Raw genomic sequence first — 144,179 nt, forward strand, 5'->3', positions numbered from 1 at the left:
TAATATGAGCAGATCCTTGCCTCTAGGAATAAATATGAGAAACACCAGCTTTACATAGCTTTAGGTGCACACTGTGCAGAGGACACAGACAGTACACACACCACATAGCTTTAGGTGCACACTGTGCAGAGGACACAGACAGTACACCACGTGAAAGTACTTGCAGAATGATCCCTTGCCTGTGGTATTAATATGAGCAGATCCCTGCCTCTAGGAATAAATATGAGAAACACCAGCTTTACATAGCTTTAGGTGCACATTGTGCAGAGGACACAGACAGTACATACACCACGTAGCTTTAGGTGCACACTGTGCAAAGGACACAGACAGTACACCACGTGAAAGTACTTGCAGAATGACCCCCTGCCTGTGGTATTAATATGAGCAGATCCCTGCCTCTAGGAATAAATATGAGAAACACCAGCTTTACACAGCTTTAGGTGCACACTGTGCAGAGGACACAGACAGTACACACACCACGTAGCTTTAGGTGCACACTGTACAGAGGAAACAGACAGAACACCACGTGAAAGTACTTGCAGAATGATCCCCTGCCTGTGGTATTAATATGAGCAGATCCCTGCCTCTAGGAATAAATATGAGAAACACCAGCTTTACGTAGCTTTAGGTGCACACTGTGCAGAGGATACAGCTAGTACACACATTACGTAGCTTTAGGTGCACACTGTGCAGAGGACATAGAGAATGGGACTGGAGGATAGAATAGTAGCGGCTGCTAGTACGGCATGCATCAATGACTATCACCCAGAATTTGTGGTGGCAAGGGGTGCAGAGGAGAGGGCTATTTCTTCAACACCCTTTTCTTGGCTGGGCCCTCATCTGAAACTTTCAGCTGGTTCAGTCTTGTCAGTCAACTGCACACTGACGCCTCTGAAATTCTTAGGAACGCCTTGCTTCCATTTTAACAGTGCATAGGTTTGGGAGGTTCCATGGTCTGTTTTGACAGCAATCACCCACACCTTCCTGTCTGGGGATAGAATCTTTGCGGCTTTGCTGATTTACTCCTCTGCCCAGGCCTCTCTGGGGAACTAGATCACCACGCTCGCTTCTGAGCAGGTGCCTTCTTCTGCGCACCACTGAATCGCAGTAGCAGGGTCTATTTCAGTGCTTATAGGGGTGCCCTCTAGGGGAGTTTATTGCAGAGTAGCAGAAATCCCAGACGAGCCTCCACATATAGCGCTACCCCAGATGCTCTGAAGCGCAGGCCGATCCTCCTGCTCAATTAGCAGGGCTGTTCACAAGGATCCCTCGGGGTCGGGCAATCTGCTCTCTGCTGTAGGCCACAGGCTCTCAGTCCTGGTCACACACACAGACCTGCTGGCTGTTGAATGGCTTCTAAAGAGGCCAAAAGAAGGCTATGCCTGTCCTTTTACCTCCCCTACCAGCAGGCTGTTCTGTGACTTGGCATTGTGGGGCCAGTAGTTCCCAGGTTTATTTAACAACATGAGTCACTTCCTCATCAAACTATATATCCCACGATGCATAGTTCTTTGCTTCTTAAATTAAGGAAATAAATCCCGATAAAGTTTTAGCTGTCACCAGAGGCAGCCAAACCCTTAAGAAATAATGAATTACTTAACATAATAACTGAAAGAGAATGAACCTTCTCAACTCTTGTAAGCCAGCATCCATTTTACATATTAGCAAAATGGTTCTAACTGTATTCTGCTTTAAATGTTTAAATGTTTTCTCATCTTTTGCCCTGCAAGCTATCTTGTTGTTTTAGTTTCCAGAGACATGTTCTCTCTGAAATGACACTGAAACACTCCTTATCACACTTCTGTCTACAGCTTGTTACAATGTTTTGAGAACATCTCCTGAGATTGTCTGGATGTAATATTGTTTACTGCTAATGACATATCAACAACTGGAAACTTACTGTGTGACCAACATTGTGCTTGTAATGCTTGTTAATCTTATATAAGCCATGGCAAATATACTACTTGTCAGACCACGCTGAACAGACCAAGATTTGCGTGTGTGTGTGTACAATATTGTTCAGGGGGGTCTCCGGTACCGTTCTGGGATCGAAGGAACAACTGGGTCATATCTTAGTCTATCTGAACCCCACCCCAAAAATAACTTTAGTAGCAAACCCCTGTGCCACAAGTGTTTTTGCTATGTGGTGCTCAGATGCAGTGTAGTTCTGCTTTAAGGCAGCTCTTTGAGATACAGGCTGTGCTTAGTTTAAATTATGTGGGCCTTTTGGTGTTTTGCTTACTGTGTTGCCCACCCCTTAGTTGGACTGAATTTGGATGTCCCACTTGTACCAGAAAAACAACAAATCCTGTTTCCCTTACTGAACAATGAAACAAATATGATTTTGTACTTGCCCTAAAATCCATATTTTGAAGTTCATTAACCACTTGGGATCCGCGCTATGGACGAAAGACGTCCACAGCGCGGCTCTCAAGTGCCGAGTGGACATCTTTGGACGTCCTCTTGTTTACATTCCCCGTGCGCACCGCTGGCAGCGCGCAGCGGGGATACACTGTGCCCGGCGCATCGCTGGGAGGCGATGCGTGTGCATGGCGGCCGCAATGTCCGCCAGGTACCCGCGATCGGCGGTGACAGCAGGGACGTGGAGCTCTGTGTGTAAACACAGAGCTCCACGTCCTGTCAGGGAGAGAGGAGAACGATCTGTGTCCCTTGTACATAGGGACACAGCATCGGTCACCTCCCCCAGTCAGTCCCTTCCCCCCACACAGTTAGAACACACCCAGGATACACATTTAACCCCTTCCTCACCCCCTAGTGTTAACCCCTTCACTACCAGTCACATTTATACAGTAATTAGTGCATTTTTATAGCACTGATCGCTGTATAAATGTGAATGGTCCCAAAATTGTGTCAAAAGTGTCCGATACGTCCGCCGCAATATCGCAGGCCTGACAAAAAAATCGCAGATTGCCGCCATTACTAGAAAAAAAAAAAAATCATAAATCTATCCCCTATTTTGTAGGCGCTATAACTTTTGAGCAAACCAATCAATATACGCTTATTGCGATTTTTTTTTTAACAAAAATATGTAGAAGAATACGTATCGACCTAAACCGAGGGAAATTTTTATTTTTATTTTTAAAAATTGGGATATTATTATAACAAAAAGCAAAAAATATTGGCCCAGATTCTCGTACCTCAGCGCATAGTTATGCCAGCGTAGTATATCGAATATACGATACGCCGACGTAGCGCAGAGCGGCGAGCACAGTATTCACAAAGCACTTGCGCCAGCGTAACGTAAATTCTTCGGCGTAAGCCGGCCTAATTCAAAGTAGGTGGAAGTGGGCGTGATCCATTTAAATGAAGCGTGACCCCATGCAAATGATGGGCTAGCGTAGTGCGCAAGCTCATAATCACGTCGGAAATACTCCCTTAGATACGTCGAATCACTGCCTACGACGTGAACGTAACCTACACCCAGCCCTATTCAAGTACTACTACGTAAACTACGTAAAATACGACAGCTGTTCCCTGGTCCATACCTTAACATGACTTACACCTGCTTTATGAGGCTTAACTTTACGCCGGACATAAGCCTTACGTAAACCGCGTATATTAATGCGCCGGGCGCAAGCAGGTTCGTGAATCCTCTTGCAGTATAACCCAATCAAAACAGAATAATTACAGCTCTTGTGCCCATTAATAAACTTATTGAAACAGATATTACAGTAACTACAAAAAATGACTGCTAGAATAGTTAGTTAAAGAGGGGGTTCACCCTATACATTTTTTTTTCTAGCATTAAATTAAGCATAGTAGCGCGAGCTACAGTATGCCTTTATTTTATTTTTTTGCCCCGTACTCACTGTTTAATCCTATAGTGAAGATTCAGACTCCCCGCGGGGAATGGGCGTTCCTATCCAGAGGGAAGATGATTGACGGCCGGCTCTGGCGCGTCACGCTTCTCCGGAAATAGCCGAAATAGGACTTGGCTCTTCACGGCGTCTGCGCATAGTCTGTGCGCAGGCGCCGTATAGCGCAGTGAAGAGCCGAGACCTACTCCGGCTATCTTCGGGGGACGTGACGTGCCATAGCCGGCCGTCAATCATCTTCCCTCTGGATAGGAACGCCCATTCCCCGCGGGGAGTCTGAATCTTCACTATAGGATTAAGCAGTGAGTACGGGGCAAAAAAATAAAATAAAGGCATACTGTAGCTCGCGCTACTATGCTTAATTTGATGCTAGAATATTGTCATTGAGGGTGAACCACCGCTTTAAGTTCTATGTTTTGACCGTAATCAGGCTTTGAGTGGTCATTTAGATACTGTGAGGCAACAAGCTCTATTGCATTGTGCAGTCTTGCCATTTCAACATGTCCCAGACAGTAATGCCCTGTACACACGATCACTTTTTTTGATGAAATAAAATGACATTTTTTAAAATGTCATTTAAAATGATTGTGTGTGGGCAAAATGTCATTTTATGTCTTCTGAAAAATGACAAAAAAAAAATTTGTTTTTAAAAAAAAAGTCATTTTTTAAAATGTCATTTTTTGTGTCAAAAAAAATTATCGTGTGTGGGCAAAAATGACGTTTTAAACCCGCACATGCCCAGAAGCAAGTTTTGAGACGGGAGGTAAAACTACCATTCATCACGCTGTAACGGACAAAAAAGCATGAATCGTCTTTTACTAACAAGTAACCAGCTAAAAGCAGCCTCAAGGCGAATAGAACTTCCCCTTTAGAGTGCCGTCACTTTGTTCATCATTTTTCAAAAACAATGGTGTGTGGGCAACATCATTTTTAATGATGAAGTTGGAAAATTTTCATTTTTTTTTCATGATAAAAAATGTATACGAGGCATAAGGACTGGATGGAAAGGTGTTTAGGAATCTTACAGGAATGGGAACTGGAGAATTGTGATCATGCTCTTTCATAGTCCATCGAGCAGACTGGAAGCGGAGACTTACTCCTGGAAACGGAAGAGCTGTAGTTCCATGAGAAGATAATGAATGTATAACACTTAAAGTGAGTGATTCATCACAGGCTCCACTGACTAAACAGCTGTAGGCTATGAATAGTGGTGTCACCCTTATGCCTATAAACAGTTACAGGTGTATGCAAATCACAAGTCCCACTTTACAGAATAACATGTAAAAATATATCAACAATATTTACATCAACACAGCTTAGCTGGGTTCTATAGTTATTTTTGTTTGCAAAAAACAGATATATTCTATGGGTCTCTGCTCCCAAAAATAACCCTAGCAGAGGAGATCTGATTAATACTGTGCTCGTTATAAAGGTGAGAGTTTCAGCATGTATAATTTTCGTCTGTGTTAGATTATTCCCCCTAGAGCCTTAGCAGTGGGGGAAAAACAACACGATGCTGGGAAGACATTAAGTGCTTCAATCTTTTGTAAATCCGCCACTCACTGCTTCAGTTTCCTGGTGAGAAGTAATCATAAATGATGTATTGTTTTCATTTATCTGTGGATATAATTATTCTATAAACTGCCAAACCTGTAATTCAAGAAGAAAATAAAACAATACTCCTTGAAGTTATAGGATCTATATTCAAGTAGAATTCTGTTCTAAACAAAAACTTTTCCATAGTGTGTAGCACTTGAGCTATCTAGAAAACTGAATACAACCTACTGACCTTTGTGTTTTCTTTTCTGAAGTTAAAGCGGAGTTCCAACTTGTATTAAAAAATTGGTGTTCTATCAGATTTCCGCTTCCCATCAGATTGTGAAACAAAAGTGACGTTCTGACCAAAAAGGCTTTCAAAATTTAACATCCAAACAGCATTACAGATATCAATATACTGTACTATATTTATTGAAATACGCTCACTTTATTGCTAAAATTGCTCTAAAATTCAAGACATAGCTGGGTGTAGTAAAATGTCCACATGGGTATTCTATCAGATTACCGTTACTGGTCAGATCATAAAGTGTGTGGAACGCATCGCGCCGTGGAACGTATGGTGGAAAGCATCGCTCATGCGCAGTAAGTCTTTTTTTGGTCGGAACATCACTTCCATTGCACAATCTGATGGATAGTGGTAATCTGATAAAATACCGGCATCCTTACTAAGGGAAACAGGAAGTAAGCCTAGAGGCTTCACAGCCTGTTTCCTACTATGCATGCACTAGTCGCTCTTCACTTTCTGAATGGTCCCGCTGTCTTCTGGGGCCTGTTTGTGTCTCCCAGAAGGCAACAAGGGTTAGGAGGAGGGGTCATAAATGGTGCCCTTAAACGGAAGTGGGAGCGAGTATCTGTTTTTGACAGGTATACACTCCCCCCCCCCCCAAAATATATTCAATGTGGCACAGAAGGGGGGGAGAAAGCAGATAAGCATATCTTCCACTTTTGGGTGGAACTCTGTTTTAAGATGTACTGCCGATATGATAAGATAATATACATTATTGCCATTGTATACATACAACAAAACTTATCAGGATACTCTTTACAAGAGCAATGAAACACTTCTCAGCAAAACCACACATATATACTCTTATCACATGCTCACATATCTGTTTAAATATAACAAAATAAAAAATGTTATTTAAAAGAAATGTAATTCCACATACAATTCCTAAAATGCTATACCTGGTGGGGTTAGGACAATATGGCCCCAGGGAAAAAAAACTATACTTTAAATGATTTGTGAGCATTTTAGGTGTCCTATATCTTTTCCCTGATGGCAATGGGACAAACACACTGTAACGAAACAGAAAAGAAAAGGAGGGCGCACCGACCTTGTGCATTACCACTTAAATTTTTTATTAAAACAGAATAAAAAGCAATGGTCCTACTCACAAGACAATCGTAAATATGCGCTTTTCAGACAACTGGACTGGGCCTCGCGACACCTGTCAGTGGAACTTCAGACATCTGAACGGCTGACGCGTTTCTGGGGCGTACCCCCTTTTTCAAAGCCTGGATAGTCCGTGATACCTCTCTCCTACTGCATGTCCTGCTTTTATTTGGGTGCATGTGTGTATGTGTGGGTGTAACCCGATGCTACTGGCCAAAGGCTGCAAGTCCCACCCCTATCACGGGGCATCCCCTAACTCAGCTGCCAACCCAGAATGTCAGCCACAACTGAGACAGACAGAATGTGACAGAACAATCTGTGCACCTCTGTACAGACCCCAGTCTCCCTGCCAGTACAGTAGGCGCTATTTGTAAATTTCGTTATCTGAGCTGCAGTTTAGCTCAGAATTTTATGCCAAATTATGGGTCTCTGTTCCAGCTTGGCTGCGTTGCGCATCTTCCACCTGACTGTGGGTGTCACTGTAACCAGGGGTCAAGGTTGGAACTGCAACAGGCTGGGTGTATTGGGTGCTTCTTGCCCAGAGGCAGCTCAGTGGCGTGGTCCCTGCCGCTGTGCATTCTGGGGAGGGGTACATAAGGGGCAGATGCCGTTCTGGCGGGGTCTTCCGATCCTGACCTGATGGCCCTCCTGGCCTCAGCGATGTATTAGCAGTTTTTGGTCTCGGGGCCTGCTGGCCCGAGGCCCGGTTACTGAGAGTGGGCCCAGAGGTTTTGGGGCCTACTGGTCCGGGGATAGTCCTGTGCTGTCTTCTCTGCAGGAAGGAGCCGAACAATTGAGGATTCAATTAGAGGAAGCATCCTGGCCAATTTACCTCACAGTGCGGCCGGTTTGGCTGAAAGATCCTGGCACCGTGAGCTGTGAAATTTCTTTGGAACTTTGCAAAGTGCATGTGTGGTTGCATTGTCCTGTGGCAGACGGCCATGTAATGACTCAATGGCATTCATGTGGCAGAGAATTTTTAACGAGCTTCACACCGGCTGCTAGGTCAGTGAGAGAGACCTATCCGGTGGTCGCTGGATCCAGTGTGGGAACAGTTTGTCCTCTGGATCCAAGATCATATTCACAATCCGCAAAGCAAGGTACCTGAATCTTCCCTAACCCTCTAAAGGAACGTATTTAATAAAAAGCTTAAAGAAAAGGAAACCAAGTGTTGTTGTGAACATTTGTAACTCTTCAAGAAGGGCCTCTAGGACAAGCATGGTGAACAGTAAGGTAACGGCAGGCCCAAATCTAAACCAGCAGCTCATTCGGGGGTAGTGCTACATTAAGTAGTTGGCATCCACCAGCATCCTTTACGAGCAGCGGATAGCTACACATACAATGCCCACCAGCATACCTCCATGCTGGTCACCCCCAGCTCCTTTATGGTCAATCACTTGGCCAGCAGTGGCTGTGTAGGAGTCGTTTTGTCTTGCAGTACAGAGAACAGCCAGGCCAGAGCAAACATGGAGCAGACACTGGACACTGTGGAAGGGGAAGGAGCCAAGAAGACGGGGTGGGACAGCCAGAACAGCTCCAGTGGCTCTATTAATGAGGGGGGCAGTTGGACCGGTTTCTCTACATGAAGAGCAGAAGAGAGCTGGGAGTGACCACAATAGAGGAAAGGAGGGGGGCAAGGTATGTGTAGCTATCTGCTGGTTGTTAAGGATGCCAGCATGTGCCAGCCCCTTAACAACCATCATCTTATGTGACCCCAAAAACGCACCTAAAAACACACCCTCTATGTGTTTTTGGTGCATTTGTGGTGTGTTTCAATTGACTTTGGTTGTATTCACACAGGAACTGTGTGCTGTGTGCTGCTGGAGAGCTCTATCTCTCTGCCAGCTGTCCATTTCCAACTGCGGTAGAGAATCGTGTGTTGCGTGATTTTGTGCATCACATACAGCTCCCTTTTTTTTATTTGCACAAACAAAAGTACAGTTCATTCATGTCACTGTACAGCAGTGTGACAAAGCCATGCAATTCTGTACAGCATGTTGCAGTAAAATGCAGAATGTCTGCATTTTATCGCAGCACACTGAAATGCAGTTCCAGTCGGCATTTAAGTGTGAATGAGACACATAGAAAACAATAGTTTTTCTGGGTGTCCTTGCGGTAAAGGTGTTTTCTAGCAGAGAAAAAGCACACCATTGTGAAAGGGCTGTAACAGTTGAAATGCTTTCTACAACAATAATCTGCAGTGGGAAAGAACATATATATTCAGCGCAATATTCAAACTCAATATTAATGGAAAATAGTGCAAAATAACTATTCAGATATTAAATAATACTCAATAATTCAGTGTGGTAGCCTACTAATGGACTTATCGTGATTGTTGCCAACACCTCCCAGAGTGTATCCACATGTGACCCTTAAGACTATACTTTAAATCAAATTCAAGTGTAGTGCAACCAAAAATAATAATAATGAATTAAGGGCCTGATCCACAAAAGGGATACGCCGGCGTGTCGTATCCCTGTTTCTATCTATGGAACTGATCCACAGAATCAGTTTCTCATAGATAGGCAGAAGATCCGACATGTGTAAGGGACTTACACTGTCGGATCTTAGGATGCAGTACCGCAGCCGCCGCTGGGGGCATTTCTCGTCGAAATCCAGCGTCGGGTATGCAAATTAGCACTTACGGAGATCCACAAAGCTTTTACGCTTCGTTTTTTCTCCGTAAGTATTAGTTTGCCGTCGCAAAATTAGGGCTGCTTTTACAAGGTCTAAACTGTTTACACCTTGTAAAAGTATACCCTTCTATCCCGCGTCGCTGTAATTTTTTTTTTTTTTCGGCCGCAACTCTTTTTTTTTTTTTTACGCCCGTCGTGATTCTCAAAACCCGGCGCAACGTAAAACCGCGCAAAGCACATCAGGAAAATAACGTCGGGAGCATGCGCAGTACGTCCGGCGCGGGAGCGCGCCTAATTTAAATGGGACTCGCCCCATTAGATTAGGAACGCCTTGCGCCGGACGGATTTAAGTTACACCGCTCAAAATTTCTAGGTAAGTGCTTTGTGGATGGGGCACTTAGGTAGAGATTTTGCGGCGGTGTAACTTAAACGGGAAAAATTAAGTTACGCCGGGTTTTTGTGGATCAGGCCCTTAGTCCTCATAATAAGCAAATTCCACCATTGTGCAACTTTAGGTGACAGTTCATAATATCCAGTGATTCAGTGACCACCACCTCTAGCTGGAATGCCTGCTCACCTCCAAGAGTTGACCCCACTACAGAGTCTTGCATGCCTGTTGTTATATCACTCAGGATACCATGGGAAAAATCTCCTCCTGGCGTTCCTGGGCTCCTCCTCCTCAACCCTCTGAATGTAGACCACGCTACAGAGTCACACACGCCTGATGATCACTCTCTTGGGACACCCTGGAAACATAAGTCCTCCTCCTAGTATCTCTGGGCAGCACAGACCTCCCCTTGTTATCTCAATCAGTCATGTGTGGCCATATAATGACAAAGGCAAACTACAGTGCTCTCGGATTTTATTAAAACTTAACATAGGGATTAAAAATGCTCACATAAATATGTGACAAACATGCATATCCTCAACTTTGATGTGAACGGGAAAAATTTCCCAAATGGTGTCACCTCGCACCTGTACGTGTTACGCCAGGGGTGTCCAAACTTTTTTCAAAGAGGGCCAGATTTGATGAAGTGAACATGCGTGAGGGCCGACCAATTTGCTTGACATTCTTTGAACCATTAAAAAAAGTGTTATGTCCGAGCACTAATACACTGCCCAACAAGAATTCTCTTGCCTTTGTGGCTGTGTTAGGTGAAGAGATGATCTCGGGCGTGTTATTTGGATATACCGTATTTATCGGCGTATAACACACACCTCTTTAACTGCTTGCCGACCAGCCGCCGCAGTTCTACGGCGGCAGGTCGGCTCCCCTGCACGAGAGCCCGTAGCTCTACGTCGCTCGCCCCCGACTCCCGTGCGCGTGCCCGGCGGGCGCGATCGCCGCCAGGCACATGCGTTCGCTCGTTAATGCCATTAATGCAGCACCCACCATTGCCATAAATGCAGCACCCCAATTGCCATGAATGCAGCCCCACCATTGCCATGAATGCAGCACCCACCATTGCCATGAATGCAGCGCCCCAATTGCCATGAATGCAGCCTCACCAGTGCCATGAATGCAGCTCCGTCATTGCCATGAATGCAGACTCACCGTTGCCTTGAATGCAGACTTACCATTGCCATGAATGCAGACTCAACATTGCCATTAATGCAGCACCCCCATTGACATGAATAAAGCACCCTATTGACATGAATGCAGACTCACTATTGCCATCGGTGCAGTCTGATTCATGTTGATCTGCAGCCTCAGAGGGGACAGAGAGGGAGGCGGGACGAGCGCCAATAGATTACATACAGGAGAAACACCTGTTTTCTCGGCGGCCTCTTTAATACAAAGTCCAGAACAATCATCCAATGGCAGCGCAGGAGACGGGACTTCCTATTACAGAGGCCGCAGTGTAAACAGGTCTCCTGTATCTAAGGCACTTGTCCCGCCCACTCCAAGGCAGCCAGCATATATATATCTTTTGTGACCCCCGGAACTCAGGGATTCATTGGGGGCCACAAAAGATATACATGTCCAAATTACCAGGTGGGCTATTTAAAAGTGGAATGCGGGCTGCAATTGGCCTGCGGGCCGGACTTCAGTAGGTGAGGAGCCATCAGTAATTAGAGGAATATATAAACTTCTAACCTCTAATCAATCTCCCACAAGTGTGGACACCTGTGTACTCAGTTAAGGGGGATTACCATCAGTGACACAGAATTCTGTGTCACATTACCTCATATCCTCTTCCTCTGTGCTCTGTGTCCAACACTACTGCCCTACTTTAAACCAGAAGTGACGAATAGTCACTATAGACCTATCACCTAGGGGGAAACTGGAAGTGACAATGACGTTCCGGACTGGGCTCTAAACCGGAAATGACATTCTAGACTCTACTCTACTTCTATTTCTACCTACTGTGTATTTCTGCCCATATAGGCAGTGTCATTCTAAGAAAGTGGGTGTAATGCCTAAAAAATCTATAAAAAGTGCAAATTGCAAAACCACTCCATCACAGTCCCCTTTATTCACTAAAGGGCTCCAGATGTAGGGGTGTGTGACATACCCTGTAAACATCATTCAACACTGAGCTAGGTCCACACAGTGTTCACACCCATAGGGGTGGCTATCAAAACTGCACAATATAAATATGGAGTAAATATACAATAACATATACAGTAAAAAATGATATAGTAGTCTAAAAAATCTACCACCTAAACGATTATCTCTCTAGGAACCACTACTTTTTAGAGCTATATTTTTTTGCGCTAATTAAAAATTCAGGTCAAATTCTGTGTTGATACCCAAGGGTGCTAGGACCCTAGTCTCATAGATCCAGAAGGATTTGCATTGGCTGATCTGTCTAATGTAATTACCACTTCTCCAGTGTTTAGTGACCTTCTCTAGCCCCCAAAATCTAATTCTGGATGAATCACTATGGTGTACTAACCTCAAGTGTTTCGGAAAACACTTTGGTCTTTTTTACCTTTTCTGATGTTGGCCATATGTTCCCTCACTCTCACCTGCAGCTCCCTGAAGGTCCGTCCCACATATTGTTTGTCACAATCACATTCCAACATGTAGACAACCCCCCTAGTGGAGCAGGTGATAAAATCTCTAATCGTATATATCTTTCCTGTGGCCGAGGCTGTAAATTATTTTTTCTTATTTTCATTACACTTTAAGGTTTTACAAGATTTGCATTTGCCGCATGCATACAAAACACACTATAGAACGAAAAAGATTCCTACCTTTATTCAGCTTGGGGGTGCCTACAACTACTGCGTTCAACATATTCCTCAATGCCGGAGCTTTTTTATAAACAAAGCGTGGTTACGCCATCTAAGATTCGGTCTTTTTGTAGAATACCCCAATACCCTTCAATAATGTTCTCCACTTTTTTTATTTTGGGCATCATATCCCAAAATAATCCTAAATTGGTCCTCTGGTTTACAGACTACCCCTACTTGGTCTTTATCTTTAATAATAGTACTTCTGTCCATTTTCTTAACTTTTTTCTATTTCTTGTCTGATATGTGATAGGTCATAACCTTTCTCCAAAAATCTTTTATCCAAAATACCAGACTGTCTCACAAAGTCCTCTGGATCTGCACAATTCCTCTGGAGGTGAATAAGCTGCCCTTTCGGGATGTTCAGAAGTCAGGAACTGTGGTGAGAGCGTTCTAATGAAATAAAAAACGATTCCTATTTGTGGGTTTGAAGAAGTCTAAGAATGTCACTCTTTCTCTATCCACATGCCATATCAGTACTATATTCTTGTTGTTACCATCTAATTTACACATATATTGTTGCAATGTTGATTCCTCTCCTTGCCAGATCATAAACACATCATCTATATAACGTCTATAACACAGTAACTCTTGGGATCTATTCGTTTCCCTAAAAAAGGACTGAATGTATGGGCAGAAGTAAATAGTAGGTAGTATTATGACTATTATGAGTTCGGAACATAATTTTTGGTTTAGAGCCCAGTCCGGAACATCATTTCCGGTTTTGTCACTTCTGGTTTTCCCTGATTACTAGGTGATTGGTCTGTAGTGACGATTTGTTACTTCCGGTTTGACAGTAGGGCAGAAGTGTCCACATGTTGGACACAGGACAGGGAGGAAGAGGATCTGAGGTACTGTGACACAGAATTACTGACGGCTCCTCACCTCCTGAAGAATCTGCAAGGTGCCGCCATTAGGGATGGAACTTTTTCCCGTTCACATCAAAGTTGATGATATGCTTGTTTGTCACATATTTATGTGAGTATTTTTAATCCCTATGTTAAGTTTTACTAAATGCCAATAGCAGAGAGCACTATAATTTGCTTTTGTCATTATATGGCCACACATGACTGATTGAAATCACAAGGGGAGGTGTGCGCTGCCCAGAGAAACCAGAAGGAGGACTTATGTTCCCGGGGTGTCCCAAGAGAGAGATCATCAGGCATGTGTGATTCTGTAGCGGTGTCTACATTTGGAAAGTTGAGGAGAAGGTCAGTGTAGCCCAGGAACCCCAGGAGGAGGGTTTTCCCATGGTATCCTGGGTGAGTGATATAACAGGCATGCATGACTCTGTAGTGGGGTTAACTCTAAAGTTGCACAACGGTGGAATTTGCTTATTATGAGAACTTGATTCATTATTATTAACATTTTTGGTTGCGCTACACTTGAATTTGTTTTTAAATAATCTACAGTGAGTGCTGTAGGCACTTCATAGAGGAGGTATATTATAAAGATATTATACACAGTAGGAGTAAAAATACACGTAGAGATAAAAACCAATATATGCAGCCAAAAATCCTACAACAGCTGCAATGGATAAGGGCCAGAACAAGGCTGCAGAGAACATTTATCTTGAGCCCATGACGTTAAAAAACACATTATAATATTATTAAGTTCTGTATCATGCCTGACATTATTTTACTGATGGCAACAGCCTATGAGTCTGTTTATAAAGAGGCCGTCCCCATAAGTCTCAGATTTTCATTTAACAAAGCCCCCAGCACAATATTATTTTTGTTATTCACTTGTTACAAAAAGAGTTTGAGCTGACTGTGCTTTATTTTAACAAAAAAACTACTTGTATATAAAATTAAAGTTCAACTTCAAATAGTAACAAAGTAGAGTTATTGGTGCTGCTGACTTGTGTACACATAATGTGCTGTTGAGAAGTGTATTCTGGAGCCTCCTTATTTGGGTTTCAAATAGAGGGTAGGACCTCAATGACTATGCTCATTTAATGTCCAATGAGAAGGCAGGTGACAGGCAGCTGCAAGGCTACATCTTCACAGGTAATGTTCACCTCCTGGCTTTGCAGTTTGGTAATCACAAAAGTGGTTTAATAAAATTACAGATATTTTGGCAAGTAAAATAATTCACAAATAGGTAGTTATATAGTGTGTTCAGATGCTAACTTGGAGTTACAGTTACATTGAAAATAAAAATTTGTGAAATCAATTGTAGTTATGCTTCAGGATCTGAGAATCAATTAATTTTCTTTCTTTCAACCCACTTGGCTATATGGCCAGCCTTAAAGCGGGGTTCCAACTGTAGTGATCTCATAAAAGTCTCCAATAAATGTAGTGATATAGATGTATAGTCCTCCGGTTAGATAATTGATGTTTAGACGTTAGTATGATGACTATAAATTAAGTTGTTTCACAGCAAACACACAGGCTCTCCAGAGAATGCTAATTTAATTAACTTCCAATAACATACAAAGTCCAAAGTCCACAGACGATACAAATCCAACAGAGTAATTCAGAATCCCATCTTTTCCTAGACCTGTGCTATATTCATCATAGAGTGACAAGACTGAATGCCAGCTTGACTTTCTCAAATACTGGTCTCATACTGGAGGGAGTGGTTCTTCCAGGTCAATGGAAACTTCCCCAAGTCTAATTACCATCAATAAATACTTCCTTATGTATGTAAGGAAGTTATCCTTTGAGGTTAACAGGCCATCTCACACACACCTAGGTAAATTAACACATTCAAGGGTCCTCAGCTGTCCCTTTCATCTGTGTTTGGCCACTAACTCTTTTGGTCGGCAAACACCTTTTGATGTGTAACCTTGAATGCCTGTATGTAACACAGATATACCATGCCATACACATAACACAATATTTTAAATACCTACACATTTATATTAATATTACAACATATTCCCCCACTTGAGTCGGTTCTAACTACTAGAACTGACTCATAATTGGAACAACAAACATCATTATGGTTTGAGGTACTGGATGCTTTACAATGGCTCATATGAAATATTAAGTTGAGACTGGTTACATCTCTCTTCACCAACCTCTAAAATATCCCCCATGAAACAGTTATTAGATAATATAACTTTGGACCATGACTGGAAAAGGATTCTGTAAACGTAAGTTGCCCGTATAGCTGTTAGGCCTCATTTCAAAGATTGCTCCTTGTTTTGTAAATCACATCACGATTTTGAATATTGTGCAAAAACGAGCTGATGTCACAGTCCATTCTGACTTTATCACATCTCTCACCATCTCACTGAAAGTAAAGCCTTGGGAGCTCCAATCCACATAAGTCCAGGATTCTCTCATCTACAGGCTCAACATTTTCATTTTTAAAGATGTTTTTACACAAACACCAGCAATTCCTGAAATTCTTCCATCTTCCATCTTTGTAGTAAGAAGAACCATTAATGTATCAGCAGTCGCTTCCAAGGTCAAAAAGGTTTGGATACGGCAGTAAAAATTCTGTGCTGCAAACTATTTCCTTGCACTTGACACCTTCAATCATTAATCCACCAATCAGGACACTTTGTTCCTTTAACATCAAACCTTCAATATTCTGAATTTGTTGATTGCCAGCGACAATTTGCTTTCGTAATGTGCTGTAGGCTGACCCCTCATTGCCTTTTCTTTTTTTATCTATATGTGTCACAGCCTTCAGCATATTATAAACAAATCATGACTGGAGTGATGAATTTTACTCACCCCTCTTATAAATTTAGGAAAACTGCCCAACCTACTATAACTTATGCTATGCCCAGCCATTGTGCTGCATCACCTCAGATGTCAAATCTATTGATATCAATATGCATTATGTCATATGTACAGATGTTATAAAATAATGTTAGGTTTAAATGCTTCGCTCTAGTTTTAAGATTAAGTTCAAGGAATAAAACATAATACAAAAAGCAAAATATATCGGGGAAAGGGAGAAAATGAAAAAATAGGGCGTTGGGTAAGTCCATTGAAAAGAAAAAAAAAAAAAGGAAATTTGAATATTCAAAAGAAAGTCCATTGCTTGATAAATATTGAGAGTGTCCATGATATTGTCCATTCAGCATTTCTCCCCCACTAGCCAGCAATTACTCCTGCTATTCACATGCAAACGAGTATCTCCAGCCATGTACTGTACCTGAAACACAAAAACTCTCAGAAAAAACTCATTAGCAAAGTCCATAAACAAAGTACTATTTACAGTCCACAGTTTAAAGCTAATTCACCCCCACTGCTATAGAAATGTCATTTTCATTCAAAAACAGATCTGTACCATTCAACTGTTCTAATAATGTATAATATTCTATTTTCATCTTATCACACTCAATCTTCAGGTGGTCATATTTCTGTTTTAACTGAGGAAATGGTATCCAGGTCTTTTTCCTATTATTATTTTGGTCAGCTCTGTTTTTCATGTTAATATCACCTATGTTTGACCCAGAGTTTCCCCTTTTGATGTGATCATTAGATATTATCTTCTGATCTTTCTGTTCAGTGTTTGTCCTAAACAATGTGGCTACATCAATTCTGACAGCTTGCTCATTTGACTTTCTCCATAAATGATCTGCTCTCAATAAAACGTCTTTTAAATCATGAGGATTCGGGGTAACTAATAAAATATTTTGTTTGATATCTTCATGCAAAGCATCTAGCAACATACTGATATGTATCGAACCTCCCCGCTCAAATGCAAGATTATTACCAACCAATAATTCCATAATAGTATATATCCTGTGCAACAATTCATAGGGAGACTCCCCTAGCATTTGGTGGATCTTCCCATGAATCGCAACATCGGAACGCACTCCCTACAGAACACGCAATAATTCCAGTAATATGTCCCTTGTCCTCAGAGACTGAAGACAGATCTGTTTGATTCTCAGCCAAAGACCATTCCCTATAGAATGTTGCAAAACTCTTTCTAATTCAGATGGGTTGAGATTGTACATATCTCTGACATTCTGCAAGTCACAAAACCATTTTAAAAATCTGTTTAAATCATGGCAGGGAACCATTCCTATTTCTTTAAGAATTGCATCCAGTTCTTTTGGTTTCAAATGCTTCATTACAAGCTGAACTTCCCCTGTATTATCATTGTTATTGTTATAAACCGTGCTGGTCACAGTGGGTGCGGCTGGCAATGAATTATCAGATTTAATATGAGGTTCTGTTTCATTTGATAGAAAGTTTGTATTTTGCTGCAGATTGCTTAATCCAAGATTTGATGCATATCTGCACTCCTGAGACCTCTTCTCTAATTCCATAATTCTTAATTTTAATCTCTCATTTTCCTCTGATAATTCATCACAACGTTTTGATTTCTCAAGCAAAGCTCCACCAATGGTAACTGCATGCAATTTTAAATTTACTGTCTCAGTTTCTGATTGGTTTTGTAACCTCTGACAAACCTTATGGCTATTATCAACTGCACTCTGTAACTGCGCAATTTCCTCAACCTTATCATTCAAAGAACTTTCCATTGTTAAACAGCAAGATAACAAGCCCTGCACAATACAACCTTTTCTTTTACTTTCTGAAATTTTGCTATCAAAAACACTTTTCTCTAAAAATTCCTTCATGATAGTCCACGTCTGCTTACATTTTTCTGGAATTTCATAAGGACCTACATGACGCTTAATACATTTTAATACCCATCTGTTAACTTTATCAGAACTGACAACATATCACTACATATACTACAACACCAACCACAATTAGCATTTTTTAAATGTATGTACTTTCATCATGCGTTTTTAAAATATAAATCCGGTCACTTACTATTTTACAATCCGCCACTGCTCCGCATAGTTATTCAAAAAAGATAGTTTATAAAACGATTTCCACACCGTTGTCATTTTGCTTGTGGGCATTGTGAAGCCCACGAGCACTTACTTCCTGGAAGTCTTGGATGGGGAGTTATAATGGGGTAGCGCACTGCATCCTGGGAAATTATGACACACATTTCCCAGGAGCATTAGCGTGCTGAGGAGCTGAGGGAGATGAGGTCAGAATCCTAGGTGATTCCGAGGGCAGATTTCATGGGACCGCATAGAAACAGGCATTTCCAGGTGAGTAAAACCTTATTTTTTTTTTTTAGGTCTAATGAGCACAATAATGGAAACAAATTTGGGATGGAAACTCCACTTTAAAGACACAAATAGCTTAACTTGCAAAACACTGGTGACTGTAATGCCGCATACACACGATCATTTTTTGGCATGAAAAAAACAACGTTTTTGAAACTGTCATTTAAAATGATCGTGTGTGGGCTTCACATCATTTTTCGGGTTCTGAAAAACGAAAAAAAAAAAAATCGAACATGCTGCATTTTTTTAACGACGTTTTAAACGATGTCGTTCTTCGGGATGTAAAAAATGATCGTGTGTGGGCTAAAACGACTTTAAAAACCCACGCATGCTCAGAAGCAAGTTATGAGACGGGAGCGCTCGTTCTGGTAAAACTACAGTTCGTAATGGAGTAAGCACATTCATCACGCTGTAACAGACAGAAAAGCGCGAGCCGTCTTTTACTAACACAAAATCAGCTAAAGCAGCCCCAAGGGTGGCGTCATCCGCATGGGATTTCCCCTTTATAGTGCTGTCATACATGTTGTATGTCACCGCGCTTTGCTAGAGCATTTTTTTAAAACGATCGTGTGTGGGCAACGTCGTTTTAATGATGAAGTTGGAAAAAACAAAGTTTTTTCTAGATGCTGAAAAACGTCGTTTCTTACATGCCAAAAAATGATCGTGTGTACGCGGCATAAGTCTTGAACAAATGTGCCTTAAAGATCTGAAGTCTTCAAGAACTTTTGATTAATAGTTGAATTTATCCCTTTCCCCTTATTTTTTTGTAGAAGGGTTAATTCAGTACTTCTCCAATCTGAAAATGAGAGACCTGGAAAATCATTGTATTATGCGGCTTGCCCTAATGCTTTGTGTCGATTATTTGCATGCAATTACCTTATATCACAATATGTACTATTCAGCACAACCTTAATTATAGTAATCAAACATAATTGTGTAGCCTGTATCTGAGCCGGCAGTCCTTCATTCCTGCTAATTGAACCTACAATAAAAGCACTTCTTGAAGCGCTGAACGCAGACCTGCCTGATTATGGCAAGGTACGCGTAATTACAGGGTGTACAAGGAGAATTTATTGAGCCAGATTAAGTTGAGAATACGGCTGCTTGAAACTGAGGCGGCTGCTGACTTCTCTGTAACCTGCCACATTACGACAGAACCCTGCCGTAGAGCACATTAACAGAATGCAACCATAAAAAACGATCGCTGAAATGAAGGGGTGACGGCACCTATAAAAGAAAATGCAATTAATATTTATTATCGCATTTGCTCTCATCTTCCAGCATTAAAGTTTTTCATTAGGTAAAATGCAAGCAAATTAATTTTTATAGGCTAAAACTGTGGTCATTGCTAAATTGATTTAAAGCAGAACTGCAGGCAAACAGCTAATACATATGTGAACTGTGTAATCAAAAAAAAAATTTAATTCCATTCAACCAAAACATTCTTAAGGCATGCCATAGATAATGTTATTTTCTTTCCTGTAACCACAGGTTGCAGGAAAGAAAATCCCTCAATTCCCCCGTCAACACAGTTAGTGTTGATGGGCGAATCCCTCCCACGGAGCTATTGTGTTCTCCCAGCAGGGTATCATGGGGATCCCTCCTAGCCAGGAGAATACAGTAATTATTGCTAGTGGCTATAGTTGCTGGCAATAATGGCTTGTTAGAAATCTGACATGCTGGTTGTACCCAAGTCGATCGATGGACTGCATCGATCGACTTGGGTACAATCAGCCTGCCCATAAATGGTTCGAATCTTAGCTGGTTCCTGTTGAGAATCAAAGCAATGTGACATGACCATTTAGCAATTTAACTCCACAGCTTCCTGTGCCACTTACCTGCATGATGGACGACAAAAAAAATATTATCAAACTAATGGGCTCACAACCTGCTTTCCTATGCCTTTTGGTCACATTATTTATGAGTGGACCCCTTAATTCAGCTTCAACATGGTCCAAGGTTCACTTACAGTAAACCCTTTGAATGGGATTGAAGGAGATTCCAGCCTAATTAAATAATTCTCAGCTGCTATAATATATTAGAAGTGCTCTTCAGTCAAACTAAAGGAAATAATATCATGGCAATACATACAGTAAACTACCTCCCCAGGGCTAATGCGTTGCGTAACAGTGACATTCATTCTGGGAACACCTATTTCTGCATTGGTGATTCTGCAAGGCAGGAATTTCCATCTCTGCCTGTTTAGGTCCATCTGAAACCCTGATGTACCCTTTGCATCATGTACATGTGGTCAGTAAAAAAATGTTTCTTATGGTGTACCTCTGTAGTCAGTGGAAACCGCTCCCTATGTATAGCACATTGGCGTGGTAAGTGTGTATTCTTTCCTATATGCAGTACATTGGCACTCATTATGTTCATCAGTGGTCAGTGGAAAATGTGTATGAATCAGCGATGAGCTCAAACCACTTAGAGAATTCTTAATTCAATACATAAAAACACTAGAAAATTAAATCAAACGTGTAACGTGTATATATTGCAACACACTACATAAATCTGTAAGTACTGAAACAAACCCTATAATATATTTGTGCGTATCCCTGTGGCTATCTTTGGAAACGATCCTCAGAAGGATTTTTCCAAAGATAGTCAGAAGATCTGACATCTGTAATAGACTTACACTGTCGGATCTTAGGATGCAGTACCGCATCCGCCGCTGGGGGCATTTCGAGTCGAAATGCCGCTTTGCGTATGCAAATGATTACTTAAGCAGATCCACAAAGCTTTTTAGCTTTGTGTTTTCTGCGTAAGTTACGTTTTGCATACGTAAAATTAGGGATGCTTTTACAAGGCCTAAACTGTTTAGACCTTGTAAAAACAAACCTTTTTTTCGATCGCCGCGTTTTTTTTTAAATTTCGAATATTTTTTCCCGGCGCGTATTTTTTTTTTTACCCGACGCAACTTTATTGTCCCGTCGCAATCCACAAAGCCCGGCGTAAAGTACGTTTGCGCTATGCACGTCGGGAAAAATGACGTCACACGCATGCGCCGAACGTCCGGCGCAGGAGCGCGCCTCATTTGAATAGGAATCGCCCCCTCGAGCAGACGACCGCCTTGCGACGGAGGCACTTAGGTTACACGGCGTGTAATTTCTAGTTAAGTGCTTTGTGGATCGGGCACTTAGGTAGAAATTTAACGCCTGTGTAACTTAACTGCTGAAAGTTAAGTTAGGCAGCTTTTTTGAAGATTTGGCCCAATGATTTCTGGGCGACTTTTTCAGAGAATATGAATGATAACACAAAAACATTTCGTTCACTCATGGTACGTGTTTGGCTGAAGCCATGTATTATCAATGAACTGTCTTTACTCCTTTTAAATCATAATGGTGACATAAACTACCCAAATGACCCTGATCAAAAGTTTACATACCCTGGTGATTTTGGCCTAATAACATGCACACAAGTTGACACAAAGGCATTTGAATGGCTATTAACGGTAACCATCCTCACCTGTGATCTGTTTGCTTGTAATTAGTGTGTGTGTATAAAAGGTTAATGAGTTTATGGACTCCTGACAGACCCTTGCATCTTTCATCCAGTGCTGCACTGAAGTTTCTGGATTCTGAGTCATGGGGAAAGCAAAAGAATTGTCAGGAGTCTGTGGCAAAATGTAGTTGATGTGTAAAAAAGGGAAAGGGATATAAAAAGATACAGTATCAAAGGAATTGAGAATGCCAATCAGCAGTGTTCAAACTCTACTCAAGAAGTGGAAAATTAGGGGTTCTGTTGAAACCAAACCACAGTCAGGTAGAGCAAATACAATTTCAGCCACAACTACCAGGAAAATTGTTCAGGATGCAAAGAAAAATCCACAAATAACTTCACGTGAAATACAGGACTCTCTGAAAACATGTGGTGTGACTGTTTCAAGATGCACAATCAAGAGTAATTTGAAGAACGATGGGCTGCATGGTCAAATCGCCAGAAGAAAGCCATTACTAGGCAAATGCCACAAAGTATCCCGCTTACAATATGCCAAACAGCACAAAGACAAGCCTCAAACCTTTTGGCACAAGGTCATTTGGAGTGATGAGACCAAAACTGAGTTTTCTGGCCACAACCCTAAACACTAGACATGTGCACACTGAAATATTTTGTTTTGGAATTTCGTTTTCGTGCGAAAAATACATGTATTTAGTTACATCCGAAATTAGTTTTTATTTATTTTGTTTCGTTAAAAAATTCATTCGTCCGAAAATCCAAATTAATTAAGGTCGAATCTGTCAACTGAAGGCTTATGGTGTCTGTCGAATGTTCTAAGAAGATTCGATGAAGCAGCTAAACTGTACGATGCCGCAATCATACATTTCCGGTTGAATGCTCTGCTCACAAGCTTTAGTAGAATTCTAATGTTGTATGACTAGTAATAATTATATTTATTAATTATTATTACTAGTCAACCAACATTAGAATTCTTCTATAGCCTATGGGCAGAGTATTTGACAGTTAATGTCTGCTCACGGAGATCGTATGTTTTTAGCAGCTTTGTCGAATCTTCATGTCTCTATAATGTCCAATCTTTTCTCTCTATGTCGAATAATCTAGTACTAATAGAGTTAGGTTAGGCACATTAAACCGCAGGTTCAATAGGTACAGATCGCTATTGTCACCGCCATGTTGAATCATCTACCTATATCGAACTGTTGTCACAAATAAAAATAAAAAATGTATGTCGGATTTTTCAGATTTCGGATTCTGCGCATTCGTTATCATTTGTTAAAACGAAAGCAAAAATCCCAGAAATTCGGACGAAAATGCTATCGGACTAAAACGAATGCACATGTCTACTAAACACTACATTTGGAGAGGAGTCAAAAAGGCCTATGATGAAATACACCATTCCTACTGTGAAACATGGAGGTGCATAGCTGATGTTTTGGGGATGTGTGAGCTACAAAGACACAGAAAGTTTGGTCAAAATTGATGGCAACATTTGCATTCATCAGCCAGGAAGCTGCGCATGGGACGTACTTGGACAATCTAACATGAGAATGATCCAAAACACAAGGCCAAATCAACCTATCATTGGCTACAGAAGAATAAAGTGAAGACTCTGGAGTGGCCAGCTCAGTCTCTTGACTTCAGGTGGTGCAAAGATGTCTGAACCCAGAGTATCAGGTAGGTTGGAAAGTTCACAGGGTCATGGTAGTGCAGATGAGCAGGTAAACCTAAGCAGTCCCCAAGGGGGACGTGCTACATATGGATTGTTTTCACTGATGGCAATTTTTCCCTGATAGATATTTGTCATCACATGATCATTTTAAACTGGCCGGGTTTGTGTTGGGTTTATTTAAAGAGACAAACGAGGAAACAAATTTCTTGTGACAACCGCAAGAAATAGAGAAGGTAATTATGCTGCCAGGGAAAGGAAGAAGAGAGCGGGATAGTCTGCGTGACCGATCATCTCCCTCTTTGGAAGAAGAACAGCTCTCTTCTGCACAGAAGGATTTTATGGCAAGCAAACACTTGTGTTAGCCTGCATTACTAATTCACGAGGCATCTGAGATCTCAGCCTTTCTTGGTAATGTTCTCCGGTTCAATATTTTATATGCAAATCTCTGTAGCTTTCCATTACTGCTCTCCATTAAGTTTCTTGTTTTTCAGAAGCCATCCTCTGGGGGGAAGCTGCAGCCCAGATATTAATTTGTTGGTTGCCTTTTACAAGTTCACTTTTACACAGGCAATCCTTTCTGCTTTTAGAACTTAAATAACAACTCACTGAAGTAGTTCAAACAGCGATGATGATGATGTGTAAACCACAGTAACCAATAGCGACCAGTCTGTAACTATCCTTTATTACAGTACATTCTCTGGCAGAGAAAGACAATTAATTAGATCTGATAGGAGGTCACATGATAAAAAAAGGGCAGTTCCATTTAAAACTGATATTTCAGAATTGCAGGGTTGCTGACAAAATGTTATTTCCACATTCTAAAATATGGGTATTTTGGTATGCAGTGCCTGGATTTCATCTTTATCTAGTATCTGCTGTGTTGCCTTTCAACCTTTTCGCTGCCAGAGCCATTTTTGCATTTTTTTTAAAACATGTATGAAAAAATTATATAATTTTACACCTGAAGATTACAGTAGTTAAAAACCCCAAAATATTATTATTCTTATGAAACCAGAGCCCCCAGTGAATAAAATGGCTGGTAGTTTCAAATGTGTATGTGACGTATTAGCCCCATGGTTTATCAAATGCTATATTTCAGTAAAAAATGCACTAAAGGTAACTTTTGTCCACACAAACGTAATATGTTAACCAATGTTTGATAAAATTAAAGGTATGCTGAGTAGATAGATACCAAACATGTTAAACCTTAAAACTGCACACGCCCATGAAATTACATTGAACGGTGGGACCCAAAATTTTCCAAAGGTTTTAGAGCCCCTACAGGTTATCAGTTTAGAGTTAACCATGAATAATGACCCATTAGCCCACTTAACCACTTGCCGACGGCCTCACGTACATGTACGCCGGCAGAATGGCACGGGCAGGCAAAGCAACATACCTGTACGTTGTTTTGAATCTGCTGCCTAGCAGGCGCACATGCGCTCGCCACGAGCTCTGTGACCGTGCCCGCGGGACCCACTAACTCGATGTCTGCCGGTGTCCCGCGATCGTGTCACAGAGTGGCAGAACGGGTAGATGTAAATAAGGCATTTCCCTGTTCTGCCTAGTGACAGGAAAGTGATCTACTGCTCCCTGTGAACGGGAGCAGTGATCACTGTAATGTCACTTGTAGCGCAGCCCCCTCACAGTTAGAATCACTCCCTAGGACACACTTAACCCCTTTCTCACCCCCTAGTGGTTAACCCCTTTCCTGCCAGTAGCATTTACACAGTAATCAGTGCATTTTTATAGCACTGATCGCTGTTTAAATGACAATGGTCCCAAATTAGTGTCAAAATTGTCCAATGTGTCCGCCGCAATATCGCAGTCACGATAAAAATCGCAGATCGCCGCCATTACTAGTAAAAAATATAAAAATGGCATAAAACTATCCCTTCATTTGTAGACGAAATAACTTTTGCGCAAACCAATCAATATAAGCTTATTGCGATTTTTTACCAAAAATATGTAGAAGAATACATATCGGCCTAAACTGAGGAAATTCTTTTTTTTTTATATATATATATATTTTTGGGGGATATTTATTATAGCAAAAAGTAAAAAATATTGCTTTTTTTAAAAAAAATTCGCTCTTTTTCTGTTTAAAAAAAAAACGCAGAGGTGATCAAATACCACCAAAAGAAATCTCTAAATTTGTGAAAAAAATACATAAATTTAGTTTCTTTGTTTCTTAAATAGCTAAGGGCAAGGCCACCTGTCATGTGCGCGGGTGACCCCACCCCCTCTAACGCAACGGGAAAACGCTGCGAGGTTACCAAGTGACATGTGTGGGTGATCCCACCCCCCCTCTGAAGCAATGGGGGAGGGGTCACTTGCACATATCACTGGGTAACCCTGCGCGTTTCCCCTTTGTGTCAGAGGGGGGCGGGTCACCCGCGCACGTCATGTGGCCTGGTACGGTTCAGAAGGGGGAGTGCTCTCTTGTTCCCCCTCTTTTCCTGTGGTCTGCCAGGTTGCATGCTCGGATAAGGGTCTGGTATGGATTTTTGGGGGACCCCTACGCCATTTTTTTAATTTTGGCGTGGGGTTCCCATTAAAATTCATACCAGACCTGAAGGGTCTGGTATGGATTTTGAGGGGAACCCCTATGCCATTTAAAAAAAAAATAGGCGCAGGGTTCCCCTTAATATCCATACCAGACCTCAAGGGTCTGGTATGGATATTATGTGCCACTTTACAGGCATACTATAGACACCCCCCAGGTACGAAATTTAAAGGAATATTTCACTTTTATTGTTTCACTTTAAGAATTATTAAAATCACTGCTCCCAAAAAAACTGAAGTTTTTAAAACTTTTTTTGTATTGATACATGTCACCTGAGGCAGGACCCAGGTCCCCAAACACTTTTTATGACAATAACTTGCACGTTAACCTTTAAAAATAGCACTTTTGATTTTTTACGTTCGTGTCCCATAGACTTTAACGGTGTTTGCGGATTCGAACAAATTCTTTAACTGTTCGCATGTTCTGCTGCGAACCGAACCGGAGGGTATTCGGCTCATCCCTAGTAGCTAACCCCCCCTACAGTTAGAACACACCCAGGGAACACACTCAAACCCTTGATCACCCCCTAGTGTTAACCCTTTTCCTGCCATTGTCATTTATACATTGATCAGTGCATCTTTATAGCACTGATCAATGTAATAATGTCACTTGTCCCCAAAAAGTGTAATTTGAGGTCAGATTTGTCCAACCACAGAGGTGATCAAATACCACCAAAAGAAAGCTCTATTTGTGGGAAAAAAAGAACGTCCATTTTGCTTGGGTACAGTATCGCACAACGCACAATTGTCTGTTAAATCAAAGCAGTGTGTTATTCGCAAAAAATGGCCTGGTCATTAAGGGGGAAAATCCTTCCGGGGCTGAAGTGGTTAAAGTGCAAATTACTTTCCTAAAGGGCTTAAAAAAACTGTTAATACATTCTGTATTCTACAGTTGCAATAAAAAGTATGTGAACCCTTTTGGAATGATATGGATGTCTGCACAAATTGGTCATAAAATGTGATCTGATCTTCATCTAAGTCACAACATTAAACAATCACAGTCTGTTTAAACTAATAACACACAAAGAATTAAATGTTACCATGTTTTTATTGAACACACCATGTAAACATTCACAGTGCAGGTGGGAAAAGTATGTGAACCCATAGACTAATGACATCTCCAAGAGCTAATTGAAGTGAGATGTCAGCCAACTGGAGTCCAATCAATGAGATGAGATTGGAGGTCTGGGTTTGCTTTTCACAAGAAGCATTGCCTGATGTGAATGATGCCTCACACAAAAGAGCTCCCAGAAGACCTGCGATAAAGAATTGTTGACTTGCATAAAGCTGGAAAGGGTTATAAAAGTATGTCTAAAAGCCTTGCTGTTCATCAGTCCACGGTAAGGCAAATTGTCTATATATGGAGAAAGTTCAGCACTGCTGCTACTCTCCCTAGGAGTGGCCGTCTTGTAAAGATGACTGCAAGAGCACAGCGCAGACTGCTCAATGAGGTGAAGAAGAATCCTAGAGTGTCAGCTAAAGACTTACAAAAGTCTCTGGCATATGCTAACATCCCTGTTAGCGAATCTATGATACGTAAAACACTAAACAAGAATGGATTTCATGGAAGGATACCACAGAGGAAGCCACTGCTGTCCAAAAAAACATTGCTGCACGTTTACAGTTTGCACAAGAGCACCTGGATGTTCCACAGCAGTACTGGCAAAATATTCTGTGGACAGACGAAACCAAAGTTGAGTTTTTTGGAAGAAACACACAACACTATGTGTGGAGAAAAAGAGGCACAGCACACCAACATCAAAATCTCATCCCAACTGTGAAGTATGTTGGTGGGGGCATCATGGTTTGGGGCTGCTTTGCTGCGTCAGGACCTGGACAGATTGCTATCATCAAAGGAAAAATGTATTCCCAAGTTTATCAATACATTTTGCAGGAGAACTTAAGGCCATCTGTCCACCAGCTGAAGCTCAACAGAAGATGGGTGTTGCAAGAGGACAACGACCCAAAGCATAGAAGTAAATCAACAACAGAATGCTTAAACAGAAGAAAATACGCCTTCTGGAGTGGCCCAGTCAAAGTCCTGACCTCAACCCGATTGAGATGCTGTGGCATGACCTCAAGAAAGCGATTCACACCAGACATCCCAAGAATATTGCTGAACTGAAACAATTCTGTAAAGAGGAATGGTCAAGAATTACTCCTGACCATTGTGCACGTCTGATCTGCAACTACAGGAAACATTTGGTTGAAGTTATTGCTGCTAAAGGAGGTTCAGCCAGTTATTAAATCCAAGGGTTCACATGATTTTTCCACATGCACTGGGAATGTTTACATGGTGTGTTCAATAAAAACATGGTAACATTTTTTAGTAAGTTACAAGTTAATATCACTTAAAACTAAGTACCTAAGTAACTAAGTACCGAAGTAATAGGGAAGCACAGTAGTGTAGTGGTTAGCACGTTCACCTAGCAACAAAAGGGTTGCTGGTTTGAATCCTGACCACAATACTACCTGTCTGCAGTTTGCATGTTCTACCATGCCTGTGTAGGTTTCCTTCCACAATACAAAGACATGCTGATAGGGAAACTGGCCCTAGTATGTGTATGTATGAATGTGAGTTAGGGATCTTAGATTGAAAGCTCCTTGAGGGCAGGGACTGATGTGAATGTACAATGTATATGTAAAGTGCTCCATAAATTGACAGTGCTATATACTGTAAGTACTCAAAATAAATAATTTTATGTATGTGTATTTATTTTTATGTAAGTTAAACTTTTCTGGAAACCGGAAAAATTGAGTTGGCTTTATTTGAACTTATGGCCTATTATCTGGAAAAATGTTGTTGTCTTTACTTAAAACTAAAGTTTCTGACAAGTTAAGGTATGTATTTCTAACTTAAAACACTATGGTCTATAAACGAAAAAAAATTGAGTTGGCTTTACTTCACCACTTAAGACCCAGACCAATATGCATTTTAAGGACCTGGCCCTTTTTGCGTTTCGGCACTGCGTCGATTTAACAGACAATTGTGCGGTCGTGTGACGTGGCTCCCAAACAAAATTGGCGTCCTTTTTTTCCCACAGATAGAGCTTTCTTTTCGTGGTATTTGATCACCTCTGCGGTTTTTATTTTTTGAGCTATAAACAAACATAGAGCGTCAATTTAAAAAAAAATTCTATATTTTTTACTTTTTGCTATAATAAATATCCCCCCAAAAATATATAAAAAACATTTTTTTTCCTCAGTTTAGGCTGATATGTATTCTTATACTTATTGTTGGTAAAAATATCGCAATAAGCGTTTATTGATTGGTTTGCGCAAAAGTAATAGCGTCTACAAAATAAGGCGACTAAATGAGGGCCTCCTGCAGGACCCGGAAGTGCTGACGGAGGTGGAGAGGGAAATGGGACATTATTTTCACAAGAATGACACACATCACGGGGACACAGGACTGATATGGGAAGCCCATAAGGTGCTGATACGAGGGATACTCATAAAACATGGGTCTAGGCTCAAGAGACGGCGCAACTGACATCTCTAAGCAAATTGCAACCCCTAAAAACCCAACATAAAAGTGCCTCGTCTCGACCTCTAGAGAATGACCTCGACATGGCCCGAAAACAAATAACTGATCTGTTGCTCTTTAAAGCTAAAGCAGCGCTTCAGGTGTGTCACAACAAAATCCTATGATCCAGGCAACAAACGTGGTAGGCTTCTGGCACAATCACTACGTGCACAAAGACTTGCGTCATATGATCCGCACATTATGTCACGCACGGGACAAAAGGCATCTCTACCTCAACAGATTACAGCAGGGCCCATGTAAAAAGACGGCCCTGCTGTCAGAGCCCTGATTGGACGATGACTTTGTTCAATCACAGCTCAGTGCTTATAGTCCCACCTCACACTATAAAAGGTTCCTTCCCACAGGAAGCTTTTGCAATGTGTTTTTAGAGTGGAGACAGATAAAGCAGGGCTCAGTTTGCTACTATTGAGTTAGGGTGTTCACTTATTGTGACTCTGAGTGTTAGTGTAGTGTTAACATAATGTGAGAATAGTGTGTCAATACAGTGCAGTGTGAGTATAGTGTAGTGTCAGTGTAGTCAGAGGCGTATCTAGTGAAAATATCACCTATGGCAAACACTGAAACTGCGCCCCTATCAAAACAAAAAAAAAACAGTTAACAAAACTACAAGTCAAGCTCTTTAACTATACTTGCCGACGGTGGCAGGTCAGCTCCCCTGCGTGAGAGCCCGTAGCTCTACGTCGCCTCGCAAAGCGGCCACTAGGGGCGTGCGCGCCCCCGCTCGTCCTTGATCCCGACACGCGTGCCCGGCGGGTGCAATCACCGCCGGGAACCCGCGAACGCTCGTTACAGAGTGAGAACCGGGAGCTGTGTGTGTAAACACACAGCTCCGGGTCCTGTCAGGGGAGAAATGCCTGACCGTCTGTTCATACAGCCATAATGTCGCAGTACCGAAAAAAAAATCGCTGATCGCCGCCATTACTAGTAAAAAAAAAATATTAATAAAAATGCCATAAAACTACCCCCTATTTTGTAGACGCTATAACTTTTGCACAAACCAATCAGTAAACGCTTATTGCGATTTTTTTTAAGAAAAATATGTAGAAGAATACGTATCGGCCTAAACTGAGGAAAAAAACGTTTTTTTTTATATATTTTTGGGGGATATTTATTATGGTAAAAAGTAAAAAATATTTTTTTTTTCAAAATTTTCGCTCTATTTTTGTTTATAGCGCAAAAACTAAAAACCGCAGAGGTGATCAAATACCACCAAAAGAAATCTCTAAATTTGTGAAAAAAATACATAAATTTTGTTTCTTTGTTTCTTAAATAGCTAAGGGCGAGGCCACCTGTCATGTGCGCGGGTGACCCCACCCCCTCTAACGCAACGGGCATATTGAGCACTATTTGATTGTGTGTGTGTGCCAAGCAGAAACAGCCAATCAAATATAGTGCTCAATATGTATTAAATAAATATGCATAGCCATAGATATCAGAAATAAAAGTGTAATAAAGTGATTTGTGCAACAGCAGGTACTACTTTTAACTACTTGCCGTCGCCGCACCGTCATAATACGTCCACAAGGTGGCTCTCCTAGGCGAGATCACGTATTATGACGTCCTACCTTTTAGCCGCCACTAGGGGGCGCACGCGCGCCGCCGGAGGCGCGCGCGCGCGCCCCCCGCTCGCCCCCGACTCCCGTGCGTGTGCCCGGCGGGCGCGATCGCCGCCGGGCACACGCGATCGCTCGGTACAGAGCGGGGAACGGGAGCTGTGTGTGTAAACACACAGCTCTCGTTCCTGTCAGCAGGGGAAATGCTTTTCTTCGGTTCATACAATGTATGAACCGAGGATCAGTGTTTCCCCTAGTGAGGCCACCCCCCCCCCCCCACAGTAAGAACACACCCAGGCATACTTAACCCCTTCCTCGCCCCCTAGTGTTAACCCCTTCACTGCCAGTGGCATTTTTATAGTAATCTAATGCATTTTTATAGCACTGATCGCTATAAAAATGCCAATGGTCCCAAAAATGTGTCAAAAATGTCCGAAGTGTCCGCCATAATGTCGCAATACCGAAAAAAAAATCGCTGATCGCCGCCATTACTAGTAAAAAAAATATTAATAAAAATGCCATAAAAATACCCCCTATTTTGTAAACGCTATAACTTTTGCGCAAACCAATCAATAAACGCTTATTGCGATTTTTTTTTACGAAAAATATGTAGAAGAATACGTATCGGCCTAAACTGAGGAAAAAAAATGTTTTTTTATATATTTTTGGGGGATATTTATTACAGCAAAAAGTAAAAAATATTCATTTTTTTCAAAATTGTCGTTCTATTTTTGTTTATAGCGCAAAAAATAAAAAACGCAGAGGTGATCAAATACCACCAAAAGAAAGCTCTATTTGTGGGAAAAAAAGGACGCCAATTTTGTTTGGTAGCCACGTCGCACGACCGCGCAATTGTCTGTTAAAGCGACGCAGTCCCGAATCGCAAAAAGTACTCTGGTCTTTGGGCAGCAATATGGTCCGGGGGGTAAGTGGTTAAATAGACTGTAGAAGAGACTACAGGAGATGACCAGAGACTGCGAATGCTACATACTACAGGAGATGATCAGACTGCGAATGCGACATACTACAGCAGATGATCATACTGCAAATGCGACATACTACAGGAGATGATCAGACTGCGAATGCGACATACTACAGGAGATGATCAGACTGTGAATGCCACATACTACAGGAGATGATCAAACTGCGAATGTGACATACTACAGGAGATAACCAAGTAGCCAGTTTTGACATTTTAACTTTCAGCAATGTACAGCTATACAGGGGGGTAAACAACATTGTCAGGGAGGGTTTAGTAACAGTAAGTCTGTAGGCAGAAAGGCCTACCTGGCCAGCTGGGCTCACCTCCCGCTTTCAGAGGTCCAGAGGCAGAGCTTACCACTGTAGAAGTGGGGCTTACGGTGGTAGGGGCGGGGCTTATGGTGGTAGGGGGCGGGAATATTTGTGGTCCAGGCAAGGCAATCTCAGTGCTCGAAGCACATACAGAGTACATAGGGCAGGGTCAGAACGTCAGTGGAGCTCCCTGCCCCGCCCCTCCCTGCTGACAGAGCCTCCCTCAGCCTAAGCCGAGCCCAACAGCCGGCTCTCTGATAGAACACCAGCGCCACGATGCCGGGGGCTATATTAGTCCGGGAGGACGGGTGGGTTTTTTATTCATGCGGAGGGTGACTTTTTTGCCACCCCCATGCCGCCCATGGCACTTGCGAGTAGTGTGTTATTGTAGTGCAGTATTTAACATAACATTTAGTGTTGTATACAGTTCTGTATACCCTTTTGTTTTGTTTTTCGGTTGCTGCCTACTCCCTTTTTTTTTTATTGTCAGCCACAGTTTTTCTGATTGCAATTCTGGTGTTCCCCTTTTTTATTTTTGTTATTGTTTTTACATTTCTGTCAGAGTCAGTCCTCAATTTAAAGTGCACCAAACACCACTTTTCATTTGATAAAGTACATACAATCACATGTAGCGCTACCCCCTCAGGAGCCGCTGGTTAGATTGGAACGGCATGTTATGTTACCTCTGTGATGATGATGATGATGCAATAACGGAATGTCCAAACAGCAGGGTGTCGTTTTCTGTGCTTTTATTTCTCGCCCAACATGGCCAACAGTCAAGTTGAGGTAGATAGAGAAAGGTTGGTGAAAGGAGAATTTGCAGATTCAGGCCTATGGATAACGGAAGCAGTCCTGCCTCCAAATGGGACTTTAACTCACGTCGTCACTCCAGCCGGAATGGGTAAAGTGTACCTGGACAGGCCTCTCACACCGACCTGGCAGCCAGAGTATAACTTGGAACTCCTGAGAAGGAACAAGTCTCTGCCACTGACTTGGTTCTAATAGGATTAGAATTTGGAGTGGAACCTCTGCCACAGGCTCTCTACTCAGGAATGTAGATAATAGAGCGAATCCTATCAGCGAATATAATTTGTCTGAATCTCCCTCAGGTAGACTTCTTAAGTTTGGGGTCACCGACTGACAAGTTGCAGCATACAACTTCTCAGTGTCTGGTCACCCAGATCCCCGATGGATTGTCTAAGCCCTATTGGATCACCTGCCTCCGGGCTCACCTCAGACCGACTCCCCACCGAACAGCACAACTCGCTTGGGATCTTCTTCATAGAATGTGGGGACCCAGTAAGTCACTGGGGCCCCTTTGCAGCTTCAGTTGCTCCAGGCCATGAGGGCCCAGAACTGGGAACTCCGCGCAGCACGTGCGCCGCGGCCTGGTAGGCCATCTCGCCGGGGCCCGTGATTGTGCGCGCACCCTAAAGGTGGGTGCCGCACCTGGAACCAGGATTGTGCGAAGAAGAACGAACCCCACAAAATGGCGTCTGCCCAAGAAATATCCTCCCCCAGCATGCCCCGCAAGGGAAACACTCCTCTGATTGGCTGCTGGGGAAAGGCGCCTCTGCCTGACCTCCTCTGGCGCCACCTGCTATCCAAAGATGGAAACGTATCTTTGGAACACAGAATGAACCCACAGGACAGCCCAGCCTGGCAGAAACCTAATTTAACCAAATCAACATGGATGAGAGCAAAGTAACTCTCTCATCCCCCTTCTAAATTTAACATAGCACCTGTACTGAAAGTACACAGGCACTACACACACATTTCCCAGTTTCTATTTAATTTGGGTAATAAGCCCCCCATCATGTCTAGGAGGCCAACAAGGAGAGGCAGATGTTCCCATGCCACTATGAGGGGCCAGCAGCATCTGTGTCCACAGGCAAATTCAGACGTGGTCTGTCCTCAGGCAGGACAAATTTGTCTCTGTTTAGTGATGTTGTCTGTGCTATCCAACCACTAAATCACCTTCATGCTCTATGACCCAAGCTGATACTAGTGTGCAGTCCACTGCAGCTACTTTTATCATAGCCCCAGCATTATGCATGGAGGAGTCAGCTGAATTATTTGAACACAGTGTCAGCCACTTGCTTCTTGAAGATACACAGATATTACTTGATTATAATGTTGGTTCTGAGATAGAGGAAGGGAGTAACATGAGCCAACAAATTGGCAGTCATGTTCCCCCAGCCGCAGCGTATTGCCAAGTTGGCGCTAGTGATGATGATGATGAGGTCACTGACGTGACTTGGGTATTGGATAGAGCAGAGGGAGAAAGAGAGGGAGAGGCACAACCCCAACAAGAGAGCCATCATGGTAGAGTAGAGAGCAGCCACCCTATTCCATCAGATTGTAGAGCTGTTATCTCCCGACCCTCTTTCCGCACCTCAGCTGTGTGGGCTTTTTTTTAAGCACATGTGCAGCTGATCGCACTGTTGCAATTTTACTCTCTGTGAAAGTAAATAAAAGGTAAAAGCCAAAAAAAGAAAGGCTAACAGAGATTTGATGGAAAGGGGGGAAAGATCTGCTTCAAGTCTAGATCTTTTTGGTGAAGTAGTCCTTTAAGCTATTATATAAGAACTGGACCCTTTATGGTATATAGTAAAGAGTGTCTAGAACCTACTGCAATAAAAGTAAAAGCAGGAAAAAAAAAATTCTGATATAAAACTATCCCACATGTTTAATTAAGCAAGGCAGAACAAATAATCAATTTTAAGCTGCAAATGCCATTGTGGCACCTCTGCGGAGAGGTCTGTTTATCCAGTATTTGTGGTTTCCAGCAGGGAGATTGGATGGGCTTGGTTGAGTCGTCGTCCCCTCCCTCCACAATCACAGACTCTTGTAGTGCAGGAAACATTTATATCAACTAGAAATGTCACAGCAGAATGAATGAGGATTTAGCGTAATTGAAATGTTAATATTTTCTCATCAACAGACAGCGGGATGGGAATTAAATTGAATACACAAAATCCACCATCAAGCAGGCATTCAGCGTACAGATGAACTAGGTCCTTGCTGCCTTCAGCCACTGTTGGCTTTCTCATACAAGTGGCTTGAATTATTCAGCACATACACAGAGTTAAAAGGGTTTTAGTTTACAAGTAATGTCTCCATGATACATATAGATCACAAGGCAAAGAAGGTGAATTAAAATGTACAGCATTCTTCTCCATCTCTGTGGAAGGCTGTAAAACACAAAAAGTACATCAGGCCCGCTAAATCTGCAAAGATTGGATATCTTTTTAAATAATGGCAGTAACTTTCAACAACCTCAGCAATCTCGGAGATGTATTTTGTTTACGTTTGTCAACAAAAGCTTTAAAAGGACTCTGCTCTACGGAAAATGACTTACACCTCAGGTTCTTTAGAAGCGATTTAGCATTCTGGCTTGGTTTGCATATTCCCAATTTCAGGGAAAAGGCCACTGATCCAATTTGAATGTGCAAATGTCTTGGTGCTGGCTCTGTCCCTTGCTCTGTAAAAACAGATATTCCACTGATAATTCCTTTTAGGAATATGTGTTAAATTTGGTGCTTAAGTAAAAAGCTGACCATACACTTATTTTTTCTGGCAGATTCCTCCATCCACACTATACAGGGTGGAATGATCTCCCACTGTGGATATTGAAGGATAATTGGATGCAGCTGCTTTTGATGGGTGATAAATGATTGAACCAACATTGGATGTAGTTGCTTATCGGCTGACAATTTTCTACCCAGCTTAATTTTTTATTTGAAGGATGCTGTGTGGGAGGCAGCCAACAGCACATTACTTGGGACATGGGGAGTAGGTATCCAAATTTCCAAAAAGGGGTGCTCAGCAACAATTGAATCACTTGACAATAATGCCAGAGATCTCTGGCCATGCCCACAGATCAAAGACCGGTGCCCATTTCAGACAAAAATGTGAGGCTCATTTCATATAGAGCTTATAGGAAGCATTAAGGAGTCTGAGTGCCCATTTACTCATCAGGCACAGACACACTTAAAGAATAACTCCACCTTTCCACACACTTTGCATAGTTCATTTGGGCCATGCACCCAAATGCATTATTTTACATATTTCCACATTAAGCCTCATTTGCCATGTAGTTGCCCACCCCGTTAATTTGTTCAGATCTACTTGCAACGTTTCCATATCCTGTGGAGAAGTTATTTCCCTGCTTAGCTTAGTATCATCCGCAAATACAGAGATTGAACTGTTTACCCCATCCTCCAGGTCGTTTATGAACAAATTAAATAGCACTGGTCCCAGCACAGAACCCTGGGGGACCCCACTACCCACCCTTAACCATTCTAAGTACTCCCTATTTATCACCACCCTCTGAACTCGTCCTTGTAAGCAATTTTCAATCTATGTACTCACCCTATGGTCCATGCCAACGGACCTTACTTTGTACAGTAAACGTTTATTAACCTCAAGTGACCAGTATGAGAGAGTGAGAGCGATAACACCAAATTTAACACACCTGCTCCCCATTCACACCTGAGACCTTGTAACACTAACGAATCACATGACAACAGGGAGGGAAATGGCTAATTGGGCCCAATTTGGACATTTTCACTTAAGGGTGCACTCACCATTGTTGCCAGAAGTTTAGACATTAATGGCTGTGTATTGAGTTATTTTGAGGGGACAGAAAATGTACACTGTTATACAAGCTGTACACTCACTACTTTACATTGTAGAACAGTGTAATTTCTTCAGTGTTGTCACATGAAAAGATATAATAAAATATTTACAAAAATGTGAGGGGTGTACTCACTTTTGTGAGATACTGTATCAGGGGTGGATCCAGTGTCTAGTCTTGGGAGGGGCACTGACAGAAAATATGTTTTTTGGGGGGCAATTTATCAAGGAAAGGACTGGTATTGGCGCTTCAATCATCACGGCACCATAGTTATTATGGTGTCAGGATGATTGAAGCGCATTATTACTACTATTACATTGTAATATTAAATAAAATAGTTTAACTCACCATAATAAAGAATCAGTGGGAGCCCAGAGCGTGTCACTTGCCACCGTCGCCTAACACCAAATATGGATTATTTTGTCAGATCATGTAGTTGTAGCACAACAGCATGTTCTGCCTACAATGGAAATGGGCTGCAAAGGATGAGTTTCGGCCCCAGTGGAAGCTAAAGATTAGTTGGGGAGTCACAGTGGACACTGGACTGAGATTTATGCCCAAAATTGGGATAGCTCTATGCCATTATGCAAATATTAACCCCTGAGGAAGTCACGTGATCATGACGATACGCTTGGGAGAAGTCAGATGATAGAGTACTGTGTTTGTTGAATATACAAGAGCATACGGGAGCTGCTGCCCCGTCGGATGATCTTTTAATATACATTTTTAATGTACATTTACGTCGGCAGAATGGCACGCCTGTGAAAAGTAACGTATATTACTTTGAATTTAATGCCGTGCGGGCACGCGCACGCCCCTGCCGCAAGCTCTGTGACCATGCCCGTAGGACCCGCGGACTCAATGTCCGCTGATATGTCCCACGATCGTGTCAGGGAGCTGCATAATGGGGAGAGGCCAGTGTAAACAAGGCATCTCCCTGTTCTGCCTAGTGACAGGACACTGATCGTCTGCTCCCTCTCATCGGGAGCAGCGATCAGTGTCATGTGACAGTAAGCCCCGCCCCACACTGTTAGAATCACTCCCTAGGACACACTTAACCCCTTCCTAGCCCCCTAGTGGTTAACCACTTCCCTGCCAGTCACATTTATACAGCGACCAGTGCATTTTTATAGCACTGATCGCTGTATAAATGCAAATAGTCCCAAAATAGCATCAAAAGTGTCCGATGTGTCCGCCATAATGTCGCAGTTACAATAAAAATCACTGATCGCGGCCATTACTAATAAAAAAAAAATATTAATAAAAATGCCATAAAACGATCCCCTATTTTGTAGACGCTATAACTTTTGCGCAAACCAATCAATAAACGCTTATTGCGATTTTTTTTTACCAACAATATATAGAACAATACGTATCGGCCTAAACTGAGAAAACATTTGCTTTTTTAAAAAGAATTGGGAATATTTATTATAGCGAATAGTACAAAATATTGCTTTTTTTTTTTCAAAATTGTCGCTCTATTTTTGTTTTTAGAGCAAAAAATTAAAACTGCAGAGGTGATAAAATACCACCAAAAGAAAGCTCTATTTGTGGGAAAAAAAGGGCGTACATTTTGTTTAGGAGCCACGTCGCATGATCGCGCAATTGTCAGTTAAATGACGCAGTGCCGAATCGCAAAAAGTGGCCTGGTCATTTGACAGCCAAATCCTCCGGGGCTGAAGTGGTTAACCACCTCAATACCAGGCCTATTCTGGCACTTCTCTCCTTCATGTAAAAATCATCATTTTTTTGCTAGGGAATTACTAGGGATGAGCCGAACACCCCCCAGTTCGGTTCGCATCAGAACATGCGAACAGGCAATAAATTTGTTTGAACACCGTTAAAGTCTATGGGACTTGAACATGAAAAATCTAAAGTGCTAATTTTAAAGGCTTGTATGCAAGTTATTGTCATAAAAAGTGTTTGGGGACCTGGGTCCTGCCCAGGGGACATGTATCAATGCAAAAAAAAGTTTTAAAAACTGCAGTTTTTTCGGGAGCAGTGGTTTTAATAATGCTTAGTGAAACAATAAAAGTGAAATATTCCTTTAAATTTCGTACCTGGGGGGGGTGTATAGTATGCCTGTAAAGTAGCACTTGTTTCCCGTGCTTAGAACTGTTCCTGCACAAAGTGTTATTTCTGAAGGAAAAAAGGCATTAAAAGTACTCGCGGCTATAATGAATTGTCGGCTCCCGGAAAAGTCATTGATAGTCATTGATAAAAAAAAAAAATGCTTGCGATTCCCCCCAAATTCAATTACCAAGCCCTTCAAGTCTGGTATGGATATTAAGGGGAACCCTGCGTCAAATGAAAAAAAAATGAGGTGGGGTTCCCCCCAAATATCCATACCAGACCCTTTATATAAGCACGCAACCTGGCAGGCCGCAGGAAAAGAGGGGGGGACAAGAGAGTGCCCCCCTGCTGAACCGTACCAGGCCACATGCACTCAACATGGGGAGGATGCTTTGGGGGTATGTGACCCCCTCAAAGCACCATGTCCCCATGTTGATGGGGACAAGGGCCTCATCCCCACAACCCTTGCCCGGTGGTTGTGGGGGCCTGCGGGCGGGGGGCTTATCGGAATCTGGAAGACCCCTTTAACAAAGGGGACCCCCAGATCCCACCCACCATGTGAATTGGTAATTGTACCCATATCATTTCACAAAGAAAGTGTAAAAAATTGTAAAAAAAACACACAGACACCGTTGGGATAATTCCTTTATTAAAAAAATTAAAATAAAACAAGATTCCATAAAATATTTACAAAAATGTGAGGGGTGTACTCACTTTTGTGAGATACTGTATCAGGGGTGGATCCAGTGTCTAGTCTTGGGAGGGGCACTGACAGAAAATATGTTTTTTGGGGGGCAATTTATCAAGGAAAGGACTGGTATTGGCGCTTCAATCATCACGGCACCATAGTTATTATGGTGTCAGGATGATTGAAGCGCATTATTACTACTATTACATTGTAATATTAAATAAAATAGTTTAACTCACCATAATAAAGAATCAGTGGGAGCCCAGAGCGTGTCACTTGCCACCGTCGCCTAACACCAAATATGGATTATTTTGTCAGATCATGTAGTTGTAGCACAACAGCATGTTCTGCCTACAATGGAAATGGGCTGCAAAGGATGAGTTTCGGCCCCAGTGGAAGCTAAAGATTAGTTGGGGAGTCACAGTGGACACTGGACTGAGATTTATGCCCAAAATTGGGATAGCTCTATGCCATTATGCAAATATTAACCCCTGAGGAAGTCACGTGATCATGACGATACGCTTGGGAGAAGTCAGATGATAGAGTACTGTGTTTGTTGAATATACAAGAGCATACGGGAGCTGCTGCCCCGTCGGATGATCTTTTAATATACATTTTTAATGTACATTTACGTCGGCAGAATGGCACGCCTGTGAAAAGTAACGTATATTACTTTGAATTTAATGCCGTGCGGGCACGCGCACGCCCCTGCCGCGAGCTCTGTGACCATGCCCGTAGGACCCGCGGACTCAATGTCCGCTGATATGTCCCGCGATCGTGTCAGGGAGCTGCATAATGGGGAGAGGCCGGTGTAAACAAGGCATCTCCCTGTTCTGCCTAGTGACAGGACACTGATCGTCTGCTCCCTCTCATCGGGAGCAGCGATCAGTGTCATGTGACAGTAAGCCCCGCCCCACACTGTTAGAAATATTCCTTTAAATTTCATACCTGGGGGGGGGGGTGTATAGTATGCCTGTAAAGTAGCACTTGTTTCCCGTGCTTAGAACTGTTCCTGCACAAAGTGTTATTTCTGAAGGAAAAAAAGGCATTAAAAGTACTCGCGGCTATAATGAATTGTCGGCTCCCGGAAAAGTCATTGATAGTCATTGATAAAAAAAAAAATGCTTGCGATTCCCCCCAAATTCAATTACGCAACCTGGCAGGCCGCAGGAAAAGAGGGGGGGACAAGAGAGTGCCCCCCTGCTGAACCGTACCAGGCCACATGCCCTCAACATGGGGAGGATGCTTTGGGGGTATGTGACCCCCTCAAAGCACCATGTCCCCATGTTGATGGGGACAAGGGCCTCATCCCCACAACCCTTGCCCGGGCGGGGGGCTTATCGGAATCTGGAAGACCCCTTTAACAAAGGGGACCCCCAGATCCCGCCCACCATGTGAATTGGTAATTGTACCCATATCATTTCACAAAGAAAGTGTAAAAAATTGTAAAAAAACACACAGACACCGTTGGGATAATTCCTTTATTAAAAAAATTAAAATAAAACAAGATTCCAGTGGTGGTAATCCACTCCGGGGTACAGCGATGAATGATCTCCTCTCCATCCAGGTCCAGGCTCCAACGATGATGTCCAGCGCAGCGCATCCTGTCTCCACCGGAGACACCCCGGGAATATCGTCGCAGCAGCCTGACAGGTCTTACGTAGCTGAGAGCGGGGAAACCTGCGTTACATCAGAGGGGGGCGGGGTCATCCGTCACGTCACTGGCAAAGCCTGGGTTTCCCCTTGCGTCAGAGGGGGATGGGGTCACGTGACAGATGGCCCCGCCCTCAGCTACATAAGATCTGTCAGGCTGGGGCAACGATATTCCCAGGGTGTCTCCGGTGGAGACAGGATGCGCTGCGCTCGACATCATCGTTGGAGCATGGACTTGGATGGAGAGATCATCAATCGCTGGACCCCGGAGAGCATCCATCACAGGATACCGACAGTGTTGGAGTGGAGACCGAGAGTGGATTATCAGTTCACATTGGGGGGCTGGGATCCGGGGGTCCCCTTTGTTAAAGGGGTCTTCCAGATTCTGATAAGCCCCCCGCCCGCAGACCCCCACAACCACCGGGCAAGGGTTGTGGGGATGAGGCCCTTGTCCCCATCAACATGGGGACATGGTGCTGTGAGGGGTCACAGACCCCCAAAGGATCCTCCCCATGTTGAGGGCATGTGGGCTGGTACGGTTCATGAGGGGGGCCGCTCTCTCGTCCTCCCCTCATTTCCTGCGGCCTGCCAGGTTGCGTGCTCGGATAAAGGATAGTCATTGATAAAAAAAAAATGCTTGCGATTCCCCCCAAATTCAATTACCAGGCCCTTCAGGTCTGGTATGGATATTAAGGGGAACCCTGCGTCAAATGAAAAAAAAAATGAGGTGGGGTTCCCCCCAAATATCCATACCAGACCCTTTATATAAGCACGCAACCTGGCAGGCCGCAGGAAAAGAGGGGGGGACAAGAGAGTGCCCCCCTGCTGAACCGTACCAGGCCACATGCCCTCAACATGGGGAGGATGCTTTGGGGGTATGTGACCCCTCAAAGCACCATGTCCCCATGTTGATGGGGACAAGGGCCTCATCCCCACAACCCTTGCCCAGTGGTTGTGGGGGCCTGTGGGCGGGGGGCTTATCAGAATCTGGAAGACCCCTTTAACAAAGGGGACCCCCAGATCCCGCCCACCATGTTAATTGGTAATTGTACCCATATCATTTCACAAAGAAAGTGTAAATTTTTTTTAAAAAACCACACAGACACCGTTGGGATAATTCCTTTATTAAAAAAATAAAAATAAAAAAAGATTCCAGTGGTGGTAATCCACTCCGGGGTACAGCGATGAATGATCTCCTCTCCATCCAGGTCCAGGCTCCAACGATGATGTCCAGCGCAGCGCATCCTGTCTCCACCGGAGACACCCCGGGAATATCGTCGCCGCAGCCTGACAGGTTTTATGTAGCTGAGGGCGGGGAAACCTGCGTTACATCAGAGGGGGGCGGGGTCACCCGTCACGTCACTGGCAAAGCCTGGGTTTCCCCTTGCGTCAGAGGGGGACGGGGTCACGTGACAGATGGCCCCGCCCTCAGCTTAATATCCATACCAGACCTGAAGGGCCTGGTAATTGAATTTGGGAGGACCCCCACTCATTTTTTTTTTTATCAAAGACTATCAATGTTTTCTGTTTTGCCTGGAGCTGACAATTCATTATAGCCGCGAGTACTTTTAAATGACTTTTTTTGCCTTAGAAATTACACTTTGTGCAGGGACAGTTTTAAGCACGGGAAACAAGCGCTACTTTACAGGCATACTATACACATCCTCTAGATACAAAGTTTAAAGGAATATTTCACTTTTATTGTTTCACTTTAAGCATTATTAAAATCACTGCTCCCAAAAAAACTTCAGTTTGTAAAACTTTTTTTGCATTGATACATGTCCCCTGGGGCAGGACCCAGGTCCCCAAACACTTTTTATGACAATAACTTGCATATAATGCCACGTACACACGGTCGTTTTTTGTGATGAAATAAAACAACCTTTTTTAAAAACGTCATTTAAAATTGTCGTGTGTGGGCTTCACATCGTTTTTTGTCTTCTAAAAAACGACCAAAAAAAAATTCGAACATGCTTCAATTTTTTATGTCGTTTTTCAAAATGTCGTTTTTTGTGTCATAAAAAATGACCGTGTGTGGGCTAAAACGACGTTTTAAACAACGTTTTAAACCCGCGCATGCTCAGAAGCAAGTTATGAGACGGGAGCTTGAATGGAACAGGGTGCCGTCGTACGTGTTGTACGTATCCGCGCTTTGCTAGAGCATTTTCAGAAAACGATGGTGTGTGGGTTTTTTTTCATGATGAAAAACGTTGTTTTATTTCATCACAAAAAATGACCGTGTACGCGGCATAAGCCTTTAAAATTATCACTTTAGATTTTTCCTATAGACTTTTACAGGGTGTTCCGCGGCTTTTCGAATTTGACGCGAACACCCCAAATTGTTCGCTGTTCGCCGAACGGGCGAACAGGCAATGTTCAAGTCGAACATGAGTTTGACTCGAACTTGAAGCTCATCCCTACTCAGAACCCCCAAACATTATAAATATATATATATACATTTGTAGCAGACACCCTAGGGAATAAAGTGGTGGTCATTGCAACTTTTTATCTTGAATAACATGAATTAAAAAATAACAAAACAGTAAAGTAAGCCCAATTTTTTTGTATAATGTGAAAGATGCTGTTACACCGAGTTTATAGATACCTAATTTGTCACACTTTAAAATTGCGCACACTCATGGAATGGCGTCAAACTTTGGTACTTAAAAATCTTCATAGGCGACACTTCTGACTTTACAGATTCTGACTGTAAAGTCGGGATCTTTTTCAAAACCTGGACCGGCTCTGTGATGTCAGCCGACAGCAAGCTTTATCCGTCTGGCGGGTGAAAATGGGTCAAAGTAGTACAAAATGAACTGCACTCCTGTGATCCATACGAAAAGAACAGCCACAAAAAGCTTTGGCTATACTTCTCCTTTCTTGTACATTACCTTGCAAGTGATCAGGTATTTTTTGCAAGTTCCCTTAGAAAATGAAATTTCCCTTGCAAGATGAACAGACTTTAGTAAATCAAACTCTTATGCCGTGTACACACGACCATTTTTAATGGTCTAAAAAAAGTTTTTTTCAACCTGATTCTTGTCAAGCCTGCCTTGCCTACACACGATCGTAAAAAAATAAATGCTTTAGCAAAGCGCGGTGACGTACAAAATGTACGACGGCACTATAAAGGGGAAGTTCCATTCGGATGGCGCCACCCTTGTGGCTGCTTTTGCTGATTTTGTGTTAGTAAAAGTTTGGTGAGAGACGATTCGCGCTTTTCAGTCTTTGTGCTTTTCAGTCTGTTACAGCGTGACGAATGTGCTATCTCCATTACGAACGCTAGTTTTACCAGAATGAGCGCTCCCGTCTCATAACTTGCTTCTGAACATGCACGTTTTTTTCACATCGTTAAAGCCTACACACGACCGTTTTTCACGACATGAAAAACAACAACGGGAAAAACAACGCGAAAAAATTGAGCATGTTTCTAAATTTTTATTGGCCATTTTTCACGTCATGAAAAATGATCTGGAGCCCACACACCATAATTTTTAATGACATTTAAAAAAAATTAATTTTTCACGTCATGAAAAATGGTCGTGTGTACGCAGCATTAGTGTCATCTAGAGTCCAAATGCAGTATTTTACATTTTAAATGAAAGACATTGATTCAACACAGGACATAGCCTAATAACATTTTTTTTTTTTAAACCGTTTGCACAGAACTAATGTACATGCACTCTCACTTGACAAATTGCATTGCATTTGTTTTATGCTGTAAATATGTGCCATTAGTGTAATATTGGTAATGTGTTACATGATGGGTATACTGTAAATAGTGCTGGAACTTGCTCCTACTAGTCAGACACTTGTTTATAATTTTCAACAGACACTGATGTAACTCCTGGCTGCCCATTAATGTTAAGTGGATAATTTATCTGCATGTTATCATCATCACCTGAGCCTTCAACTATTTACAACACTGTAAGTGCTGACAAGATGGGACTTGTTAGACTGTGGCTGGGAGGAATCTCAGAGGATTCTGTGTGGAACAGGTGAATGCAGAGGAGGGGGACGTGACAGTGTGCACCTGTCTATCTAGTTGTACACATAGCCTGAACTCTGCTGACCTCTGCTGGTTGTTCTGATTTGCCCCTTTCTGTTCATTGTCACAACATTCAACATTTTTAATGTCCACCTGAGGTCAAAGGAGATCTCCAGCTTATACCATGCTTGTTTCAATCAGTAGAAGTATAAAAAAAACATATATTTTATTGATGGTAAAAAAAATATGCAGCAGCTAGGTCTTCAACACAAGATATGTATATTAAAATTGTCAGTGCACATTCCATTTATGGATATTTTACTGGACTATACTCCAGGCACCCATTTATTACTGTCACCTGCAGCCTTCACGGGTCACCTTTACTTCACGTGACCTTCTCCTTGCAGCAGCATGTTTAACAGCTATAAAAACACTTCCAATAAGAGTATTGATTGATTATTTTTCTGTGAGAATCCCAGCACTGTTGTAATAAATAAAAGGAGTGATAGATTTTATCAGTTTTTACACACATTTTCAGCACCTTTCAGATTATTAATAACAATACCAATAACAGAAGTCCTAAAATGACAACAAGGAACTAAAACCTTTTCAGACTACATTTATAAATACATACATCAGGAGCATTGCTAAATTCCAACAACTGGGCATCCCCAGGGCACCTAGACTGAACTATTTTGGACTTGTCATATAACAACAAAAGGCATTGACCTGCATGTCATTCCTCTTTTAAGTCTCTATCCCCTTTGCTTTTGCACACCCTTCAAACTGAGCCATAAATGCAACCACTAATATTTTTTAAACACACACATATACAGTATATATATTTTTTTATATCAGAGAATATTAATGATCACACAAAAACTTTTCTTTCACTCATTGGCTGAAGCCATTTATTATTAATCAACTGTGTTTACTCTTTTTAAATCATAATGGCAACAGAAACAGAAACTCAGGTATAAACCCAAATTACCCTGATCAAAAAAGTTTACATACCCTAGTTTTTAATACCGTGTATTGCTCCCTTTAACATCAATGACAGCTTAAAGTCTTTTGTGGTATTTGTTAATGATGCTCTTTATCTTCTCAGATCAAAACAAAATAAAGAAGGTGCCACCAGGTCAGGAACAATGTGATTTTAATTTTACAATAGGTGCATTATCCACTTACATTTAAAATGAGAGAATTCGGCATACAAGTCCTTGCTGGCCCATAGGTGGTGATCATCCGCTGCAGATGTAGGCTGTGATGTTAAAATATCCCCTGGGATCTTCGTCAGCTGGGAAACCAGGAAGTCTGGGCGATGTGTGCACCAAGAGTGAGGCTTGAGACACAGACGTAAACAGTGTGGGAGCGCAATGATGTCACAGGCAGCGACAGAGCGACAACGTTTCGGAGCATGCACCGTAGGTTGCTAGGTGCGCTCCTTTTTCAAGCTTGAAACCTAGCAACCTACAGTGCATGCTCCGAAACTTTGTCGCTTTGTTGCTGCCTGTGACATCATCGCGCTCCCACGCTGTTTGTGTCTGTGTCTCAAGCCTCACTCTTGGTGCACACATCACCCAGACTTCCTGGTTTGCCAGCTGAAGAGGATCCCAGGGGATAGTTTAACATCACAGCCTACATCTGCAGTGGGTGATTGCCACCTATGGGCCAGCAAGGACTTGTATGTCGAATTCTCTAATTTTAAATGTAAGTGGATAATGCACCTATTGTAAAATTAAAATCACATTGTTCCTGACCTGGTGGCGCCTTCTTTCTTTTGTTTTGCATATTTGGAGCCTGTTCTCATCTTCCCCCTGGAGGCTTGCCCTGGAACATGGACTCTGTATTATTTTAATCTATAGGACTTTTTCCCATGTTTTCCATTCCCCATTCCAATTTCTCCCATTGTGTGACACACGCTGTATAATACATAAAAGGGCTATCATTCAACGGACATGCATACCTGATTACAGCGCCACTACCCCCATTGTTGGTAAAGCTGCCCATTCCTCTTGGCAAAAAGCCTCCAGTTCCTGTAAAATTTAGGGCTGTCTTGCAAGTTTGAGATCTTCCCAGATTGGCTCAATGATATTGAGGTCAGGAGACTGAGATGGCCACTCCAGAACCTTCTCTTTATTCTGCTGTAGCTAATGGCAGGTCGACTTGACCTTGTGTTTTGGATCATTGTCATGTAGGAAAGTCGAAGCACGTCCCATGAGCAGCTTCCTGGCTGATGAATGCAAATGTACCCCCAGTATTTTTTGATAACCTACTGCATTCATATTGCCATCAATTTTGACCAAATTTCCTGTGCAATTGTAGCTCAAACATCCCCAAAACATCAGTGATCCACCTCTGTGTTTCACAGTAGGAATGATGTACTTTTCATCATAGGCCTTGTTGACTCTCCAAATGAAGCGTTTATGGTTGTGGCCCAAAAGCTAAATTATGGTCTCATCACTCCAAATGACTTTGTGCAGGTTTGAGGTTTGTCTCGGGGCTGTGTGGCGTATTGTAAGCGGGATACTTAGTGGCATTTGCGTAGTAATGGCCTTCTTCTGGCGACTTGACCATGCAGCCCATCTTTCTTAAAGTGCCTCCTTATTGTGCATCTTGAAACAGCCACATCACATGTTTTCAGAGAGTCCTGTATATCACCTGAAGTTATTTGTGGGTTTTTCTTTGCATCCCGAAAAAAATTCCTGGTAGTTGTGACTGAAATCTTAGTTGGTCTACCTGACCGTGGTTTGATTTTAACAGAACCCCTCATTTTCCACTTTTTTTTTTATCCAACAACATATTTATTTAGTTTGCAGAGGTACATTACACATATACTTTCCAGTGCAATATGGATAAAAGTGCAATACATACATATTCTTTAATGCAACATGGGAATAGGGAATACTGTATATCCAGAGGAATAACCAACAACATAACCACACCAGTAGCTCCACATCATCCCCTTTATTATTTTACATAATCCAGTCCTCACCCGGCATTTATTCCCAGTAATCTGTCTGCCACTAAGTCTACCAGTGCTAGTCCCGGCACGTCCAACCACATTGCCCATTGTTTCTTAAACGTGTGTGAGCTGCCCCTATGTTGGTACACCAATTTTTCCACCCGCACTACCAAACCAATATTATCAATCCACTCATTTATGGTCAGGGGGTCTCAGACTTCCAATGCAGCATAATTAGTTTCCTTGCCTGAAATAGAACTCTATGTACAGCCTCTCTGCAGTGTTCTTCACACTCGTATTCTTCCAGTGGACCCAGGAGGCGAGCTCTCAAGATCTTTGCGGCGGCAGGTGATTACGGGTGTCAGCGGATATTTATCCGCTGACATCCGCAATCACATAGGGAATCACATAGGGACCAATGTATGTCCCTTTTTTATCCGCAAACGGATGGATGAAAAAGCGGACATACGGTCCGCACATGTGAAAGGGGCCTAAAGCCTCATACACAGTATACAATTGTTGGCAGGGGATTGTCTGTTGACAGACTGTTGTCCTAAAATCCTACCGTTCGTACGCTCCTTTTGACAATTGTTGTCCTACTTTTGTCCAACAAATGTTGGACGACAGGCTAGTAAATTTTTGATATTCAGTTTTGTATTTTTGCATGGATGAACACTCCAACCCAGTAGAGATACCGTCTCTGAACCTCTTCAAGCTTTGCTATGTCTGTCTTGTACATAGTATTCTAGTCCTGGCAAGTGAAAAAAAACTATAATGAGCGGTTTTATTTGCAATTTTGTCAGCCTGGAGAAGCTGAACTACGAGACCTATAACCTGCAGTTTACAAACATCATTCAGCTTTACAGCAGTACAGAGCACCACCTGGGTATAAGAAGGTGATAGAAGTGCTGAATATTGCAAAACGCCTCTGGAATTCTGCTGATGCCAACCCAAAACAATGTTATTAAAGATCTGCTTCCTGTCATTTGTTCCCAGAAAAGGCTCTTCACTTTTAAGCTTTAAATTAACAGTTAAAATGAAATGTGTCTGTTACAGCAGCAATTATTTCATACTTCAAATTATCTTGGGGATGGGGGAGAAGCACATTAAAATTATTCTAGCAAAACGCAGCCACATGGATATGTAGGGCGTAAGAAGCACTGAGGGATACATTTTACAGTAGTGTTTTGGAAAATCTGGTAGGAAGAAAATAACATGGAGCCTGTTGTGGCCATAAAGCTTTAATTTGTCATTGTCTAATCTGACTGGATGGTACTGACAACACACACTTCATCTAGCCTGCCAAGCAGGCCTGAAAGCAACAGCAGTGGTGCTGAGTAGGGATGAGCTTCGTGTTCGAGTCGAACGTATGTTCGACTCGAACATCGTATGTTCGATCATTCGTTGAAATACGAACAAAACGGGTCGTTCGCGCCAAATTCGAGTGACGTGCCACGGCCCATAATTCACTGCGGTATTGCTTGCTTATGATTGGCCAAGCATGCTCTATGACCCGCATGCTTGGCCAATCACAGCGCCGTCAGTAAAGAGAGCCGGGTGGCTTTGGCCTCGATGCGCTCATAGAACCAACATATACAAGTACAAAACACATCTCTCATTACTGTAAGATAACAATATAAAACCACATAATAACATTTAAAAGAACTAAAAATACTAATATCTTACCCTAATTAGGGCCATACACTTGAAAAACTAAAAAAAACTAAAAAAGTTTTTAAAAACGTCCTGAATTTTAATAAATCCTTCTCACGTCTTATGTATAGAGGTAGAGAGTTCCAGAATATTGAACCCTGCGCATCCAACGTCCTCCCTCCACATTTAGTTCTTCTAAATTTAGGGACAGTCAGATTGGACTGATCAGCAGATCTCAGTGATCTGTTGGGAACGTAACAGGTAAATTTTTCTTGCAGATACCCTGGGCCTATCTTATGGATAGCTTTGTGGACGATACAACCCACTTTGAACAAAACCCGTTCAGCAACCGGTAGCCAATGCAGGGCTTTCAGAGAAGGTGTAATATGGTCCCTACGACCCACACCCGTTAATAACCTAGCTGCGGCATTTTGGATCAGTTGGAGCTTATGCAGAAGGGTTTTTGGACACCCCATGTATAGCGCATTGCAATAGTCCAGCCGACTACCAATAAAAGCATTGATCACGTGGACTTTGTCCACCTCGTCAATGAAATGCAATGTAGAACGCAGGAGTTTCAGTTGGTAGTAACATATGCTTACCACCTGATTTACCTGCGCCTTCAATGACAGTTTGCAATTCACAATGATTCCCAAGTCCCGAACCTGGGTAGCCAGGGTCGGGGATGGCATAAACGAAACCGGCCAAGAAGGAAAATCAGTCAAACTGGTTTTGCTCTGATTACTAATAATAATACATTCTGTTTTTGAGCCATTAAGTTTTAAATAATTGGCTCCCATCCAGGACTGTATTTCCTCCAGGCAGGATGCCAAATCTACCTGGACTTCCTAATTTTTAGGCAGCCTAAAATAAATCTGTGTATCGTCTGCATAAACATGAAAGCTAAGATTATGGCGCCGAATAATATATAGTAGCGGCCTTATGTAGATATTAAATAATATCGGCGATAGCGCCGAACCCTGAGGAACCCCGCAGGACAAGGGGCTATTAGATGAATAATACGTCCCTAGTCTTACCCTCTGAGTACTATTCTGCAGGAATGAGGCCATCCATGTCAGTGCCATGTCCTCAAGCCCGGGCCACAGACACCAGCCTTTCCAGAAGTCTGGCATGATCTACAGTGTAAAATGCAGCCGACAAATCCAGCAGTATTAACGCTGAAGCCTCATCGCTGTCCATGGCCCATAGGCAGTCATCCTTAACTTTAATCAGGGTAGTCTCTGTGCCTCTACCAGGACGGAATCCAGACTGATATTCATCAAAAATATTATTGGACTCCTAGGTGCTAGCATGACCCAATTTTGTTACTGGGAGTGAGGTAACAGAGGTACATAGGACTAGTGGAGTGGGCGCAGGCTCAGGACGTCCCTCCTAATGTAAACATACAAGTTACCATCTGTAGTGACTTGGGGAAAATCACTCTTCAGAGGAACCATGCATTTTATTGCTGAACAAAGTAAAAGCTCATCTCTAAGTTGAGAAACTGTTTTATTGTTGGATTCTTCACATGACTGCAGTCTCTGACCTGTCCTGGGCATTTATGAGCATGCTGCACGCGAGTTGAGCCCCACGTGTACTGGCGCAGATGACTCCGCCCACAAACTTGGCATTGTTGGAAAAGGACCTGCTTTCAATCATCTTGCAACATTTGCCTGAAACACCTCATAGAACAACATACTATTCCCAGAATTAATACAGGGACACTTGGTAGAGGGTAGACATGTGCACACTGAAATATTTTGTTTCGTAATTTTGTTTTTCGTCCGAAAAATAAATTGATTTAGTTACTCCCGAAATTCGTTTTTATTTATTTTGTTTTTCGTTAAAAAATGCATTCGTCCAAAAATCCAAATTAAGGTCGAATCTGTCATTGAAGGCTTATGGTGTCTGTCGAATGTTCTAAGAAGAAGAAGAAGAAGAAGAAGAAGAAGGAAAAAAAAAAAGAATATTCGACAGAATCTTAAAAAAAAAAAATTTTTGACTCTTCATGTCTCTCTATGTCGAATCTTTTCTCTCTATGTCAAATCTTTTCACTCTATTAGGTAGATTCAGGTACGGGCGCGCAAATGTAAGGCGGCGTAGCCTAGCGTGTTTACGCTACGCCGCCTTAAGTAAGAGAGGCAAGTACTGTATTCTCAAAGTACTTGCCTCCTTACTTAGGGCGGCGTAGCGTAAATGCGGCGGGCGTAAAGGTGGCTAAGTCAAATGTGTTGGAGGGGGGCGTGTTTAATGGTAATGAGGCTTGATCTCCCGTTTTTGAAGTTTTTTTGTTACTGCGCATGCGCCGGGCGCCTACATTTCCCAGTGTGCTCTGTGGCTAAGTACGCCGTATGGGCCTATTGATTTAGACGTGGACGTAAACGATGTAAATCCCGATTCGCGGACGACTTACGCAAACGACGTAAAAAATTTGAATCTCGCGGCGGGAACGGCGGCCATACTTTAACATTGTTATTCCACCTAATAACTTTAGCCCTGCTAATGCCTTACGGAAACGGCGTAAATCGACTGCGGCAGCCGGGCGTACGTTCGTGAATCGGCGTATCACATTCTACGTCGACCGCAATGGAAGTGCCACCTAGCGGCCATCTGAAAAATTGCAACCTAAGATAGGACGGCGCAAGCCGTCTTATCTTAGATATGTTTGGGCCAAATTCTCAAAAACTGTGCGTAACTTAAATTTCAGCAGTTAAGTTACACTGACTTAAAATTTCTACCTAAGTACCTGATCGTCAAAGCACTTAGGTAGAAATTACACGCAGTGTAACTTAAGTGCCGCCGTCGTAAGGCGGTCCTCCTCTCCTGGGGGCGTTTAAAATTTAAATGAGGCGCGCTCCCGCGCCGGCCGTACTGCGCATGCGTGTGACGTCATTTTCCCGACGTGCAGCGCGCGAACGTAATTAACGCCGGTCGGCTTTGAGAATTTCGACGGGACACTAAAGTTGCGACGGGTGAAAAAAAAAGACGCGCCGGGAAAACAAATAATTAAAAAAAAAAATGACAGCGTCGCTCAGCATGCATTCCTGAGAGGGTGAACTCCATGCCAATTTTCAAAGAAAAAACCGGCATGGGTTCCCCCCCCAGGAGCATACCAGGCCCTTAGGTCTGGTATGGGTTGTAAGGAGACCCCCCCACGCCGAAAAATTGACGTAGGGGGTCCCCCTACAATCCATACCAGACCCGTATCCAAAGCACGCTACCCGGCCGGCCAGGAATGGGAGTGGGGACGAGCGAGCGTCCCCCCCCCTCCTGAGCCGTGCCAGGCCGCATGCCCTCAACATGGGGGGGTTGGGTGCTCTGGGGCAGGGGGGCGCACTGCGGGCCCCCCCACCCCAGAGCACCCTGTCCCCATGTTGATGAGGACAGGACCTCTTCCCGACAACCCTTGCCATTGGTTGTCGGGGTCTGCGGGCGGAGGCTTATCGGAATCTGGGAGTCCCCTCAAATAAGGGGGCCCCCAGATACCGGCCCCCCACCCTAAGTGAATGGATATGGGGTACATCGTACCCCTATCCATTCACCTGGAGGCAAAAAGTAAAATGTAGTAAACACACAACACAAGGCTTTTTAAAATATTTTATTATTCTGCTCCAGATGCCCCCCCTGTCTTCGTTATTAGCTCTATTTCCAGGGGGGGCTTCTTCTTCCGCTCTCCGGGGGTCTTCTTCCACTCTCCGGGGGTCTTCCGCTCTCCGGGGGGGCTTCTCCGCTCTCCGGGGGGGCTTCTCCGGACTCCGGGGGGCTTCTTCCATCTTCTCCCCTCTTCCGCTCTTGACTCGGCGAACCCCGGTTCTTCTGCAGCTCTCCGGTGCCTTCTTCTTCAGCGCTGGCTGCCTGCTATGTTTGTGTGTTAGCTCGATTTCAAACAGGCAGCCGGCGCGGTCTTCTGTGGCGTCAGGGTCTTCTGGTCTTCTGTTCTTCCGATGTTGCCTCGTCGCCTGTTGTCGCTGTAATGATGGAAGCGCGCCTTGCATCCCATTTATATAGGCATCACCATCCCATCATGCTCCGGTAGGTACCCACGTGGTGGGTGCCTACCCACGTGCACCCACCACGTGGGTACCTGCCGGAGCATGATGGGACGGTGATGCCTATATAAATGGGATGCAAGGCGCGCTTCCATCATTACAGCGACAACAGGCGACGAGGCAACATCGGAAGAACAGAAGACCAGAAGACCCTGACGCCACAGAAGACCGCGCCGGCTGCCTGTTTGAAATCGAGCTAACACACAAACATAGCAGGCAGCCAGCGCTGAAGAAGAAGGCACCGGAGAGCTGCAGAAGAACCGGGGTTCGCCGAGTCAAGAGCGGAAGAGGGGAGAAGATGGAAGAAGCCCCCCGGAGTCCGGAGAAGCCCCCCCGGAGAGCGGAGAAGCCCCCCCGGAGAGCGGAAGACCCCCGGAGAGCGGAAGACCCCCGGAGAGTGGAAGAAGACCCCCGGAGAGCGGAAGAAGAAGCCCCCCCTGGAAATAGAGCTAATAACGAAGACAGGGGGGGCATCCGGAGCAGAATAATAAAATATTTTAAAAAGCCTTGTGTTGTGTGTTTACTACATTTTACTTTTTGCCTCCAGGTGAATGGATAGGGGTACGATGTACCCCATATCCATTCACTTAGGGTGGGGGGCCGGTATCTGGGGGCCCCCTTATTAAAGGGGACTCCCAGATTCCGATAAGCCTCCGCCCGCAGACCCCGACAACCAATGGCAAGGGTTGTCGGGAAGAGGTCCTGTCCTCATCAACATGGGGACAGGGTGCTCTGGGGTGGGGGGGCCCGCAGTGCGCCCCCCTGCCCCAGAGCACCCAACCCCCCCATGTTGAGGGCATGCGGCCTGGCACGGCTCAGGAGGGGGGGGGACGCTCGCTCGTCCCCACTCCCATTCCTGGCCGGCCGGGTAGCGTGCTTTGGATACGGGTCTGGTATGGATTGTAGGGGGACCCCCTACGTCAATTTTTCGGCGTGGGGGGGTCTCCTTACAACCCATACCAGACCTAAGGGCCTGGTATGCTCCTGGGGGGGAACCCATGCCGGTTTTGAATTTAAAAATTGCCGTGGAGTTCTCCCTCAGGAATGCATACCAAATGCCGTCGCTGAAATGGGCCTTTACAAGGTTTGGCTAACTTTCCACATTGTAAACCCAGCCCTAATTTTGCGCCGGCAAATTCGGAACTTAGGCAGAAATCAAAGTGCTGAAATGCTTTGAAAATCTACTTAAGTCCTCATTTGCATACGCAAAGCTGGATTTCAATGAGAAATGCCCCCAGTGGCGGATGCGGTACTGCATCCTAAAATCTGACCGTGTAAGTGTCTTACACATGTCAGATTTTCTGCCTAACTTTGGAAAAAGCCTTTTGAGAATCGTTTCCAAAGTTAGGCACAGAGATACGCAGGCTGAACAGCAGTTAAGTCTGCGTATCTCTTTTGAGAATTTGGCCCGTTTAAGTGTATCTCTGTTTGAGCATACGCTTAAACATAGGTCGGCGTAGATTCTAAGTTAGGTCGACTTATCTACTGATAAGTCGGCCTAACTCTTACTGAATCTACCTATATGTCTAATCTCCTTCATGTCTCTATAATATCGAATCTTTTCTCTCTATGTCGAATCTTTTTTCTTTATGTAGAATAATATTGGACTAATAGAGTTAAGGTTAGGCACATTTAAGGTCGAATCTGTCATTGAAGGCTTATGGTCTGTCGAATGTTCTAAGAAGAGAAAAAGAAAAAGAAAATAAGATTCGATAGAATCTTTAAAAAAAAAAAAAAATTTGAATCTTCATGTCTCTCTATGTCGAATCTTCATGTCTCTCTATGTCTAATCTTTTCTCTCTATGTCGACTCTTCTTCATGTCTATGTAATGTTGAATCTTTTCTCTCTATGTCGAATCTTTTCTCTTTTCTATTGCTTTTTTTATCCCAGACTGTAAAGAGAAATTTAATTTAACATTTGGCTACAGGTTGACTTCAAGAATTAGAAATGCTTTTGTCTTGTAGCAGCTAACTGTCTCTTGGTTGACTTTGGGCCATATTCTCAAATAATTTACGCAGGCGTATCAGCAGATACGCCGACGTAAGTCCGATCCTATGTTTAAGTGTATTCTCAAACTGAGATACACTTAAACATGCCTAAGATACGACGGCCTGCGCCGTTGTATCTTAGGCTGCAATATTTACGCTGACCGCTAGGTGGCGGTCAGCGTAGAATATGCAAATGACTAGTCACGCCGATTCTCTAACGTACGCTTGCCCGCCGTAGTGTTTTAACGTCGTTTCCGTAAGCGATACGCGGCGTAAAGATAAAGATGCCCCCTAGGTGGCGTACTCAATGTTAAGTATGGCCGTCGATCCCGCGTCGAAATTTGAAAATTTAACGTCGTTTGCGTAAGTCGTCCGTGAATGGCGCTGGACGCCATTTACGTTACAGTCAAAACAAATGACGTCCGTGAGACGTCATTTATCGCAATGCACGTCGGGTAATTTACCCGACGGAGCATGCGCATTACGATCGGCGCGGGAGCGCGCCTAATTTAAATGATCCACGCCCCCTACCAGGATCATTTGAATTAGGAGGGCTTGCGCGGGTGGACTTTACGCGACGCCGCTGCAAGTTTACAGGTAAGTGGTTTGGGAATCAGGCACTTGCCACTTAAACTTGCGGCGGCGTAACGTAAAGGACAAACGTTCCGCCGCCTCAGATCTATAAGAATATGCCCCTTTGTCTGAATTGCCAAGCCTAATTAAGGTGTAAAATGTGTGTATGTACCATTCTTACATGGCAAAGAAGCTTATAGTGGAATACAGCATTCAGAAGAAAAACGTTTTCAGGGGGCCATATACAGTGCATTCTCAGAAATATATTAAAAAGCTTCCCCACACAGACAGCAAAATGAATAGCAATAATAACTTGGCTACAAACAACAGCTTTTTATGTACTGTTTGTCCATAGGTCCAGCACAACAAACACAAGAGGACACAAAGCTATTAAAGTGAAACATGCGCCTTTGAAGGCCATCCTTCCTGAGCTCTGACAAAGCCCTTCTTGATGAAAAAGTGAGCGTTTTTCTCTCCCTCCAAAATGCTAGAGAGGAATGATCTGCTCTCTGTGGGGGTCGGTTCCTGCGCTTTCTGAAGATGGTGCTAAAAACACAGTCCTCCCTCCAATGATTTTCCTACCGCAGCTCAGCACAGCACAATTATTTGACATTTTGGGTGGTTTAACATTTTTATTGCCTGTATGTAGAAGCGAGGAACACACAGATTAAACACATTTACTGTTCCACTTGTCATGAATATATCACGCATATATAAGCAGCTATCTCATTTATTGGCAAGTGCTAATTAAGAGCTTAGAGCCCAGGTCTGCATTGCAGTTGCTATGGCAGTGCAAGAAAGACATTCGTTAGATTGAAATTCCTAATACGACACACTGCGCACGTTGAGCATAAGGAAAGACTGAGATGTATACAGAGTTCCTGGTAAGCCAGAGACAACAAACTTTGAGGATAAATGTCTAGAAAACTGTCAGCAGTGTCTGAATAGAAGAGACATTAGCATGCTAACATACTCCATCATGGGGTATTTAAAAGGCAGATGTGGGGGAGCTGCGGTGGCTCGACGCAATTGGCACTGCGCTGACAAGCCATTCACCTCTGCAGCTAGAGGTTCGGATTCCGATCTCAGCTACATGTGAATTGAGTTTGGTGGTCTCAGCCCGGCTCCCGGTGGGTGTGCTATGCGAGGTAAGCTTGCGCTTAGTACGCCCACCCCCCTCCCACAAAAACCACCACACTTACACACACTCGAAATTGGGTTAACATGCACGCACTTTGACCACGCGGTCTCTAAAAAGAGAGGCGAAGGACTAACGGGGCTGGTTGAGCGGGCTAGATCCTCTCACTCCCCTATAGGGAGTCCCTCTGCCCCGTTGGGCTTCAAAGCGGAGCAGGTAGGGCGGGCTGTGTGGGAGGACCCCCTCACACACCCACCATTGCCACCCGGGGCATGGAGAAAGGTGGCAAATTGCCTCTGGGGGAGGCTTGCCTACTCCCAACTCCTGCAGTCCGGCTCCTCTCTCGAGTACACGCACAAAATACACTTTAAAAAAAAAAAAGGCAGATGTGGGTTGAATCATCACAGAATTGGCACATTTTGTATAAAGTTGATACAGGGATTAAGAAGCTGTTCAGCTCAAATGATCTACTGGACAAAAAAGCAGAAGAAATGGTGATGTGGTCTTTATAGGTTGAAACAAAATTTAAAAGTTGTTGAAGATTGGGGAGAAAAAACAGAGACCTTTAACAACGTTGGCTGAACCCAAAGAGTGGAACAAGGAGAGGATTGTATTACAAGGCTTTTTGTTTGCAGCTCTTTTACTATTATATTAATCCTGAAATGTATTTGTTTTTAAATTCAACAAATAGAATATCTAAAAGACAGAAGCAGGGGAGTGCCTCTAAAAATAGTCAGATAGATGCATAATTAAAGCGGGAGTTCACCCATTTATTAAATTTTTTTTTTTCTCCCCTTAGATTCCTGCTCGTTCGGTCTAGGGGAATCGGCTATTTGTATTAAAATATGAGCAGTACTTACCCGTTTTCGAGCTGCATCTTCTTCCGTCGCTTCCGGGTATGGGTCTTCGGGAGCGGGCGTTCCTTCTTGATTGACAGTCTTCCGAGAGGCTTCCGACGGTCGCATCCATCGCGTCACTCGTAGCCGAAAGAAGCCGAACGTCGGTGCGGCTCTATACTGCGCCTGCGCACCGACGTTCGGCTTCTTTCGGAAAATCGTGACGCGATGGATGCGACCGTCGGAAGCCTCTCGGAAGACTGTCAATCAAGAAGGAACGCCCATTCCCGCAGCCCATACCCGGAAGCGACGGAGAGGATGCATCTCGTAAACGGGTAAGTACTGCACATATTTTAAAACAAATAGCCGATTCCCCTAGAGAAAACGAGCAGGAATCTAAGGGGAAAAAGTGCCCTCTAAGGGTGAACCCCCGCTTTAAGTGAATCACGTACACTGCTCATCTGAGCTACCTGTAGGCTGGTTGAAGTTCCGGCTGCCCGTTTACACTGCCTAGTCAGGAAGATAAAAGATAAGTGTGTTCCCAGGTTTTCTGTTTAGCGCAGTGATTCTCAAACTGTGTGCCGTGGTAGTTTTGAAACCTCGAATATATTGAAAAATTAAATGGTAAATCATTGTCGCAAGAGGTAAAACAAGTAACAGGAAGGAAGTATACATGCACATCATAAATAGAAGGTGCTTCTGTGGTGTTGATAAAGTTGGTACAGGGCTCCTGCTCTCAGGGGAGCCATCTGCAAAGACTGTAACAGCGTCCAGACCTACAGGGCCAGGGTGGGAGGACTTAATGGCAGTCTGCAAGTGTTGGAGTGCAACGTGACACTCAGCGCCCACCGAAAGTGGAGGAAATGACGCAACATGTTTTAGAGCATACGTGGTGGTCCATAGAGAGGCTGCAACGTTCCTTTATCTCTCCGAGAGTGTAAGCCCTGTACCATCTTCACCAGCACCACATTAGCACTTTCTATTTATGATGTGTGTTACGTACCTGGGATGTGAGCCTGACGTGCAGAGGAAGGCCTCTCGTACAACTCCGGCTCGTGGACTACTGGCAGTGATACAGCAGCCACAGGAGCACGGCGGGGTATGAGTGCCTGTAAACAGTTCAATAGTCTCTGTAGTAGCGGTGATCAGCAGGCAGATAGTAGATGAGCTGACACGATGCCTGACTGTTGGCAGGCTGGGATGAACCATGGAGCAGTACCAGATGCAGGCTTGCAGGGCTGGGAGCTGTAGCAGACTAGATGAGCGAGATGCAGGGTCAGACAGGCCGGGTCGGAAATAATCAGGCAGATCAGGCATAGACGTTAGGCAGAAGAGAGGTCAGGTCACAAGCCGAGTAGTACCGGAAGATCATCAGACAGAATCAGCAGGCAGGATCAGAGTCTAAGGGAAGCCGGGATCAGAACAGGCAGCAGGCATTCACAGATAACAAGCTGGATCAGAGTCAGAGGTCACACAGGAAACAGGAAATGACACAGAAGCTGCAGACCAAACAGCAAGGAACCTCTGTAGAAGCTTTGCTTAAATAGCCTGCCTGACTTCATTATTAGTGACAGGCAGGGCCGGTGCTACCACTAGGCAAACTAGGCAGCTGCCTAGGGTGCACTGCTGCCTAGGGGCGCCCGGCAACTGGTTTCCCTGCCCTTCTGCATGCTCTGCAGGCTGCAGCATGTAACCAACTCAGTCTCAGACAGCTGCTCTGTCCAAATGGTAACGTAGAGAGAGGCACAGGGTAGCACTGGAGCCAGCACTAAAGGAAGCAGAGCTGATGCTTCCTGTATAGCGCTGCTTCCTGTCACATGGGCAGGGAAAAGGGGGCAGAGTCAGGGATGAAGCCAATGGGGACTGCAAAATGAGGTTTCGCCTAGGGTGTCAAAAATCCTTGCACCAGCCCTGGTGACAGGTGTGTGTCTTAAAGTGCTAGTAGGCATGCGTGCATGCCGGGCCCTTGCATGGAAAGCCTGTCTTCCCTGACAATGTGTCTGTATACTTCCTCCCTCACGTGAGTGGATATCTGTTGATTCTTTAAATAAATGTTGTGCGATACCACACTTAGAGGCGCCTGTCCCCTTTTGTCTACACTACAGTGTTAAGAGTCTGCTTCAACTCTAGGATCGGCAGCCCAGGTGGATCCTCTCTTTGAAATTTTTAGAACTGGTTCCAAAAATAGACTTAAGCCACAATTACCGTATTTATCGGCGTATAACACACACTTTTTTACCCTGAAAATAGAGGGTAAACCGTGCCTGTGTGTTATACGCCGATATCTGTTTTTTTTTGCCAACAGGGGGCAGGGGTCGGGCCGGCGCCCCGCCACTCCTGGCCATGGGACATCGCTGGCAGTAAACTTTGAAGTTCAGAAAACATTACTGCCAGTCTTTTGTCATATACTGCTCCTCCTGTGTAAACTCTCAATGTCAATCTAAGCCTCTGCATACCTTAATTAACGGTGCTCGTTGTGGCTGCTCTCCTCCTCCCGCTCCGCCTCCTCCTCGTGTGTAGCTTTTTTTTTTTTTAAATCAAAAAATTTTTTATTGATAAAAAAACAAAATTTAAACAGACAGTACAACTCTCCAGTGCACAGACAGAGGTTGATTCCTTCAAAGCATACATCATACACGAATAGATATATGTCCCCCACTCCACCCACCAAGATCATCCTTCCCTCCCTTACAAATATCTCGTGTGTAGCTTTTGATTGGAGGAGGAGAGCGGTCATGTGACCGTCAATGAAGCAGAGGAGAGCAGTCACATGACCGGGTCCACGAGAGGGAACGGCGTTAATGGAGGTATTTTTAGAACTTTGCTTTACAATGAGAGTGACACAGTGTATGAGAAGGGGCGGAAAGTTGGAAGTTTTCTCCACTTTAGAGTATGATGGCAGCGCTGTCCCTGTCCCAGCGCTGGGCGTGCAGCGGGGTCTTTATAATGAAAGGGGGCTGTGTTGTTGTACAGGGGGCTGTGTTGTTATACAGGGGGCTACGGTGTTGTACAGAGGGCTGCAGTGTTGTTAAGGGGGCTGCGGTGTTGTACAGGGGGCTGCGGTGTTGTACATGGGGCCACGGTGTTGTACAGGGGTTTGTGTATTTTGCCAGGGGTCCGTGTATTATGCCAGGGGTCCGTGTACTATGCCAGGGGGCTGTGTAAAGTTTTTTCCTGAAATTTCCCTCTTAAAGTGTTATACGTCTGTGCGTGTTATACGCCGATAAATACGGTAACTGCCACACATCAATTGGTGCTGTGTCTTTTTCTCCTCTTTATTCGCTCTAATTTTAATTCACATTAAATTTAAAATAAAGATATCTGTAAAAATAAGTAGGTTCTTCACCACAAAAATGGTTCAATCTTTTCACATTTTTTTATCTTTTTGGTGATCAAAAAACTTTGAGAAACACTGGTTAAGCGGGTTTTGCTGGGTCCGGCCCACTGGTTCCATGTGATATAAAAGGAATGGATGCTTCACACCCACGGGGGGAGAAGGCCTAAACCTGAAAAAGGGGAAGAGAATAAGAGGCAGTCGGAGTCAGATGGGACAAAGATGCGGGAGTGAAATGCTGCCATGCTGTCATCAGAGTCTGGAGGACCAGAGAATTGACAGAATCTGGGTTTATTCACTATGGATTCATTCAATTATAACCTAAACTAAGCAGGTATGCTGGGGCAGCCACAAGTCTGTAGTTAGGTACTAAGGATGTTAGGGGAATGTTTTATTCCGAACTGTTACCTGTGATTGTCATCATGTTAATTTATTCTTCAGTAAAGCTTTTTGAAACTTTGCCTTTGCCTGGTCTGAAGTTTTTAAAGTAGTGAAATGTAAGTAACTGGCACATGTAGTCTAAAGCTCGGGTCACTAAACACATTGGGGTATGAAGACAATTAGAATATCTGAACATAGTTAAAAAAACAGGAAAAGCTAAAGGATTGAGGTAATGATCAGAAACTAGGAATGCCACACTACCACGTTTGAATCGCGTACATTGCATGTGGTTGCTGGACGATTGTTTGCATCATTATTGATCTCAAATCGTCAAATTTGACAAGCGGTGACACTTTTCAAACTCTGCAGCCCAAATTAAAAAGGCCACGGCTGTGGCATGTAGACAGTCCTGTCAGACTGTAATGGTAGGATTCACCTGGGTGGTAAAACCACAGCTCAGCTGCCTGTTTTTACCACCTTCCTTAGGCTGTCAGTGTGAAAGAGTCCAAATAGACTGTATGCTCTTCTGCCTTCTATATCCTTCCCTTAAACCTAAATAGATTGTAAGGTTTTCACCCACTGTATTATTATTTATGCCCTAATAGACTGTAAATTCTGCCCCCCATGTGGTGCCTGCGTGGACCTCGCTGTAATTCGCTCGACCTCCTGGCTCTTTTTTTTAACATCCTCCATGTCCACGGGGATGGTAAGGAATGAGCCTGGATGTCAGAAGTGTGCGCAGGCGCCGTCTAGAGCTACATGTTTCGCAATTTTCGGAGGCAAGCTCCGTGCCTGCGCAGTACAGGGGGCATAATCTGCCGTGGGACCTTTTTCTGCATTTTCCGTAAGATTTTCGGATCGTGTGTATGGGCCATTATACCATAATATATTGTAAGTTCACTCCACCTTTTGTATATCTCCTTTATACCATAATATATTGTGAGCTCCTCCATCTTCTGTATCCTTCCTTATACCACAACATATTGTAAGCCTCTCAATAAAAGAATGCATACAGCTCACGTGTTTTTTTTTTGTTTTTTTACATGGACCTTCGACTGAAAAAGAGCCTTCTTTTTTGGCAAATTACTGTGTAAGCAAAACAAGTATTCAGCACAACACATGCTCCAAATTTTTATTTTAAGCCCCTCCATGTTCTGTATCCTTACGTATACCCTAGTACAGTGATGGCAAACCTTGGAACCCCAGATGTTTTGGAACTACATTTCCCATGACGCTCAACTACTCTGCAGAGTGCATGAGCATCATGGGAAAAGTAGTTCCAAAACATCTGGGGGGGCCAAGGTTCGCCATCATTGCCCAAGTTGATTGTAAGCTCTCCATCCTCCTTACTTATATCCTAGTACAGTGATGGCAAACATTGGAACCCCAGATGTTTTGGAACTACATTTCCCATGACACTCAACTACTCTGCAGAGTGCATGAGCATCATGGGAAAAGTAGTTCCAAAACATCTGGGGTGCCAAGTTTCGCCATCATTGCCCATGTAGATTGTAAGCTCTCCGTCCTCTGCATTTCGTCCTTAAACCCCTAATAGATTGTAAGCTCTTCAACCTTTTGTATGCCTGGTATTGTGCAAGTAGCAGTTAACCTCTTCCTGACTGTGCTTTAGCCTAAAGACAGCTACAGTATGGACCTAAATTGCCAGGAGGAAATCCATGTACCTTCTTCCGTGCATGAGCTGCCTGCACCCCCCCCCCCCCATGGGGCACGCATGGCAGGCTCTGTGATCAGTGAGTCAATGAGATCCCGGCCCCTTACCACGTGATCAGCCAATGACAGCTGATCATGTGATGTAAACAGAAGATCATAATTGCCTTTTTTTTCCCCCTCACATTAACAACGCGAGGAGAGAAAAAAAAGCGAACTAAAGAGACATCGTTCCCGCACACGGAGAGCCACTGCAGCTAAGCAGTGCCCACCAGTGCCACCTACCTGTGCCCACCAGTGCTGCCTATTAGTGCCCACCAGTGCCGCCTATCAATGTCTACAAGTGCCACCCATTAGTGCCCATCAGTGCTGCCAATCAGTGCCCATCAGTGCCTCATCATCAGTGCTGCCTATCAGTGTCACCTACCAGTGCCCTTCAGTGCCACCTATCAGTGCCATACATCAGTGCCTCATCATCAGTGCCACCTATCAGTGCTGCCTATCAGTGTCACCTATCAGTGGCAGCCATCAGTGTCACCTATCAGTGCCCTTCAGTGCCGCCAATCAGTGCCACCTCTCAGTGCCACCTCATCAGTGCCACCTTATCAGTGCAGCCTATCAGTGCCCATCAATGAAGGAGAAAAATTACCTGTTTTGAAAATTTTATAACAAACTATTATGACAATTTTAAGTCTTTTTTTGTTTTTAGCAAAAAATAAAACCCAGTAGTGATTCAATACCACCAAAAGCTCTATTTGTGTGAAAAAAATAGGGTACAATGTTGCATGACCGCGCAAATGTCATTCAAAGTGCAACAGCGTTGAAAGATGAACATTGGCCTGGGGAGGAAGGAGGCATACGTGCCTAGTAAGCAAGTGGTTAATAATAAAAATAATAACTCTACAAGATGTGTGGATGACAATTCTCTCATTTGTAAACACAGATACATCACAGAAAAATCATAATTGTAGAAGAAACACATTCCCAAGTACATGTCACTTTGCACAATTTCCACACACTGAGTGTTGACACCCAACAACATAACACATTGAAAACCACATATGCCGTTTTTCAATTTTTCTAGTGGCTGTTTTTCATTTAGCAAACATACAATATTTCTTGTATTAAAACAACTGGTCCTTTTCTCTTAATATAACCTCGACCTAAAATTTGTGTTTCTGACTGTTCAACTCTATTATAAATAACATGTTCCCAGAGGGCTGTATTAAAATATTTAGCATTCACCCTTAAGTGCCATTGCACATAAAATAAAAAAACTGCGCAGCACACAGCCACATTCCCACTTCAGTCAGCCCTAGGCAAAATGCATGTTAGTGCATCACAGAACATCAATTATGAAGATTATATAAAATCAATTGCCTGTACAGCAGCAATATATAACCTGGACTTGGAGAAAGAGTGTGTTTAGACCATTAACGGCACATAGCCAATAAATCACAGTGGTAATTACTCCAGGTCAGTGCTGGACATAGTGTACATATGTATCATGCTGGATGCTTTATTCATTTTAAGACTTCTAAACAATATGAACAAGCTGACATTTAGTAGAATGGTGTGTTATGTGAATACCTCAGATGGGAAGGAGGTATGATTTTTTTATTTTTTTTGCCCCAATATCTTTTAAAGAAGAAAAACACTTCCATTAATGTATCTATAAACCCAACCACTTAAATTTTATGTGAACTTTAACCCACTAAAAGATCAGTATGAACATACATAGTCACCTCCATGCAGCAGCATCTACAGTATGTGAGACTGCAGCTGTCCCACATCGGCTCTAAGACCCCTTTCACACTGGGGCGGTTTTCAAGCGTTTTAGCGCTAGAAATAGCCTCTACTAAGCGCCTGAAAACCGCTTCCCATTCTCTGCAGTGTGACTTTTCACACTCGAGCAGTGCGCATGAGGGACATTACCACAAGTTCTGCAAGAAACATCTTTGGGGCGGGTTGGGAATGCTGTATTTGAAGGCGCCGCAAAATGGGAGTTTTTAACCCTTTTTTGGCAGGTAAAAACAGCATTGCTACCCGAAAAGTGACGCTAAAAACATCACTAAATCGCCACTAAGACAAGCGGTGTCAGTGTGAAAGGGGTTTTAGACCGAGAACTGAATGATCACATGACTGCTGATTGATCAGTTCTCGGTCTGCTGTCTACTCTGCTCTTTCAGCAGTCTTAGGAACACTGAGCTGGGGGAGGGGTGGGCACGGTTGACTACAGTCTTTACCACATGAAGAGGCGGACCTGCTGTCAATCAAGCAGTGGTGTGTATCCCAAAAATATTGTTGGGATTCTTCCTAAGCTTAGCTCTGTACCACCATGCAACAACACACAATCATCTGACTCTAGGTCATTCCTGTGACCCACAAGAGAATTACAGGCAAAAAAGCTTTGGCCATACTTCTCTTTTAGCCCTGGTTCACACCAGTGCAGCTTTGAAGTCGCGCTACCTCAGTGTGACTTCAAATCCAACTATCAGTGCAATTTATTGTGTGGCTTGCTGACATCTGTGTGACTTCATTCACAGTCGCACAAAAATAGCACTGGAACCTTTTTCAAAGTTGCTGCAAATGTCTCAAGGCTTTGAACTGTCAAGTCGCATGACAAGTAGCACTGGTGTAAACCAGGGCTTAATGTAATTTAAAAGCCAATTTAATCATTTTAAATTCCATATACCGGTAATACCTGTTGATTCTGCTTTGAAGGTCCTTGTTCAGGTATTTCCTCTTGTAGGGTAAGAGCGTTCTGTGCCTGTTTCACATTTCACATGGGTTTCTGATGGAGCCTATGTTGTCTCCATTAAGAAACACACACCAGGAAATGGAATGCATCACAGGAATTGGCTGCAGGAGATCAACTCAGAAGTGAGAAGCAAACAAAGGCTACAAAAAAGTGAAAACAGTATTGCACCTTTAAAAAATTACAATTGTACCATCCAACATCAAGTATTTTCCAAACAAGAACATGAAATCATTAACAGTCTCTATGTATGTCTCAGTGAGATGTAACTGCAGCACTTAGGCCGCGTACACACGATCAGTCTAAACCGATGAAAACGAACTATAGGACTGTTTCATCTGTACAAACCGACCATGTGTGGGCCCCATCGGTCAGTTATCCTTCGGTCCAAAAAATTTAGAACTTGCTTTAAAATTTAACCGATGGACGCCTAACCAATAGGTCAAAACAGATGGTTAGTACGCAAAAGCATCGGTTAAAAACCCACGCATGCTCAGAATCAAGTCGACACATGCTTGGAAGCATTGAACTTAATTTTTCTCTGCACGTTGTGTTTTACGTCACCTTCTAATTTGGTTTATTTCTCCTCGACCTTGGCAGGGTAAGGAGCTAATGGCTTCAACTGGGTACCAATAGGCTACCTCTTTCCAGGCTGATATTATAACTGGGTATGTGGTAATGTTCCGAACAGTAACAACATCCATTCTTGGACATTTTAAACGATAGTCTTTCCTTTCTGGTACTATCTCCCTGACATTCTTTGCAGCCTCTTTTGTATCAGTCTCCAGCAGGAAAAAGCTACCGGTTGCACTTGGTGAAATTTCCACATAAACCCGCAACACTCTCACTCCCCCAGCTGGAAGCTCTATGGGATTTCCCACACACCCTCCAGAAAGGTCAGGAGCAAAGGTTTAGCAGATATTTTGAAGCTGTGGAGCAACAGGGAGTGAAGGTAGAGGAGTTCCCTGTTGGGGCTGAAGAAATCATCTGAAGGCAGCCTCAACGGCATCCACATCGGAACCCACAATCATAGGAGCATACTCGTTACCCCCAAGTGTTACCCCCAGGGCTCACATAAGCAATGACTTTAAGTGGGGGATCCTCATCAGCTATCACACCAGGAATGCGAAGCTCAACTTCTAGACAACCATCCATAAATACAGGATTTTCTCCAACACCATAAACAGGCAAAGTGTCCATAGGTTGAAAAGGGAGGTGGTTTGAGTGTTGCTGATAGAAGGGCCTGTATATGATAGTCAGCTGAGAATCAGTATCAAACAGAGCAGTAGTGGTTATATCATTAACAAAGTACATCTACAGCCTATCCTAGGTAGTTTGGTAATCATTTGTTTTCTAGATTTTTCCCTGTTTTCTTTTGTACACATGTCCAGCTTTACTGTGAATTTCAGAACTATCAGCCAGCAGTGGACACTGACGAACTGTGTGGCCTGCTTGTCCACAGCAGAAACATTTATAGCTGGATTCAGGTACAGTTACGACGGCGTATCAGTAGATACGCCGTCGTAACTCCGAATCCGCTCCGTTGTATATTTAAGCGTATGCTCAAACTGAGATACGCTTAAATGTTGCTAAGATACGACCGGCGTAAGTCTCCTACGCCGTCGTATCTTAGCTGTCTATTTACGCTGGCCGCTAGGGGCGTGTACGCTGATTTACGCCTAGAATATGTAAATCAGCAAGATACGCCTATTAATGAACGTACGCACGCCCGTCGCAGTAAAGATACGCTGTTTACGTAAGGCGTTTTCAGGCATAAAGATAAACCACCAAAAAGATGGCGCAGCCAATGTTAAAGCGGTTGTAAACCCGCATATCCATTTTTTTTTTTTACACCTGCAAGGCAAAAGCCATAATGAGCTAGTATGCACAGCATATTAGCTCATTATGAAATACTTACCTCGGAACGAGGTAGGGAACTTACCTGGTCCACGCCGAGCCGAGCGAGTCTTCCGGGTATCGCCGCTCCAGCGCTGTGATTGGCTGGAGCGGCGATGATGTCACTCCCGCCCATGCGTGCGGGAGATTTCATTCCGGCATGGGTCGGCGGGGCCGGCCCTTCAGCCGAGGATCCCCCCCTGCGCATGCGCCGCTACAATCAGAGGCGCATTGCGAGGGGAATATCTCCTAAACCGTACAGGTCTAGGAGATATTCTTTATACCTACAGGTAAGCCTTATTATAAGCTTACCTGTAGGCAAAAGTCAAAAATGTGGGTTTACAACCACTTTAAGTATGGACGTCGGAACAGCGTCGAATTTTTCACGTTTTACGTTGTTTGCATAACTCGTCCGTGAATGGGGCTGGGCGTAAGTTACGTTCACGTCGAAAGCATTGACTATTTGCAACGTGATTTTGAGCATGTGCACTGGGATACGTTCACGGACGGCGCATGCGCCGTTCGTTCGGCGTGTCATTTACATGAGGTCACAATTCATTACCATACAACACTCCCACTACAGCCTACTTTGAATTACGCGCACTTACGCCGGCCCATTTACACTACGCCACCGTAACTTAGGACGCAAGTTCTTTGTGAATACTGTACTTGCCTCTCTAACTTACGGCGGCATAGCGTATATGAGATGCGCTACGCCTGCCTAAAGTTAGGCACAGCTACGGGAATCTGGCTAATAATGTGGAAGAGAGGCTTATCACTGGAGGTTTTATCTGCAGATTAAGCTCTAGGCTGTGGGTGTCTACCCACTTCATTGTTTTTAGCAACGGTCTAATTTTTGTGCTCAACCAAAGAACTTTGCTCTTAGAAGGGGTACTAAAACGGATATCAGATTCCTGTTTCTTCACTTCAGTCATAGTTTCAGTGAAAGTAAAGTTTCTCTCTCTCAAAACAACTCTTAGGACCGGTGACATTGGGTGATGTGGGAGTAGCCCCTTTATTATTTGAGCAGTCCTTAATTTGTTAACATCTGTGCGAGAGATTACCTTTTCAGTGAGTAATCTCCCTAGAAGCACTTCTAGCCTCCTCACAAACACAGAAACATCCTCTTCCTCATTATGCTTTGTCTGTTTAAAATCAACAAGCATCTGATCGGGGTCAAGGTGCAGTCCATAAGCAAAAAACTGTCAAAACATCAATATATTCTTGAGCGCTGGTACTTATGAGTGTCCTTGTAAGCTCTAATGATAATGGATGCTGGTGGTCTTAAACTTTCCATGATGCGCTGTTTTTTCTTTTCCTATGAGCAGATCCATTCCTCTATCACTTGTGTAAAATCTTTCCACACCTCAAAGCTTTCATCACCAGCGGGGACAGGGAGCACCCCTGAAAAAGCCTTTAATTTTAATAATAATCAGTATGTAAATTCTGAGCAATGACTTCAGTGACTTTTAGCAACAGGTGCTCAATATTTGTTTCCTGCTTAGCGGCTGTAGCAGTCAGCAGCTGCTGATTTTAATTTTTGGGAGGGGGGCTGTAACTCCTCTTTAAGTACGCTTTTAGACAAAGCCTTCCTGTACTGATGTAAAGGGTGGAGTTAGTGCCCATATCAATGCCAAGAGGGTAGGAGCCTTGGGAAATGGGGCATGGGAGCCAAAGACCCTAGAGCAATGTGTATTCAGTCAGTTACAGCAAAGGCCTTTTATTTGGTATTTCCGTAATTGTGTCCAACTCCTGTAGATACCAAGCTCAAGGAGATGACAGTAAATACCAACACCAAGGCCTGGCAGAATATTCACCAAGCATAAGAAGGCGGCATATACTGAGGCAGGAGAATGACAGAATACTTGCTGAGCATAACAAGGTGGCAGTATTTAATTTTACCAGGGCCTGACAGTTATTTACCAAGCATAATCAGATGGCATTAAATACTGACACCACATACTGGTAGTGCATTTAACAAACATAATGAGATTACAGTACAAACTGACATCACAGACTGGCAGAATATTTACCAAGCATAGGATGGCAGCATATACCCAGACATGAGACTGGCAAAATATATATTTTTGAGCAGAACAAGATGGCAGTATATACTAACTCCAGGGCCTGGCAGTGTTAGAATAATTACAAAGCATAACGAAATGGCAGTAAACTGACACATATTGACAACATATTTATTAAGATGGCAGTATATTTACCAGGCACAAGAAATGGCAGTATGTACTGACACCAAAGACTGCTATTGTACTTGTTAAGTATCAGAAATATGCATTATAGCGCTAGAGACACCAGAATTTGCATTTATGAGCTAGATTCACGTAGCTCTTACGTCGGCGTATCTATCTATAAAGTAGAAAAGTTGCACCATCGTATCTATGCGTGCCATTCTGGTAGCTAGATACGCCTGAATTCTAGCTTCCTCCGACCGACGTAAGTGTTAGTACGCCGTCGTATCTAGGGTGCATATTTACGTATGTAAATGACCTAGAAAAAAACATTTCACAAACGTACTTGCGCCTGTTTACGTAAGGCTTACGTCCGGCGTAACGTTACCCCTGCTATATGAGGCGCTGCCAATGTTAAAGTATGGACGTCGGAACAGCCGTCGAATTTTACGTTGTTTACGTAAGTGGTACGTGAATGGGGCTGGGCGTAGGTTACATTCACGTCGAAAGCATTGAGCCGACGTATCTTAGGGAGTATATGCGACGTGACTCTGAGCATGCGAGCGCATGCGCGGATCGTTAGTGAAAAAATTTACATGAGGTCACGGCTACTTTGTATACAACATGCCCACTACCTTCCACATTTGAATTAGGCGGGCTTACGCCTGCCTATTTACCCTACACCGGCGCAACGTACGGCGCCAGATCTTTGTGAATAATGGTCTGGGCACCCTATTTTACGTTGGCGTAGCTCATATGAGATGTGCTACGCCGGTCAAACTATACGCCGAGCTACGTGAATCTAGCTCATTATGTTTAGCAATGACAGTGATCAGTAACATACGAGTAACAGGACATTTGGGTCACATATTTCATATTCCACAATCAGTATGAACACAGTCATTGTGTGAAATATCTTAGGTTGTGTAGAAATCAGAACAGAAGCTGGAAGTTCAGGAATCCACCTTCTCCGCACAAAGATTATTTTTATCAGCACTTTAATAGCTTGGATGGTGGATTGCCTTCTGCAGATCCAGCTCAATATTTCTCTTAATAAAAACACAGCCCAGAACGACAGAATTAATAAAGGAAAAACACACATTAAAAACTCACTTAACGTTATTTGCTTTGCTATATCCGGCTCAGCGCTGGAAAGTCTTTTTTTTTCTAGCCGCAGAACAAACCATGTTAATAGAAGTATTCTTCCCAGTAGGCACAAAAAACATTTGACAAGGATAAAATTAATGTTCCTGAAATTTAATTAACAACATGCTACATGGAGGAGATTAAATGATGCATTTTATAATCACTGCTACTCTGTCCAGTGTTTCTAATTAAATCTCCGTCTGTTAATCACAGAGACCTCCTCCGTTACATCTCTGTATTAATGGGGAAGAGGGGGAAGTGAATCCCATCAGGTAGGAGTATCACTAGGATATGTCCCATTATTTCTGGCCATTCTCATTCCATTCTGCAGGGATGCAGCTGGTATTATACACAAGAGCATTGATATTTAGGATTTGGATCTCTTTGCATGTGTGAGCTACTGGATCAGATTGTACAAATTCTGATGCTTGTGCAGTTCTTGAATATGTTCACAAATGTCTGACTTAAATCAGCCTCTGTGTTAGCCTCTCACTTTGTGACTTGTTCCAAAATTACAATATATAGATTGCTGCAGGAGAGGAGACTCGGTAAATGTATTTGTATTTCTATATTACTTATATAGTGCAATTTACACAGTGCTTTACATATACAGTATATTGTACATTCACCTCCCTGCCCTCAAGGAGCTTACAATCTAAGGTCCCTAACTTAAGGTGACCAGATTTTTAAAATGAAATCCGGGGACATTTTCTTTACTAGTAATGGCAACAATCAGCGACTCTCTACCCGTCGCCGCCCGCCTCACAGCCTCTCAAGTCTTACTCTTCGGGCCCCGGATACTACTGGATGGGGAGCGGAGGAAGATCACTCCGCCAGGGAAGGCAAGGAGATAGGCAGGTGGCTGGCCAGGATTTGAGCCAAGGCAGAAGAACATGCGAGCGAAGCTAAATGGGCATGCACCCGAAACTGAAGAAATATTCCCTCCGCTCCGACCAGCACATGATCATCAGAAAGGGGCACAGATAATGGGAAAAATACAACCCCCCTATGCTAGTAGGCACGGCGGAGCTGGGGTGTGTAATTGTATTTTTTTTTATTTTAATTCTGCACTGATTGTTTTTGAAATTGCCCCTGCCCCCTATTAAATCCAATCTGGTGACAAAACCAGGGACAGACTTGGTCCGGGGACAGTGTCCTCAATCAGGGGACTGTCCCCTGGAACTGGGGATGTCTGGTCACCCTACCCTAACTCATATTCATACATACACATATTCATACATACACATACTTGACAGGAGTCAATTAACCTTCTATCAGCATGGGAGGAAACCAGAGTACCCAAAGGAAACCCATGTAAGCACAGAGAGAACATGCAAATGGCAGGTATTGCCGTGTTGAGATTCAAACCAACGACGCGAATGTGGCTAGGCCGAAGTACTAACCACTAAGCCACTGTGTTGCCCCATGCCTGCCCAGAGCAGACTGATGGCATCATCTCAGCCTTGGCAAAGTCACTGACCCAAACACATTAACTGTCTAAAAGAACATATACTTTCTCCTCCCTTCCCACTAAGCCAATGTAGTCATTCTCCCCAGATGCATTCTTATCTCACAATTGTGCGTGTGGCATCCTCATTTTGTTTACATCCTCTATCAGCAGATCTTTGTGGTATCTGTGCACTAGCTTCCTATGGGGGTTCTATAGGCCTGTCTGCAAAAGCAGGAGATGCACCCCTATTATCCTATGTGAAGATATTTATAAGAGCACCCCCTAAGGGTGGAATGCTAAGCAAATTCCTGTGCCTGGTGGCCTCCAGTAGAACTGTGGAACACAAGAGGTTTGGGTTACCAACCATCCTTACTCATTGGGGAACTCGTGGCAACTTGCAAATATAGTGCCATCAGAACAACACACCGGTCTCTAATCCAAGTTACTTTACAGGCTCTTCGGAGCATGCTAATTCTTACACTGGTTAGACATAACACTCATCCAGCTCACCCAATTGCGGCCCGCCTTTCGGTTTAATGTGGCCCCACTGGTAATTTGGATATATATCTTTTTTGTAGCCCCCAACGAATCCCTGAGCACTGCGCATTCAGAGGCTGCATTCATGTAAATGGTGGGGCTGCATTAATTGCAATGGTGAGGCTGCATTCATGGTACTTGTGAGGCTGCAATCATGGCAATGGTAAGGCTGCATTCATGGCAATGGTGAAGCTGCATTTAGAGGCTGCGTTAATAGCAATGATGAGGCTGCATTAATGGCAATGATGAGGCTGCAGATGAGCACTGATTAGGCTGCATTGAGGGGCACTGACCCTTATTTTGCTTCGCAGTTCTTTATTTTAAATGTAATTTTTTTTCCTGAAACTTCCCTCTTAAAGGGAAGGTGGGTGTTATAAGCCTGCTCACATTATACGCCGATAAATACGGTATATCCAAATAAAATGCCCAAGCTCATCCTTAGACTCTTCACCACACATAGCCACAAAGGCAAGAGAATTCTTGTTGGGCAGCGTATTAGTTGATTTGCATTTAATTTTAATGGTTTAAAGAATGTCAGGCAAAATGGTCGGCCCTCACGCATGTTCACTTCATCAAATCTGGCCCTTTTTGAAAAAAGTTTGGGCACCCCTGCTCTAATGGAATGCCCAGTCTGGCACTTGCTTTTCGGAATGCTTTACATACCAGTCATAAATGGAAAAACACATTTTCCTACATAAAATGGTCTGGCTGCCATTCTGAGTCTCTAATTAAGTGCTTTCACCCTGAGGTATAATTCACTACTTTAACAGTAGCTTCTCTGGAACATAAACACATGCTTCCTCCCAGGGTGGGAACCTCAGGGGAGAGCTCTGATCAGATCCTCCCAATCGTTTATCCTTTTCCCCTTTATGGGATCAGTTGGCATCTCTATCCCTGTAGGTTACAGTGAAGGTATAACCAGTCAGCAACCAAAAAACCCTTCACTAAATAATGCAAAGCACAGCAGAGCCTGTCTTGAAGCGTAGTTCGGCCCAATTCGCCGCCATCTTCAGTAAGGGAATCAGGAAGTGAAGCCTTGGGGCAGATATCTGCTCCCCCCTCCCACCTGAAAGGTGCCAAATGTGACACCAGAGGATGGAGGAAACCGAAAAGCAGACGTCCATTTTTGAGTGGAACTCCACTTTAACCACTTGACCCCTGGAAGATTGACCAAGCCATTTTTTTGCAATACTGCACTGCGTTATTTCAACTGACAATTGGTTATGCAACGCTGTAGCGTTAATTGTATGTCATTTTTTCCCCACAAATAGAGCTTTGTTTTGGTGGTATTTGATCACCACTGCATTTTTTATTTTTTGCAGTATAAAGAAAAAAGACCAAAAAATAAACATTTTGAATTTTTTTTTTTTTTTTTTTAACTTTCTGCTGTAAAACATATCCAATAAAAAAACGTTTTTTTTCATAAATTTAGGCCAATATATATTCTGCTACATATTTTTGGTAAAAAAAAATCCCAATAAGCGTATATAGATTGGTTTACACAAGAGGTATAGCGTCTACAAACTATGGAGATATATACTGGATTATTTTTTTATATTAGTAATGGCAGGGATTAGTAACTTATAGCGGGACTGCGATATTGCGGAGGACATTCTGACACTTTTGACACTTTGTGGAAACCAGTGACACGAATAAAGTGATCAGTGCTAAAAATATTAAACTCTTACTGTACTAATGACACTGGCTGGGAAGGGGTTAAACAACTAGAGTGATAAAAGGGTTAACTGTGTGCCTAGCCAGTGTTTGTGTACTTTGTGTGGTGCTAAGGAATGTGATGGGTTTTATTCCCTGCAGGGAAAGAGGGAAAGAAAATCCATCACTTCCCCCTGTCAGGACGGAGCCCTGCTTTGTTTATATTGGTAGATCTATGTCCAGCCTCTCTCTTCAATGATCAGCGTGTGCCAGTGGACTTCCATTGGCTCATCGGCTTCTGCTGTGACTAATCACAGGAGAAGCAGCGCACCGGCAGCCCTTCCTGCACGGAAGTGCAGAATCACAAATGTACGTGATTCTGCACAGAACGGCTGCCCTGTAGCAGTAAATCTGCTATAGGGTAGTCGTTAAATGGTTAAACAGAACTAATTTACAAGTCTCACATCCTTTAAATTCCAAAAAGTGTATTACCGTATTTATCAGCGTACAAGACGCACAGTCATATAACACGCACCTTCATTTTAAGAGGGAAGTTTCAGGGAAAAAAATGTTTTTTAAATAAACCACTTTGAAGCAAAATAATGGTCAGTGCCCATCTGCAGCCTCAATGCAGCTTGATTAGTGCCCATCTGCAACCTCAATGCAGCCTTATTAGTGCTCATCTGCAGCCTCAATGCAGCCTGATCTGCACCCATCTGCAGCTTGATCTGCATGCATCTGCAGCCTGATCTGCGCCCATCTGCAGCCTGATCTGCGCCCATCTGCTGCCTGATCTGCGCCCATCTGCCGCCTGATCTGCGACCATCTGCAGCCTGATCTGCGACCATCTGCAGCCTGATCTGCGACCATCTGCAGCCTGATCTGCGCCCATCTGCAGCCTGATCTGCGACCATCTGCAGCCTGATCTGCGACCATCTGCAGCCTGATCTGCGCCCATCTGCAGCCTGATCTGCGCCCATCTGCAGTCTGATCTGTGTCCATCTCCCATCAATGCAGCCCGATTAATGCCCATTTGCAGCCTCACCATCTCTCATCAATGCAGTGCAGGAAATCACTGAGGTGTCATCTCCTGTATACTCAGCTCTCAGTCGGCTGTCACATATACAGTCCCGCCTCCGCCATCGGGATTGGGCCAGCTCCTGTGATAGACAGAACCCTGGTCCAATGCTGGTGGCATAAGCGGGACAGTGTGTGTGACGTGAGAGCCGAGTAAACAGGAGATAGCGGCTCTGTGAATTCCGGCGCTCGTCCCCCTCCTTCCCCTCCGAGGTACACTATCAGCATATAACACGCACCTGTGATTTGCCCCCTATTTTCAGGGGGGAAATGTGCGTGTTATACGCCGATAAATACGGTACTTATTTTAGAATAGTGGGCAGATTTATGCAGATCATTGTGTTCTCAACTGTACATCCAGTACTGTTGGTTATAGCACAGATTCAGCTTAATTTTATAGAACCACTTATTCCAAACCACATAAAATTCTTTCAGGCTTTTCGGCTATCATTTCTGCAGTGCATGGAACCCTGACGTCAATGGCGTAGGCTTTGGGAAGATATAACCTAAGTTCTAATGAGCAGGGCCCATTGATTCCTACTGTATTAAAGTGTTTTGCATTTGTACTGTCTACCCTCAAGTTGTAAAGCACTGCGTAAACTGTCGGCGCTATATAAATCCTGTATAATAATAATATAACCTGACAGGTTATGATAAGGTGGGTCAAAAGGAATCAAAAATCCCTCCATTGAATCAATGTAAAGCACAGTGCATCATTCTTAATTACTGTATTACTGCAAGTGTAACTAAAGGCAAAACTCTTTTTTTTTTGCCATCTATGTACCATTAGGGAGATTTCCCGTCACTTTCTGTCCCATAGCCAAAACAGGAAAATCCCTCAAATATGAGGGAATCGCAGTATGCTCCCATGGTCACCAAAACTAGTGTCCCCATTGTACTTCTAATCATGTTCTGATGTCAACCCAAAATGTGAGATTTTCTTTCTCTTTCATTTTTGATGATAATGAGAAACAGGACAAAAAAAGAGGGTGAATGGCCCTAATGGGAGTCACAGACAGAAAGAAAAATGGACATGTGTTCTTTCTCCATCCTATCTTAAACTACAAAAATAAATGAATAAAAAGGTTTTGCTTTCAGTTACACAAAAATTTATTTTTCCTTTTTGTCGCTGAGGCCTGATATAACCAATTCCACTCTTATCTCTATTAGATGAACATACCTCCCAACATTTTGAGATGGGAATGAGGGACACCTACTTGCAAACATATGTAGGCATAGGACACACCCCCTTCACAAACCCCCTTAAAGGAGAATTAAATAAAAAAAAAAGGTTAATTAAATCCACAATTTTTTTTCAATCACTACTATTCCTTTATATTGGCTGTTAAAGTTTACAAATGCAGCAATTCATAATTTGGATGAAGTGTTTCTCAGGGCTAAACCTTTTTTGAAAGATAAAAAGTGCATTTTATACACATCTATATAGATCAGACCAAAATGAGGGACAAATGAGAAGGGGAAGAGGGACAGAGGGACATTGCTCCAAATCAGGGACAGTACCTCGAAATCAGGGACAGTTGGGAGCTATGGATGAATACCTACCTAGATCTGCCAGCCATGGCCTTCAAGCATTGCTTACATCTAGTGCTGCAAGCCCTCTCTGTCCTGTCCACACCTGTGCATTACAGCCCCATAAACATCTGTGGGGCTTGTAGACCTGTGTCTAACGGAAGACAACTCTGTAGAATATGGACCTGTAATAGGCAGTCATGGCCAGTGCAGAGAATACTTAGGGCACTGGATGTAAACAATCCCCGAAAGCTGAGGCTGCCGTATATTGGTATGTATCTGTGGAGGGGTAGGGTGGGTTAATTTAGGTCAGGGCACAAGGGCAAAAAGGAGATTTGTTTACCTTCCATCACAAATCCTAAAATCAAGTGGTTTATTGCTTATTTTAGGATAGCGGGCAAAGCACACACTTACATATTTATGTATACAGTATATATTTTTGTTTAAATCCAGCCCTCCAATCCCTTTAAATAACTGTAAGTACTCTATAAAGCCTCGTACACCCGCTTAGATTTTTGAACGTCCGAACGTCCATTTTTTGTGGTATGCTAGTTTCATGTCGAAAGTGAAGAGGTTTCTCACAGAATGAAAATTTTCGTACAACAGAATAAAACATCAGAAGTGACATAATAATTTTGAATAGTTTTGTATGTATTCTTTCGTTTCTGAGCATGCGCAGTCTTGTTTTTATGATTTTTTTCGTATGAAACCGTACTAATAAAACGAAAATCGGATGTGGAGTTCACATTTGACAAAAATGTTATAGCCTGCACATCCAGCTTTTGTCTGACGAAAAAACGTAATCAGCTGTCGAAAGCACCGTACTAACTATCCGAAAATCAGCAGACAGCTCGTCGTACAAATTTTTCCATACGATTTTCGTATCGTGTGTCTTAAGTCAGAACAGAATGAAGGTTTACAACAAAAACTTGTGTATTCTCACTGTGTGTTTATCAGACTATGCAGACAGTATTTTAATTTATGATGAGAATCCAAATTCCAGATATCCATCACATCCCAAAGTGTTTATGTAAATAACATCAGGCGCTCGATACTTGTCAGACAATTTGTAAAGTTTCAGAGAAAATAAAACACTTCCTGACTCCCAAATAGTCTGTGAGCATTCGCGCCTAGCAAGGCGGCCTGACAATTAGTACGGATATGCTAATAAGAATCAATTGTATCATAATTAGACTATTGCTGATTTCATGTGTTTGCTGCAGCCCTGTCTGGCTTATCAGGGCTGCAAAGGATGGCAAATACAAAATACAAAAGTCAGGCAGTTTAAAGTTAACAGATCTGCTGTTTTAGCATAAGAATGATGCAAAAAGTGTCACTACGTTAGTTTTCACCCTCTTACAATTGTATTCGTTATTTTACTTACAGTTCCCCAACTTCCAATGTCATATGACCTCAAGCATCACTTATATCTCCAACAGCTTTGTACACATCGCCACACATAAATCAGAAAATACAAACTAAACCCTCATTACCATAGCTGGGAACTCTCCAGAACTGGCCCATATAATCTGGCTTACCAATTTGATTACCAAGCAACAGACTGGAGTAATGATGTCAATGGTACTATTCTAGTCACACTGTGCACCTCAGCAAAAGTTGTGACAGCAAAGAAGAGAGCCAGAAGAAGGTAAAAGCTGGAATCCCCCGCATCAGCAGCTCACATACACCATTCACTCCATGCTCTCACCCCCAACTGACGGATGTCAAATGTCCGATGGCCAACACACATGGGACAACCCAATACTTCACTAAAAAGATATTTCCACAGAATAAAGAAACATAAAGCATGCAACTGAAAATCAAAGAGTTTGAGAGGCAGTAATGTCAAGCCAGGGCAGCCATATTTAAATTAATTTCTTTGGACATGCTCTACCCTCATAAATGATTGTGTATGTTGGTAACATGGAATTCACCAGCTGACAAACGAAAGGTACAGTAGGAGGAGCAGGGATTTTCCAATTTTGTAAAATAGCCTTCTTAGCATAAAAAAAAGAAAATGGGAAAAAGTACAGCTCTAAGATTGTGGAACAAAAGTATCCAAAATGCAGAGAAGACAGACCTCAGGGGCTTTCAGAGCTGCTAATGCAAGACATTTTCTAGCAACAAGTGAAATTTGGACCAGAAGGCAGTTATATTCGGATAATCCCAATACATACATATGTATAAGATTTGCAGAAGGTTCTTCACATCTTGGCAAGGGTATAATAGAGATGTTGTATACATTTGAATTGAGATAGTTTGTCTGCTGTGCTAATTAAATCTTAGAAACAAGATTCACTAACTTCTTAACATCTATCCTATGTGAGAACAAAGATGCAATGGAGCTATTTCCTGTAATACAATGTAAAAGGGTTGGAGCCCACAGTCTGTAGCCGCTCATAGAAGGTGCTAACCAGCTTTAAGTAGTTTATAGTATACATGAGACATTACGGGGGGGGGGGGGGGGATAGGATAATTCTACTCTTACTTTGATACCATGCCTAAGTAAAAAATATTTGTAGAAAAACATATTGTGAAGATCACATTTCAGATTTTCAATAAATACATAAGATACATACATTATTCCTTTGCTAAGCCACCAAGCTGCATTGGGGTGTCCGTAAAGTTCTTTTGAATTCATGATTATAACATAGGACGGCTCAAGGTAAAACACAGGCGGTGATAAAAAAAAATGGTTTTCATGCAAACCATGCCAAAAAGCACACATCCTATAAAAAAAGTTTGATCATTGGCCATTGATCTATGTAGGTCAGGGGTGTCCAAACTTTTTTCAAAGAGGGCCAGATTTGATGAAGTGAACATGCGTGAGGCTTATCATTTTGCCTGACATTCTTTGAGCTATTAAAATTCGGTCTAAGTGTGTTTATCCAAGCACTAATACACTGCCCAACAATAATTATCTTGCCTTTGTGGCTGTGTGTGGTAAAGAGATGACTTTGGGTGTGTTATTTGGATAGATATATCTATATATAGATACAGTATATATATATACATACATCTCTATACATTTCTATCTATATCTTTTGTGGCCCCAGCAAATCCCTGAGTGGCGCTCAGGACTAAGGATGAGCTTGGGCATGTTTTTTGGATTTATACCGTGATTATCGACGTATAACACAACAGTATCAGGAAAAATAAAATTTTTAAATAAACAACTGTGAAGCAAAACAAGGGTCAGTACCCATGAATGTAGCCTCACTGTAGCCTCACTATTGCTATACTCCACACAATCTGCTTTCTTCACTTCTAAAGCAGCCCATGGATCCGGGACGAGGACTACAGGATGTTACAGATGAGCCTTCTTTCCTTACCTTCTTGTAAGTGTGTTTTTTACAATGTTTCATTAAAAGAACCTCTTTAATACTGCACTTAGGTGGCGCTTCCTTTCTCTACCCCTTTTCACTATTGCTATGAATGCAGCCTCACCATTGCCATGAATGTAGCCTCACCATTGCCATAAATGCAGCCTCACCATTGCCATCAGTGCAGCCTAATCCATGCCCATCTTTATCCTCTAAAGGGAACATGGAGGGGGGGGCAAGACAAGCGCAGACAGATTACATACAGGAGAATCTCCTGTTTACTCAGCGGCTTCTTTAATACAAAGTCCCGCCTCTTATGATAGAACAGTCATCCAATGGCAGCCCAGGAGACGGGACTTCCTATTACAGACGCCGCCGAGTAAACAGGAGATTCACCTGTATGTAATCTGATGGCACTCGTCCTGCCCCCTGCCTGTCCCCTCTGAGGCAGCACCGATAAATACAGTATATATCGTTTGTGGCTCCAGGATATATATCCAAATCACCAGAAGGGCCGTATTAAACCAGAACATAGGCCGCGATTGGCCCGTGGGCCGGACTTTGGACATGCCTGATATAGGTAATCTCTAAGACTCCTCAATGCAGTCAGCAAAGCCAACAGAAGTTTAGAGGAGGGGTTGGGCAAGGTTGAGTTGGGCACAGATGAAATAAAAGTAAAAGTTAGGACTGGCTAACCCACAATCCAATACGATTTGCCTGTAAGGAGGTCTAGCTAATCTAGAGGAAGTATTGTTCTATAGAAAAGACAAGATGATAAAATCAATAGGCTGAAACAGTTTTTTTGGGGAGAAAAACATGAGCTTCCCTAAGGATATAAAGTCGTTTTTGTAAATAAATAATTTTTACCAATTTTACGTTCAAAATTGATTAATGAAGTTTAACAAAGCCAGTAAATAGATCAGTTAAGAAGGATAGAGGGGAAAGAGTCAGGGAGACTGGTCCTGGGCTGGAACATCCCAATAAGTACGCCCCATTGAGTGACATTGGTGAAACCAGTCAGGGACCAGCACAGTTGGAGCTAAGTGACTCCCCTAGCTGCCAGGGAAATAACTCCTCCAGTGAGCATGGGAGTAAAGTCAAAGGAAAGGAAAGACAGATTCTGGTGGTAGGGGACTCAATTCTTAGAAGGACAGAGAGGGTAATCTGTCACAAAGACCTGAAGCGCCAAACTGTATGTTATCTACCTTGCGCTCAGGTTCGGCACATCAAGGATCTGGTGGACATATTACTGGGAGGGGCTGGGAAAGACTCGGCTGTCATGGTGCACTGCGTTCCCCCCGCGTTCCTGCTGAAAAAAGCCCTGATTGCGGTCATTAGTAAGTAGGGTTGTCCCGATACCACTTTTTTGAGACCGAGTACAAGTATCAATACTTTTTTTCAAGTACTCGCCGATACCGAATACCGATACCTTTTTTTAATGTCATGTGACAGTGGCAGTATTTTTTTTACTATTATTTTTTTACTATTTTTTTTTTTTACAGTGATTTTTTTTTGGTTTTTTTTTTTGGTTTTTTAGGGGGGGGTGTATTGCCAGTGTGTTTGTTTTTTATTTATTTTTTATTTATTTATTTTTTATTTACATTTTATTTGTATTTATTTTTTAAAATATTTATTGCAATTTTTTTTTTTATCAGCCCTGTTGGGGGTCTTTGGTGAGATATCAGGGGTCTTAAAAGACCTCTGAAATCTCCCCTTTAAGACAGAGAAAGGGACTAAGGACACAGACTCCACAGTCCCTTTCTCTGCAGCCTCAGCTGAAATGAATGGAGGGAAGCTCCTCTCCATTCATAAATAGTGTTGCTCACGAATATTCGTATTGCGAATATTCGGCTCGAATATGGCATATTCGAGTATTCGCGATATATTTCGAATTTCGCGGTGAATATTCGCTATTCCGAATATTCGCATTTTTTAAATTTTATTTTTAAAACAGATCACATCCTATCGACGTCTAAAACCATTGCTGGTATGATTAGAGACCCTGGGCCGAGTAGCTAAGCTGAGGCGATCCTTTTATGTCGCCGAATATAAAAAAAAAAAAAAATTGCGAAATTTCGCTAATGCGAATGCGAAAATGATTGCGAATTTTCGATAACTGTGGTAGGAGAACTCTGATTGTCTCTGATGCAAAAGGGGGGGGCTTTGTGTATGTTTCTGTTATGAATATTTGTATGTTTGATATTATTTTTTTTTGTAAGAAGGAAAAAATTGCGCATACCTTAAAAAAAGGGGAGAATACAGCAGCAACTCAAAAATGTTATACAACATAATTTAATACAAGACAGAAAATGGAGTCGCTCTACAAGAATAAAAAATATGTCTAGTGACAAGACATGTGGGCAAATTATAAAATAAGCAAGCGCAAATAACTTGTGAAATACACAGTGAAACAAATATATAAAGAAATATAGTCCCAATAATAGAAAAATAATCTTTCATAAAAATTTCTTTGATATGTGAAGTGAAAAAAAGTCCAAAGCATGCAGCATGAACGTGTTCAATCTTCAAGGTGTTTGATTGACAAACGGCTGTGACAGATGGATAGAGTAAAGAATCACCACCAATGCAAAACACTTTTTATTTTCTATTGTAAAATATCACGAATATTCTGAGCCAATCAGAGTGCTCCTTCCGCATTTGCCGAATATTCGCAATTATTTTGTATTGTAAAATATCACGAATATTCTGAGCCAATCAGAGTGCTCCTTCCGCATTTGTCGAAATTTCGCAATTATTTTGTATTGTAAAATATCACGAATATTCTGAGCCAATCAGAGTGCTCCTTCCGAAATTTCGCCATCAATATCGCATTCGCATTTTGCGAAATTTCGATACAATATCACGAATATTCTGAGCCAATCAGAGTGCAAAATATCACGAATATTCTTCCGCTGTTGTCGAAAATTCGCAATTATTTTCGCATTCGCAATAGCGAAAATTCGAAATCATTTCATTTCGATAAAATATCACGAATATTCGAATTTAGCGAATATATCTCGAATATTCGACTATATATTCGAGATATATCGCGAAATCGAATATGGCGTATTCTGCTCAACACTATTCATAAACTGAAGCATCGTAAACACAGGTTACGATGCTCAGTTATGTGAATGGACAGAGTCACTGATCACTGACTCTGTCCATTCGGAAAAGGTAGGAGCTGGATTTAGCGGCTCCTACCTCCGCTCCCCATCCTCACAAATTGAGGGGGGAGAGCGGCACGGACGGGGGGAGAGAAGAGCGGCATGGACGGGGGGGAGAGAAGAGCGACACGGACTGGGGGGAGAGAAGAGCGACACGGACGGGGGGAGAGAAGAGCGACACAGACGGGGGGGAGAGAAGAGTGGCACGGATGGGGGGGGGGAATATTGGCACTGACAGGGGGAGAGAAGAGCGGCACGGAGCACGGGGGGAGAAAAGACTGCATGAAGCACGGGAGGGAGGAAATACTGCACGGAGCACGGGAGGGGAGGAAAGACTGCACGGGGGGAGGAAAGACTGCACGGAGCACGGGAGGGGAGGAAAGACTGCATGGGGGGAGGAAAGACTGCACGGAGCATGGGGGGAGGAAAGACTGTACGGAGCACGGGGAAGAAGACTTGCAACTCCCCTGCCTGCCCAGGTATCGGCTGAGGCATCGGAGCATTTCCCCCGAGTACAAGTACTCGGGGAAATGCTCGGTATCGGTACCGATACCGATACCAGTATCGGTACCGATACCGATACCAGTATCGGTATCGGGACATCCCTAGTAGTAAGGTAAGTATATTAACAAGTTTTATTTGCAACCTCAGAACACCCAATAAGGAGACGGTATGCGACCAGTCAAAACTACATTGCATGTTCACCAATGACAGGAGTATGGTGGACAAGATGGTAGAACTAGAGCTACTGTTGTACAAGGAGGGTTTCAATTTTGTAGGAATTTCAGAGACTTGGTTCAACAGCTCTCATGATTGGCTAGCAACCATTCAAGGGGAATGCAACAAAAAGTGTAAGGGTGCAATCAGGGTGGCTAAGATAAAACACGAAAGGCACATAGCAGGAGAGAGTAAGAAAAATCCCAAGAAATTCCTTAATCCCTTCCCAACCAGCCGCTGCAGTTATACAGTTGGCACTTCTGCGTGGGCCGTCATAGCTGTATGTCGGCTTTTTAAGATGCTGTAGCAGGCGTAATCAGTAATCAGTGGCTATTTTTAGCTCTGATCGCTGTATAAATGTCAATAGTCCCAAAATAGTGTCAAAAGTGTCCGATTTGTCTGCCGCAATGTCTCAGTCCTGATAAAAATTGCAGATCGCCACCATTACTAGTAAAAAATTATAATAATAAAAATGCCATAAATCTATCCCCTATTTTGTAGACGCTATAACTTTTGTGCAAACCAATCAATATTCACCTGTTGCGTTTTTTTTTTTTTTTACCAAAAATATGTACAGTAGAAGAAAACATATTGGCCTAAACCGATTTAAAAAAAAATTTGGGGGGGGGATATTTATTATAGCAAAAAGTACAAAATTGGGTATTTTTTTTTTTTAATTTACGCGCTTCTCTTGTTTATAGTGCAAAAAATAAAAACTGCAGAGATCAAATACCACCAAAAGAAAGCTCTATTTGATTTGAGCAGAAGGCAATGTGCAAGAAGGGACTATGAGCAGACTGTTAAATGTATCTGTTGCATGTTACACTCATGGCATAGTGCCGTACTGTCTCGAAACCTATGTATGATGTAACGTATTTCATGTGTTCATACTCTGTATGTTTTATAAAAAATAAAAACCTTTTTGATAAAAAAAAAAAAAAAAGAGGTTGTGTCGTCAGATGCATTATATAGCCTTCCACAAAATATGGCTTTTACTAGTATAGAGGCAGGCTGACTGTGTTTATAATATACTCCAGTGGGATTCGGTCTAGAAAAACAGTACCATAAGTTGGAACTAAAACATACATTAAAACACAATAGAAGAAAAAAAGTAAAAATGTTTAAAATAAAATAAAGCAAAAAAACATTAGCAGATTCTATAAAACAAAATGTATTCTGACTCGATAACGTCATTGTTTGTGTTCAGCCAATTTGCTTCCCACAGTAAGATGAAAATGTCCATTATTTTGCAGTTGAAGGCATACATAGCTTTTGTTTTGTTTTTTAAATCAGTTGCTGGGCTTCTGATTTCAGTAAGAACATCCCAGTTACACAAAAACTACAAAGCAGACAAAAAAAAGAGTCTAATTAGCGTTCTGCCAGCATTAGTGTTCGAGAGGCCCTCAACTAAACCCAGCAAGCAGATTTTCCGAGAAGAGGTGAAAAGTACCTGTGCAACCTGTGCAACCATTATCATCAACCACAGCTTCCCAGAATGGCTGAGTAACTGGACATTTCCAAAAGATGTGAAAGAAGCTCCCCTCGGCCCTGTCACAGCTCCAGCAAGTTAAGCCGATGTACCCTGAGGGGTGTAAAGCAAGCTCTGAGGATCTTAAATTGGATTAACCGATCCCACAGTGAGACCAATTGTTTGAATGGAGTATCCAAAATATCTGTCCAGTCCTCAACATCCATATCTGGGATATAAAGTAGCCACTTATTTCTGAGCGTAGTCAAATCGGGCAGTGGCACCATTAAAAGATGAGAGTAAAATATTGAGTCTGGTTTGTCAAGTTAGTCTGAGAGAAGGAGGGCCTATAGATTGGAACACTTTAAATGTATGGACTGGTGAGTAATCTGGCTGCCTGAAGGCATGAGCAAGCTGCAGGTGTCTGAATAAATAGTGGGATGGAACATTATATTTGAACTGTAGGAGAGCAAAGGACATTGGCTCTCTAGTATCTACTGTCTGTAAGATGGATCCAATATTATATTTAGCCCAAATCTGTGAGTCTGGAATGGAGCAGAAGTGCTGCAAGAGGGGGTTGTTTCAGAGGGGTGTATGTAGGGACAGAATGGAAGAGTCACATTTTTCTAGACTAAGCCCCAAATTCCAGCCTTTGATCGCGGTCATCATGAAGGGGGTACGGGGCCTTAAATTCATGCTATAATAACAGTTGCAAGGCCTCTAGTGAGCCCAAAATAGCAGCTTCTAGCATCTTACAAGAGTTAGATAATTCTGGCTGAAACCACCACCAATGGTCAGTTACCAGTTGCGTTGCCAAGAAGTACTTTTGACTATCCGGTAGTGCCAGCCCTTCATGCAAATTTGGTCTCATTAAAGTAGTGAGTTTATAGTGTGGAGCCTGGGGACCCATAAGAAAGTGAAAAACTGTCTGTTTATGTATACAAAAAAGGATTTATGGATTTTAAGTAATTTAATTTTCAGAAGATTGATATGCCCTATTAGTAACAGCGGTCTCCATAGAAAAACAAACAGTTACCATCCAGCCAGGCCACAACAGCATCCGCAGTTTAAAAAAAAAACGAACCGTTGCTCCATCAACTACCTGTAGCTTACTTGGAAAAAGAAGGCTGAATTCAAACACCTTTTTCTTGTAGCCATTTTTCAGACCTAAGTAAAAGTGCGTCCAGGAAGATCGAGATTTTCACTTATTCATACCGAAGGTCTGGTGTGTTTCTAGTAGCTGCTAGGATCATATCCCAGTTTCTGTAATTAAGGAGCCGGAGAAGAATGGTCGAGGTAGTGTGCCAGGTATTAGAGGTGTGGGGGCACTCAGTGGGCCCGCTCGACCACAAAGGTAGGTGGCAAGTTTTGTAAACCTAAGAGGTTAGCCAGGAAGGTCTCCGCAAACTCAGCAGGTTTTGCGCTTTCTGCCTTTTCTGGAGTTATTGCGGCGTAGGTGATTTTCAGTGTCCACAGCTTTCTCCGTTAGGGCCTTAACCTACTTTTGTAGGGCATGCAATTCTGTAGAGTCTGTGAGGACCACATCTTCCCCCCTGAGCAATCTGATCCTCAACCTCTGACAGGCGGGAGTGAAACTTATCCAAATCATTGCGAATAAGGCTGATGTCAGTAAAGACATATTCAATTTTAGTGTCTCTTTACAAGCAGTGATGGCTGCTAGGAGATCAGCAGAGGAGGGTTCCGGCGAAGAAGCATCAGGAGCGGTGGTTTGTGTGCCTACCGACATGGTGGACATCAGGGATCTTGTAGGCAAGATGGGCAGGCATCGCGGCCTTAGTGTGGGGAGTACTCACGGACGAGCAGGGCTTGCCGGTCGACGTAGGCGGAGCCAGTTGTGAACCAGAGGAGTGTCAGAGAAAGATGCTGGTGTCCAGTGCTCTAAAAATAATTATAGGCTCTGACAGGATCAACACAGGAGAAGTACAGGAGCGGAGCTCACGAGCTGTGCGGCTTCCCTGATTCACATCCTGGCCACGCCCCCACCAACAAGTCTCTTCTTAATTGCCTTGGAAGCCCCAAAGACCAGGGCATTATATATGCAAAATCTTACTCAGGCCAAATAGCTGATGCCTCATTAACACACATACTTCTTACACCTATCTAATGGTTTATACGGATGCCCATTGTATTGATGCAATGCAACATCAATGTATCAGTGCCATGAATCTCTGACTAGTGAACATCAGAAAATTATGGTATGTGGTCTCATACACAACAGGACTGAGCTGGTGAAGGGGATGACTTTACCAGCTGACTTTAACCACTTCATTACTGGGAACATAAACCCTCTTCGTGCCCAGACCAATTTTCAGCTTTCAGCGCTGACGCATTTTGAATGACAATTGCGCGGTCATACAACACTGTACCCATATTATATTTTTATCATTTTTTTCCCACAAATAGAGCTTTCTTTTGGTGGTATTTGATCATCTTTGCGATTTTTATTTTTTGCGCTATAAACAAAAAAAGACAGAAAATTTTGAAAAAAAACACATTTTTTACTTTTTGTTATAATAATATCCCAATATTTTTTTTTTAAATAAAAATTTCCCTCGGTTTAGGCCGATACGTATTCTTCTACATATTTTTGTTAAAAAAAAATCGCAATAAGCGTATATTGATTGGTTTGCGCAAAAGTTATAGCGCCTACAAAATAGGGAAAAGATTTATGATTTTTTTTTTTTTTACTAGTAATGATGGCGATCTGCGTTTTTTTTTTTCTTTGTCATGCCTGCGATATTGCGGCAGACGTATCAAACACTTTTGACACAATTTTGGGACCATTCACATTTATACAGCGATCAGTGTTATAAAAATGCACTAATTACTGTATAAATGTGACTGGCAGGGAAGGGGTTAACACTAGGGGGGGAGGAAGGGGTTAAATGTATTCCCTGGGTGTGTTCTAACTGTGTGTGGAGGGGGACTGACTGGTGGAGGTGACCGATGCTGTGTCCCTATGTACAAGGGACACGGCATCGGTCTCCTCTCTCCCTGACAGGACGTGGAGCTCTGTGTTTACACACAGAGCTCCACGTCCCTGCTGTCACCACTGATCATGGGTACCTGGCGGACATTGCGGCCGCCAGGCATGCGCATTGGCTTCCCAGCGATGCGCCGGGCACAGTGTTTCCCCGCTGCGCGCCCCCAGCGGCACGCACGGGGAATGTAAACAACAGGACGTCCACCCTGCACTTGAGAGCCACGCTGTGGATGTCTTTCGTCTACAGCGCGGATCTCAAGTGGTTAAGGAAGTGTTTGTTTTAGTAAATTAAAAATAAATATGTGAATAAAAGCCAGAATACTGCTAATTTCAACACCTTTGAAATGGATGAGGTGCCGAATTAGTCAGATTTCCAGAGAAGCAAATTACAGATAACTGGCTTATCTATTGTTATGACAATCCTCTAGGCACTACAGTTGCCTAGCCTATGGCCGTTCTTACATTCTGCTCTTATTTTCCTTGCTCTGTTCAGTTGTGCTCTTATAACTTTCTTACTATTGATTTTTCCAGCCATGTAATAGGAGCTGAAGAATTCATCATAAACAAGAATATACATTTTCTTTCCTGAACAAAATAATTATATTTTATATTGATTGTGAATTCCAGAATTGATAGGAGATATCTACCCATAGGTATGTAGGTTAACCACTTCCCAAGCATTGTAAGTCTTTGGAGACTGCTGGAGGCCCCCGGGGCTCTATGTGCCCTTCTATGCTACCTTGGCAGCCCTTGTGATTATGGTCTTTTTTGAAAATATGAATTCTGTGAATGTGTTTTCAAGTTTTTGACACAGAGATTTGGCAGGATTCACTTTTTGAGAGGCATTTGGCAGGAGGCAGCCCCAGTATGTACCCGATACTCATTCACATGTTAAAGCGGAGGTTCACCCATAGATTACACATTTTCTCCTTAGATGAATGCTCGTTTTGTCTAGGGGAATCGGCTAGTTGTTTTAAAATATGAGCAGTACTTACGGTTTACGAGATCCATCCTCTCCGTCGCTTCCGGGTATGGGCTGCGGGACTGGGCGTTTCTATTTTGATTGACAGTCTTCCGAGAGGCTTCCGACGGTCGCATCCATCGCGTCACGATTTTCCGAAAGAAGCCGAACGTCGGTGCGCAGGCGCAGTATAGAGCCGCACCGACGTTCGGCTTCTTTCGGCTACGAGTGACGCGATGGATGCGACCGTCGGAAGCCTCTCGGAAGACTGTCAATCAAGAAGAAACGCCCGCTCCCGAAGACCCATACCCCGGAAGCGACGGAGAAGATGCATCTCGAAAACGGGTAAGTACGGATCATATTTTAAAACAAATAGCCGATTCCCCTAGACAAAACGAGCATGAAGCTAAGGGGAAAAAAATAAATTGGTTGAACTCCCGCTTTAAAGGGGGCTCCCAGATTCCGATAAGCCATAGGGACAAGGTGCTTTGGATTGGGGGGGGGGCAGAGAAAGTCATACAGGAACATTATTCTGTGGTACAGTATACTGTCTGCAGCTGAGCCATCACGTCTGTCAGTTTCTGCATGGCCACTTCCCATGGAGCAATCTGTTGGCTTGCTGGCTGCAGGTGAGTCTGTCTATTAATTTCCCACAACAGCCAGGGGTGCTTCCGAAACCTGTAAATCTCTGCTCCTGACATGCTGCTTCTAAAGGCCCATACACACGGTCAGACTTTTTGACAACAAATATCCGACAGACCGGTTTTAGCGGACAATCCGACCGCGTGTACACTCCACCAGACAAACTTTTTTGCTTTTTCATCGGACAACTGTTCGCTGTGAGAACAGACAAACTTTCCAGCAACAAATGTCCGATGGAGCTTAATCCTATCGTGTGTACACAAGTCCATCGGACTAAATTCCAAAGTACAAACACGCATGCTCAGAACCAATGCTAAAGATCAGACAACAATAGCAGAGGTTGCCCACAGGGTGGCGGGAAAAAGCTGAAAAAGTGAAGGTTGGCTGAAAAAGTCGTGCCATGTATATGCATACCAAGTTCACGGACAATGCCCTTCGGAGCAAAATCCATGGAAAAGTTATTTACAAGTTTCTGACCACTTATAAAATGTGTTCAATGTGCTCTCCAGTGACATGCAGCGAGTGCTACGCTGTGGGCTCTTGCTGAATGAAGCTAGGACAGCCACTGATGTTTCTTCATTAGTGACAGATTTCATGCGTCCACATTTTGGCAAATCCAACACTGAACCAGTTTGACAAAATTTAACAAGCAGTTTGCTAACTGTAGCATGGGAGATGGGTGGTCTCGTAGGCTGTCTTGTATTGAAATCTGCTGCAATGACTCAGTTACTGCGTTCACCAGACATCAACACAATTTCTATCAGCTCCGCACTTGTTAACCTCGGCGACATGCCAATGGCTGTAAACAAAGAGAAACTTGTAAATAACTCATGAAATAATAAAGTTACATTAAAACAAAGCACACCATTGTTTTTCTTTTGAAATTCCGAATAAGTTTGATGTGTCACATGACCCTCTTCCTATTGAAATTCAATGGATTCAAAATGGCCGACTTCAAAATGGCCACCATGGTCACCACCCATCTTGAAAAGTTTCCCCCCTCACATATACTAATGTGCCACAAACAGGAAGTTAATATCACCAACCATTCCCATTTTATTAAGGTGTATCCATATACATGGCCCACCCTGTACTTTGATATTTTAAGTACCTTACTTAATTGTCATTAGTTCTTAAAAACTCACCTTTTACATTTACCGGTACCTTTTACCGGTAACCAGATCCGATGAACCTGTTTGGCTGAGATGCGTGTCAGTGTTAACCAGGGATTGCACACCCTGTGCTTTCCCTGGTTAACTATTTGGAAGCCGATTACAGCCCTCAGGCTGTTCAGGGTTTCCTGAGCTGAGAGTTTGATTACTCCCACCAGCCTCTAAAAGAAGGTTCCAGAGCATAGGACAGGGAGATTCAAGTGATCAGTCAAATTTGTATTATGCCCCAGCCAAACGCTGGCAGGAGGCATCCAAAAGATGGCAGGGGAAGTGATAAACGGGCAGGATGGTTCTTTCGCTCAAAGAAGGGATCAATTTCTCTTGGGGCTGCTGCCCTTGGAGGTAGCTACCCCCCAGGACAAGAGACTGCAGTCTGGGCCTCAACAACTGCTGGGCTGAGGGCCTGGGAAAGATTGCCAGAGGATTACATTTGCTGGAGGGCACTATCTACACCAGTGGTTCTCAACCTGTCTAGTGCCGTGACCCCTTGATAACATTTCCTACGTTGTGGGGACCCCTAACAGTAAAGTTATTTTCGTAGCGTAGGTTGTCAGCACCCAAGGCAAGACAAGTAATTTGTGCCCCTAACCCATCTCGTAGCAGTTACACCCATGCTAAAATCAGGAGATAGGGTTTCCTCCAGTCCCTCCCACTTCCCAATCCTCACCAGTCAGCTGACCTCTAACCTCTGCCCCCCAGCCATGCCATGAACTGAATGGATGGCTGCAGAGAGGCTTAGTGGGCGGACGTGGGCTCCAGGGACAGCCCTGCTGGGCGGCTGCAAAAAGGCTGGGAGAGCGGTGCGGGCTTCAAGAACAGCCCAGGTTTCGGTGACCCCTGGCAAATCATAATTTGACCCCCGAGGGGGTCCCGACCCCCAGGTTGAGAACCACTGATCTACACTAAATACTGGTCTGGAGAATGATCTTGTTATTTTCCTCTACTTGTGAATGTAGTGGCCATTTTCTGTTGCCTACAGAAAAGGATCTATAGAGAAAATTAGTGAGTAGCTTGTCCTCCAATTACTTGCTATTAATATTTTGTAGTATCTTGTGTCACTGTCCTGTTAAGAGCGAAGTACAGCCAAAGCTTGTTATGCACTACTGTGACCGTTTTTCAGCCAACAGCGGGCTGAAGCTTGCTATTGGCTCACGTCACAGAGCCTCTGAAAAAATCTCAATCATATGGTCAGGATTCACCCAAGAGCCTGGAACGATGAGCTGCTGAGAGCCCAAGCCAGCCGCTCCTGCCTCCTCCACAGCCCAGCGCTCCAGTGAACGCCGGGGGGGAGGGCAGAGCACTGAGAACGGAGCGATCAGCGGTCTTTTATCACTCAGTTCTCAGTCTTAGAGCCAACGGAAGACAGATGCAACACCGGGCTGATGCTGCATTCACCTAGGTAAGTATGATTCTTAAAAAATAATAATCCTGAGGTTCAATCAAGACTGAGCCTGAATTGTCAGTGTGTGTGGGACTGTGCTTGTGTGACCGGCAGCCTCTGTACTACATTGGGAAACCTGGATATATTCTCAGAATCTCCTTTATATATTAAATATTTTAATTAAATGATTGATGTAAATATTTTTAGTGATATATTGTATATTAATGCAATTTTTAGCATTATGTAGTACTGCACAACAATTGTGCTTTACTGCTCCACATATGAAGAACAACAATCTGATATCCTAATCCAGCTCTTATACCTCACGGTTTTTCACCTTAATGCATTCTATTCATTCTATTCTATAAACCTTTTGTACTGCAGCACCCCCTCAGACCCACTCCTTTTTCTTACCTGAACCCGGTCGTTTCAGCGATGGGGACAAGCACAGCAACTCCACACGCTGTCTCAGGTCCTCATTGGATAGATTGATAGCAGCAGGAGCCAATGGCTCCCGCTGCTGCCAATCAAATCCAGTGACGCCGGGGGCGGGACTGAGTCCTGCTGTCTGTGTCAATGGCCGCAGCAGGACTCGGGAGTGCGCCTGCACTAGTACTCACATGAAATGCAGCTCTCCGTGGGGGCATTCAAGAAGAAGAGAAGCCAGGAGCGCCACGTGGGGACCCCAGAAAAGGAGGATCTGGGCCACTCTTTGCAAAACCCTTACACAGAGGAGGGAAGTATAACATGATGTTTGTTATTTAAAAAAATAAAAATAAGCTTTACAATCACTTTAACAAAGAGACTACACTCAGCTATTCAAAGCTCCCTCTACTGGCTAACCAACACATTTCTATATTTATTACAAAATCCATAAATGGCTTTACTCTAAACATTGGACCAATAAGGCCTCATGCACACTGGACGTTTTTACAGCTGCTGTTTTTGGCTTCATGCTATTTTTTTTTTGCAGCCAATAAACTCCCCAGCATGTTATCATATGTGAGTCCATGCACACACAGGCTGTTATCAGCAGTTTTTCGCAGGGGAATTTTCTGTTTGGAAAACCCCCCCAGAACCAGTGGGTTTTGAAAGGATTTTCTTCAGCTGTAAAAAGGCTCTAACGCTGAAAAACACTGAAAAAGACGGCTATTCTGTTCTATATCAATGTTTTTGAGCCATAAGCTATTGCGAGAGTATCATTTTGTTAAAAAAGCTAAAAAATGCTACAGCTACAGCTTTCTACAGCTAATGCTACTGGCTTTTTTTAATGTCCAGTGTGCATGAGGCCTAACACGTAATACGCATTCTCTAAAAATACAGTATACTGTCCCTTTTAACAGTCTTCTTCAGTTGGGAACATTTGTATCAGAAAATGGAGCACTAAGAAGAGTGTGTCTGTGTTATCTGCATCTGCTATGTGAAATGTTCAATTACTGTTTTAATAAAACTGTGCAAGGATAGCGACAAGAGCGTCCTTCTGGGAACAAGAGACTGAATTGAATCAGTGTGTGTTTGGATGAAAATTCTCATCTGGGAGGATCAGCTGGAATAGAATATCAGCGGGTATATTTCAGAAAGCAAAAGCAGTAACTTTGCAAGTCTCAGTTTTATACCTTTCTACTATGTCACAATGTAGGGCAACAATATATTATTTGTCCAAAAAAGCACATTTTACTATAGAAAAAAAACATTTCCTGAGCTCCAGGCAAGTGCCTCTCCCAGGAATAGGAAAGAATAATTTTTATAATTTTGCTGCACAAAATAAGAGGCATTTCCTTAGTCTCCACTCCCCTAGTGATCCCTATACCTTCATATAAATGTTCGTACCTTACCCGTCTAGTACCTCCCCCCTCACCCATCACCCTCTCCCCCTTCTTTTCCTTGTCCCCTTCCTGTCTTCCCCTCCCCCCCTTCGCCTCTCTCTCCCCCTCCCCCCTCTCGCCCTCTACCTCTCCAAAAGGAGCTGGGTAGCAGTCTGCTTAGTGTTGCTTAGGCCCCGTACACACAACCGAACACTTCTGCTGAAACTGGTCCGCAGACCAGTTTCAGCGGACATGTTCGGTTGTCTGTACGTCCGACCAGACAATTTTCCGGCGGATCGGACAGGTTTCCAGCGGACAAATGTTTCCTAGCATGCTAAGAAACATGTCCGCTGGAAGCCTGTCTGTCGGACATGTTCGGTCATCTGTACAGACTCACCGTACATGTCCGCTCGGCCGAAAGCCCTCGCATGCGTCAAAGTGATTCGACGCATGCGTGGAAGCATTGACCTTCCAGGGCCGCGCACGTCGCCGCGTCATCGTTGCGGCGACGGTGCGGCCACATCACCGCGTAGCGTGTCCGCGCGGATTTCTGTTTGATGGTGTGTACAACCATCAGACAGAAATCTCCGAGCGGACATGTCCGCTGAAAACGGTCCGGCGGACCGTTTTCAGCGGACAGTCCGTCCGTGTGTACGAGGCCTTAGTCTTACGCAGCCACATTAAGTAGCTACCTGGCTATGTTGCTTCATAGTTTTTCATGCTGTATGTGTTCGTACTAACCTGATTTATGTAACCTGCTCAAGTGAATCTCTGTATATTGTATGTGTGCTTTATTCACAAGTGTATTACTGTATTGCTTTAATAAGCATTCCTTATGTTTAAAAAAAAAACAGCATTTTAGCTTGCACATGATTGGATGATAAAATCAGCAGAGCTTCTCCTCATTTCAGATATACCCCTCAGATTTACAGCGACTGCACTTCCAAGTGCAATTTCGGTGCAATTTCAAGTGCACTTTGCACTTATAGTGCAAAGTGGATTTGCCTTTCGTAAATAACCCCCCATAACTCCTGTTTCATTGATGCCTGTAAAATAGTACTGTGAAAATGCTTTCCAAAACAAATAAAGAGGGTGAATCTTCACAGCAATGAGAAAGACGGCCTTACAGAACAGACAGGGTTTCTGATTGTTCCACACTGCATCCAAAGCTGCATTTACAATGATTGAGTTGCCAGAGTGGGTAGATGCAAGATATTTATGTTTGATTATATTGTCTACAATTTCTAAAAACAAAATGCTGAAATGAACATTTCACAGCAAAGCCAACATTGTTTCATCCAAACATCATTGTTCCAGATTGATCATGGAAAACATAATGAAGCACAAAACTCTTTAAAGTGGATGTAAACCCACTCTCATCCTTTCTAAACTACTGACATAGTGCTGATCTATAAGGATATACATGCCTCCTGTATCCTTACCTGTCAAATGTTTCCCCTCTGTCTGTTATAAGAACTGAAAAACTGCAGATTCTGTGGGTGGATCTGTTGTCTGGAGTTCGGTGGGTGGAGTCGTGATGTCAGTAGACTCCCCGCCCTCCTCTACACTCCCCTTGTTAACATGCATTTTTTCCTGTGTATTCCTTACACTAAATTCTGCTATGATCACTAGCATCCAGTCAAAATCCAGAAAAGTAACCACATGACTTCAGAAAAGGAGTGGGGGTGGGAATTAAAAAATGCCTGTCTCCAGGCTAGTGCATGAGATATGTAAATAACCTGTCACTCACAGCAAGGGGGCGGAACGGACTAAGGTTTTTCTCTGTAAGTCCGTTTTATTTCACTGAACAATAATAGAGGATTGCTCAGAGCTGGATTAACTCTGTGTGGCAAGACTGGGCACAGATCATAGGAAATCTTATACTGTTCATTGCGACATCAAAAAAATAAAATAAAACAAATTCGGATTTACATTCACTGGGAGAATAATACTTGACAAGCTCAGTGAACCTGTTGGATGTTGGATGTTGATACCAAGACTGACCAGAAGGTGTCTTATATCTATTTTTGTTCTTTAAAAAATACAATATTACGCTTTCAGAGGCAAAAAGGTTAATCAGATAAATCATCAGTTGGCATGTGTCATCTATCTAATGCATATTTAAAGCAGGCAGGGAGTCAATGATATCCCAAATGCAATTTCCACGTGTTAATATGTTTTGCAACCCTGTACACAAATGTGTCATTCCTTGGATCATTCCGACAGTATTTCAGTTACTAAAAACTTCCAAGGATAAATAAATCTATACATAGATGTGACTTCACACCCTGGGGCAGATCTTCAAATGTAGGAGAATGTTACTCACTGCCCCTACAGGTTACAGAAGCCAGGAAGGAGACAAAGGTTCAAGCTCAACTCCAGAGAAAGCAAAAACATAAATCTCCTAAACAACTGTAGCCAATTATGCCAGAAAAAGGGGCATTATAGAGCACACAAATGTATCCAGACCGTTTCCTGGATCAAAACATCTTCAAGTTATCCTTCAGTGGTTATAACTGTAGATACTGTACCTGCAATCAAGAGAGGAAGCAGGGTGTTATAAAGACAATTATCCAGCAGCATAGAATATTTCAGGTGGGGGATAGCTGATGGAGCAGAGCCCTCCAGTAGTGCAGAGTGTGAAGAAAATAGACTTTATTCTGTATTTTCTCATAGGTTCGGTTTTGTTTTAAGAACCCCTGGACCGATCTGGATGACATTTGGATATGTTGGTCCCCCAGATCAGATAATTGTAGGGATACCTTGTGTGGAAAGGGGTGTTCCAACTTTTGGAAAAATTGTGTGCTCTCTGCCTGGAGATAATTGGTTTATTCCTTAACTGATTTCAATATCTCCCAGGCAGAGAGAGGGCGGGTGTACTATAAAAGCTTGCTATGGTAATATCGTTTGCTACAGGGATGTAAATGAACCTTAAGATGGCTCCCAAAGCCCTTTCATTGTGTTATGCTAATGGACACTGTATTGTGTGAATTTTTATTGACGATAAATGTGGATTGTAAGGTGGCACAATCTAAAGGTCAGATCTCTGACTTTTGGCTCATGTAGATTATCTCGGAGACAGCATGTCTGTGTGTATTGAGGGGGGCTCGTTAGTAAACCATTGTATGCTGTTGTGGGTGGAGTGTGTCATTGTCCATTTGATTATTGCAAGTATTCTTTTTGGTGTATATAAGAGCCTGCCTTTGCAATAAAGATGTTTTATGCCTGGTACACCCTTCATGAAGTCTTGGCTCATGTTTGGGGGAATATTCTAACCATTGGGAAGAATCGTCCGGGAAACTGCATTCATCTCCACTATCCCTCTACCTCCTATGGTAGCGATAATCACTTATGCTCGGCGATTGAGGGATGGAAAGAAGGCCGCAGTACCATAACCACTGCAGGTCTTAACACAGAGTATTTATTGGGATTTTATGTGATAGACCAACACAAAGTGGCACATAATTATGAAGTGGAAGGAAAATAATAAATGGTTTTCATTTTTTTTTTACAAATAAATATGTGAAAAGTGTGGCGTGCATTTGTATTCAGCCCCTTTACTCTGATACCCCTAACTAAAATCTAGTGGAACCAATTGCCTTCAGAAGTCACCAAATTGGTAATAAGAGTCCACCTGTGTGTAATTTAATCTCAGTATAAATACAGCTGTTCTGTGAAGCCCTCAGAGATTTGTTAGAGAAGATCTTGGTGAACAAACAGCATTATGAAGGCCAAGGAACACACCAAACAGGTCAGGGATAAAGTTGTGGAGAAGTTAGAGAAGTTAAAAGCAGGGTTAGGTTAAAAAAAAAATCCCAAGCTTTGTCACAGAGCACTGTTCAATCCATCATCTGAAAATGAAAAGAGTGTGGCACAACTGCAGACCTACCAAGACATGGTTGTCCACCTAAACTGACAGGCCGGGCAAGGAGAGCATTAATCGGAGAAGCAGCCAAGAGGCCCATGGTAACTCTGGAGGAGCTGCAGAGATCCTCTAGATATTTATTTAAGGGGGAACATGCTCTGGACATCTGCGTATAAATATTATGAGAATAATAACATTTTCTGCCAGTTTAAAAGGAGAGTAGCACACCACTGATACCATAAGTTAATACTAAAGCCAGTTATAATAAAAATGCAGAGGCAATTATTTAAAGCGGAGGTCCACACAAAAAGTGAACCTCCACTTTTCGGAACTCTCCCCCCCTCCGGTGTCACATTTGGCACCTTTCAGGGGGTAGGGGGTGCAGACACTTGTAAAATACAGGTATTTTCACTAACTTCCGGGCATAGATAGCCGCAGAATCTGCAGACATCTATGCCACTTCTCGTCCGTCCCCCCCCCCCCCGCTGTGCGACTCGCGCATGCACAGTAGGGAAGCCACAACGCTTCACTTCCTGATTTCTTCACCGAGGATGGCGGCAGGGGCAGCCGATTGCTTGTCTTCATCTGCCGACATCGCGGGCACCCTGGACAGGTAAGTGTCCATTTATTAAATGTATTTGTAGCTGCTGGCTTTTAATATTTTTTGTTGAGGTGGACCTCCGCTTTAAAATTATAAAGAGTAGATACATTTATTTAGTACAACCCTTTGAGGGCAACCATAATATTGATCCCTAATTTAATGGGACCCAATGACAGGCTCCCACAAAAATGTATTCTACGTGCCAGACAATTGGAGAGAGACTTTATTCTAAATATAAGGTATGGGCAGCGCCACAAAAGGGGGATAGCACAGCTCTACTACCTCAACATGTAATTACTATTTTTTTGTTTACAAACTTTTTTAGTTGGTATAAAGTGGTGGTACAAGCATGTAATTATTATTGTACTGAGTAAATAAAGTATTTGTCAAAGAAGAAGTTGCTTGTTCTGCAATTATTTGATAAGGAAACCAAGGATGATAAAAACAGGTGGTTTTTGGTGTATTTGAAGAACTGGGGAATAGTGAGTAACAGCCATGGTTATCCCGCTGGGTTATAAAGTAAAGAGTGTACAGCAAAGTTAACCCTGTGAGAAAACAAAACAGAGAAAGGAGAAAAAATGCCACTGAATCATTGCAGTATTTTTACACCATCTGTAAAACAAAAGAAAATGCACTCACACAATAAATAATAAATAAAGCGTAATCATATATCCAGCAGATGTGGTGTATGTACAGAAGAAGAGTGGGGAAGATATGACAGTGGGTGGTATGTACAGGACAGACTTGTGGAGGGTATGACAGTGGGCCCTATGTATAGAAGAGAAGTGTAGAGGGTATGACAGTGGGCACTATGTATAGGAGAGAAGTGTGGAGGGTATGACAGTGGGCCCTATGTATAGAAAAGAAGTGTAGAGGGTATGACAGTGGGCACTAGGGATGTGCCGAACACCCCCCCCCGTTCGGTTCGCACCAGAACCCTTTCGAACGGACCGAACGTTCGCACAAACATTTAGAACCCCATTGACGTCTATGGGACTCGAACGTTCGAATTCAAAAGTGCTAATTTTAAAGCCTAATATGCAAGTTATTGTTGTAAAACGTCTTTGAGAACCTGGGTCTTGCCCCAGGGAACATGTATCAATGGAAACATTTTTTTAAAAAGGGTTGTTTTTTCAGGAGCAGTGATTTTAATGATTCTTAAATTAAAAAAGGACTCCTGAAAAAACGACCGTTTTTAAACCTTTTTTTCCATTGATACATGTTCCCTCGGGCAAGACCCGGGTTATCAAAGACGTTTTCACAGGCATACTATAGACACCCAGCAGGTACAATATTTAAAGGAATTTTTCATTTTTTTTATTTTTTATTTAAGCATCATTAAAATCACTGCTCTTGAATCTTTAGGTGCAAACTACAGAGCACACGGCCAGTACACACCAAGTAGCTTTAGGTGCAAACTACAGAGCACACGGCCAGTACACACCAAGTAGCTTTAGGTGCAAACTACAGAGGACACAGGCAATAAACCACGTAAGAATACTGCAACTAGCACAATCACCTGCCTGCCAGTAAATTAGGAAGAACTGATCTAGCTAAACTATACAGTGTATAAATATATGTACAACACCTGGGATGTATATATATCCTCTACACACTGTAACAATAACTGACTAGCCTGCCTGCCTGCCTGCCTGCTCTATCTACCTGCAAAAAATGACACTCTCTCTGTCCTCTCAACCACCGCAACACACTACACAAGGCCGACTTGCAGCCAGCCTTTTATAGTGTGGGGCATGTACTAAACCCCCTGAGCGATAATTGGCCAAAGTCACCCTGGCTTTGGCCAATTATGGCTCTCCGTTTTTTGCAAGCTGTGATTGGCCAAGCATGCGGGTCATAGTGCATGCTTGGCCAATCATCAGCCAGCGATGCCGCAGTGAATTATGGTCTGTGAAACGTAACTTGAATTTGGCGCGAACGGCCCGTTTTGTTCGTATTTCGACGAACGATCGAACATACGATGTTCGAGCCGAACATGAGTTTCACTCGAATACAAAGCTCATCCATAGTGGGCACTATGTATAGGAGAGAAGTGTGGAGGGTATGGCAGTGGGCACTATGTGTAGGAGAGGAGTGAGGAGGGTATAACAGTGGGCACTATGTATAGGAGAGAAGTGTTGATGGAATGACAGTGGGAACTATGTATAGGAGAGAAGTGTGGAGGGTATAACAGTGGGCACTATGTATAGGAGAGAAGTGTGGAGGGTATGACAGTGGACACTATGTATAGGAGAGAAGTGTGGAGGGTATGACAGTGCCCATCGATCCTATGACCCTTCATGCTCCTACAGCGGATCCCTTTTACATGTTGTGCAGTCTTGCAGTCTTGGGCCCTGACACGCTGTGGACATGATCAGTAGGGCAGAACAAATATGAGGATTGAGAAGATTTCCTTTCATGGTCCTACAGTGGATTCCTTTTACATGTTGTGCAGTCTTGCAGTCTTGGGCCCTGACATGCAGTGGACATGATCATTAGGGCAGTGCATATTGTCAGTAGGGCAGTGGATATTGTCAGTAGGGCAGTGGACGTTGTCAGTAGGGCAGTGGACATGGTCAGTAGAGCAGTGGACATGGTCAGTAGAGCAGTGGACATGGTCAGTAGAGCAGTAGACGTGGTCAGTAGGGCAGTGGATGTGGTCAGTAGGGCAGTGGATAAGGTGAGTAGAGCAGTGAACATAATCAGTAGAGCAGTGGACGGGATCAGTAGATTTTTGATTACATTTTTTAATTTTTATTTTAGTGGAGGGTAGTATAATGAGAGGGAGTGTAATGGAGGGCAGTATGATGGGAGGGGGGATAATGGAGGGCAGAATGATGGAAGGGGTGGTAGTGGAGAACAGTATGATGGAAGGGGTGGTAGTGGAGGGCAGTATGGTAGGAGGGGTGGCAGTGGAGGGCAGTATTATCGGAGGGGTGGCAGTGGAGAGCAGTATAATGGGAGGGGGGTAGTGGAGGGCAGGATGATGGGAGGGGGGTAGTGGAGGGTAGTATGATGAGAGGGGTGGTAATGGAGAGCAGTATGATGGGAGGGGGTAGTGGAGGGAAGTATGATGGGAAGGGGCTGTGGAGGGCAGTACGATGGGAGGGGGTAGTGGAGGGCAGTATGATGGGAGGGGGATAGTGGAGAGCAGTATGATGGGAGGGGTGTTAGTGGAGGGCAGTATGATGGAAGGGATGGTAGTAAAGAGCAGTATGGTGGGAGGGGTGGCAGTGGAGGGCAGTATGATGGGAGGGGTGGTAGAAAAGTGCAGTATGGTGGGAGGGGTGGCAGTGGAGGGCAGTATTATGGGAGGATGGGCAGTGGGTGGCAGTATGATGGGAGGGGTGGCAGTGGAGGGCAGTATGATGGGAGGGGGGTAGTGGAGGGCATGATGATGGGGGGGAAGTGGAGGGCAGTATGATAGGAGGGGGTAGTGGAGGGCAGTATGATGGGGGTAGTATGATGGGAGGGGTGGCAGTGGAGGGCAGTATGATGGGAGGGGCGACAGTGGAGGGCAGTATGATGGGAGGGGGTAGTGGAGGGCAGTATGATGGGAGGGGGATAGTGTAGGGCAGTATGATGGATGGGATGGTAGTAAAGGGCAGTATGGTGGGAGGGGTGGCAGTGGAGGGCAGTTTGATGGGAGGGGTGGTAGTAAAGGGCAGTATGGTGGGAGGTGTGGCAGTGGAGGGCAGTATTATAGGAGGGTGGGCAGTGGAGGGCAGTATGATGGGAGGGGTGGCAGTGGAGGGCAGTATGATGGGAGGGGGGTAGTGGAAGGCATGATGATGGGGGAGAAGTGGAGGGCAGTATGATAGGAGGGGGTAGTGGAGGGCAGTATGATGGGGGTAGTGGAGGGCAGTATGATGTGAGGGGTGGCAGTGGAGGGCAGTATGATGGGAGGGGCGACAGTGGAGGGCAGTATGATGGGAGGGAGTAGTGGAGGGCAGTATGATGGGAGGGGAGTAGTGGAGGGCAGTATGATGGGAGGGGGATAGTGGAGGGAAGTATGATGGCAGGGGGGGTAATGAAGGGCAGTATGATGGGAGGGGGTAGTGGAGGGCAGTTTGATGGGAGGGGGTGTAGTGGAAGGCAGTATGATTGGAGGGGGTAATGGAGGGCAGTTTGATTAGAGGGGGGTTGGTGTAGGGCAGTATGATGGGGGTAGTGGAGGGGAGTATGATGGGAGGGGTAGTAGTGGAGGGCAGAATGATGGAAGGGGGATAGTGGAGGGCAGTATGGGGGGACTGTACAGCATGACTGGAGGAGGGCAGGGTATGAGAGGGAGCAGAGTGACCATGAGCATCCTCAGGGCACTGAAGGGAGCCTTTCTCCTATCTCTCTTCCAGCAGCAGGAACAGCTTGCTTCAGGCGAGACTCAGAGTCAGGGGTCGGAGTTGGGGGTGGAACCAGAGGTCCTAGGTACGGATGACTGTGGAGCTTACGTGCAGAGGAGGAGGAAGTTAAATCCTCCTCCGGCTCTCTCTGAATTCTGGGTCCCCTCGCTCCTCCTCTTCGTGACGTCACTGGTTGCTAAATGCCAGCACGTCCAGCAACCAGTTGTTTGTGCATCGAGCCGGGCAGCGCCTGGGGGCTAATAATAAAGCGGGTCTTGGCCAGCAGTACACAAGTGAGGGACATCGGCAGCATTTTTAGGGGGCAGCAGATCGGCCCAGGGGGCAATTAATGCATTGTCCCGAAATGAAGGAGCCCAGGACGTGGGACAGACCTTCCAAGGCAGGACTTTCACGGGCAATCCGGCACAATTGGGAGGTATGCACAAATCTGTAGTCCGCACTTACATTTGTTGTGTGGAAGCACGATGGCCTACTCAGTCTTTTTCTGCAGTCACTTTTTTATGTTTCCGTGTAATTTTCATGGAGCTATAAACAAGTATTAAAGCAGAAAGCAGAGACCTCCCATCATATGCATATCCATGTCCTTGTGTACCGCTGAGGAGGGTTAATAAACGGCAAGCTTCCAAAAAACATTACCAACAAAATAACTATTAAAGAGCAGAGATGCTGATTACTAATTACCAGACCATTATATGGAAATGCTCTTTAATGCACTCAGGATAAATGATAATGACACTCTCATTATCAATGGACATTTCCGAGGAAGGAAACAAATATGAGTAATAGGATCTGGAGAAAAATATTTTATTTTATTTTTTAACAAGAGAGGAGAAAAATAATTGTACAGAATGAACCATTTTCCTTTTTAAGAAGAACCCTAGGAAGAAACCCTAGGAAGAAAAAAAGGTTTTCCCCAGGCATATAAGCCTACTTCATTTATCTCTGCTTCTTATTTACAACCTACTATTATACCACAATTGACATTACCAGCAGTGTGACAACCCCAAATCAGGAATTAAATGACCATAAACAGGTTTCAGTGGAGAAAATTGGGATAAATTGGCCTGCTCATTACACTGAGGATTTTCTCATACTGAGTTTTGTTGCATAGTAAATTCAAGCATTGTGGTTTCATTATTTTCCTTTAATTGGTCTACTAAGATAGAATCCTCTTTTCCATGTAAATTCTGCATAAAGTAGAAGGAAAAAAACTAATAAGATGCAAAGGGAATTCACTGACATATATAACCCTCTAATCACATTTACTGGACCAAGCCATAGTAATTTTATTCACTTCAAGTATATTTGGGGTAATGAATATATAGCAGCGCACGGTAATCAGTGTGAGTTATTTTCTGCTCTGGTCCTTCATATATACAGATAAACTTGTAAGAATTTTAAGGTTTAACTAAAGGCAAAAATGATTATTATTTTTTTTGGACAGAGTGCAGAGGGATTAGAACACATGTGGGAAGGATGTAACATGGTGCAGCTGCAGTAACTCACACACAGTCCAGGTGCAATAGAGAGAACTTGTATTGGAGTCAGAATATAACAATGCACAACAAGCCCATAGAAATGCACCCCGCCTGGGAACACTCAGTCAAAATGACAGCATCTGTCTTGAGGGGCGGAATGCGGCCTGGCCGGTCCCAGCCCAAGCAGGGAGGTTTCCAGGAGTAGTGGCGGATCCCTAGTCTTTCTTCACTCAACTGGAACCTTTCCCTGCGCCATTACTGTCCCTGACAGGCGGATGACCTGTCCCTACACTACCCACACGCTAAATGCGCACCAAACTCAGAAGCCGGGATCTTAAATAGACTCTGCCTGACCAAAGATGGTTGCCAAAGTCACATAGGCTGTTAGTATCCAATGGGATTGATGCCCCCAATGACCAGGAAACCATAGAGGACCCATTTACTCGTGACTTCATCTCCCTCTGCACTGTCACTGCGGTTGAACACCACCTACAGTGGAGAAAATAGATTGCCTATTAGTTTTTTTTGCTGTCTGTGTCCCCGGTAGGGAAATTCACCCTCTCTATTTGTCCTGTTTACCATTATCATTGAAAGTGAAGGTACAGAAAAACCCAAATTTTGGGTTGTCCCCAGAAAAAGTAATAGAGGGGAGATCTTCCATTGGGAATTACTGGTAACCTGGGGGCCCCCAAGGGATTCCCTTGTATTTGAAGGGATTTCCTCTCATTACCTTTTTTAGCTATGGGACAGTGAAGGCAAATGAAGGTAAATTCCCCCAATGGGACACAGATAAGAAAACAAAAAATTGCGCTAGAAATAGTTAGATATAAGTAGTAAACAAATCATTGGACAGACAAAAAAATATATTAATGAAAATGCATCATTAAAATAATGACATCAGATAATCCCATATGGTGCTCAGGAAGTAGGACTACTTCCTGATGATGACTTCTATGTTAGCCGAAACGTTGAGGTAATATTGCATCATCGCATTACTTCCTCCCAACCAAAATACCCCCGGGAATCATGCACCAGGACGCCAACAAGGGGCTCATCCGTTCAGGGCCAATTACCCTTTATATAATCGCCTGCTACATACTCCGGTTGCCAGGACTATCAGGCACTCAGCAATGTAAGTGTAACTTTTTTAACTTTTGTGGAACCAGTAAATTTTAATATGGCATTGTGCAATGAGGCTCTCCTTTTGCTCTTATCATCCCCATTCATCCTTATGAGGCACATATCTACTTCCAAGAAGTCATCCTAACCATTCAGGGTATCCCCACATGTGCATAAGACCATACTAGAGATAGGTTGTCCATATCCAGTGGTGAATGTACATCTATGTGGGGCACCCAGTCCGAGCACCAATCTGTAGAAGACATCTTTTGAGCACTGAGCACCATATGGGATTATCTGATGTCATTATTTTAATGATGCATTTTCATTAATATATTTTTTTGTTTGTCCAATGATTTGTTTACTACTTATATCTACTATTTCTAGCGCAATTTTTTGTTTTCTTATACATGTTATTGCTTTGGTAATACTCAGCAGGGGCGGACTGACCATTGAGTCACTCGGGCACTGCCCGAGGGCCCCATGCCACTAGGGGGCCCCATCCGGGTTGCCAGGCTCAGTAAAACCAGGGACAGTATGTAAAAATCTGTGTTTTTTTTAGATCTGTCCCCGATATGTCCGAAAATGACATGCTTTTAATGTGAATATCCCAAGATTTTAGCTGCCCGCCTCTGCACTACCTCCTGGCGTGGTGGCCATCTGTAAGCCAGAGGGGCCCCATACTCTTCTATTGCCCGGGGGCCCCATGAGTTGTCAGTCCGCCCCTGATACTCAGTAAGTTTATTTTTGCAGCTAAAATTCGTTATTATAGGTACATACTCATACCCATAGGTGCTGTCCAGTTCTTATATTTAATGGGACACAGATGGCACAAAAAAAAAAATCTAAAAGGGGTTATAACGCTACCTAACTCTATTGAAAATAAAAAAAAAAGTTTTGTCTATAGTTCAACTTTAAGACTAAACCATGACGACAATTTAGCTTTCATCAGGTAAGAGCCAGGACCACTGTCAATTTTTTTTTTCTTCTGTATTTGACTTGACACTGAGGAGATTTTATCTCACTACCAGTTTTAGTGTCATCAAAAAGAATAAATGAAAATGTCTTGGTGTCACTCGGGAAGGAAAACAAAAGCAACCTGATGTTTTAACTCCTCTCTGCTCTACTAAATAAATGTGCTTTTGTTGCTGTCTCTGTCCCCATCAAACAAAAATCTCACGTTGTTCTCTTTGTTACCTGCTGTCATTGGGATTGGAAGTGAGGTTAATTCTCGCAAACATGGACATAGACAGCAAAAAAAAAAAAACCTGACTGGTTTTAACCAATCCCTCTCTGTATAAAACACAATTTAAAAAAATGTTTGCTCAGGTTTACCTTTTAAAGCGGGAGTTCACCCCCCAAAAAAATTTAACATTACATTCAGCCGAGTTGTGAGAATGACATTAGGCAGTTTTTTTTTTAAATCCTTGCCGTACATACCGTATTATCTATATTTTCACTGCGGCTTCCGGGTATGTAATCTGTGGGACTGGGCGTTTCTAATTGATTGACATGCTTCCGTCCGGCGCATACAGCGCGTCACGAGTTGCCGAAAGAAGCCGGACTGCAAATCGGCTCTATACGGTGCCTGGGCCTCGACGTTCGGGTTCTTTCGGCAACTCGTGACGTGCTGTATGCGCCGGTCGGAAGCATGTCAATCAATTTGGAACGCCCAGTCCCGCAGATTACATACCCGGAAGCCGCGGTGAAAATATAGATAATACGGTATGTACGGCAAGGATTTAAAAAAAAACAGTCTAATGTCATTCTCACAACTCGGCTGAATGTAATGTTAAAACATTTTTTTTGGGTGAACCCCCGCTTTAAGAACAGCGTTTAAAGACATGAAATAAAAGCCCCAAAGTTGTGTTCAAAGAGGAGTTTATGATCATAACTGATGCTCATAAACACATGTGTATGCGCATGCATTTATTCCAGTGGTCAGGATAAATTCATATTCTGGCCAGTAGAATGAGATTAAGCTGAAAACCATATGCTTATAAAACATGCACAAATGCTCGTAATTGCGAACCAAAGCAAGTACCGTATTTATCGGCGTATACCGCGCACTTTTTTGCCCTAAAAATCAGGGCAAAATCGTGGGTGCGCGATATACGCCGATACCCGCATCCCGCGCTGTGTTTGAACCACTGCGCCGACATATACCGAGCGCAGTACACTCAGGTATAGTTGGGCAGGCTCGGCTCCTCTCGCGGTCACGCCCTGTGCGTCCTGTACGTCCTTTACGCGAGAGGAGCCGAGCCTGCCCGACTATACCCGAGTGTACTGCGCTCGGTATATGTCGGTGGAGTGGTTCAAACACAGGGGCGGGAAGCGGGGATCGAGCGGGGAGGACACCACGATGGCCGCAGAAGGACGCCGGATCGGACGAGGCCGCCGATGGACGACGGGCAAGACACCGACAAGGGGCATCCAAACTGTAAGTATTTTTTTTTTCAGGAATTTTCCTTCAAGTTCAGGGGTGGGTGCTATACGCCGGGGCGCATTATAGCAAGATAAATACGGTATTTTTTTATGCTTGAGTTTTTTCATCTCCTGCAAAAAGAATACGCATAGATATGAGTTTTTTAAAACAGACATGTGCATAAGGCCTAATGCCATTCCAGGATTCCTATATCAATGTAAAATTAAACTGCCTATCGCAGTTAAAAGTAAAGTCTGGATTTGGGCTTCAACATTTTTAGCTTGCTTTCAATTGTTTGACATTATTGTGAGGCTAATACAGGGGTGTCCAAACTTTCCAAGCAAAGGGACAGTTTACTGTTCTTCAGGATTTAGGGAGGCCAGACTGTGGCTAGTGGAAGTAGATGGTGCCCCAATGTTATCAGTAAGATAACTTGTGTTTTGATGGTGTCAGTATGGGGAATGGAGCCCCATCATTGGTGTCAGTTGCTGAAATAGTGCCCCAAGGGCCAGATAAGGACAAGCAAAGGGCAACACTGGTCTAATACATAACAATAAACCCTCACCTTACATGTGTAGTGCCCTCTAGTGGGCTACTAGTGTTAGTGCAGGCGAACCTATGTTTTGACTCATGGTTAACTTGTGAGTCTAAATTGGGTCAGGGTTTACAGCAGGTCAGGCTGGATGACTCACAGAAGTCAGGTCTCTAGTGCCTCCCCCTGATTCTGAAAATGTGGAGCAAATTCTAAAAGTTAGTGGCCAGAGGCCAGGAGGGTTGAGCTGCAAACTTAGGGGAATTTGGCCAATCCTCAAGCAGTGGGCCTGGCAGGGTGGCTGAGTCAGCTCTTAAATATGAATGAGCCATGCCATCAGGGGAATTTGGTGGAAGGTGGAGTGCAGAGGGAGATTGTTGGTGGCTTTGGAGGGGGGTCCTTGTGTCTGGGGGGGGGGGGGGGGGGGCTCTGCCTCAGGCTGGACTTAAGCTGTCTTGGGAAGATCCTGACAGCAGTGTGGTTTGAAAGGAATCTTGCCTAAGAAACAGCAGGGAGAAAGGAGGACAATGTGAGTAGATCAGCACGCCCAGGATTCACAAGGGGGGAGACTGCCATATGTAGCATGCCTTTCAGGAGGATAGCATTGTGCTTAACCCTTCTTTTCTCTTGCCCTGGGTCTTCGGAGCACCCGGGTGTGCTGGTAAAGAAGCATCCAGGTGGGCTGGTAGTTCCTGCAGGCAGTAGAGATGGGATCAGTGTGCTACTTTCTAAGGAACCGAGAGTTCCTAGTCCTTAAGGGGCATTTTTGATTATCAGAGACTGTCAATGTCCAGGAAGGAGCAAAGTTTATTATTGTGTGCAAAGAGAGGAAGTTGTCTCTGGTTATTGTTGCAGTCATGCTGGGCACCCCATAATTTATATTTCCCATCCAAGATATTACCCCTTATAAACAACAAAAGCCAAGCTCAAAGACTGTTCCTTTTGTCTGCCTACAAGTGGAAAATGCTTGTCGCCTGGCTGTGCAGGAATAGGGAGACCATTATCATGCAGCCCTTACAGGGGTAGTGCTACATTTGGGGTGCTCGTCTGGGATTTCCCTATTGCAACCTGCCCCTAGCAACTGACAATTATCGAGCCTGAGAACTGTGCTTTGCTACAGGGGTCAATCAGGAAAATGGAAATAGGTTGTGCTGCTGAAACTGTGAATGTTGCTGTGTTATTCAAGTACAATTGCCCATAGCAACAATTGTGGAGAGCCGCAAACCAGTGCATTATCGGTACTACTCAGTTGACCAAACTGCAGCTTGTGCTACTGTTACCTGTAAAGGATTATGCTGTCGCTGTCTGTGGTAACCAGTTCAGGTTGTGCTTGCTTTCATCACCCAGTTGCTCAACAGGTGGTTGGGAACAGGTGTTATGTCAAGACAAGTCTTGCTAAACTCAGTGAACTGTTCTTATGCTCAACAAAACTTAGCACACTTATGTGTGGTTATGCAAGAGTTAATCCCAGTGCAGAAAAAGTCTGGCAGAACAGTGAAGCTGGCGCTAGTGGGTCTGGGGAACTCAGCTGAAAATAAGAGTGAGCCCAGTACACCCAACATGTGAGAGAGAGGAGCAAGGGGGACGGTGCACTTGTGTATCCTATGATATCCTGGGTGCCTGAAATGCAGGAGGTGATGCCGGACGATACAAGGGTGCACCTGGAGCATCGCGGGGGTTCACACTCAGACTGATTGGAGGAACAGAGAGGCTGTGTCTGATATGTCATGGCTGCAGGAGACCCACCGCCGTGTTCAGCGCATGGATCCAGTGTGGATACTTCAGGGAACCACTGATGAGTCTGATGCCCAGTGAGCAGGCACGGGTCACATACAGTGTAAATGTGAAATCAGGTCTATGTACAGAACAGCTGGAGAGGAAGAAGTCCCAGTTGACCAGAGAGGGCCGGGGGACAGCTACAAAAACCATGGTTGAGTCCTAGGACAGAGATTCCAATGTAAAGCTGGAAAGTGTGAGCTTTCTAAAAAAATAAATCACTGCAGGGTCTGTTAATTTTTATGCCCTGTGCACACAATAGGTTCATCCGATGAAAACGGACCGATGGATTTTTTCATCAGATATTCGATGATATCCAGCTTCCTGATGACGCACGCATTAAGTTGCGAAATGCATAGAGGCTGCGGGACCATTGCCAGCTCGTCATGTCCAGTCTGAGTATAACGAGGCTAGGAACGCAGGCGACAAAGTGAGGCATCACACGTGCCGATCAGGACATACTCGTACATTTGTATACTCCTATTTACAGCTGGATTAGCTCAGTGCCGGCTCCCAGGCACTTTTACATGTGAGTGGAATAACTATATATGTTTTAATCATAATAAATTCTTTGATATACTATACCATGATAGTCTTATATGTTACATGAGTGGATATAAAACGAGACTACAGCCAAAGCATTGGGAGTGATTGCTGATAAACCTGAGAGAGGGAGTGGTTATCCATATGAACCAAAGGCAGATTTCTGGGTCCATCTGGTGAGTGGCCATTTTATCCGGTGACGGTGTTGGCACTATTGACGGTGAAGGAGGAAACATAGCTGGGCATCACTGCAAGAAATTATATATTAAGGACTTTCTTAGCACATATACATATATATTTTTTTTTTTTTATATTTTTTTCGTATACATTTGGGTAGATTCACATAGGTTGGCCTAAAATTAGGACGGCCTAGTCTTTTTAGGCTACACCGCCGTAAATTATTTAGGCTATTAGTGATTCTCAAACCACTTACCTTCAAATTTTCGGCGGCGTAGCCTAAAACGAGCGGGCGTAAGCGCGCCTAATTCAAATGACTGGGAGGGGGGCGTGTAGTATGGAAATGAGGCTTGACCTCACGTTTTTTGACGTTTTTGTACACTGCGCATGCGCCGAGCGACTACATTTCCCAGTGCGCATTGCGGCTAAGTAGGCCGTATGGGCCTATTGATTTTGACGCGTACGTAAACGACGTAAATCCCGATTCGCGGACGACTTACGCAAACGACGCAAAAAATTCGAACCTCGCGGCGGGAACGGCGGCCATACTTAACATTGTTATTCCACCTCATAGGTGGAATAACTTTAGGTGGCGTAACCCTTACGGAAACAACGTAATGCGACGGTGTAGGCCCGGCGTACGCTCGTGAATCGTCGTGAATCGGCGTATCCCCTCATTTACATAATCCGCTGGACCGTATTCGCGGATAAATTCTCCCGTGTGTATGGGGCCTGACTCTTTGTGAATCTACCTAAATATATTTTTCTTGCTTTCTTGGGGCACATTCAATCTGTGGATTGTAACAGTAGCATATTTGAAATGTTTTTGGATTTTTTCCCATTTTTTGATGGATTGAGAAATTCATGTTATAGTTTGGCACAGGGCACTGTATTGGTATTTATTGCACACTATTTGTAGATTGTTTGCACATTAATTAATAACAATTGACACATGACATACTTTTTGTTTTTTGAGAGTTTACAGGATCAGTCGTGGTAAAATGTTTATATAAATATAAGTTAGCGCAATTTACTTCACAAATACACAAATCTAAATCCAACCTTTGAGGTTGCACTTTTATTGTAGCAAGACTTAAATGGGTTGTAAAGGTTTGTCTTTTATTTTCTAAATAGGTTCCTTTAAGCTAGTGCATTGTTGGTTCACTTACCTTTTCCTTCGATTTCCCTTATAAATGTTTTTTTTCTTTGTTTGAATTTCTCACTTCCTGTTTCTCCTCAGTAAGCTTTCCACCATCATCTGAGCGGTGGAAAGTCATTTAGAACAGCTTACTGAACACCTTACTGAGGAGGAACAGGACATGAGAAATTCAGACAAAGAAAACAAAGAAAAAAAAACATTTAGAAGGGAAATCGAAGGAAAAGGTAAGTGAACCAACAATGCACTAGCTTAAAGTAACCTATTTAGAAAATAAAAAACGAACCTTTACAACCCCTTTAATAAGAATATTGATATCATCTTGATAACACACAAAACTTTTTCTAGATATCCGATGAAGCTGACTTTCATCAGTCGTGCCTATACACCATCAGTTGAAAATCCGATCGTGTCCAATGCGGTGACGTAAAACCCAACGACGTGCAGAGAAAAATTACGTTCCAAGCTTCCGAGCATGCGTCGACTTGATTCTGAGCATGCGTGTTTTTTTGACCGATGGATTTCCCCACAGACGATCGTTTTTTTCTATCGGTTTTTTAACCATCAGAAAATTTTAAAACAGGTTCTATGTTTTTTTCACCGATGGGAAAAAAAACGATGGGGCCCACACACAACTGGTTCGTCCATCGGACCGTTTTCATCAGACGAACCAATCGTGTGTACAGGGCATTAGACATTTTGTCTTGAAGAGACTCATCAGACCAATGGGAGGGAGTAGGAGGAGTTATTTCTATGACTCATCAGTTTGTGTAAATTTTAGCATGAACTTAAAGCAGAGTTCCACCCAAAAGTGTGCTTTAAGCACTTCTTGCCCCCTTACATACCACATTTGGCATTTCATTTTTTGGTGGGGGGAGTGGGTACCTAGTTCTGACAGGTACCAGCTCCAACTTCCTGTTCCCGTCACCTCGCAACCTAGGCGACTCCTCCTCTTCCCCTAGGCAACTCCTCCTCTCCCCCTCCCTCTATGCAATCTTCTGGGACACGAGGAATACTAATAGCCACGAATAAAATTTGAATAAAGGAGATGTGTACAGCTGCATGAAACTGTTTTTGAAAATTATTGGGAACAGATTCCAATTGATTCCCAGGGGCTTCGAATGCTGCTTAGATATGTGGCAACACAGGGTAAAGGGAAACTTACAGTTGCCTTTAGAAGGACATTGTAAAAAGAAAATGCAGCTATGAAAGAAATAATGAAAAAAGTGCATAAAAGAGCTGAATAAAACTCATACAAAACTGTCCGTCTTCTAAAATACAAACAGAGAATCTCTGCAGCCAGCCAGCAGCTTGATTCCAGGAGCAAAGCTTTTACCTAAACTTGTCAAACTACACAAAAAAAGATTTATAACATTTAATACAATTTGAAATATGTCTTCTTCATCAGATATGAGCTACTATCTTCTATTCTATGTTCTGATTTTAAGAGCCTCGTTCTTGTTATATGCCTGAGGCTGCTGTTCTTTGATATCAGAGGGCAGGTACTTTCTTCTCTATCAATACAAAAGCTTCCACACAGGTGAATATTCTGCAGACCTTTGAAAAACGTTCCCTTTTAAATACCGTAGTGGATGCTATAGAGCCCTGCTGAGAAAAAAAAAAGTGCGGTGAGCCTCCAAAAAAAATCTCATTATTCCTTTCCGGTGTCAGCCCATTGCCTGGGACTGAACAGCCCTAAACTCGCAGGTCTGCGGGGATGTGTTGAATTAGGTCAGCGCTCAGCATTCCAGCGCAGCACGAGGGACCAGATTGCTAACATGGAGACGCATAAATAACCAACGCAGAGGCCCTACGCTATTTTACCACGTATGATCAGAGCAAAGAGACTGAGTGAATAGAGTCTCATAGAAAAAAAAGGAAATGTAACTAGAAATCAAATAGCCACAACATGAAAAGGAGAAAATGAACAGAAAGAATGTAAAGAAAAAAGTTTTATTTTTCTGCCTCACTTTATCCTTTTTATTAGAGGATTCTCTGGAATTTAGGAATCTGCTATTCGCTATGATATCAAACCAAAAGCATGATAATATTGGGAAGTACTCCATAGCAGTATCCCTGTAAATGTGCTGTTATCTCGTCAAAGACAAAAATCCTGGTGCAAAAAATCCTTGGACACGTCCGCACCCTTTGTAACTAGAGGAAAAGAAGTTAACTTCTTCATGCAGAAAGGGTTCTTTACTGTAAAGCCCTGTACACACGGTCGGTCCAAACCGATGAAAACGGACTGAAGGACCCTTTCATCGGTCCAAACCGATCGTGTGTGGGCCCCATCGGTCAGTTATCCTTTGGTCAAAAATTTTAGAACTTGCTTTAAAATTGAACCGATGGACGTCTAACCGATAGGTCAAAACCGATGGTTAGTATGCAAAAGCATCGGTTAAAAACCCGCGCATGCTCAGAATCAAGTCGATGCATGCTTGGAAGCATTGAACTTCATTTTTCTCTGCACGTCGTTGTGTTTTACGTCACCGCGTTGGACTCGATCGTTTTTTTAACTGATGGTGTGTAGGCACATCAGACCATCAGTCAGCTCATGGAACGACCGTGTGTACGCGGCCTAAGAGCTGGGAAAATGTGGATTATTCTACATCAACTGTTTATAGCCAAATCAGTGTATTTCTCCAAAAGATCTGGGAGTTTGTTTAAATGTACAAAATATAAATGGACAATAATATTTATAAGAAGCAACAATATGGATTGTTGATCCAAGGTGTGTTTAGCAATATGTTTCATGTTACACCCTAAATACAGGTGTAACATGTAGAATGTTGCAAAAGATGGAGCTAGCCTTTAGGCCCCAATCACACCTGAGCATAGCGTTTTCAGGCAGAAAGTCACGCAAATTTACCGCGAATTTGCAGTGATTTTTGCGGCTTTTTCTACCGCGTTTTTGCCCTGATTTTGCACAGGTCAAAAGGTCACCAATGTAAAAAGCAGAAAAACGCCGAGATCTGCCTAAAAAAAAGTCCCAGCGTTTTGGAGCTTCTGGCTTCAGGCGTTTTGGAGTGGAGATGTGAACCATCTCCATGGAGAATAATAGATTTTTTCCCCTCCAGCGTTTTGTAGCTTCAGGCTTCAAGCTACAAAACGCTCAGGTGTGAATGGGGTCTAAAAAAAACATACCTGGGGATACCATAGGCTACTTACAACTTGACATCAAGAGACTTTATGGTTGATTTATTAAAGGCAAATCGACTATTCACATTGCACGGGAAAATGCACTTAGCAAATACATTTTTCCCAAAAGTAACAACCTATTTGCCTTTAGAAAATCAACCCCATTGACCTCTGAGAGAAGCAGTGAGCCAATTACAGAAGTAGGTGGATTAGGTTCAAGGAAACTGAAGACTGCTGCCATTGTTGCATACAACGAAAATAAGAAAAATAAAATGACCAGTTATACATAGAAAATCACAGGTGACATACAGTTAAAAGTATAATCACATTAAATGTTAAAATAGCTTGGTATTCATTTTATATGTGACCCCAGCAAAACTAAAGTTTTTTAGGAATGGATATGAGGGGCTGATTTAGGAAAATCAGGAGGGCATTTTTAATATACTTTAGGTTTAGCCTATCAGAGTTTGGAAAGTCCCCTTAACTGCTTGCCGACCAGCCGCCGCAGTTATATGGCGGCAGGTTGGCACGGCTGCGCGAGATCACGTAGCTATACGTCATCTCACGAATCAGCCAATAGGGGCACATGCGCGCTCCCTGCTCGCCCCTGGTCCCGACGCGTGTGCCCGGCGGGCGCGATCACCGCCGGGCACCTGCGATCGCTCATTACAGAGCGAGAACCGGGAGCTGTGTGTGTAAACACACAGCTCCCGGTCCTGTCAGGGGGAGAAATGCCTGATCGTCTGTTCATACAATGTATGAACAGCGATCAGTCATTTCCCCAAGTCAGTCCCACCACCTTCAGTTAGAACACACACAGGAAACATAATTAACCCCTTTCTCGCACCCTAGTGTTTACCTCTTTACAGTAATCAATGCATTTTTATAGCATTGATCGCTATAAAAATGCCAACGGTCCCAAAAATTTGTCAAAAGTGTCCGAAGTGTCCGCCATAAGGTCGCAGTACCGATAAAAATCGCTGATCGTCGCCATTACTAGTAAAAAAAAAATTTTTTTAAAAATGCCATAAAACTATGCCCTATTTTGTAGACGCTATAACTTTTGCGCAAACCAATCAATAAACGCTTATTGCGATTTTTTTTAACGAAAAATATGTAGAAGAATACGTATCGGTCTAAACTGAGGAAAAACATATATTTTTTATATATTTTTGGGGATATTTATTACAGCAAAAAGTAAAAAATATTCATATTTTTTTTTAAATTGTCGCTCTATTTTTTTTTATAGCGCAAAAAATAAAAACCGCAGAGGTGATCAAATACCACCAAAAGAAAGCTCTATTTGTGGGAAAAAAAGGATGCCAATTTTGTTTGGGAGTCACGTCGCACGACCGCGAAATTGTCAGTTAAATCGACGCAGTGCCGAATCGCAAAAAGTGGCCCGGTCATTGACCAGCAATATGGTCCAGGGCTGAAGTGGTTAAAGTGTATGTGGGCCCTTACAATGAACTTCTCGTATTTGCTTTCTTCTGGTCTGTTTGAAATACCATTGAAAACACTTTGCTGTATCTGTTGTGCAAAAGAAATACCTGCTAATCCTGCCGAAATCCAGTAAGTTGACAACCCAATGATTATCAGCCCTGACCAGGTTACATCTTTAAAAACTACAGAACACTGCTCCTCCATGGTATGGTGATGAGAAAGGGGTGTTTTGTAGCCCTAACACATATTCTGTCCTACGTGGCAACACTGCTCCTTCATAGATACAGTACAGTGAGTGGCCATTGTCACATTAGGACAGAAAAAATTTAGTCAGGTGCAGTTTTTTTTCTCCACTGTAGGTGGTGCCCGACTGCAGCTGCATTGCAGTTGTAGAGGAGTCAAGAGGAACATGGTTCCTCTATGGTTTTTTGGGTCACTAGGGAAGCCATTCGATTGAATGCTACTGCCATATGTGACTCTGGCGGGCCATCTTGGGTAAGGCTTGGCGCACATTTCGCATGTGGGTCGTATAGAGACAGGTCACCCGTCTGACAGGGACAGTGATTTGCGGCAGGGGGAGGTTCTAGATGAGTAAAGAAAGGAACATGACAATCTTCCTGGAGACCTCCCCAATTCAATACGGACTGGCCAGGTAGAAATCTGTTCTGCCACACACAACTGTTATAATCTGTGGGTGTTCCAGGTCGGGTGCCTTCCCTTCAGGCTTGTTTTGAATATTTTACAACTTTAACATTATTACAAGTTCCAGTGGCAGACCTTTCATTTGGCAGCTCCCGGGCTCCGCCCCCTCTCTCCACTCCACCCCCTATATGCAATGGATAGATTCATACATAGCATGAATCTATCCATGGCCGCCACGGCCACCCCTAATTCATGCGTTTGACCCCTTTCAGGGCACCGGGTGCATGAATTACAGCGGCCGTTTTTTTTAAGCACCTGATTAGAGCCAGAGGCAGCGCTCACCCCTGAAGGAGCCGCTGAATTATCGGGTCTTCTGTCTCACCTCTGTGACACACCACAAACAATGAATCCACAGCACACCAGCACACCTTGTGAAGCTTTATAACAGATTTAATAACTGTGGGATAGAGCAAAAGCCCTTAATGTCTCCCCACTCTAATATAATACAACTAATAACAGGATGAGATAATACATTTAGATTGAATGCAATGAACAGTAATATATATATATATATACTTAGCGGTATCTACCCCACCCTAAACTACTGGCCAGTAGTACTGTCCTAGGCTAGCCAACGTTGGGGCCCTGGTGTAGGAAGTACACTTGTTGCAATGGCCAAAGGCCGCTCACCACTTCTAGTGTCTCTTTGGGAAGGGAGGATGATTGTCTGCGGAAGCGAATGTCCCTCTCTCCTCAGACCGACGTCTGTGAAATGGATGCAGTCTTTTAAAGCCTCCGGCAGGACATCTCAGATCGTCTAGGGGCCGTCTGGGGAATCTGGCAATAACCTTCGTCAGCTCCACTCACTCAGTTGGGCAAGCTGGATTACTCCGGTGGCTGGATCGGCCCTGCGACCAGGCCTCAGTTCGATCGCTCAAAACACAGTCTCTCTCTGTTTCAGTAGACGAACATCAGTCTCTCCAAGCACTACTGCATAGAGCCTGTGTCTCAGTGGCAAACACACAGCTCTGACACAAACCGTCTTAAATCACCCGGTGATGCAGATCTGTGTTGCCTGGGTCCTTGTTCCAGACTCCCTCTCCTCACTACTTCCTCCTGACTCCCCTCTCTCCCGAAACTTCCTGTCTCAAAGCCTCCTGGGAAATGCAGTTATGAAGCCCCTTGCTGTAGAAATGTATCTCTATGTCTGTTCTGTACTGCAGCCTCCAAATCTGTGCTCTCTGGCTCCACCTGCTGCAATATATATATATATATCTACATCCTCTTAAATGGCTGAAAATCACAACAGGGCTACATAGGCTTTAAAATCAGGTGGGCTGAGGTCGCAGAGAATGCGCTCTGATCCCACCCACGTGTGTTACAACAGTGAATGAAAATTTGTTATTGAAACACTGATCCTCAATCCGGCCAAACAGAACTGGGTGTGAGACCATTTTCCGATTGGCCCGAAAAGAGAACACTCCCGATTGGCCGCAGAGGAGGAGGGAGGAAACGGAAGCCGCTGTCGCCGTGAAGACCCGTAGGGGGCAGGAGGCAGTCGCAGAGCAGGGGAAGCTGTCGGTGATGGGGTAAGTGCTACCAACGGACACCAACCACAAACTGATAAGTTCTGTTCTCTGCAACTAGAGGCTGAGTGTTTACTGTCGCTGCAACACACTGCACCTCCCCACAAGTGTGTTACTGACAGAATCATCAGGAGAAAATAAAGGAAAAAATAAAACGAATGCAGCTACCACGTTTAAGGACCGGTAATCTGCAATACATAAAAAACATAAAAACGTTTTTTGATATATATATATATATATATATATATATATATATATATATATATATATATATATATATACTTTGAGCCAAGTCCCAGAAAGTAGATCATGTATTTGGATATATATTTGTTCACAGTGTTATCCATTCACAGGGGTACCTGGGCATGTGGATGTAGATGATGACATTACCTGATACAATACACAAACAATATACAATACATAAAGAAGAACTTTTTAATAAAATTCTGGAAGACTTAAGGATTCTCAGAAACACAATGTTCCTATTATAAATGCATTAGCCATTTCATTTATGCAAAGTCTTAAATTAAATTGCTCCAGACACAAGTTAAATCTAATATTCACACAGCGTCGGTTATTAGCTTTAGTTGAAAAAAAAGAGAATTGTCCTTCATTTAATTCGTTCAAACCTGATGAAAACAAAAAAGTGAAACAGCCTATTGATTGCATGATAAATAAATTGTGTGGATGGGGTTGAAAATTAGCCAGCAGAGTGTGAGACATTATATTGAGTTTTAGGGGAGTAGAGTTGGGAGGCTCAGTGAGCCTTACCCAGAGGGACCTTGACAAGGCGTTCCTATTTGCATTTTTCTTTCTTTACATCTTTCACCATCAAAAAGTCTCAGTTAGAGGCCTACTGACCCCTACAGGCTGTAAAACATAAAAACATGCTCAACTATTCCCACAGTCCCTATATCTTAAAGTACAGATATATATATTGTATAAGAGAACATTGACATCAGACTGTGTGTCAGAGGAGCTTGCAGTCTAATGTCCCACCACAGTCACACACCATTACTATTATACATTTATATTTCACAGTGTTGTACAGGGAACACAGAGCCATTCATATCAGTGTATTAAAGGAGCTTACACTCTAATGTCCCATTATAGTCAAACACTATTATTATTATTATTATTATTATTATTATTATTATACATTTGTATAACTCAAATATATTCTGCAGAGCACCTTGCAAAGCAGGAATGTCGCATTAACATTGAATCTGCAGAGCAGGAGGGCTGTATGAATACTGAAACAACTGCTGTTTTATCTAAACAGAAGACTTTACTTGATGATGGGGGACTGCTGGTATCTGTGGTATTTCTGGGACTATGGTGAGCGGGACTGTTGTGCTGGAGGGGAGGAGGGAGGATCAAGTGGTGGGTAATTTACCAAACCAGATTTCAGATGTTCCTATGCAGTCATGCTGCTGCTGGTGGAAGGGCACCAGTTGTGCAGCTTTCACCTAATGCACCTTCCATTAAATGCAGGAATGTGGTACAGCTCAGGTGGGAAGGAGAAGATATTCCACCTATCAGGTGGTTGTGGATAAGATCCTAGCCATGGGATTTAAGGCGGAGGATATTTATGCTTTTATCGGTCTGGCTGGTTCCTATGAATATGATTTATCATTTGTGCGTCCAGAGTCGCTGGGTCTGTTTTGGGAGTGATTTGAGCATGTACATAGGGGCCAGCTGCACTGGAAGGGGCTTGTCCTCAAACTTGTCTCACGTCAGCGCTTGATTAAGAATGTGACTATCCTGAGGTTTTATGGGTTTTATGGGTCTGGTTGAGGAGGTTTGATGAAGCGTTGTTTCCCCTAAATAATATTGTGGATGATAGAGGAATCTGGACAGGTGGGTGGTCAGTTTCAATGCGGTTGAGTGTGTGTGACGCCGTGCACGTGCAGGAGCGTGTCCCTAATGCCAATTGGTGCCAGACGGCCTATTTAAGGAATTGCCCTGACCCCAGACTCTTGCTGACTGGTCTTCAGCTGCTTCCAGATATCCTGGATCCTGCTACTATCCTGCCTGATACCTGTTACTGAACCTGGCTTGCCTTGACCCTGCTCCTGGACTCTGCTGCTGTTCTGACTATCGGCTCCTGATCCTGGCTGCCCTTGTGACCTTGCTTCTGCCTGCTGCCTTGTACATTGCTGCCTGCCTATTATCAGACCTGGCTTCCCTTGTGACCTTGCTTCTGCCTGCTGCCTTGTACACTGCTGTCTGCCTGTTATCAGACTCTTTGTGACCCTGCTTCTGCTTCCGGTATTGCTCCTCATCAGCTTCAAAGTCCCTGCGACTATGGTTCTGTGACCTGCTGCACCTTCTGGCTGCAAGTCTTCCAGGGACTAAACATCATCTGACATTCCAGTGCCACTGCTCAAGCAGAGTGCCTCTTTAATGCGTGTGTGCATCGGTGCACAAAAGGGTGCCCATGCAGCCCTTCTCAGTGGGACATGCAGTACAGGGGATTATTGGCGTGCCCTTCCTGACAGCCACCTTCTAGACCGCTCCCTCCAGGGATTGGCCAGAGCATGATAAATATGCTGGTAATTTGACTCTCCCTACCCTGTATTTTGGAAGCTTCTTGTTAAAACAGGTGGGAGGAATGCAACCCAATTTTGGAAAGGCTGACCTGACAAAAACAATCAGTTGCTGCACCACTGATTACAGCAAGGTAAGAAAAGAAAAAAAAAATTAGCAGAGCATACTAACTAGAGGAGGGTGTTACATACAAAGATTAATAAGACATGAAAATAATGCACTTGCCTCTGCTGCATACTGGCAGAAGGTGTGTGACTCAGACTTATCAGAGAAGAAGAGAGTTAAGCGTCGTACACACGATCGGACTTCCAACAAACTTTTCCGTTGATTTTGGTCCAAAGGGCGTTGGCATACACACAGCACACCAAATCATGGTGTCTTTCAGCTCTTTACCGTCACCCTTTGGGCAACTTCTGCTATTGTTGTCTGACGTTTAGCATTGGTTCTGAGAATGCGTGTTTGTACTTGGGATTTTAGTTGGACAACTTGCGTACACACGATTGGATAAAGTTATATTGCCTAACTATTGATGAGCATGAACAGCCAACTGTTGTTTATGTTAATTCAGCCAATAATTGTCTGATGGAGCATACACACGGTCAGATTATCCGACACAACACCTCCATCAGACAATTATGGCCATAAAGTTGGATCGTGTGTACGAGCCTATAGGCGTTAGGCAAAAAGAGAGTGTCCCAGCTTTGTGCAAAATCTGCTTTAGTATAACTTTATAAATACATACTTCTCATGCCCACAAAGCTGTTAGTACAAACAGCCTATGAAAAATGATATCCATCCAAGTATAATTCCCTCACTGGAGGTAAATGACCCCCTGCAGAACCCATTCAGCAACCCCCTGTTGCTGCCTTAATTGTCCAGTTTCTTCCTCATTAGAGATTTGCATGACGAAAAATAATCATTTTGTTTTGTTTTGGATTAATTTGTTAAAGTACTTGTAAACCCTCACCTTTGTTAAAAAACGTACTCAGTTTAAAATACTGTAGAAATGGGAGTAAACCAATTGTGTGTAGTTATTAAAATAATTACAAGCATCTTTTTTTCCTTTTTTATTTAGTTATCACATTCCTTCTGTTCTCAGCTGCATAAGAACTGGGGGAGGAGAAACAGCAGCACACTGATCTTCCCAGTGAATGTCTGTTTGTGTGTGGGGGGGGGGGATGTCAGGACAAGTCTGATTATTGAAGGAGAGAATAAGTTCCCAGCATAGCTAGATAACTTACCATGTTGTGCTCTCATGCCTGTGGTCAGTTTTTAGTATGAAAGCAGGAGGGACAAGCAGGAACACCAGAGATTTCACATAAAGGAAGCAATACAAAGAGAACATGGTGCTTTTTCATACAAGGAACAGCAGGTACATATCAGGAATATGAAATGTTGAATTTACATACTCTGAATGTAAATTATTTTGTTTTGTCATATTCATTATGTTAGAATGATTCCTTTTCAGAATTTGTTTTGTATATTTGGATTCATTTTGTATATCCGTTGGCCTAAATCGATTCATGTTTTCGGAAATTGTTTCCTGAGATTGGCTATTAGTTGTATCGTGTTAATTCTCTATTTCGGGAGATTACATATGCACTCTAAGGCCCCATACACACGGGAGGATTTATCCGCGGATACGGTCCAGCGGACCGTTTCCACGGATAAATCCTCTCGCGGTTTTCCGCGGATTTCTATGTGATGGAGTGTACTCACCATCGCATTGAAATCCGCGCCGAAATCCTCTGGCGATGACGTGTCGCGCCGTCGCCGCGATTATGACGCGGCGACGTGCGCGACGCTGTCATATAAGGAATTCCACGCATGCGTCGAATCATTACGACGCATGCGGGGGATCACTTCGGACGGATGGATCCGGTGAGTCTATACAGACCAGCGGATCCATCCGTTGGGATGGATTCCAGCAGATAGATTTGTTTGGCATGTCAGCAAATATTTATCTGCTGGAAATCCATCCCAGGGGATAAATATCCGCGGAAACAGATCCGCTGGAGTGTACACACCATAGGATCTATCCGCTGAAACCCATTTGCTGGGATTTTTCAGCGGATGGATTCTATCGTGTGTATGGGGCCTAAGTCATCCTTGCTCCAGAGGATATGCTGTTAAATATAATTATTGACCCCGCTGTGAGAAAGTATACAAAGCTGTTTATAATATATGCCACGTACTATGCTCGCACAGAGATTTTACTGAAGCGGAAGACTACAGGACCATCCACCGTTTCTACCTACCTGGCGAAACACCCTAAAAAGTGTCTTACCATTGTATAAAATACTGTAACATATGCTAACTGGAACTGTCCGAGTAAATTTGACAAGATATGGTCCTTCAAATGGCTGGAGCCCACATACTCGTAAAGAAGACAACGTTTTTTTTTTGCGGTTTACTAGCACTTTAAGTAAATTTCCTGACTGTTTTGTTGAGCTACACACAGGCCCTTTAAAATTCAAAAGAGCTACTATGCATACAATAAAGTTACACTATATTGCCAAAAGTATTGGGACAACTTTACACGCATATGAACTTTAATGGCATCCCAGAATTAAAGGGGTTGTAAACCCTCGAGGTCTTCCACCTTAATGCATTCTATGCAGTAAGGTGAAGACCCTCCTGTAGTGCAGCAGCCCCCCAGACACCCCCTTTTACTTACCTGAACCCAATCGTTTCATCGATGGAGATGAGCACAGCAGCTCCAGCTGCTGTATTGGGTCCTCATTGGATAGATTGATAGCAATGCAGCCATTGTCTCCCGGTGCTGTCAATCAAATCCAGTAACATGGAAGCTGACACGGCTGCTGTCTTTGTCAATGGACGCAGCAGCAGGACTTGGGAGCGTGCCACCGGGGGATCCCAGAAGAGGAGGGGGGCACTCTGTTTAAAACCCTTGGTAAGTATAACATTTTTGTTATTTTAAAAAAATTCCTCCACCCCAAACTCCCTTATCCATGTCTTTATGGACCTTTCTTTGTGCACTGGTGAGCCAGGTCTTCTCATCCAACATCAGTGCCTGACCTCACAAACGAGCTTCTGGAAGAATGATCAAACATTCCCATAGACACTCCTAAACCTTGTGTACAGCCTTCCAAGAAGAGTTGAAGCTGTTATTGCTGAAAAGGGTGGGCCAACTCAATATTCAACCCTATGGACTAAGACTGGGATACCATCAAAGTTCATGTGTGTGTAATACTAATCTACATTGTACTAAGTAGAATCTTTATTATAAAATTCAATACCGAGCGTATAAACTGATAATCATGATAAAATATAATTTTTAGTGTACATACAGAAGTGCAGAACGAACTTCACTCCTATGATCCACAGGAGAAGTTCAGCCAAACAAGCTTTGCCTGTACTTCTTCTTTAACTGATAACATCTGTGTCATGTGGCTCTAGGATCTAGTGAGTGACATCTCACTAGATCTAATCAATTTATAAGGTCTCAACTGTTCCTCCCTTTTATTCAATGCACATGGTTACCTTGATAAGGGCGTTCTGGCAGGGGGAGCTGATCTGAGAGAACCAACTTGGAGGACTATAGTATACTATAGGAGAATATACGTCTACTGAGAACATAAAGCACACACTCTAAAAGAATGCCAAAGCAATGTAAAAGTATTTAGGGAAGGAAGTACACCTACCCATATCAAGATGCCTTATTTTTCTTAACTCCCATATTACCACTGGACTAAATTGGCTTGTGCCCTGCTCTTATGCCATAATTTTGAAACATAACCCCTTTAGTGGCCCACTTCTTCTTCATTCTTCTTTTCTAGCTTACCAATGATGATTGTACCTTATTCCAAATGCATCCTCATGCTGCACATTCACGAGCATGCACTGTACGATATTACATCCAGCTTGCGAGATATCAGGGGGTAGGTTATTTTTTAATACAAATAAATGCAGATGGTGCAGCGCTAAATGATTAAATATATGTATATAAGAAAGTCTATAGAAAATGTAGTACACCTCCAATGAGTGCTCAAATGATGACAGACAGGGAGCAATATGGGTGAGATCACAAGTGCTTGACATAAATCCACCACCACACGAAATGGCCTCTTACCTAATCAAGTGGACCCTTTGATTATGGAGGGTCACATGCGCTTTTCTTATGGATGACGGATAATCCAGAAACATTCAGATGCCAAAGATAAAGCGTGGCAGGTAATCCCAGGTCATGTAATAAACAAAATACAAGGCATAGTGCTCTCCGTTTGGACTAATATTTAATAAAAGTAAATGGATATCAAAACTCACAAAAAAGGCACCACGATCGGTGGCGATGATAACAGCGTTACTTGCGTTTCTGGCATGCAGCATACAGCATGGATAACAAACAGCTTGATGGCCGCGGGTGACGTCACGACGCTCCTTCCGTACGCTTTACGTCCCAAGTAGGCGGGGACTTCTTCATTTTATCATTTAGCGCTGCACCATCTGCATTTATTTTACCTTAGGGATTTTGTGATTATTGACCCTGGTGTTCAGCTGCTGCAATAGGGTTAGGGTTTATTGTTTTGCGCTTATTTAATTTCTTTTATTCAATTTTTTAATACAGATGAGTGTAATGTTGTACAGCACATGTATGAGATTAGACGCATCACATAATACACCTGGTTTTGCACATACTTAGTTAAAATATAGACTCATCTTACAAAAAAGGCTTGATGTGTCCTTCCCAAGCAGGAATCTGTGAGGCCCTGGCTACATCACAGGAGCCTCAGATAACCCGGAAGTAAAAAACACAGGCAGAGTCTGTGTGACACAGCAGTGCCTACCCACAGGTGTGGTGGAAATTTAAAGATGTATTTAATATGTATTGTCATAATGGCACCCAGTCTTAGTACTGCCACAACCCGCTCTAAATAGAACTGACTGGGGCAGTCTGAGGCTGGTTGAATCTCGCCTGGTAGTAGAAAATGTCTTGAGGTTGGAGTTTGATGTTTGCGGCGTGGGCGTATATCCGCCGGCGAGGGGCCCTCTGTGCATTTAGCACCGACGATCGTTGAGGGGGGGATGCGCTCACTCCGCGGGCATATTAGTGGTTATGGACAGATGTGCGCTCTTATATGGGTCTTGTCTGATCAGCATGGCTTGGGATTCGTAGCGTACGCCTGTAGATAGCCTCCATTCCACCTTTAATAAAGGTATAATCTGGATATGCATTATTCTATGGAATGGCGCAGATTAAGGATTCTATTAGCGATTAATATGGGAGCTTGTGATCGTTTCTGGATGCGGGGGGGCACATGCTCTCCCTGCCCGGACACGCCCATAAGACTTTAGCCAGCATTGTATGTATTTCTATTCATTGTATTGTATTGTGGTGTTGTATTATTTTGTTATTGTTATATTACTGTATTGAATCCCTGTTGGAAGGGTTTACGTATATGGGCATCTGCTGAATGGAGCTGACACCCTGTGAGCTCACTTCCTATGGAGGCGGTCACATGTTGTGACATCACTTCCTACTGGGTCTTTAATAAAACTGCCTGTGAGGGCGTCGGTAAACCAGTGATGACTGGGACGGTGACTTGAGAACAATTGGTGAGGTCTCTTGACTTGTATGGATGGGCAGAGAATGGATGGTGAGTGAACTTATTTAGCTTAAATATGGGTTATTTAATTAAGACGAATTCTGTGCTTAATAGCACAGGGCAAAATGGCGGTATGCTCTGCGTACAGCCCATTTTGCCATGTCACAGGGTATAATGAATACGTATCACAGAATTCAAGGAAGTAAATGTGTGGAGATCTTCACAAGGTTTACAAATCATTCAGATTAATGGAAGTAACCTAGCAATAATTGAAATGAATATATGATTTTACATTTTGACCATAGATGCACTTTAAATGTTTAAAGCATGACCACAAATTCACACCTTTCACACTGGGCTTCCATATCCAAGTCATTATTTATTAAAGCTGCTGATTAGAATTGTACATTAGAGAATGCTTATATCCCAGCCATTATTCTTCCAAGCTGTCCAAAGAATATCCTGCCTAATATCTACTGCTAAATGTAAAGCTGTGTCTGGACTCTGGAGTATTGCTTTATTCAGTGACTAATATTGCAAATAACAAGGTGAATGGAGAGTTTGGAGCTCAGGTATGAGCATACAGCATCTTTACCTGTCTCATCACACAGACATCTTCCATGAATACATTAGTGATGCTAATCACAGACCTTTTGCTTCCTGCTGATGTTATACACAATGCAATCCAGCTGATTGCAGGGAATAGAAGCGCCAGTGATCTGCACTATAATTTAATTTTAGCTCACAGCTACAGAGGCGGCTGCGGGAGGTTCAGGCCTGGCGAGATCTAATTCTGCTGATTTAAAAATTGGAGCTGAATGGAAATGCAAATCTGGGTGACATCTCACCTCTTTGATTGCACTACAACAAAATGTATTTACAGGAGGGAAGAATACAAAAATGTATTTACAGGAATGAAGAATACACAGCCTGCAATGCTGGCATACAAGTGTACAGGTCTACTCCAGCCGGAACCAATATTTCTGTTTCTGGCAAGTTGAATGACTGACAGACATCTCATGTTTTTTAGGGGTCTCCACAGCAGTTTCCAGCTGCTTCTGTCTGACACTCCGCTGACTATTATACATACAGGTACAGAAGGTGTGTTCTATATAATAGAAAATGCAAAAGGACTCCCCTGCAACAAATGTGAGACTCCGATGGGTGTTGTTTTGGAGCTACAGGAAGATATCCAATGGGATTCATATCACTGACTGTACAGGACGCCGTGGCTGGGTCCTGGAAGGACACTATATTTCCCCTCTTTTTGGACTGTGGTCCCTTTAGGGGAACAGAAAGGATTAACGCATCTGTCCAAGGAAGTGGCTTAAAGCAAGACAGGAAGTTGTAGGTGGGTGTGGAGGAGTATAGTGGAGACTATAGATGGTGAATGGTGGACAGGGAAAAGCTGTGAAAGCTGTAAAAAGCTGTGAAAGCACTTGGCAGTGTCCTGCCTGGAAGCCTGCTGGCTGGGGGAATTCACTTGCAACATAAAGTAAGGACTATTTAACTGCAATAGCAGTTCTGAGCTCTACAAGTCGGTGAGACTGTTATTTATTTTGTTTTGCTGTTGTGAAGCTATTTAAGTTTAATAAACCTCCTTTTTGATTGAAAAGCCGGTGTCCTGCGATCTAGCTGGTTCCCCAAACTTTACACTGACATACACATCCGTTTTCTTTTTGGGTCTTAAACAGAAAGAACAGGGTATGTTTGATCCTACAAATTTACTCTTACATTATAATATTGTGATGGAGTTGATAAAATGATTATTTTGTGTTTATGTTAATTTTCTCCTAACCACTCAAATATTGCTTTCCTTTCTTATATTGTTTTATTTCTTATTTATTTTTCTTTTTTCTTTTTAATGCTGTCCAATGCTGGAGATCCTTCCCCTTGCAAACAGGCCTTGCTCCAGCCTGACCCATCCCACCCCAACCCCATGTGCCCAGTATTGAACTACCCCCTCTACCCCCTGTGAACGCAGATGGCATCCTATACTGCCCACTGGCCATTGCCCATACCAGATTCTGTGTTCTGTAACCCACCAACCCTGCTACTCTCCTTCATTTTGTCAAAGGGGGGTATCATGCCATGACTCTGGACAAAACAGGAAGAAGAGAATGGCACAGACCTACCTGCTCCTACCCTGGATGAACATAATTGCTTTGAACTCATGAAGGTGTAATCCGCTCATCTACCCTCTGCCCTGTGTGCCCCGACCCCAACACCTTAACTCACCTTGTATGTTGATGGCTCCAGATTCAGATATGGGGTGACTGAGGTGATAGAGAGTGATCAAGGTCCTAGGTACCACATTAGTGTTTCACACACCTTACCACCCTCAGAGTAGTGGGAAAGTGGCCCCAAGGGGGAAGCATTCGTTATCCCCTTTTGAAATCTTGTTTGGAACAGATTAGGATTACCCACAACAGTTGCAATTACAGTCTGATACTTTGAGAAATTATGTGACCGCTCTTGAAAAATAATTAACTAATATCCATGTACGAGTATTTTCTTCCATTCCAGATCCTGACTTAGATACAGGTATTCACCGCATACTCCCTGGTTATTGGGTGATGGTTAATAAGTCCCTTTGAAAACATTCTCTGGAGATGAGATATGATGGACTGTGCCACCCGCATCAGAATGAAACTATATATCTTTTTTTCTTATATTTGATTACTGTACTATAATCTCCTTCCCTTCATTAGACTGGCAGGGTAATATGTTCAGGAACCATATATATATGTGTGTGATATAGGTGATGATTGTGACCACTGGGAATCTGTGGGCTGGAATACAGTTGATGACTGGGGATATAGGCCAAAGAGTGCTCTGAACAAGAAAGATAAATATGGAGAGTCATTATTTAGCATCTGAATCCAACGGGAAGCATAGAAGTATCCCAGCTGGTAGTTTTGACCCCCACATGTATATATAGATGCCATAGGGGTCCCAAGGGGGGTCCCGGTTTAGTTTAAATCAAGAGACCAAGTAGCTGCAGGTTTTGAGTCCCATAATCACTCTGATATATTCCATAGGGTAATTAATTAATGTCAGAGTGTAAAGAAGTTCTTTAACAAGGAAACTAAGTTTAATGCTGCATGTAAATGTTTATGAATATTTTAGCCCTAAACAGGAAAATGTGTTATTACATGTGGTCATTTTAAGCACAAGCAAGGATCAGAACAAAGTTTTAAGAGAAAAATTATTGATCAAGATTGTGTAAAGAACTGTTTAAAATTCAGATAATGGCAAACAACATGGAATTTAGGGCCAGATTCACAAAAGGGATACGACGGCGTATCTCCTGATACGCCGTCGTATCCCTGTTTCTATCTATGCGACTGATTCATAGAATCAGTTACGCATAGATATCCCTAAGATCCGACAGGTGTAATAGTTTTACACTGTCGGATCTTAGAATGCAGTACCGCGGCCGCCGCTGGGGGGAGTTTGCGTCGTAAACCAGCGTCGGGTATGCAAATTAGGAGTTACGGCGGATCCCCGATGGATTTTTGCATTCGCTACGTCGCCGCTAGTCTAGTTTCCCGTCGCAAAGTTAGTCGTCGTTTTAGGTGCCCTAACTTTTGTCAGCAAACGTATTGCTGTCTAAAGTATGGCCGTCGTTCCCGCATCGAAATTTAAAATTTAACATCGTTTGCGTAACACGTCCGGGAATATAGAAGTACGCTACGCGTGCCGCCGTTCAAAAAAATGACATCACGGCGCGCAAAGCACGGCCGGAGTTAGGAAACGGAGCATGCGCAGTAGGTCCGGCGCGGGAGCGCGCCTAATTTAAATGGCACACACCCATTTGAATTGGCCCGCCTTGCGCCAGAGGCCGCGGGCGTAGTTTTCATCGCAAGTGCTTTGTGAATCAGGCACTTGCGATGAAAACTTGCGGCGGTGTAACGTATCTACGATACGTTACGCCGCCGCGATTCTACGTGAATCTGGCCCACAGTATTTAACAGAAAATCCTACAGACTTGATTGCAGGAAATAATAAGTTAAGGATTGAGCAATTTTTACAAAAGATTCCAAACTTGGATTTGGTTATTAAATTAAAGGTAGTAGATTGTTCTTACTTAAGGTTACCCAGGAAAAATATTAAAATATGAAAGTTTTGTTCAATCTAAAAAATTATAAAATTGTGAAAAAAACAAGTGTTAAAAGTTTTTGTAATTTGATATTTCTGATGAGAGTGGAGATTTTGGTTGGAGGAGGAGTTTCTCGGGAAAATGGCCAATTCACAGTTCATTAGGCTGGAACTAATCTGTGAATTTCAAGAGATTGTCCAATTTTTTGTCACTACTGTAGTCAAGAAACGTCATATTATAATGTAATGTACATGATTTTTGGCAGATGTACAAACCAAATATGTTTAAAATTTTTTAAAAAAGGTTAAAAATTAGAAAAACTATAAATTTGGTTGTAATCGAATTGTACAATGCATGGGGATACAAAGCATTGGAAGATTAGGTCTGGCAGTAACAGATTGGAGATCATTATATGAAAGGAATGTGTTCCCAGCAGAGAGGTGCGAATCAGGCTACACAGTCCTGGAGCCCGTTGAACTCAGTCGTGGGTAAGCCAGGATTTGTGCCGGGGTTAAAAGATAAAAAGTTTATGCACCTAAAACAACAGGGCAAAAGTATACTAATACATTTTTCAAAAAAGAATCAAGTGATGTCTAGAGCGGAGATTGACCGGGAATTATCAGAGGAATTAGATCCATTTAGGAGAATGCATTCCTTCGATGGTGAACGAGTTGAAAGCCCCACAAGAATTGGGTTTTATACAGGCATGGGAAACAGACCTGGGGGTCACCTTCTCGGAGACACAGAAAAACAAGGGGCCAGATTCACAAAGAATCAGAGATACGCTACGCCGACGTATTTTACCTGGCGTAATTTCGAATCCAGGAAGATTTTGCGCCGTAAGTTACGGCGGCGTAGTGTATTTCTCGGCGCGTATTTCAAATTGGGCGGGTAGGGGGCGTGTTTCATTTAAATGAAGCGCGTCCCCGCGCCGATTAAAATGCGCATGCTCCGTTTCGAAATTTCCCGCCGTGCTTTGCGCAAAATTACGTCGCACCGACGTCATTTTTTGAACGTAGACGTGAGTTATGTCCTTTCCTATTCACGGACGACTTACGCAAAAAAAAAAAATTCAAAATTCGATGCAGGAACGACGGCCATACTTTAACATGGCAAGTCTTTCTATACGCCACGAAATAGCAGCTTTAACTATACGCCGGGAAAAGCCGACTAGCGACGACGTAAGAGAATGCGACGGCCGCGCGTACCTTCGTGGATCGACGGAAAAAGCTAATTAGCATACCCGACGCGGAAAACAACGCAAACTCCACCCAGCGGGCGCCGAAGTATTGCACCTACGATCCGAAGGCGTACGAAGCCGTACGCCTGTCGGATGGAAGCCAGAAGCCGTCGTATCTTGGTTTGAGGATTCAAACTAAAGATACGACGTGGCAAATTTGAAAGTACGCCGGCGTATCAGTAGATACGCCGGCGTAATTCTTCTGTGAATCTGGCCCAAGATATTAAGATATACACATAAGTCTTCATTAGCAACGAGATATCAAGAAGGGGGCTATAAGATTCAGAGTAAGTGTTACACAACACCAGCAGTGCTGCATCACATCTATTCACAAGTATCTAACCTGTGCTGGAGATGTCAAGGTACGGAAGGCACCCTGATGCACATTTTCTGGGATTGCCCGGGAGTAAAACATTTCTGGAAGATGGTTACTGAAACTATAAAAGAAATTACTAATGTGTCTCTTGGAGAAAAGCCAGCTACTTTCCTTTTGTTTGACATTCCGCTTTCAACAGAAAAGTATAAAAAATCATTGGTGAGACATTTGCTTGTAACAGCGAAAGCATGCATTCCAGCTCTCTGGAAAAGTACAGCTTCTCCAACTAGAGCACAATGGATCACGAAAATAGCGGAGGTCCAGCAAATGGAGAGTCTTGCCATGAGTATGAGGGAGCAGGAGGATAATTACAGAGAAATATGGGCCCCATATATCACCTTTAGGGAATGGGAGGGGTAGGGGGAGAGGGGGAGAATCTCTCCTTTTTTTTTTCCTCTTTGCTGTTACTATATTTCTGAACTGTTCTAAACTAAATCCCGGGCGATAGAGCCTTGGGTACAAGGGGAGGGAGGTATCCAGGGAGGGAGGGGGGAAAAAATAATAGAGAGGTACAGCAGTCCAATGCAGATTATGACAGAATAGAATGAAGGAAACAAGGAGAGAGAGGAAGGGGAAAGAATAGAGAGAAAAGGAATGTTCTTTTCTTTTTTCTTGATACACTGGAAAATATGATTTAAAGGGGAGTTCCAGCCATTTGTATGTTTATTAAAAGTCAGCAGCAACAAAAAGTGTAGCTGCTGACTTTTAATAAACAGACACTTACCTGCTCCAGCGACGCGCCGGCCGGGGCTCCGCTCCTCGCCCCCCCTCCCCGGCCGGCGTCTTCATTCTCAGTGTGGGCACCCGGCCGTGACAGCTTTCGGCTTCACGGCCGGGCACCCACTGCGCATGCGCGAGCGGCACTGCGCATGCGCGAGTGGCGCGGCGCGGCGCCGTGTAATTGGCCAGGAGATCGCCTAGGACCTGTGACGTGTCCTAGGCGATCGCCTACAGCAGCCCCTTCCTGAAGGCGATTAAGCTTAGTCGCCTACAGGAAGGAGGAAGTGGGACAGGAAGTCCCACTCTTGCTGAAGCCCCCACTCCCCCCCCAAAAAAATTACATGCCAAATGTGGCATGTAAGGGGGAGAGGAGTGGGTTAAGAGGAAGTTCCACCGTTACACGTTACACCGCCGCAATTTTTCATCGCAAGTGCCTGATTCACCAAGCACTTGCGATGAAAACCTACGCCGGCGGCCTCCGGCGCAAGGCGGGCCTATTCAAATGGGCGCGTGCCATTTAAATTAGGCGCGCTCCCGCGCCAGACCTACCACGCATGCTCCGTTTCCGAACTCCCGCCATGCTTTGCGCGAAGTGACATCATTTTTTCGAACAGGGACGCGCGTAGCGTAATTCCGTATTCCCGGACGGCTTACCCAAACAACGTTATTTTTTAAATTTCGACGCGGGAACGACGGCCATACTTTATACAGCAATACGATTGCTGTGTAAAGTTAAGGCACCAAAAAAAACGACTAACTTTGCGACGGGAAACTAGACTAGCGGCCACGTAGCGAACGCAAAAAAACATCAGGAATCGCCGTAACTCCTAATTTGCATACCCGACGCTGCTTTACGACGCAAACTCCCCCAGCGGCGGCCGCGGTATTGCATCTTAAGATCCGACAGTGTAAAACAATTACACCTGTCGGATCTTATGGCTATCTATGCGTAACTGATTCTATGAATCAGTCGCATAGATAGAACAACAGATACGACGGCGTATCAGGAGATACGCCGTCGTATCTGCTCTGCTCGACATAATCTTAAAAAAAAAAAACATTTTGACTCTTCATGTCTCTCTATGTCGAATCTTCATGTCTCTCTATGTCGAATCTTCATGTCTCTCTATGTCGAATCTTTTCTCTCTATGTCGAATCTTTTCTCTCTATGTCAAATCTTTTCTCTTTATGTAGAATAATATTGGACTAATAGAGTTAAGGTTAGGCACATTCGACCGCAACAAAAATGAAAATAAAGCATTTGTTCATGTCGGATGTTTCGGTTTTTCGTCTTCTGTGCTTTCGTTATCGTTTGTTAAAACGATAACGAAAATACCTGAAATTCGGACGAAAACGAATGCACATGTCTAATATTTACTAGGATTGTTATATAAAATGTACTGCATTGAAGGTTGTATCTATGTCTATGTGAAAGAAAGACCAAAAATAAAGAATTTATAAAGAGAGGGACAGCACAAGCACTGTGCTATTTAATCTGCTATGAGGGAACAGGATCTCTTGCATTCCTGTCACCCAAAAGAGAAGCTTGACAAACAAAAAGCTTTGGTCATACTTCTCTGTTATTATGGAATACACAATGATGGATGTCAGTTTGTTTTGTCAGTTTCAAGATATTTCACAGAAAATTGTTGGTTCTTCTTTTTTCTTGAAAGAGTAGCAATAAATTTGTCCACAGCTCTGAGTTACAGTTTGGGGCCACCTGAGGTCTGAGAGCTACAGCTCTGTCACAAGCTTGTGTGTGTACATGACAGTATCCATTAACAGAGCTCCATACAGATACGAAATATAAAACTGTGCAACGTCCTAAAGATTAGCCACGCAACATTACCGAAAAAGAAAAATGGGCTTTAAAGGCACCAGAACTACAGATAGATTAAAATCAACTATCTTTATTCCAAATTGTTGGGTATAAAACAGCACATAAGAACAAATTAACCCAAATGTCCATCAACATAATAAAATAATGTGCCCCATATCAGGTTGACTGGGCCCCCAAACAAAACTGGTGAATGATAATATGTATTATTTCACTGGCACTGTACATAACACTGGAAGTGGGAATTTCCTGCCTAAGGATCACAAAGCTGCTGTTAGGACCTGGACTTGAACCTGGGACCTCTATTGGTGTCTGGCAGTGACTCTACTTGCTGAGCCACCTATACAATCTTTACTTAAATTATTCCTTGAATGATCTTGTCTTGAATCTTGTTTGCCTTGAACTCTTTGCTACTCCCATGAACTTCTTGATTTAAACCATATCTCTGCACTTCGTGGTCACCAGAATATTGTGCCTTCACCAGCCGACCGTATGCTAGCTACCTTCAGTTACCGACATTTGGCTTGTTCCTCGACTACCAGACATGTGCAGTTCATTTCTTTCAGAATTAATATTCAGACAAATTTTCCGTTATTCAGAGATTCAGATATATCCGAGTACCTGAATTACGATATAAACAAATTTTATATTAACGTAACAAAATTCAGACTGAAATTTGAATCTAATTTTACATTAAACTCCAGTCGAATTCTAACTACACATAATTCTGAAATCAAAGACTGTGTGTGTTATTGGAGTAGCATTTTGAAACAATGCTGTTTTTGTTAGGCCAAAGATGATTTAAAATACTTGTAATCATTTGATGAAGATTTTTCTTTTATTTGTTCACTTTGCTGCATTTAAATCGAAAACAATATAACATTTTTGTTTCGACCGATTTGAAAATATATCAATTTGAACATTTTGTTCTGAGTGGGTCTAATAAGAGGGGTTTCATAATTAACTGTCAGGTGTGGCAGCAGCAGGGCACTAATGCGGAAATTTGCTGGGCCTGCATCCCTTAAAGTTCCTTTTGAAAGTATCTCTCCAAAAATATAATTTTTGCAAGAGATGTCTGAAATCTGACTTGTATCTTAGTGCAGATTTCTGGGAAAATTGGTGAGCCAATCACACAAGCAGGAAATTATGTTTCTGGGGAGTGGTCAGTACACACTCTGTGCATAGAATGACCCCAAGTAGCCATATTGCAATGCATTCTCATACAATTACAGAGCTGCAGATTGAAAAGGAAAGGTAATTTTTAATAACATTCAATTACAATATGATTAGTGTCACAATTATATGCGCTATATTATTTTTTCTTTATTTGCAAAAAAATTTCCCACGAAAGTGGAGTTACCCCAAAGGCCAGAACAAGCTCCATGATGGCTAGCTTGTGGCTGAGCCTGGGGTCTTTAGATTTAAGGATCACTGAGATGTCCCCCCAGGTATATGATTTGTTCTCTGCCACGTCGTGGAGGAGGGAAGCCAGATTAACGTCTTTGCCATGCAAGATGTCCTTCCTGATGCCGGCTAGGACGGGATGTGTAGGGAAAGATGGTAGCGCAGATCTCTGGCATACCTGCAGGTAGAGGCGTCAGGACAGAAAGAGCATCCAAGTCTGGAAGGGCGACAGCTGGGTGCACTTCCAGGACTCCCACTCTAGCCTGGATGTCGGAAACTGCTGTGGACAACGTGATGACCATGGAGTGGAGCTAGGAAATAGCAGAGGAGATCGACTGCAGGGATGCCTGCTGGGTGCCGGGCTGAGCTGCAACTGGTGGTGGGAAGAGCAGCCTAAAGAGCTTGGCTTTCCTGGCTGTGGCAGGGTAGGGGATGCCCCTATGCCGTAGCTCTGCTGTGAGCTTGGGGGTGGTCCAAACCCTGAGGGACTGAAAATTTGAGAACTGACAGAAAAAAAAATGTGAGATTCCGACAGAAAAAGTCTGATGGGGCCTACACACGGTCGGAATTTCCGACCAAAAGCTCACATCGAACTTTTCCTATGTACACAGCATAAGTCTTCGCTGCCCATCTGCGACATGGGTCCAGCTAAAAGATAAGATAAGGGGGAATGCATGTGTTAAGATGATTTGTAAAGGAAGGAAGGGACATAGGAAAAGACAAGAAGGAAAACGAGGGCAGAAAAAATAAACGACAGGCGCAGTGAAGAAGCCGTTTTGCGTTCTGAAACTCTGACCGATGTTGAGGGGAAATTTAGAAAACTCAAATGAGTGCCTGGCAACCAAGGTGAGCCAGGAGGTGACTGGCCAGGTCACGATACCTTGGGTGCCGTGCTGAGCAAAAACCTGTGGACCAGAGCCCCAGGGCGCACTGGGGCGAAAAGCTGAAGTCTGGTGCGGTCTAAGTAGGAATGTTGCGTTCTATAGTTTGTGACGTGTGCTCGGACAACTAACTACTAACTACTAACGCTTGCTCTGTCAGCAAGCTTATTGTTTAGCGACCTAGTCTGCGTGGGTGAAAGGTTGCCCTTCAAAGTGTAATGCAAAGAAACTTGTGACAGTAACTAACGCCCATTAAGAACCCCAATCGTGTATTTGAAGTGAACATAGTGAAAGGGTTCTGCAGGGTGATGTGATAGAGGAACCCGTGTACTACCCACCTAACTCAACTCCCTAGTTTGCAAAGTCCTGGTTGGGGTCGAGAACTCAGTCGACTGGAAACCTGTAGCAAGATGACATAGAAGTCCAGTTCTAGCCTGATAAAATTACCTAACCCACCCTTGAATGTGACTGGCCCCTGGTGAAGATTAGGGATGAGCCGAACACCCCCCTGTTCGGTTCGCACCAGAACTTGCGAATACACCAAACGTTCGTGTGAACTTTAGAACCCTATTAAAGTCTATGGGACTCGAATGTTTGAAATCTAAAGTGCTAATTTTAAAGGCTAATATGCAAGTTATTGTCCTAAAAAGTGTTTGGAGAGCTGGGTCATGTCCCAGGGGACATGTATCAATGCAAAAAAAAAAATTTAAAACGGCCGTTTTTTCAGGAGCAGTGATTTTAATTAGGGTTGTCCCGATACCACTTTCCTGACGCATTCATGGCAGCACACACTGGGTTGTGACTCCGCCCCCACAACCTGACAGGATTGGTTAGCTATAAATTCGAAGGGGAGACACCCGGCATCATTCTCTTTTTTTATCCTCACCTGCAGGACATGGACGTACAGCTTGTCTCCTACCGCTATCGCCCCAGCAGGTTCAGCCTCTCCTGTTTGGAAGTCCCCCTTGTACAGTCTCTAATAGAGCTTCTATAGGGGGAACCCCGCTCTGGTGGTCTCAGGGGTTAAATCCCGGCTATCCCTGGCTTATATACAAGCTTTAAATAAGCTTAGACTGGCAGTGTGGCTCATGCTATCTCTCCCTTTTTCCTGCTGAGTATTATGCTCGTTTTTTTATGTTCACATGGCTCCCTGATTGTTCCTTCACACATTTCCCTTCTGTATTAATTTAAAACAGTACCTCAGCAGCAGGCTCTCTGAGCCCTGTAGTGCCTCGCAGCCGCCGCGTTCCCCAGACGTACTGCGCATGCGCGCAGCAGAGTGATGACGCCGGAGGTCTCCCTCGCCCTCATCCAAGATGGCGCCGGGGCGCGCGGGACGCTACTGCGCATGCGCGATTGCGTCATCAACGCCGCGACGGCGGCGCCAGATTCAAAAAGGCTGAAAAATTCCTTTTTTTCCCCAAGGCTGCTGCTTTGCCCAAATTTCTCCGGATTTTCTCCCAGGGTATGTAGGTGCCTTTTCCTTTCTAGGGTTTACCTTGCACTTGCACTTTTCCACTGTTAAACACCTGTTGCTTCCTTTCAGCTATCCGCAATCTGCTGCTTCCTTGTATGTCTTATGGAGCCCACTGCCCTCGCAGACCACATTCAGCAAACAAGGTATGGAGACCGTCATACTATTAGGTAAGTAGAGAAGAGACAAAAAAGAGAGCCGGCCGCTAATCACTGCCTTTTCTATTGCAGTCCCATCAGGCCTAGAGATGCAAGCCCACGGCGCAGGGAGAGGTCCAGGCATGCATCAAGCAGGAGATCCCGCAGGAGTCGGTCAAGATCTTCCTCCCGCTACCATCGCTCAAGGCATAGCCGATCACGCCGCAGCCGCTCCCGTCACAGCCGGTCTCATCGCAGACGGTCTCCCTCATCTCACCGCGAGCATTATCATACCCGTCCTGCAGCAAACGCTTGCTGGGTGTGCGGTGCTACTGCTTTGCCAGGAAAGCTAGCATGTCAGACTTGCTTTAAAGAAGCAACCAGAGAAAAGGAGACGAGCGCCAGGATGACTACAGATTTCTCCTCGCAACAGCTCGTGGGGGAGTCAGCGCAGGAATCAATGTGGACCTCAGTTCCTTTTGTCTGTGAGGAGCCCACTCCGGGCACTTCATCCGCCTCCGGCCCATATGCCCAACTGATAGAGGCTCATTCCGATCATGAAGATCGAGAACTTGTGTCCGGATTTGACTTCTGTCTAGTCGAACCTTTTGCCCGCTCGGTCAAGGCGACAATAGGTTGGGAAGAACCCGTGACGGAACCACTAAAGGTTGGGAAATATTTCCCCGAGTTAAGGAGGGACCCCGAACTGTTTCCCTTCATCGAAGAATTGGAAGACCTCATTAAGGAGGAGTGGGAAAAGCCGGACAAGCGTCCCGGTCTGTCCAACAAACTCTCTAAACTGTACCCTCTGAGAGACTCTAAAGTCGCTTCCCTCATTAACGCTCCCGTGGTGGATGCTTCTCTTATGCGACTCGCCAGGCATGTCACTCTGCCAATAGAGGACGCAGTATCATTCCGGGATGTTCTCGACCGTAAGATCGACCTAGAATTAAAGAAGGCTTACTCCACGTCGGGGGGAGCATGTAGACCAGCTATTGCTACAGCAGCTGTCGCCAAGGCCATTTCCGCATGGGCAACCAATGCTGAGAAGGCTCTCCTGGAAGGTGCGGATCGAGGGGATGTCATATCCTCCTTGCAGGAGATCAGACTAGCCGGTGACTATATGGCGGGGGCCTCGGTGGACATCATCCGTTCTTCGGCCAGGTCCATGTTGGCCTCAGTTATGGCCCGCAGAGCCTTATGGTTAAAGCCCTGGGTCGCTGACGCGGCTTCAAAAGCCAACTGGTGCAGGATACCATATGATGGCACGAACCTGTTCGGCACAAAATTAGATTCGGCAATCTCCAAGGTCACTGGTGGGAAATCGGGGCTTATTCCCTCCGACAGAAGACCCAAGCCTCAGAGAGGTCCTACCTTCAGGCGTAATCTGCCTGAGAGGTACAGGGAGGCCAGATCCTATCGCCCCGGTAAAGAGTTCAGGAGAGAATGGAGACCTAACCGCCCACCCTTTACGAGAGGGCAGAAGCCCAAGGCCACCGCTGCAGGGGACCAGCAGAAGTCCTTTTGAAGTCTTGCCTGCCCACCCAGCACAGGTGGGCGCCAGGCTCAGCAGTTTCGCACAAATATGGTCGGATCACATAGAGGACCCATGGACTCTTTCTACAAAAAAGTATGGCCACAGATGGAACTTTATAGGGGTGTTGCCTCACACTACCTTCCAACCCACCAAGATACCGTCTTCCCTAGACAAAAGGAAACTGCTCACTCAATACATTTTAGAACTAGTTCAGAAAAGGGCTATCGTGGAAGTTCCTTCGCACCAAAGAGGCAGGGGATTTTATTCCCCTCTCTTTCTGGTGCGAAAGAAATCAGGGGACCTTCGGCCCGTGCTGGACCTCAAGCGGCTCAACAGAAGGATTCAGATAGAGGCCTTCAAAATGGAGAGTCTCCAGTCCATCCTCCTGGCAGTGAATCTCGGGGACTGGATGCTGTCGATCGACCTGTCAGACGCCTACCTCCACGTGCCAATACATCCCGCATACCAGAAGTTTCTGCGCTTTTCCATCGGCCAACATCACTACCAATTCCGATGTCTACCATTCGGGATCTCTTCGGCTCCCAGGACGTTCACAAAGGTTATGCTTCCCCTCATAGCATTCCTCAGAGAGAAGGGGCTGCGGGTGCATCATTACCTGGACGATATCTTGCTCTTGGCAACAAATCGGGAGACCCTTCTCCTCCAGCGAGAGATCCTAATCTCGACCCTCCAAAAGTTTGGCTGGTTAATCAACTGGCGAAAGAGCAGCCTTCAGCCATCACAGTCCATGGTTTACCTGGGGGCAGAATTGGACACGAAACAGAACAGGGTACAACTGCCCTTAGAGAAGGTGAATCCCTTAGTCCGGAAAGTGCGGAATCTATTGTCCTCCAGTCTCACGTCTTCCAAAACCTGCCTAAGTATGCTGGGCTCGATGTCATCCACCATACCCATGGTACAATGGTCCCAATGGCGCATGAGAACCCTGCAGAACACCTTTCTCAGGCATTGGGACGGAGCATCAATGCACCAACCCATCAGCATCCCCAGTCATGTAAGACACTCCCTTCTGTGGTGGACTTGCCCTTCCAACCTCAGAAGATTCAGGCCCATAGCTCCTCCGGAACCGGAGATAGTGACATCCGATGCCAGCGAGAGAGGTTGGGGGGCTCACTACCTGGATCAGACAGCCCAGGGTCACTGGCACTTCCCTGCTCGGGGGACAGTCTCAAATAT

The sequence above is a fragment of the Rana temporaria genome, chromosome 9 (genome assembly GCF_905171775.1).
Source record: "Rana temporaria chromosome 9, aRanTem1.1, whole genome shotgun sequence".
NCBI lineage: Eukaryota > Metazoa > Chordata > Amphibia > Anura > Ranidae > Rana > Rana temporaria.